The following is a 142,198-nucleotide window of genomic DNA, read 5'->3' as shown; positions in this document are numbered from 1 at the left end:
CACAATATACAAGTCAATAGTGACAAGACTAGAGATGTAATGCAGATAATCATTTTGGGTCAGAACGTGCCGTTCATTTGTCGAATGTGTGTGTTTGTGTGCACAGAAAACTGTGAAACTGAATCACTGAATTCAAAATGAGCCTCGCATCACTGAGTGCAGCAGCACGTCTAACATGGTTCGCATTATGGCGTGGTCAGTGGGGAAAACCAAAAAAAGAGGAATTTTATTTATTTGAAAAAGCTGGTGCTGATAATGTAAGGTCGAGGTGGTGAGGGTCATAGAGTGAAAGAAGCTAGAGAAGAGGGAGAGAGAGAGAGGTGGAAGGAGGTGCCGGGGATGGAAAGATGGCTGTAATTTGAGTTGAGACTGATGGTTGGGTCTGATAAATGCTCAAACGGCCCCTCGCTTGGCGGCACCCCATCCTGTGCTTACATAGCACCGAAAGGTAGCAAATCAGCAAACTCCTCACTTAATACAAAATTTGAATTGGAAAAGACTAAGAAAGAAAAACACTAAATAATAAAGCTATGAGCACCATAAACATAGATTAGAACAAACTGGTACATAACATAATCGTCTGTTTACATCAATCTGAGTTCCGCAAATTCCATCCAGAGGTCACAGTAAATAAGCAGACGTTCCTGCATCTAGAAAAGCATTAAACCTCAAAAAGACGATTGGACAAGCACTGTTTTAACAAGCAGATCTGTATGCAGCTGTTATAGTTATGGATTAAAAAGGCTATGAGAGTTTAGTCCAGCAGTATTTTATAAGAGATGACAACTCTAAACAGACCAAATGTACAGCATACAAACACACACAGGACACAAATGACAATCACAACCTCTGTGCATTAGATTTACATTCCATCCCAGTGATCTTAAGAGAAGTATAAATCAAAATCAGTGGTTTCAAAGTACTGGTCCACATAAGATCACAAACTCACAAACTCTCTCTACACAACTGTTGTAGTATATATATTATAAAAATTCTTGGTTGCAAAAAAACATTTGTTGTAACTGGTCAGACCAGGTGGGCAGCTATTTTGAGACCCCTGGTTTAATTGGTTGATAGTAATCAGACCCAGATCAATAAACAGCTCCCACTACCTCATTTCTTCTCGACCTGGATGGACAAAGGCTCTCTAACACACACTGCTGCCTCAGGGCTCAAACCCCCACCCATGTTTGACCTTTAACCTGCTGGAATAAGGTGCACCGCTGAGGCATGTCACAGGCATTCTCGTGCACGTGCGCACACATGTAGAGGAATATTTGTGTGTGAATGAGGTGGATTTCATTATTTATTCAATCTCGCGTTGTTCAAAACCTGTAAATGACTCTTTCTTCTGTGGAAAACAAAAGAAGATCTTTTTTTCATACAGTGGAAGTCCATGTAGTTTGGTTACCAACATTCTTCAAAATATTTTCTTTTGTGTTCTGCACAAGAAAAAAACTCACGAGGAAGAGATGATGAAAAGGTTACTTTTTATAATTTAATAATATGTTAATATATATTTAGGCTAAAAGTACTATTTCATAAGAATAGTTCAGTACGAAGTGTTAAAGACATTACCTATTTAGCACACAGTGGGTTAATAACATTGTCCTTTAACTGCGACCCAAGATCTGTTCAGTCTTTTACATCTTTAAAAGATTAAATTATGTATGTTCTTCAACTTCTTATTGTAAATATGTTACTGATAACACTACTGTAGCATCTGCCAGTGCAGAAATATAAATCCTACTGTACCATCTGCAGATAATGCACAAGGCTCCTCAGATGGTCCTGGGCTGTTTTATACGAGGCCCGATTTAGTTACAAAATGGCCACCCACAAAATAAACCCCTTTTATGGATGCTAGTCATGGGTAATATAGAGCAGGTTAAGACACGCCAGGGGCCATGTGCGAGGGGAGGGCGTGGAGCATCGTAACTGCGGTGGTATGTCAATGACAAACATTCAGGGACGAGCAGATGCGTGCCACATGATGTAAACAGCCACTTAATGCAAAACAGACTAGGTACCATTTTTTAAGACAAATGAAAGTATTTTGGCGTTTGCCAATTTTATTTAGTGCAACAATGTAGAGAAAACAAGAAATGATAGAAAGGTTAAATTGGGAAATGTTGAGCTGGATTCAAACTTGCATCGGCCACTTGAGCACCATGGCTCAATATGTCAAAGCATGTCCGCCAGTTAACCAAAACTACAGAAAACTATTTTTCCAGAAGCTTTTCTCACAGACATAAACCTGTTTTATACAGTAAGCACTTTTCACTTTATGTTGCCCAAATGACATGCTATTTGCCAACACTTACAACCATGCAACGCATTGCACCTCAAGCTGCAAATCTCAGAGCTTCAATTTCAGCTTTAAATCAAAAGCAGATACTTGTAAATGCGTGCTTTTGATTTATAACTGAAATGGAAGTTTTAATTCATAAGCATCTGGCCTTTATTTTTCATAGATCCAAAACGTTTCAACATGTATCCCTGACTTTATTAATGGTCAGGGATTCCCTGGTACCAAAATCTCTCAAAACATCTTGTAAACACGCCGCAATGGCAACTGTATGTCAATGGCAGCGAATGAGCAATGTCTTCACAAACCACCTGTTGACACCAGCCAAATTAGATCTCACATTGTAAAATTCTAATATAAAGAAGTCTGTTTAAAAAACCATCCGGATAGACGGAATAGGCTGAACATGTCGAACAAACTCTCAAAAAGAAGCAGATCTTTGGTATAAGGAGAAAGAAAGATACTTAGCCTATCCATCAGTTCCCAACCCCTTTCTTATTTCTTTCGCTCTCTGGGGAAATTCTCAAGTACACAAGAAGGAAGCTGCCAAACCTTCGATCTCTTCCTGAGCGCCTCGCACTGCACAGATGGTAATGAAAACCATTCGTATGACTTTCACAGCCGCCGCAGAACACAAGAACAGAATGGGTTTACACAAAAGCTAATCTTTCACGGTTCACAGAGTCTCCGCACCGTAAACCAGATGAAATCAGCTCCACACGTCCCACTCTTACCCTCTGTCACAACATCCGCCCAGAAGAGAGATTACAATCACTCACAGATTATAAAACAGATGTTTGGTGGGCTCTCAGACTGATGAGGTAGTTTGGCCAAACAGGTGATGATTGGGAAAGAGGTTGAAGCGGATGATCATGGAAGAAGACATGCAGATGTGCTGCAGAATCGAATAAGGATCGAGTTCAAATTCTTCTGGGTCTCTCTGTGAACTGCAGAAATGTAACCCAGGCTATCTGAGGTGTAACAACTTGACATATTATGTTTCCAAGCACCGCATCACACCAAATACAGCACAAGAACAAAATGATCTCCAATGACTTGATGCTCACTGTGCGCTGACGTTTGTGTGGACACTTTGACAGGGAAGAATGGATGGAAATGTTGAAAAGTAGGAAGTGAATGTGGACAGCAGGAACAGTATTTCCAGAGTGGGCGGCTGTGAGTAAAGATGCGGTTTGCCAAGATGTAGATTGACTCAGATTCTCCCTCTTTCTCTCTCCTCCTGCGTGATCCATAAATCCTGTCACAGTATCTCTTTTCAGATGAAGTGTTTTATTAGAGACTAACTGAATCCAGTACTGAAATCAGTCATGGTTCTGCAGTGAAAGATGTCCCCGGGTCAACATTCGGTTAAACAATAATCTTTCTTCGTATGGCGTAAATGAAGCCAACCAACCATGATTATTTTTCAAATGACTGTAAATGAAAAGCATTGAAACAAATACTATCACATATAAATAGCTCAGTAAAGAAGAATTTAAATTAGATATGGTGGTGGGGTGTTTTAATGCAATGAAAATACATAATCAGGGTTGCCAGGTCCACAGTTTTTCCGCGGAATTAGGAAACTTAAACTGTTAGAACAGTACAGTGATTTTTTTAGGAGAAAATTGTGTGTAATGCATAACAATGATTATCAAATACAGCCACGAAAAAAATAAGAGACTATTCCACATTTTTATTGAATTGAATTGAACAGTATTTCTAGATGTATTGTGGCCATTCCAGTCCAGTGTCTGTTGAATTTCAACAAAATCAAACCTCAGAAGTGACAAAGTTATCCAACAGCAATGTGAAAGACTGAAAGCATGACAACACACATAAAACTGTGATAATAATTGAGGAGATCTGGCAACCCTGGTCACCGTGCAAAATATTGTAATGCTTACAAAACAGGCTTCATTTTCTTTAAGCAAAATATAATTCCTTTTTGTTATATACAACTCAAGACATGTTCTTGACAGGATTCGTGGGATTCACCCATTTAGAATGTCAAGAGTTGCGGTTGTATATCTCCAAACCTTGCGCAGTTGACTTTGACCTCAAACTGCACTTTCATTCCTATCCTCCCCCACGAACCAAACATAAACGTATGTTTTCCAAGTGAAACGCTCACTTCTACAGGCTGCGGATCTTCCCATCTGTCTTTCATAGCAAACTGCAGTATTCCGTCAGACGGACGGGCGCTAAACGAGTGAGGGAGGGTGGATGGCGATATGTGTCGCGAGCAGTGCCAGAATTTGTTAGTGAGGAACTCCAGACGTCTCTTTGAATGCAGTCTGTGTGAAATGAGGATCGATTACACCTGAGCGACACGCACTCGCTGAGGTCATGGTACATATGTTGTGTAACCTTTCATCTTAAACCAAACAAGCATTGTGCGGGATAGCTCTGCAGGGACTTCCACAGGCGTTGATGCCTGCAGCCCACCTATGGGTACGCATGTACGTCTGAGACAAAGAGACTGAAAGTGGGATTTTACCTTCTCTTTAGGGTGACGGATGATGAATAATTAGCCTGATGAAATTCCAAAAGGCTATTGGGACTGGAGACTACAGTGGAGAATATTCTGGCATGGAGTATAACAGAAAGACTCCAAAACAAACACAGTCTTCTTACTGCATAGAGCTTTGTCTTACATGTCAGTTAACAAAAGTGCAGAACAAAACTATTTGTCTTAATTACCAGCTGTCAAAAATACAAAAAGAAGCATTTGTTAATACACTGATATACAATGATATCACCTTCCAGCACGTTGAGACCGGAAAAAGCAAAAATAAATGCTCTTCCTTGCCTTTTACTGATGAAATGATACCAATGCAATCTGTTTTGAATTTCGAGTGTAGCTCATGGAAAAAGTCACGCTCCACCATGTGATGGTGATCAGCACTTGGAGACGTTTATTGTTTGTTTAAACTACCTATGAACTGGAAATTCTATTAGAACTAATTCATCAGGAGACATCTTAAAAACGTGGTCGACATCTCTGTAAAGCGACACTGCTGTTGGCCCGTAAGGTAAGGGACCTCAGAGGAGCTTGAGAAGTTTTAAGGGGGAAACGAGTGTTGCCAGATCTTGCAAGAAAAACAAGCCAAAAGCAAGTGATGCACAAACATAACTCTGAGTAACGCCCTCTGATCTTTGCTTGGGGAAATGAACATTTGTTAATTTCTTTGATGTTTTAGCAACAATTTTAGCTAAAACATGCATCAAACTTTGAATTGAGCAAACAAATAATAAATCTGTCATACATTCAAGCCCAAAATGTGTTTTTGAAAAACATGAATTCACATATTCATATGGGCACTTACACTATACCAAAAATAACTCAGGGTCATTTATAAAAAGCACACAAGGCAACACTGGAAAAAACAACAAAATCTCTTAAACACTCACACCTGCTGATCGGCGTAAGCACCCAGATGCAATTAAAAGCAGAATGCAGCGATGTAAATATTTACTCAAACCAAGACGCTAATAACACAGGATCAACAATGCAGGGTTAATTTTATCTCAAAAAACAAACTCGCGTCAATGTGGAGACTAAGAGCTGGAAAGGTTTGGCTTGTGGATCTGATAAGAAGGTTCCGGCCATAAACGAAAGAGTTTCTATATGAGGAGCTAAATCAAGGCTAGATACAAATCATAATGCTGAAATAAGTCTGTCCCGTAATTCCACATTGGGATCAAGTTTAAGACACAGACGCTTGACATTTGATACAATATCTTAATAGTCATTTGTCATATTTAAAGCAGCACTTAAAGGCGAATTACAGGAAGGGCCAGTAAACGCATTGTTGTTTTAAGCTAATAAACATTATAAAGAGGATTGCAGTCATTGACATCAGTGTCTGTGATGCTTTGGCTGCAAAGAATTTTTATGGTATTCAAGTTTACAGAAAGGATTAAGTTCAGAAATCACTGAACTTAAAGGGATAGTTCACCCAAAAGTGAACATTCTGTCATCATTTATTCACCCTCATGTCATTACAAACTTGTATGACATTCTTTCTCATGCAGAACACAAAAGAAGATATATTTAAGAATGCTGGTAAACAAACAACGGCGGTACCCATTGACTTGCATTGACTTTTTGTCCATACAATAGAAGTAAATGGGTACAGCCGTTGTTTGGTTATCAACATTCTTCAAAATATCATCTTTTGCGTTCTGCAGAAGAAAGAAAGTCATGCAGGTTTGAAATGACAAGAGGATGAGTAAATGATGACGGAATGTTCATTTTTGGGTGAACTATCCCTTTAAGAGATAAACATATTTATAAGGATGTGCAGTAACCCCTAGATCCAACAGACAATTCTGTAAGATTTCTGTAAAACAATTTTTATGAAGAAGGACTTTTTCCAGACCCTCTATCTTTCCCGTATCGAATATATTTTCCACAAAACTCATGAAGGTCAAGATGGGTTTTGAGGGCCTGCCAATAAATACGAAACCATGGCACGACCACGGTGACAATCTCATCAGCAAAACATCTGACGGCAATCTGCTTGACTTCATGTTCAAAACCACAAAATCAGTGAATAAGGGAAAATCAACACCACTGCTGTGTTAACACAAAAAAATGGACTGGATAAACAAATGTTTAAGAGCAGCAAGGATTCAGAGTCCATGTTCGTGTTCGAGAGTATCCGTTTATTTTGACTGAATGACGGTACTCAAAACAAACTTTAGTTCGGTTCATAAACAATGATATCATCCCTACAAAGTGTTTTTGTACCAAATCTTACATTCACTCTTTCCTATTGTTTTGGACTAAACAGAACCATTGACCACAATCAAAAGCACGACATGAGCATGAGAAAATTGTGATTTAAAAAAAAATCCTATAAAACATGATTTCAAAAGGTTTGCAACCTCGCTAAGGCCATAAGAATGAATTTCACAATATATTTCTGGTGTTTTTCTACAGATACTATTTGCCAAGGTGCTTTTGCTGAGGGAAATATCAGGCAAGCCAAATCCCTGACGGATTGTGAATTTCAGACGGCTATAGATTCATTCTGGATACAAAGCTGCAATTCACCGTGCCTCATTAAGCTTGAGAAATAACTCCACCACAGATGAGTAAATCAGGCAAAAATGCTGAACGCAGAAGAAGGAAAATTCACCCTCTTTTTATTTCTTTCATTGGCTCTTTAATATCTTCCAGCCATCTCAGAGAGATTGCTTCAAGTCCCACTTTACCCCTCTTCATTAGAGGGTTCATGTGGGGTGGAAGACTTTTTTTAACGTTTCAAAAACTCAAAATGTTAAGTCATAAGTTACAAACCCTTGCCAGATTTCATGATCACCAGTGGGCCATGAAAAAAGTGCTTTTGAACATATGCACACCCACACACACACACACAGTCCAAAATGACAGAGAGGAGAAACGCTGAGCAGTTTTCTCACAGTATATGAATAATTTAGACTTTTCAGCTCTCTGTATACACAAACAGATCTGGGAAAGTTTAGGGTGTTGAGCAGAGACGTGACGAGCCATGAGAACGTACACAGTGTTTATTTTACACTCCTGTCTTAAAAGGAAAGTTCACCCAAAAATGAAAATTCTTTTATTTATTCACCCTCTTGTCATTTTAAACCTGTATGAGTTTCTTTTTTCTGCAGAACACAAAAGATATTTTGAAGAATGTTGGTAACCGAACAATGACGTTTTTTATATTACTAACATTTTTATTAGGGATGCACCGTTATGTGCATTTAGTCTGATTCTGAACAAAAATATGGGAAAATATTTCAAGTAAACAAATGTACACTACTAAATTTCTCAAAGAAATCGCTCATGTTACTGGATTTCTGTGTGACAGTGCACATTTTGTGTGTATACATATGTATGTGTGCGTCATTGTGTTTTTGTAGGTCTCAAAGATGTGTGTGTTATGCAAGTAGGAACTGTAGTCCAGAGCTCAAGATCCCCCGACACACAACCAGCTGGACTCAGAAAGCTAGAACACAGAGTAAATATTATCACAGATGAGCAATGCACATATGTGGCTTACCATAGAGAATAAAAGATGAATGTGTGTGTGTGGGGGGGGGGATGGGGGGCTTCTTAAAGGTACAGTGTGTCATTATCATCACTGGTTTCTGAACCACACCCTCCATCTCAGTGGCGGCCGGTCAACAGGGGGTGCAGGGGCACTGCCCCACCAAATTATCCAGAGAAGACTGTTAAACAAGTTCAACATATCTTATAAATTGCAAAATAATTTAGAAATAAATAGATTTATTCACACTATATTCACCTGGTAGTTGTGTTAGCATTCATTAAAAGTATTATTTATTAAAACAAATGAGTGTTTATGTAGGTACACAAACTTTTGGCAGGCAGGTGACCTGAGGCTGCTCTCTAATTGGCTCACATCAGAACATCGCCAGGGCGCAGCTCTGTGCGCCCTAGACCCTCCTACCTTTGTTGATGTTGATAGCGTATCAATATTAATTTTTATATGTTTGACCTCACGTGATTGGACAATTCTCAACCGTTTCACAGAGAATCCCTTCCTCACCCAAAACCCCGGTACGGGAACCTTATGAAGTTTAAACACAAGTTTAGAAGTATAGACTGCATGAACGTGATTTACAAATTTACAAATAAAGGATGAGCTTTCATCACCCTTAGTATAAAGTGTTTACACTGCACGCAAGCAACGCAACAAAAGCAGAGATCCCACTAAAATCAGTGATGCAGGTATGCAAGTAATCCCTGTTATTGCTTTTCTGTTTACTCTCTGTAATACTGTAGTACACTTTTTGGTATTTACACTAGTAAACTGTAGTAAATTGTAAGGTGCTGTTATATTTTATAGCTATATATAGATTTTATAAACGTTTTCAGTGGTACTAACTATAGTTGTTGTGCTTGTATAGCTTAACACAAATAAATGACGAGACACCCAATGGACTGTTATTATTCTTAATTGAACTAAAGTTAACTGAAAAGTTACTCTTGTATTTTGTTACAGAAAAGATGGATGGCCAACCAAAACACTAAACAGAGTTACTCTCTCTCTCTGTGGTCATTATTAACAATTCCAGAGTTTCCTGAACACTCCATACACTACAATAGTGAATTGATAAACTGTCGAAAAAACTGTATTATACCTTAATATTTACTATGGTACGGTTAAAAAAAAACACTGTAGCATCTAGGATTTTTACTACAGTTTACTATAATAAATAATAAAGTATACAGCAACATTTGTTTCATTTGGACTGGCACCTGTTAATAAACACCCTTGCTTTGATAGTTAAACCTTTTTAAGCTAAGCAGTGATTATACGTTTACATCACAAGTCAAGTGGTTTGTTGCGCCCCCTCAAAAAAATTGTGCACCAGCCGCCATTGCTTCATCTGCTATTGGTTGTACAAACAGAGAGTGCCGTCCCAAACTCACAGCAGTTAAGTCTGGCTGAGATTCACAAACAAACAGAGCAATGTTTTAATAGAGGTATAGTGTTTACTTTTTTAGGTGGAAATGATCCTACAAATGGCATTTTAAGCCAGAAATTATTTTCCTTAGAGAAAGTTTGTGTTTGAATGAATAGTTGATTCTGTCATCAATGACCGTCATCGAAACTTTGTTTAAAAGCTGGTTCCAGAAGAACCATACCATATTGGCACGAATCTTTGAGTTTCTCCTTTCTGGAGCTTGACAACCATAGTCACAGTCTGCTTTTTATTAGAGCAAGATTTGTATATTCAAGCACTTTTAATGAGTGGGTGGACTGTTCAGATTTGCAAAGGTTTATACTCTGCATACTTTGTGTATGTGAGTGCAATGAATGAGTGGGTTGCATGAATGGTAACAGAAAGACGTGCTGTGTAATATATGCACTTCAGGGCTCGTAAGCTCTTCAAAATTTCCCTTTTGTCCATCACAACTACATAAACAAACACACTTTTTTTCCAAGCTTGGCCCTTACTCACCCACACACTCCCGTATTCTTCTGGCAATCTACTGTACTATCACATTGCACATAAACTTAGACAGCATGATTTAAATCAACATGAATCTGCGTAGACAACCTTCATGCGGCCGTGCCAGGTACTTTCCTTTGTCCACTCCACCCTATCTATCACTTTTTTTTTTCTCTTTTCTTCATAAGTGAATCATTAATTTTCCATAAACCATGAGGGACTTTTGAATATTTGTCCGCTTTTATTCCTCACACTTTCTTTTTAACCTGTTTTTCTGTCTTTCTTTTTCATCTCACATTGTCCTCCATAAGAACATACAGAAGAATTCCTGTTTCTCTTACATTGTCTTTGTATTGCTTGCTTATAATTGAAAGCAGATTTCAAGTTCACCTCTTGTCCTCCACTTATTTTGTCTTTATGTGTTTATTCTTGTCCTCACCATTACTGGCAGTATATTTTCATTTTTATTGACACACTTTCTAATTATTATGTAAAATGCATTCATTGAATGCATTTTTAATACAATAGATACAGTTTTAGATTGTATTTTAAAACAATAAATTATTATTTACACAATATTTAAAGCTGTCCTGCAGATTTAAAACATATACTGTACACGAGGCGTGTCTGTCAGAATCACAGCAGTCAACACTAATATTAGATATTATCTATTGGGCGACATTGGCCTTCTGTCAATTTATTTACAAATTACAAATAAAAAATCTAAAACAAATTTGTGTATGTATGATTGACAGTCAAATTTATTTCCCACAGTTTTGCGTTGATCTTACTTGAATTAAATCACATTACATACACATACAAATAATAGACCACTTCGTTATAGCGCTGGTCCAACGCTGGTCGAAAAGAACTTCCTGTTTCACAAACATTTGAACAAAATACAACCAACTGACAGGTGACAGGTGACCGACTAACATTTTTGGATGTACTGTTCCTTTAATTCTAGTGTTTCTCATAGTTTAAAGGTAGTAATAGTATGATGAAGGCCCTGGTGGGGGAGACAATGAGAGTGAGAGTGAGAGAGAGGAAGTTGGGGTGATGCCTCCCTTGACTATTTGCTGTTAAATATAGCTCCATCGCGAGACTTTCATCCAGAGACATTCTCTGTTTGTTTTGAGTTTGTTCTGTTTTAGGATGGGGGGAGGATGAGGGTTGGAGGAATCTTCCCACGCCCCAATTGAGTGGTTTTGGACGGTTCCCTGGCTTGAAATGCTGATGTGCTATTAATGTCAGGTTTCTTTCTTAACCAGCAAATTTGTACCACCAGATTGATCCGAACCTGCATCATGGTCCATCATCTAGCCTTTCTGTCGATGGGGTTGGTCCTCCAATTTTTGGAGCGGTATTTCTATCTGGCCTCCAATTATTGCTCAGGGTCCCAATTCCAAACCACAATAAACGAAAACCAGAATTTGGGACTGAAAAATCTTGATCTATAAAAGGTTATTGATGCTAGTACACCGAGAGGAGTTGTTACTGTTGGAGCCATCAGTGGCGTTCTGGAGGAGATCTGTGGGACTTGAGATCCTCAAGTAGAGATGTAGCTGGCGAGAGGAGGTGCGGGAATGTTCTCCTCGCTGACCAGGGATCCATCAGCGTTGTGTTCTCACCGGTGTAGATTTTCAGCAGCTGGCATTGCGCTCAAAATCACACACACACTCTCATATACACCATGAACCTTTTTATTTCCTGTGCCTATCAATTACGCGAATCGCTATATTTAAGTACACATGCGCACAAGTACACTTCTGATGAAAGATAAGGATGAGAGAAAGCAGAGCAGATATTACTGGAAACACTGCTGTTCCAGACAAAGGGGTTGAAGGTTTTGCTACATGTAAAATAAACAACTTAAACAAGTTTTTTTTTCTGGAAGGGTCATTCTGAGACACCAGCTAAGACCTATAAACCAACTTAGATTTGTGTTTAACATTCCCAGTATCCCAGGTAAAAAATGTGCTCTATTGTCACACTGGTTTTAGTTAATCATCCAACCAGCCAGCAGCCATATCACCCTATAGAAATGAATGAATGAATGGTTTCCCACTGAAGCTAAGCAAGGTTGAGCCTGGTCAGTACCTGGATGGGAGACCTCCTGGGAAAACTAGGTTGCTGCTGGAGGAGGTGTTAGTGAGACCAGCAGGGGATGCTGTATAGTGAAGTTAGTAGCAAGTGTTCTCAGTACATGTTTTTAATCCATATGAGAACGGTGACCTGCTGTCTCTTATCTTTTTCCAATTTTAATATGTTGCCATCTCTCTTGATGACCTTAAATTTATTTTGTTATACACGGTTTCAACGGACACACGCACTGGCCCAACGTTAACTTAGACCGGAAGTTAACGTTGGGCCAGTGCGTGTGTCCGTGTTTGGTTATTCTATAAAAAAATATTTTATATTTAATTTATATGAATATTTTATTGTATATTAATTGTATTAAACAAAATTAAAATGACTCAACAGTACCTTAACTATGCTCTTAAAGAAATCATGGTTCTCAGGATATAATATTTCATTCAAACAAACATAAATCTGTTAAACACATACACAAAGATACACCAACTAGATAACAATGTTTAAATCGCAACTCTTTACACATATTACGACGAGCAAACATTAAGCGCAATGACACGGGCAAAATCTTTATCAAGTTTTCCACACTAATAAAACTCAGAAAGTACAAAGTTATAAGGTGTCAGCAAATGAAATAATGTTTGAACAAAAGCACCATAAATGCAAAGATGACCATGCTAAGTTTCGAAGGCCGGTCTCGTATTATCTTTTACAGCATCAGAAGAGGAAGCACCGTTGTGTGTTCACAAACATGGTCTGTAAATTTGCTGACACGTCTGCAAATCAGCTGTTCACGATGCTGCTTTTAACCTGAGGGAAGAATCTCTTTAATTCATGGGAAAAGCTAACTATGGTTTGTGCAGAGCAACACAAAAAAAACATGTCTATGTGGCAATGAGCAAAATGAAGGATGAACATGAGGTGGTGCACGCTGGACTGAAATGTGCACTCCAGGGGCCATGTTATGTTTGGAAATAAAGTAGTTTAACTCTGACTGACAGATAATCAACCATGGATTAAGAAATGTGGAAACTGGTTTGTTTTTGGAAAACTGTTATTCTTCAGACTTGATGTCAAAGATATATAGTATAAGATATATCTTCCCTCGAGCGTGCAATTACTAAAAGTAGTTACTGGCAAAACTATGTACAGTAGTAATGCACAAGTATGTGTATACATGCAATGCAATGTGCACACACTGCAAAATCACCTTATTGTTTGATTACTAGACTTTGTTTTATCAAATGACATCTACAGACCTGTTAGAAATTGTATCCACATGTTTGTCCCTGGATAATGGAGTATTTGTTCCCATTTCTCATGTGTGTTTGAGAAAAAAATGGTACTTGGTGTACTTTTAGCTGTTTTTAATTCACTTCTAGCGTTTTTCTTTGTTGTGAATGATAGCGCAAATCATTCGGCCTTGTTCAGAAGAGGCGTACTATTGCTTTTCTAAACAATAGGACTTGGCAGATGATAAAACGTGAGACTTAAGACAGATCTAGGGAGTATAGCAACCATCCAGAACACCCTAGCAACCACCAAGCAAATACCCAGAACACCCCAACAAGACACATAAAACGCTTAAGCAACTGCCATTTCAACCACCCTAAAAGCCCTAGCATAGAGGTGAACAAATTAAACAATTTTTTATTTTTTTAAAGTAAACATTTAATAAGATGGCTAAGCTTGCACCAATGCTAGACCTACTGTCCTGATAACAGCCAGTTATAAGCAACTTACATGTAGATTACGGTTTTTGGTTTTTATTATTAAAACAAAATATGGCAAAAAATCTGTATTTTAAGGTCCAGTGTATGAAATTTAGCGGCATATAGCGGTGAGGTTGTGAATTACAGCCAACCGCTCACTGATTTGATTAAGATGATTCTGAGCATGATTCAAATATCAAACAGCAGATACTCTGTGTTTATGTTTTCAATTAAAAGGCTCATTAGTACAAAAATGATCCTTTTACACCTTTTCAGTTCAGAGCGTCTGCATGCTTTTCCTTGTGCCCTGTGTTTTAGTCTTCTCTCCACTGTTTTCATACATTAATCGACGTGATGGGTCCTCAACCCAGCACACTTCATTTCCAGGTCCAAAATAAGCTAAAAGAAGTGCCTGGAATGTCTCCCAAAACAACAGGACATGTTCATTTCTGCGTTCAACTTGAGCTGCGTATTGCTGGAGCCTACCTCGAGTGCGCATGCATGTGTGTTTGTGTGCATAAAACCTTTCCTCTGCCCAATGAGTTTGGTAGAAATGGCAGATTGCTCTCTACAAAAACTTCAGAGTCAAAGCTAAAAGCACAGCTGTTTCAACAGAACTAGCAGCGAATCCCCGTGACTTCAGGCATTTTCTCTATGATCTCACACCTTTCTCTGTCCTGAAAGTGACCAGCTGTGAAGACAATGTAGATTTTTAACATTATGGGGCAATAGGTAAAACAGTGACATGTTCCTGGCTCAACCGTGCACAAATGAAAAAAAGATGTTATAAAAGATGTTTATGTTTAGCTCACTATTTCTATCTTTGCCAGTGAGACCATTATGCACAGCTTAGCTGATCAGAGGGTAATGCGAAAGCCATAAGGAGCAATACGCAAGTCCAAAATTCTGCAAGGTTTGGAGTCATCCAAAAACTACATTCATGAGGATTATTTGGCCAAACTGAGCTACAAACAGGTGGTCTTTAATAGCTTGGATGTGGAACACTGAAAATTACCAGTAACCTTAAAGAGGAATGCTGTTTGAATTGTAGTGTCGTAAAGTCATCGATTACGGTCAGAATCTTGAATTTATGTTTTTTTCTCACATAGATTTCAAAACAGCAGCTTAGGGGAATATGAGTCAGCAAACGTGAGGAGTTTAGAGCTTGATGTTTGGCTTGTGGGAGTTGTGAATTTTGACAGCTGTATTAAAGGTCTTGTCAGGCCTCTATGCTAGTTGAAGGACTTAAATGCATAACACAATCACAGTTACAAGACTGACATAGCAGCAAAATTCCTTAAAAACATATAAAAACATATTTTGGAAGTTTTATAGTTTGGAAGAAACAGACATAGCATCTAGAAATCTGATCTTGCATCTTTGACTAGTATTGCTGCATGCATAGATCCAGATATGAAGTTTGGAGTTGGTTGGTAATTGGTGATATTAGCGTTTGGTCTAAGAACCTACACTTTAATGTCATGTCAACGTGGCCCATCTTTCTCAAATAGCCATGTTTTATAAGTCTTCTGTAGAGTAACCCTGATGACATGTTCCCACAGGGAGCACGACCCCTAAGATCACCCAGTCACAAGCGGTCATATTGGGAACGAAACACTGCGCCGGTTCCCCGTATTATGGGGGTAGAGGTCAATGATGGTCTGGTTGAGAAAAACATCACTGTAACAACTCCTAGTAATGCTTGTTGATGCTTCTACAAAAAATAAACTATATACTGTAAGATACAAGAATAGAACAGGTTATTGTTATAGAAAGTCAAAAGAGTCTATATTTTGTTTATTCAACTTTTATGGGGTGTTTGATCAATGATGTTTTTTGTAAACAACTTTGACAACTGTAAACAAATAAGAATAATGTTATAAAATTAGATAAGATAAGATAAGATAAGATTTCCTGATTTGGAAGAATTTGATATGAAATATGAAAATCGTCTCGGTTACGGATGTAACCTCAGTTCCCTGATGGAGGGAACGAGACGTTGTGTCGAACTGACAGATGGGGTTCATCCCTGAGAACCAATCGCTTCCGACTTCGTAGAAAAGGCCAATGAAAATTGGCGAATGAAATTTGCATGCCGGACTCCGCCCCCAGATATCTGGGTATAAAAGGGAGACGGCGTGCCTCATTCATTCACCTTAGTTCTGAGGAGCCTGAGACCTCTCACGACTGCTGCAGTGGACAGCACGTGTTGTGGCAAGGAGGACACAACGTCTTGTTCCCTCCATCAGGGAACTGAGGTTACATCCGTAACCGAGACGTTCCATTTCTGTCGGTCTCTTGACGTTGTGTCGAACCGACAGATGGGGTTCCTATGGAAAACGGCATAACACTGTGCCCTGTCACAATCTCTAGCGAAGCGACGGTGACTGGCCTGGGCGTGTCAGCCGTGAGCGCTACCACGAAATTGTAACCTACCAGTGGGTAGGTAGGGGATCCCAGAGCTTTCTTGAAAGGTGAGAAGGCCCCTGCCTTCGGCCTCCTTGTTTCTCTAACAGCGAGAAGCCGCCCGGTACCGTAAGGCCACTGGGTAAGCGCTACTTCCTCAAGTGGGGGATGCACTACAGAGACCACTTCCTACCGCAGGGAGGAGTTTAGTGGAGATACCAACATGGTCTCACCGATAGGGGAGAGCTCATGGGAAGAATGTGCGGACTGAAGGAGTTAACCGCGAGGTAGAGGTCCACCTAGGGAGGTCATGGGTTATCAAGGTGGGAACCAGCATGAGGATACATCAGACGGAACCGCCCTACTGGGTGGTTGCAACGTCTGGTAGCACTAGGTCCGGTTAGAGCTATGTTGCAAATAACTCCGGAGATACCCGGCCTAAGGGGCAGGGATGCTCTGCCCAGCCCGCCCGCAGGAGGTGCATGCTAGTGATGGGTGAAGGGAGGCTAGTTAGTACGCTGACCCCCTTAGGAGAAAGGATAGGCATACACCCTACCGGCCGCCAGTCTTGCCTGATGCCTGCAAGACTCGAGCCGATACCGGTTTAACGCGGAGGCTGTAGGACCTCGCGAAGGTGATGGGAGTAGCCCAACCCACAGCTCTGCAGATGTCTGCCAGAGAGGCGCCTCGAGCCAGTGCCCACGAGGAGGCTGTACTCCGTGTGGAGAGAGCTCTCACCCAGTGGGCGTAGGCGATCTTAGGACAGGTACGCCATAGTGACGGCGTCCATGATCCAGTGCGCCAATCTCTGTTTGAGACAGCCCAAAACAGACAAAGAGCTGCTCAGAGCTCCTGTGGCTCTGCGTGCGGTCCAAGCAGAGGCGCAATGCGCGTACTGGACACAACACGGATGAGGTTGGGTCTTCCTCCCCGGTGGGGAGCGCCTGTAAGTTCACCACCTGGTGTAGGGGGAGTGGTGGGAACTTTGGGCACGTAGCCGGGCCGGGGTCTCAGGATAGAGTGAGAATCACCGGGCCCGAGTTCTAGGCAATCTGTGGACACGGAGAATGCTTTTAGGTCTGCTACCCTCTTGAGCGCCAACCGGAGAGCCGTCTTCATCGTGAGGTGAGAAAGAGCGGCATCTCCGAGGGGCTCTAGGACCGCATCAAGGTCGCAAGAGGGTACGGAGCGCGGGTGAGGCGGTAGCCTTCCCGCGCCCCTTAGGAACCAAATGATCAGGTTGTGCTGTCCTAGAGATTACCAGCAACTAAGTCGTGATGAGCGGCAATAGCGGCTCCATATACGTTCAGTGTGGAAGGGGAGAGATTACTCTCGAGTATCTGGAAGGAAAGCAAGTACCCGATCAAGCAACTCAACGGGTCTTCTCTTCGAGAAGAGCACCAGGATGAGAAGAGGCACCACTTATAGGCGTATAGTCGCCTAGTGGCCAGGGCCCTAACCTGAGTAGTGGTCTTAACCGCCGCAGGGGGTAGGCCACTCAGGATCTCCTCGTTCCGTCCAGGGGCCAGACATGGAGGTTCCAGAGGTCTAGCCCGGGATGCCATAACGTGCCCTTCCCCTGGGAAAGCAGGTCCTTCGTCAGGGGAATCGGCCAGGGGGGAGCTGTCGTCAAGAGCATTAGCTCCGAGAACCAAATCCGGTTGGGCCAGTACGGCGCAACTAGTATACTTGATGCTCCTCTTCCCTTACCTTGCACAGGGTCTGTGCAATGAGGCTCACTGGGGGGAAGGCGTACTTCCGCTTGTCCCACAGCCAGCTGTGCGCTAGAGCATCCGTGCCGAGGCCCCCCTCGAAAGGGAGGACTCTGTACTAATATGCCTGACCCTCGAAAGCGAACCGTAGGAACGGGCGATGACGAGGGAGAATTGAGACATGAGAGTAAGCGTTCTTCAGGTCGATTGCCATGAATCCATCTTGACATCTGATAGATGCCAGGATGCGTTTCTGCGTGAGCATCCTGAGCGGCAGCTTGAGTAGGTGCCTGTTCAGGGTACGCAGATCTAGCGACCCCCGCTTTTTTGGGGACGATGAAGTACGGGCTGTAAAACCCGTTGAACATCTCGGCTAGAGGGACGAGCAAGATCGCTTCCTCACCAGAGGGGTGGCGACCTCGGCCCGAAGCACGGGAGCATCCTTGCCTCTGCTGAGGTTGAGAGGATGCCCCGAAACTTGGGCGGGTGCCTGGGGAGTTGGATCGCGTAGCCGAGACGGACCGTATCCCGTAGTCACCGTGACGGTTTGGGAAGCTCTTGTCAGGCTCCCAGGGACCGACAGGGAGGCTAGGGGTACGTTCTGCTTCATCGACCTCCCGGGGGTAGTTCGATGGCTGGCAGTGCGGATCCGTCGCCGTGGGGGGGCCCCCGGAGAGGAGATCGGCTCTGCAGTTTTACCTGCCTGGCGAAGATGTAGCACAACGCACCATCGAAAAGAGTGCTTAGGCTGATGATTATCCTCGACATTGGGTCTTGCCGCAACATCGAGTTGCCGAACACCGTCGTGTAGAGGGTGAGAGCGGCTGTGATAATACCCAGAAGATGATGTGGCACAACGCACTGTCGATTGAGAGTGCTTAGGCTGCTGATTATCCTCGACATTGGGTCTCACCGTGACGCAACGTCGAGTTGCCGAACACCGTTGTGTAGAGGGTGAGAGCGGCTGTGATAAACACCCAGAGAGAGAGAAAACTCTTAGAAGTGGGCTGTTGGGACGGGGCAGGAATCTTCCCGGATCGACCACCAGCAATGGAATGGGTGGGGTCGGGCCCGAAGGTATTCTCGATCTCCCTGGGGTCTTCCCATGAGGGCCGCTTTGGCTTCCCCCGCGGCTGCTGACGGGGTGGTGGTCTCCTCTTCGATGTCTCGCAGAGGACCAGGGCTGCTGGGAAGCAGACGGTGCACGGGATCTCGGCGGCCAGAGGGCGGTCGAGTTGCGGCTGGGGAGGATATACTTGATATCCTCTGTCTGCTCCCTTACTGTCGAGAACTGCAGCTCGACAGTATCAACAAACAGCCCCCCTTGCGAGATGGGTGCATCGAGAAAGCGGACTTTCTCGGCGTTACTCATCTGTGCAAGGTTCAGCCAGAGGTGTCTCTCCTGGACCACAAGCGTGGACATCGCCCGACCCAGGGCCCGCGCGATCACCTTGGTCGCCCGTAGAGCGAGGTCGGTGACGACGCGGAGTTCCTGCATAAGCACTGGGTCGGTCTTACCCTTGTGGAGCTCTCTCCGCGCATTGGCCTGATGGACCTGCAGGATGGCCATAGCGTGGAGAGAGGGGACAGCTTGGCCCGCAGCAGAGTAAGCTCTTGACACCTCAGATGCCGAAAAGCCTACGTGCTTTGGACGGGAGTCTAGGTCGAGCCACTGGGGGACATCGACGTATCCTCTAGCTGCCCCACCATCGAGGGAAGAAAGGGTGATGGAACTAGTTGACGTGTACACGCCGAAGGGGGCGTTCCAAGTCGTACTAGGTTCCTCATGCACTTCCAGGGGAACACGGCATTGGGGGCCAGTGCGGCTTGGAGCCGCTCTCAAGCCCGATGTACCGTGTATCCAGCCGCGAGCGTTGGGAGAGGCAGTGCGGTGCACCGCAACCCAATGCCAGCGGCCCGGGAAAGCATGGCTGACATTTCGACGTCCGCTTCTTCCTGAGCTCGACCCCCCGAGGGAGGGAGCTCAGAGGAATCGTCAGAGTCCGATACCAGTAAGTCACCCTCCGATGCTGCAACAAACCTCTCATCATCACGTACCATGTCCGATACGTGATTGAGGAACAAGACGGTGGGACCGTCTCATGGGGAACGGTCAGACGAGCAAGACGAGGTGCGAACGGTCCACGAGCCAGAGGCTGACGGATTAGCGCTCACAGTAATCCTCATATCACCCTCGCTGCTCGCCGTAGCGGGCGGCAGGGCCGTAGTCCTGCCGTCACGGAACGAGAAGCAGACGAGGTGGTGGCTGAGTCCCGTGGGAACACAGCCACCCGTGACGCAACGTCTGAATCGTCAACCGCCCGCAGTGCGGGCAGGACATATCCACAACATCTGCCACAGCGTACTGGAAGCAGACATCGTGTCCGTCCCCCTCCTCGATGAGTGTGTTGCACCCACGAGAACAGCGGGACATGCCACGCTGGAGAAATTTGCTCTTTTAGAGAAAAACTCGAACACTTCTGGAACCACCGAGACGCCCAGGGGAAGTCGCTGCAGGAAGGGACAGTCCGCTGCACCAGGTCGTAGAGCCGGCAGTCTTGTAGTTGCTACTTGAAGTGAAGTCTGTTGATCATGAGCGAAGGCTCCGAAGAAAAAAAGGTGAATGAATGAGGCACGCCGTCTCCCTTTTATACCCGGATATCTGGGGGCGGAGTCAGGCATGCAAATTTCATTCGCCAATTTTCATTGGCCTTTTCTAAGAAGTCAGAAGCGATTGGTTCTCAGGGACGAACCCCATCTGTCGGTTCGACACAACGTCGAGAGACCGACAGAAAGGGAACTATGATTTTTGATTGCAGATCCTGGTCTAAACTGAAACATTGTTTGTTTTGACATTGTTAAGATCTCATCTGAAACTCCAGATGAGGCATATTTCTCACTAAAAAATTGGATAAGCTGGACAGTTTAAGGAACAGTTCACTTAAAAATAAAAATCCTGTCATTTACTCACCCTCAAGCTGTTCCAAATCTGTAAACATTTCTTTGTTCTGATGAACACAAAGAAAGATATTTGGAAGAATGCGTGTAACCAAACAGTTCTTGGCCACCATTGACTACCATTTTTTCACCATTGACTGGAGTTTTCTTTCTCTCTTCAGAGTTTGTCGCCAATAAATCTGACAAACCCCACACACCGTCACCAGATTTATTGTTTATGTTTCAGAGGCTCCAGACGAGAGGGCAGATATGGGCGATGAGACAGCGACCAGATTCACAAGACCGGCAGTGATTTAGGAATCTGTCACCTCGCACTGGAAGCTACCCAGGCGATACAAAGCAAAACTACTTTTACTCTTGAGCTAATTACGGCCTTGTCTTTAACTCTGAGTAGTGCTGTTTTCTTCTAATTACATGCTTGAAAATATCAAAAGGAACTGCTTGTCAAACCCCCATTGTAGTTTAAAAGGTCCATGCCTATAAAAAGAACACATTGTAGGGAACATAAGCTAAAACAGAGTCACAATGACAGAACTGAAATACAGTGACTTTAAGTTTTTTTATACTCCTACAGGATGAGTTTAATATTATAATCTTGTTCCGGATGATAGTGGTTTTGGTTTGCCTAAATCATCATCACATGAAGGATTTTCACACAACCTCTCATTGTCCACCCATACATCAATTTCTATTATATATTTTTGAAGATTTTACAGATCGGCCTGGAAGCACAGACGGTAGATTTACATTTACATTTAGTCATTTTGCAGACGCTTTTATCCAAAGCGACTTACAAATAAGTAAAAGAAGATATCTGAGTAAAGCCAAAACCTGTTAAACATTAGTTTATTAGAACTATTATAAACTCTATACTATATTTTTGTAATACTGAAATAGGACTTTCAGCATTGTATATTCAAGTAGTAAAATAAAATAAATCATTATTTCTACATAAACGTTTTTACACATTACATTCTAATAGGCAGCAGCAGTAGTTTTTGATTTTACATATGCGTATTTTATTTAAGTTGTGCATTTTATCTAAACACAAGTTTTTGTTTTATATGGTTTTATACACATGCATTTGCAGGTCCTGTATCTTTACTGTAGCTACAAAAAGCAAATAATTATAGCAATAAGTCAAAACAGAAAATAAGAATCTTTCCAAAAGTCAGATCATTGGTTGCAAAATAATTTTCCATACAAGCCTCCTGTTGTTTTCTCAAAAAAAAGCATTCTCCCTTCAGGAGTATTGCAAAAGAAATGGAGCCGTTTCAAGGAGGAATAGCATTTCTTTTCTGGCTTTTAGTGAACTTCCATAATTGCTCTGCACATGGCTTAAACAAAGTTTCTCTGATTGATACGGCTGTAATCAAGACACCGCTGGGACTGGACCAGACCCTCGCTTGATGCAGGTCTAATGACTCTGTCCCCAATCCAGACAGTTTGGATAATCTATCCATCTGATGAGGGTTTAATTTCCAAACTCATGGGAAAGGAATCTGGGCTATTGATCCAAAACACCACACCCCACAAGAACTTCCCTTTTCCCCCTTTTACAGGAGTCACACTTCACTTAGTGGTCCCTGGAAAATCAAACCAAAACCCAGGATCCATGAAACAACAGGTTTCCAAATAAAATACAATATTCCTCCAGAATCACTTGACATGTTGATGAAAAGTCTAACCTCACCCCTTTACCAATCTCATAAATCAGGAATGGTCAGGGATGTTGTTACAGGACCAACAGAGAACATTCACTTTCGACCACAGCCCAAGAGCCCACAACGTTGGATGGCGTCTTCAGTTAACCCTATTCATTTTCTAAGGCCATATGAAACACACTGCTTTTAAGATCCTAATAACACCAGCCAAACTACACAATACAGCCTTTTAACAACTCAGAAACCGAAAGCTCAACTTGAACAATAAAATGAGCTAATGCATAAATGCATATAAACGCATGCTCATTAACTTTAGCCTTTGGGGCCATGTGTGAATCTATATAACAGCTTTATAATGCAAAGCCGAATTGCGGTTAATTTTGGAAAACGAGCAACATCCCTCCGACCTTTGATCCTCTCTCACTCTGCCCCTCGACCCTCATGTGGCAGTTCTCAGAGCCAATAAGAGAGCAGGAACTGAGAGTGAGAGGAAATAGGACTAATGGGAAACAGATACAGTGCACACACATGTATATATTTCGCAAGATTGCGGATATTTTTGCAGATATGGCCTGTGAAAATCTCATTGTGGTTGGTGTTCAACTCTGTAATTAGGGTCATGCCGCTGCGTAGTCTATCATTTGTAACTTCTCCGAGAACATCTCTCCATATTGTTCCAAAATCACAGAGTTTCTCTTATTTTCTCTCTGATTTATGTCTAAAGATGATATGCCCACTAACCACAAAATGCATATGGCACAGAAAAAATTGTTGTTTACAAGGAACAGGGTTGATCCACAAATCACTTTAAAGAACTAATAACTGGATTTGCCAAGATTTGAGGCACATACAGTACAGTACATTAAACTAGTTACCCACAAGCATAATTCTACTGTATGCTTTTTTTAAAGCATATACTTGGTCACTTTGGCCCGGTTTCACAGACAAGGCTTAAGGCTAGTCCCAGACTAAAATGAATGTGTGACTGTCTTAACTGAATATAACTTGCCCAGAAATACTATATCTTCAAATATATCCGTGCCATTGTTTTGTCTTAAGATGCACACCAGTAATGTTTTCTTCTAAGGCATTTTTATAAAAGCGACATAAATATCCTAATTCAACTAAGGCGTGTCTGTGAAACCGGGCCTATATGTGTCAGTTAGACGGTCTTTTCTGGTTTAAGTAGGCGGTTTTTGGCCAGATCGTATCGATACCCGTGAGGAAAATATTATTGCTCAAAGGTTACTCTTTTATAGAACTGGTTTATTCAACAACCAATTTATTCAAGTCTCAGCTGTTTCTTCTAAAATTGCTTAGGAAAAATAAAAATATTGATGAGATTGTAGATTGTAGAGGTCAAATAATCTGGATTTGGGTAAATGTAATGAAAAAACGTTGAGTTCTTATTGAAATCCTCAATAATAGCTTTTCTATTTCAGTTGAGACGTAGAAAACTTAAGCAAACGTTTCCATTAGCTCTCCTTTTAATCTCACCTGTGATTTTTTTCTTATGGGTAGTCATAAAGGCTGGCTATGCAGGACTTATAGCACTATGGTAACACCAAATGTTATTTAAGAACCCTGGACCACCCCAGACCCCATATGCTAAATTAAGAAAAATGTGCTCCACACAGCAAACATTGACTGAGCTTTAAACACATATAATAAAGCAAAATGTTTGGGGAGCAGCGATATATTAATGCGGAAAAATGTCAAGCTCAACCGTTGCCTTGTCTTTGATGAGTTTTAGGGCTCAGTTTTATAAAAAGGTCATAAGCTTCTACTCGTTCCCACATACCCACTCTTACCCTGCAAACCAGGAGAAACACAATTACAGAGATAAAGTTTCCCAGTGCTAGTCATTTATGTGCTCGTAACATCCATTGTGTGGAAAAATCACAAAGACTCACTTGCACTGGGACCAACATGAACAAGCATATCATAGAGATCTGAGAGTGGGTTCGTTTGACTAGCAATCACCTCTGACATCCTATCAACCTAGAAACTGCATGGCAACCCATAAGAAAGAGAGTCTCAATTATTTCCAGAGAAATCAATGAGATAAAATGGAAAGAAAACGCAAACTCTTTTGCATCTCAGGAGAAAAAGAGCCAGAACTCTGACAAATATCACCATTAGAGATTCAGAAGAGATCTCAGAGTCACAATTTGTTAAGTCCACAAACAAATGTCAATATTATTGAAGATCTCAATATGAATTCAAAGATTTCTCATCAAATTTACCCAAATCCAGATTATTTTACATCTACAATCTACATTCATTTGACTCCTCCATACTCTTCAGGGATTTCAACAAATGTCTCATGTGTTTCTGTTTTTATTTTTCCTAAGCAATTTTAATAATAACATCTGAGACTACGTTGATGTAACACAACTGAGTATTCCATCAAATCTCCTGAGCTACTAAAGAGCAACATTTTGAGGAGTCAAATTTTCCTCTGGAAAGTCACAATAGAAACATGTACTTAGTGCCTCTGGCATCCATCCACAACTCTTACATCATGATGGTCAGTTTTAGGCAAGCAAACACCACTCACATTTTCTTTGGATATGGTAAAAATCTAGTTGACTAGATGTGTATGATATATAGAACAGTGAAAAAAGAATGAGTGACAGACAATCTCAGTGGATTTTCCATAATTCTAAACAGCATCCCATTCGAGCACATGGGGACACTCCATCCCCCATTTCAAATGAAACCTAATTTTCTCACACCGAAATGGGTGTTTTCCTTGCGGAGGTGGCATAGGAGATGCAGTGGTTAAACGCAAGCCTCCAACTAGCAACCCATCTTATCATGACATCAGCCACATTCATTATGACATCATCAGTAGAAGGTCACAGTTCTCCAAACCCCATTCACCGCAAGTGACCAACGTTGCACTGCTCCGTATTAAAGAAAGCCACGGTTAGACCACATATGTGGAAATTGTGAAGTTTTATGAGAACTGTATATGTTGTTTAAAATATCATTTCCCGAAACCTCAGGTCTGTTAAAATGCCAGTTCAGCTCCTTGCTGTGTCTTCTGGCTACGGCAGCAGTTTTCCAATCTTCCCGGTGAGAAACACAATGTGGAAGTACTTAAATACACTTAAAGTAATTGTTAAGATGGTACCCCAAGGAAAACAGTTAATGGTTGCCAATTGTTTCAGCAAGCACACCAATATAGATTATAAGACAAAGCTCTCAACACCACAAACAAAGCATTGATTTAGATCTCATTGCTTGGTTTTTTCATCTGCATGAGCTTAAATGCTTTTAAATGCTCGAATCAACTCATGTCATTGCTATGAATTTCAAAACTAACTTTTGCTACCCGATTTTTCAGTTATTTTTAATATATATATATATATATATATATATATAATTACTTTTAATAGATGCATTCTTATTGTCTTAATGACTTATTGCCTAATGTAATGGCATTTTTTACCAATGAGCATCAATTTTGCACCCAATTCAGATGTATCTGACCACACTGTGTAGTTGTTTGTATTGATTTACCTTTATTTGTTTATTCCTTCTTTCTCTTTATTTTTCCTTCCTTTGTCTTTTATATTTGTTCATATTTTTTTATTATAATTGTGCAACTGTGCAAAAACATTTTTGTAACTATGTTGGATGTGTGCACATTGTATTTTGTTGATATTAAAAAATCTGACCAAACTATGCTCATACAGGTCCATCTAGTGGTTCAGCACCATAACGCACGTGTAAATTAAAACACCACGCGCATGCGCAGGGAACAACCGGTCCGCCCCGCCCCGCAGAGCAGCGTGAATATGGCAGCTCCCAGTGTTCGATGTGTCGGGCGCTCGCTGTCAGCTGGTTTACCTGGATTTCTCAGCACGTGTGCACTTTTAAAGTCGTCTAGACGCGGAGATATTTCGGCTTTGACAGTTTGTTGGACTCGCAGTTTTGTAACGAGGGGCAGTTTAAGCTGGTGGAGGCATGGTAGAGGAGTGACATTGAAGGGGCCATCAGGTGAGCTGCTTACGTTACATACAGTGATCAAAGTAGTTACTGTCAACTGACAGAAGAAGCACCTTATTTTGCATCGGTTATATCAGCAAAAACTTATTAACCTGTTGTGGATTCACATATTTGTCCATTTATGTCACTAGTATTGAAAAACACAAGATGATGCAACTGACCTATACAAGCTATGCCAATATGTGCATTATAAATAATGGAAAAAATGTCATTGCTACTCTACATAACATCAGTCATTGTGAACGCCAGAACTGTCATCCAAAAATATAAATATATCAACTCTCATAATGATTTATTAGGATTTAACAGTAGTGACTAATAAAGTGAATAAGTAAATATTTTGATGGTTTTAGTGGTAGTTTTATTGGATATATGCTCATTGTCATTGTCAGTAACTCATTTTAGTCTTGGTTAGTTTGTCTGTTTATAAGTTCGGATGCACAACATAACAATACTTAATATTTATTTATCATGATAAACTTTATATTTCAACATAATAAATAATAGTTATACCTGTTGTCATTGGTAGTTAACAATGTTGTGCATTCTAAGCATTATAGTGTTACTGTAAACACTTGCCTTAAATATATTATAATATAGATTTAAAATGTTGTCCATTTTATCGCTTATGATGTCCAATGATCAACTTTTAGTTTATAGTTTATAACTTTTCTTTTCATAAAGACATGTTTTGACTGTGTACCATTTACTTTTATCGTTCTCCTGTAATGATTACAATATAAATGTTCTTTGAACTACACAATCCAGGTATTTTAAAAAATGTACAGACACATCTGAATAATACTAATACTGTAAAATATAATAAACATCACTGCATCAATTTAACCACATTACATCAATTTAGATACCAAATATAGTCAAACAGACACATTGTGATGGTAGATGTCTTATTCCAAGTAAAAACATTTAATTTTTTTCTTTAGAGTTGAGGAGCCACTTCCACACCACCTCTGTAAGTCATCAGCAGGACTTCTATGAGATTCTGGGGGTTCCTCGGACAGCCACTCAGAAAGACATTAAGAAAGCGTACTACCAGGTTTGAGGACCCACGTGCATAAACAAAACCTTAAAGGTCACGTCCCTTTAAGAGTTTGACGTGACCATTTTCTCTCAGTTAGCCAAGAAGTACCACCCGGACACAAACCCAGATGACCCCCAAGCAAAAGAGAAGTTTGCCCAGCTCGCAGAGGCATATGAGGTGACATTTAGATTTTATATGACTTTGTTTCCATATTTGGGTGTGTTTTTAATTAGACAAAACAGAAATATTTCATATTACAGGCTAAAATCAAAAGAAGAAACTAAAACTATATTTTGCACAAAGAAAAGCATGTTTTTGAACCAAGAATGTTTTCTAATCATGACATTTAAGCACATTCGACCCACCTAATTTTCATTACTGTATTAATGAGGATTTAATAAGAACAATAAAGAAAATTAGAAACAAACTCAGAAGTGAATTATCCAAACTGCCTCATTACGTTGGTGGTGAGATTTAATTTTTAAACTAATTTTTTTCCACTTGATTGTATGGTAAAAAAGTCAAGTATTTTGAGATTTACTTTTTATTTGCGGTTGTGCAGACCCTCAGTGATGAGCTTAAAAGGAAGCAGTATGACACTTACGGTTCTGCTGGTCCAAGCTCGAGTGGGGCGGGGCAGCAGCAGTACTGGAGAGGTGGGACAACCGTGGACCCAGAAGAGCTGTTCAGAAAGATCTTTGGAGAGTTTGCGGGAGGGCGTGGCTTTGGAGACCTCAACTCCATGTTTGAACAGACACCTGAAGTGAGACAAAAAAACATATTACTATCACTCATTTGATTCCTCTTTAAATCCTGACCATCTGAAAATCCTCTTTCTCCAGTTTGTGATGGAGCTGACGTTCATGCAGGCTGCTAAGGGCGTGAATAAGGAGATCACGGTGAACATAGACGATAGCTGTCCGCGCTGTGATGGTAAAGGTCATGAACCAGGAACTAAAGTCTCGCATTGTCACTATTGCAATGGCACAGGCATGGTGAGGATGATTTTGAAATCCCTAAAAATACAGCGGCTGAAATTTTTTTATTTAATCAGCATTTCTAAATGTATTGTGGTCATTCCAGTCCAGTGTCTGTTGAATTTCAACAAAATCAGACCTCATCCAACAGCAATGTGAAAGACGGACAGAATGACAAGACACATACTAGTTATCACATAAACAAATTATTTTTGAACGTTTTCTAAATACGTATACAAATATTACTGTTGTATTGCTTAAAAGTGAATAAGAACTTGTTTTCTTTGCAGTATTTGAGGTCTGAAAAAAACAGAGCATCTTTTCTGTTATGTTGACCGGTTTCTCCAGTTTACATTTTCTGCAAACAAATGCAAATAGAAACAATATTTTTATTTGAAATTTTGTAGAAATATTGTTAGTAGTTCACAGAATGAAACAAAAATTATAATTTTACCTAAACACATACCCATAAATAGTAAATTCACAAAAACTGAAAATTGTCTTTGAAATGGTCTCTTCATTTTTTCTGTGTCTGTAGTTCAAAAGCTCTGTTTATACCAACGTTTCTCAGCTTATATTTGTTCTTGAAGTACACTAATGTTTTATCCTGTGTGTATATATAGGAGTCTACAAACACTGGACCCTTCATGATGCGCTCTACGTGTAGGCGGTGTGGGGGGCGGGGCTCTATCATCATCACGCCTTGCATCATGTGCAGAGCAACAGGACAAACCAAGCAGAAACAAACTGTTGTGGTGCCTGTACCTGCAGGTTTGTGTCTGTGTTTTTTTTTCTTCACTGGATTGTAATGTAGGCACATATAGAGCGAGTTGTATGAGAACTCACAAACTATCTGTTGTGGTTGTATTGCAGGTATTGAAGACGGACAGACGGTAAAAGTGCCGGTTGGGAAGAAGTACATGTACATCACATTCAGAGTAAGTTTTGATTTTTTTCTACATTAAATAAAGATCTACACTGGAAAAAGATTTGATGTGTCTCGTGCTGTGTTGCAGGTCCAAAAGAGTCCAGTATTTCGTCGTAATGGACCTGATGTCCACTCTGATGTGATGATTTCAGTAGCCCAGGCCATTCTGGGGGGTGCAGCTAGAGCACAGGGCTTGTACAGCACCATTGACATTGCGGTTAGAGAATAAACAAGACCTTTAAAAAACAACTTGTATATTTTTTAATGGCTAAAACCAGAAATGTCTTCCCTGCAGATTCCTCCAGGCATTCAAACAGACCAGAAGATCAGACTGGCTGGAAAAGGCATCCCACGCATTAATAGCTTTGGTTACGGAGACCATTACGTACATATCAAAATTAAAATTCCCAAGTAAGAGGCATTCGCAGGCACCCACGCACGGATGCATTTCCTGTTTGTGTGTTTTTACTGAATGTGTCTCACGGTTCATCTACAGGAAGCTGACACAGAGGCAGAGAATGCTGCTGATAAGTTATGCCGAAGACGAAACGGACATGGAGGGAAGTGTTGATGGAGTAACCAAACCAGCCGCAGGTAGATCAACACAAACACACCTTCATCCATACATTCAACACACACGCCAACTAGTATGTTGACGCTTACCTTCAATGTGTTGTGAGACACTACGGTGTGTTTGTAGGTAGCTCTCAGACCGGACAGACCTCAGAATCAGCACAGAACAGAGAGGAAGAGCCAGAGAAAGAAGGTGGATTTTTCTCTAAATTGAAAAAGATGTTCTCCTGAAGGGAGAAGGTACGAAGGTTAGCATGATTGAGACACTTTGGAAATTTACACAAATTTCAAGGACTAGCTTTAAAGAATAGAAAAAGTTGTAAGGTAAACATTCATTTGACAAAGGATGCCCTTAAATGAAAAATGTTAATACAGATGTTTCTTTTATGGTTTTCATCAGGTAAAAGATCTTCATGGCACTAAACATTTGGGGTGTATTTCTCTTCCTTTTGGTTGGACAAATGGAAAGAAGTACAGTATGTGGAACCGAACAAACACAATCGCCCAGTAGAGGACATCTCTATGAATTCGGAGGAGGAAAATCTGAATTGTCCCTATTCTGGCCCATTTAAAATTAGGGATTCGAAGTGGAGGGAAACCAATTTTCCCCCAATTCTCAACCTAATGAAGACACAAGCCAGGCCTCTCTGTGCTGAATGTGTGCTATCGATTGTTTTTGTGGCGGATACCTGATCATTTTGCTAACAAATATCTGTTTTAATATATACTTTGTGTTTGTAACTCACTGTCAAGCAGACATGCTGTCACAGAATTAAGCAATAAAGTACAAGAGGATGTACTTTTGAGTCCGTTTTGAAGAACTTTGTGAAGCATATTGCACAGGAGCACCTTCCTGAAGGAATGTAACTTGCATTTAGACACTTTTAAGACAGATTTGTTACCTGAGATAAATTATGTCCCGCTGAATGATGCTGAGGGCACGAAAAGCTTTTCGGTATCAGCCATCTTGAGCTGTGACATCAAATGCTGTATATAAAGATATTTAAACCCGCAAAAAGGTAACACGCTCTTGTTTCTCTGATATAAAAAATTAATATATGCTACAAATGATATTAAAGCACAATTTTCAATAAATGAATACGCTGAGAAAAACAAAAGCAAGGTCACGTCGCAAACAAAAATGTCTGAGCACTTTTAACTGCCGCCAATCTAAAAGAAAAAAAAGGCCGCGAGGATACGTCAAAACGTATGTTCTGCATTATTTGTCACTAAAAAAAGGTTTGGTTTAAAGAAAGAAAACTTTAAGATACAAATGATTCAAAAAGTGTGTCATAAAATACACGTTTACCTATCTTTTTAACCATGAAACAGATCTTTCATTTGTTGTCAAGGTCACTCCCCTCCACTAGGTGGAACTCTTTACTTGATAATAATAAAAATCCCGCAGTCCGCACTGTATCTGCAGGAAAAATATGAATGAATAAATCGAAACAAACAAAAAAAAAACTTCACACTTAACTTAACATTTTTCAAAAATAAAAAAAACACGATCGCTAGTTACGATCATCTTATTTATCATTTGCCTGAAAATGTTACCTTAGAAAATAGCTGTGTTTTTCAAATTGTCAGCGGATTGATTACCAAACAGCCATAGTTTTAGTACAAATAAAACCAAAAGCATTGTTTCTGTAGACAAACCATTGTTAAGTTTCAAAAGTATATCTGCCTATAAATTGTCTACTTATTCTCAGCTACCCTATCTGCCTCTTCCTTATTGTTCGGGGAATTCCTCGCTTTCCCTGTGGGTTCCAGTACAAGACTGAGGCCTGTAGAAGTGTTTCTACTTACAGTGTGTATATAGGTATGCTTATTATCCTCATAGAGTGTGTGGTGTGGATAACCAAAACCAGAATCTTAAGCTCAACAAATATCAGATCGGCTGACGAGTATCTTTGAACCACAGTGGAGTTGACCTGTGAATTGTTGCTTTGACTAGGAGTTAAAGTCTGCGGAGGATGAGGGGTAAGTGGAATCTGGACTTGTATAAATGCATGTCAATCTGGTCTCCAAAACAGTGGCACCATCACAGCAACGTCAGCTGAACAGAGCCCAGCTTACAGTCAAACAGAGACACTCGGATAGGCTACGCAGTGAAAGACCAAGAAACTCTATGTGCATGAAGGAATGTTGCTCCGGTTGTGTTTATTCTTCTCGGATACTCAGACTCTATCACTCGTCGCAGAGTCATTACAAAGCCATAGATCTGTGAACTACAAAAGCAAAGCTATGTGAACTGCAAAAGTAAACAATGTACGGTACGTACACAATTGCAGACTGACCTATGCTGTAGTAGAGGCCTTAAGCAATGCACTAAGCTCTTAAAGTCTTGAGTAAATAGGCAGTCGTACAGGATGAATGGGTAATGTATAAACCTGTAGGTTGTAGAACTATGTAGATCATTCGACACACACAGACGCTCATGCAAGTCACATCCAGTGGTCTAAAGACACACATTGCGGCTTGCCTCTGTGCCTCAGGCAGGAGCTGTAGGATTACATAGATGGGTCATCCAAAGGTGAACCGCATGAAAAATGAGCAAAAGATGTATAAAAATACTTTCTTTGAAGCTTGTGGGATAAAATGAATAATGAATGTATTCTAATATATGCTTTTATAAAAGAAGATATTTTGAGAAATGTCCCCATACAATGGAAGTCAATGAAGTTAACAACATTCTTCAAAATATCTTCTTTTGTGTTCATACAGGTTTGAAATGACATGAGGGTGAGTAAATGCTGAAAGAATGTTCATGTTTGCCGTTCACATTTGTAATGGTTATAGAAGTGGATGTTCAGACCGTGGTTGTCGGCTTCCCTCTTGTAGGGCATTAGAGGGGAAAAGGGCTCCTTTGTTTGGTTGACTGGGGCATGTAAGGTACAGTAGTAAGCTATAAATTCGGTTTGTTCTGTCAGTCCCGTCATATCCCAATAGAGCTAAATATAGATCTTGTAAAAGTAGCTAACTTTTTTTGATAGTTCCAAAAGATATGTTGACACTTAAGCCACACTTACAGTGTATAAATATCATTATTATAGGTTTAAAAATATCAAACTGCGTAGTATATTTTTAAAGTCCCCATGAAAACAAAATTACAGTTCTTGGCTTTTAGTATGAATATGTTTGCCTAAAAGACATCTAACTATACGCTTGTTCGAAATCTCCAACATTAATATTGTATTAACTTGTAAAAAATGAATCGCAGTGTGTTATTTGTTATAAAGAATGGGAACGGGGGGTTTTCGGCCGTTTTACATCACTTCATGAGTGTATATTAGCCTTTTTTGTTATTTTCCTATGGCATGTGATAGAGCGGTTGTATACCCGGAAATGGTATATGACCTTCCATATTTGGCGGTGCGTGACGTCAGGCTTAACAAGCAGATTGTGCTCCACAGCATTGACGAAATTGGCTGTCTTTAGTGGAATTTGTCCATATTTACATGTGGTTACATCCTGCTACATGTGATTACTATGCCAGGACACCTATGACTATACACCCACTAAAAACCACCTTGGGACAAAGGTGGAAAAGTTATTCCAAACAAATGTTTAGGATCATTTGTTCAAAGATGCCACTTGGAATGACATTCATACTATGTGGTAACACGAGGCCTGACTTCTCTATACTGGCACTACGTTTGACAACCAAATCTTCCAATGATCTAGGGTCTCAGGTATAAACACCACACCCGGCTAAGTGCTTTGTCCCGGTGCCCTGCAGGCTTCGGACAGACTTACGGGCTGTGTAGCGCAGGTGTGCTGGATTACCAGTCGGAGTCTATAGCATGTGAGCAGAGCAATAGCGCGGACGGTCTGTGTGTGGACCCGTTGGCCTCGGGTCAGCGGGCGGCCATAAACATCAGCCTTAAACATAGAGCGGGTGATGTAGGAGACACCCGTACCAGCCCTGCCTCGGGGCCGTCCTAGCAGGAGTGATATAATACAGACCTTCTCATTAACTCATCTGCAGAAGATAATGTACAAGACAACACACCCAAGCTCAAATATTTTGTGGCCTGGATGTCAAAGCGTGTGTCTGCATGCACCTGTAAGCCTTGTGTGCTGCTCAAATAATAAATGGGAAAGCTCTAACTGTAACTGACCCCAGAGCAGCTGGATGGGACGGATGGAGGAAAATTGTTCCCTTTGAAATATGACAGATGAGTTTTTAGAGAGGAGAGCATGTGATCTCGGCCATGCGAAAAGCTTCACCTCGACCTTTTCGTCATCTCTCATTCTCCGCTGTGTTCCATCGCGGCCTTTTGTTCTGTTTCGCTTGTTTTTCTCCCTCTCTCTCTCCGTCCATCGCTTCCTTTCTTTTTCTGAGTCATGCGAATTCTTGCATGAGTCCCCGCTGAGACGCTACTTCTCTCTCCCGCTGTTGATTGTTCGAAGCTTTAAAAAATAGGATGTGTGTTTTTGTTAAACAGAGCCTTTGCGGTTTGCCAAACGCTTTTCCAGCGAGGCTGTTTCACGATCAAATCCAAACCGGGCTTAATCACGTTCCCTCCTCGCCACTTAATGTCGGAGGAGAGGGAGGCTCTGAAACCAGACGATATCCTGAGGAGACCCAGACCGGACCACCCACGCACAGAGAGAAAGCGGGGGACTCCCGCTTGACAGGGCCCTTGCATGGAAAACCTGAGCTGGCACGGTTTCCACAGCCGCTCTTCTGTTCTCGAAGAATACCTGAGCCAATGACATCATTCTTGAACCGTAGGAAGCGGCAAATAAATGCCTGTGATCTCTTGGGTACAATCATGCACTGATGACTGAAACATATCAGAAGTTGGAGATCAAGGAGTGTGGAGGGGCCGTGTGTTTATGAAAGCAGCATGGGATTTTATGTGAATGAAAGAAAGTGTTTGAATGAGTGTAGCAGTGCGCGTCTGTAGGAGTTTATGCATCGGTGCGTTGTTTCCTGCACTGCTGTTCTGCGGGCCTGCGGCGCTCCACCACTGTTGCATCTGTTGCATTAGAAATGATGCTTTAATAGAGATGTTGAGAGTTTCGAGTATGAAATGGGGATTTCACATGTATAACGGTATTGACTATAACCATGATATTTATTTGTTTATTGATACCGTGGTAATTATACACATGATAGTAGCGTAAACAATTTAGCACTCGTTTAAAGTTACATTTTTCAGCAAAAAAGGAGAAAACAAGAAATAAACAAATTTAAACATGAGTTTAACTAATTTGGTCATTTTCCCAAAATACGGGAAACGAATACTGTGATAATACGTGAGTTCTTTGACAGTGAGAAGTCTAATATCGTGGCCTTTATAAGGAAAATCGATTCACTATAGTATACACATCTATTTACCATGACATGCAAGTATGGCTACTACTGTATCTACATAAATGTAAGAATCTCCAAAGACTTTGTGTCTATAAAATATTTTAAGTCAGCAATACAATTTAACATCAAAGGTATAATAAAGTAAAAAAAGTATTTTTAGGCTGGTCTTAAAAAACACATAAGCTATTTGTAGTTGCTGGTAATGGACAATTGTCTGTATTGAAAGTCATGGTCTCCGTTCTTACCGCAGGGTGTTAAAGGTCCAGTGTGTGATATGTAGGAGGATCTAGGGACAGAAATGCAATATAATATAAAGAACTATGTCTTCACAGGTGTATAAAGACCTTACATAATGAAGTGTTATGTTTTTATTATCTTAGAATGAGCTATTTCTATCTACATACACCGTGGGTCCCCTTGCATGGAATTCACCATGTTGTTTCTACAGTAGCCCTAAATGGACAAACTGCACAGAGTGCATTTCGTAAATACATTATCTCCTTCGGCAATGAAGCGAAAACGTGACGACATCTAGTGTGTCAGCCACCGTAGTGCTTCAAAAGTTTGTGAATTGCGCTTCGGGGATAAATAAGTATTGAATTGAATTGAAAAGGAGGGGTGGAGTGGAGTGAGCCGTTGGTTGCAATTCGCAACCTCACCACTAGATGCCATTATTCGCAACCTCATGCTGCTAATCTGCATGCACTGGACCTTTAAGTTTTCTCTCACTCATTTCTTTTCAAGCAATGTTTGAATTAATGGTTAGAAATTTTTAACGGTGTCCTAATAAATCTTGATTAACTACAAGGGGACCTCAGGGGGGAACAGATTAATAATAAGTATTTAAAATATTTGCTCATATTTATTTTACTTCACTTTTATTTTATTGTATATTATTTTGTATATTATTATTATTATTGTATATATTTTTATTTATAATAGTGGTATTTCTAATATCTAGTTAGGACCAATTATTATATATCATAATTATTATTGTTTTGTAAATGATGATGTGTGGTAACACTGTCCCTCCATCTGGCCTCTGCGAGGTTGATCTGAGCCATTGAAAGCAAGCTAGCTATGCTAAGTGCAATACATTAGTTTAGGAAAAGCTTTTCCAACACCAGCAAATCACATCAGGCCCACCTGTCTAGGTCAGGTTAAGCCTTCTTGTCCTGAAGGCATCTCCACAACTATCTAACTGTCTTAGTCCTGAACTCTCTGTAGTCCCAGGTTAAGCCGTGCAATTTGAACCCCCACACGTTGGCACCTTGACTAAGTCCTCCACAGAATTTTCTGCGGAGTTCAGTAACTTCCTGACACTAAGCCTCCAGCTACAGGTTACCACGTCCCACCGTGCACATACAAATGTGTTTTAACATGGTAACCTTTCTCCAGGACCACCAGGCCTCCCTGCACCCGTAGCCCCGGGAATCTGTCCCTGATCTGAAAGGCCAAGTCCAACTTCACAGCCACCATCTTAAAACATTCCACTCTTGCACAACAATTGTAGTCTCAAGATATTTTGGGTTACGTGCTCCACCAGAAGAGGGATTTAGACACCTAGGGCATTTATTAAGCTTGTTTATCCTCAAAGAGCGCCTCAGTACCCGAAGGCAATGAATTCGAAATTTGTCTCCTCGTATCTCTGAAACTCCTGAGGGCTGAACCAATCAAAACACAGAATAGGTCATAGAGGGCATCGAATGCAGCTTCTTCTGTTTATACAGTGCTTGCAAGGCATGACTCTATAATGTCATTTTTCTTTTTGATCTTTACACTTCTGCAATTTATCAATCATTTGCTCAATGAAATCTAAACAACAACAATGACATCATTCCAATGTTTACATTCTGTATTTACATGCATGCTAGTTGCATACTAAAATAAAATTGTGAATGGTCTCATGTGATTGGAAACATTGATTCGTTAAACAGACATTATATTCAAAGTGACTTTTATCGTTGCTGTCCTTCCGAAACCTCGGATGTCCATATTCACAGTTTTTCAGGAAAGGGAAAAAGATATTTGTTTAGTTTCTATTTGCAAAGTGACAAACATAAAGGCTGACTAATAATAATTATTTATGGCAAAAAATCACAAAATATGGAGATATTCAGTCGCGCAGCAATTGCACAAAATGGAAATGGAGATGTGCATTTGTAATTTTTCACTTACGCATATTTTGGAATGTATACGAAATAAACTTGGAGTAAAGACACTGAAACATTTCGTTTTTATATTAATAACAAATTAGAACATAGTTTAAAAAGTAATAGTAAAACAGCTGTAACTGTCATGGCTCTGCTTCATTTAGTCATGTTTTCTTGGTCCTGTAGCAGAGCCATGACAATGTCTTTGGTTAGGTGTGGAGAGAAACATATTATTGTTCTTTTGACAATAATATGCGTTCTCTCCAGTGTCTTGTCACTGGCCCCACTCCTCTCGTTTCCTTGTTATCTTTCCCTGAGTGTTTGATGTTCCACACCTGTCCTTGCTCGTTATCCCTCCTTTGTCTTCCCCTATATATACCCTTATGTTTCTTTGTCTTGTGCTGTTGGACTGTTCAGTATTACGTATGTGTATGCAGTTCGTCGTGTTGGTTCTACGTCCTCTGTCTGTGGTTCCCGTGAGTTTCTCGTCTTGTTCCTGCCTGGTCTTGCCTGTTAGTCTTCGTATTATTTAGTTCTCGTTTTACCCGCTTGAGGGATGTTTTTGTGTTTATCTTTTTATATACAGTATATTCTTAGTTCAGTTTTCCCCGTCGTGGGTGTTTTGTTTTGTACCTTTTGTTATTTGTAAAATAAAGTATTTTTGTTAACAAACAAACGGCTGGAAGGCCGGCTGGACAGGGCTTGACGCCGGCTGGAAGGCTGGCTGGACAGGGCTTGACGCTGGCTGGAAGGCCGGCTGGACAGGGCTTGACGCCGGCTGAAAGGCCGGCTGGACAGGGCTTGACACCGGCTGGAAGGCCGGCTGGACAGGGCTTGACGCCGGCTGGAAGGCCGGCTGGACAGGGCTTGACGCTGGCTGGATCGCCGGCTGGACCACCGACTGGACGCCGGCTGGACCACCGACCGGACGCCGACTGGATCACCGACCGGACGCCGGCTGGATCACCGACCGGACGCCGGCTGGATCACCGACCGGACGCCGGCTGGACCACCGGACTGGACATCGGACTGGACACCGGACTGGACGCCGGCTGGATCACCGGACTGGACGCCGGCTGGACCACCGGACTGGATGCCGGCTGGACCACCGGACTGGACGCCGGCTGGACCACCGGACTGGACTTCGGCTGGATCACCGGACTGGACACAGGCTGGGGTGGAGTCCGCGCTGCCCGCCGCTGCCTCTTTTTCTTCAGCCGCGCCACCCGCCTGGAGGTCGGCTGAAGAAAAGAGGCAAAAGGCACGGCTGGCTCTGGCTGGGACTCCTCGGATGTGGACTCCCAGGATGCTCGCCTCCCCCGCTTGCCACCGAGGCTGGCTGGTGGTGGAGAGGCTGCAGGAGGTGAGGAGGAGGACGGTGTGGAGTCCCCCAAGGTGAGAGTACCCACCACACGGTCCTCCGGGATGGATGCCAGACCGGGACGAGAGGAGATTGGATTATTGCTGGGAGAGGAGTCTTTGCCACACTCCTCTCGAAGCTGCAACCGTTCCACTAATTGTGGGAACGGCTGGTAAACCAACTCCTCCCACTCCAGAAAAGATGGTGGGTCGTCCTGGCCTCGACCTCCCGAGCATAGTCCTGTAAGGACCGATGGCACTGGGCCGGGAACGGGCCACCTCCGGCGTGTGACTGGGAGGCTAATGCCTCCCACCATACCGGATTGCCGGTACACGGCCACCGGCTGGTTGGGAGCCTGTCCATGGGGCTGCCTGCTGGGTTCAGTATTGGCTGTTGGATTCTGTCACGGTCAGGATCTATCACTTTGTTCCGTCATGAACAAGAACAAATGCATTATATCAGCGAGAATGCAAATGAAGAATTGCAAGGAAGAACATGAATATGAGGGTGCAGAAGGAGAGAGAGGTAAAAGACAGCTTCAGGCAGAGGAAGATGAAGGGCTATGAGTACGATCCCGAAGAGCAGGGATGTTGACAACTCTTTTTCACAGGCACACATCTGGTGAGAGATTAGAGCTGGCACGCCAACATGCATGACAGCACTACATCTTTGCTTCTGCCTCAAACTTTATCGGGACATTCACATCGATAGATGTTTGTAACCGTAAAGCAATCAATAAAGTGTTATAAATAAAAGACACAAATTTGATCTTGATGCCATGAGCTGGGACATAATGTATTGAATACCAATGGAGATGCATGGAGCTCATGCATAAAGTAACAGTAAAAGTAGGAATTGGAAAGCCCACTTGCAACCTATTGTACAGTGACCTCCAGCAATTCAATGGTGAACCAATGTTTTCTAGTGAACACGTTTAACAAGAAACACAGTTTGCCAGTGGGTTAGGAAAAAATAAAAATATCTTTGATATATTCTTCTTCGAGTTTGAGTCTCAAAACTACTGGTGAAGAAAATGAATTTGGAAATGCATAAATTCTCCTCTCTGTCTTTCCCTCATTCTTTACGTTCTCCTCCATATCATTTTCCTAACCTCTCACCCACCCGCTATTTCCTTTGATGTGAAATGCATCTCAAATCTGAAGACATCATGGTCGCATTAAAACAGTTACCCGCTTGCCAGTGAGGCATTCTGTCTTTGATGAAGGAAGAAAAAATGAGAGAAAAAAGTGACAGAGGTGGGCTTGTCAGACTCAAAATCCCTGTTTGGAATCTTGCCCCAGCACGCATGGACAAGCAGGGCTTTCCCCGAGCACCTTTCAACTACAACACTCAACTATAAATCAACTTCTGCCTCTTCAAAATATAAAATAGTGTATAATGTGTGTTTTATACGGGGAAAAGAGTGATATATGCTGTGTTTCCTTTATATTTTACCTTTTTATTTCAGTCTCACTTAAACTCCTCTTCTCCCTCGTTCTCTTTCTCTCCGACCCGCAGGCTTTTCATTTTTTATTGCTCTGCTCTTCTGATGTTCTCACCCTAATCTTGGCTGTTCTGCAAGCTGAAAGACACATTTCTCTGTGTTTCCCTACTGTTTGATCTTGCACGTTAAGCTTGAGTATCCTACTCAGTTTCTCAGTCTCAGAGCTGAGAGACCCTGAGGTTATGGGTAGCGTAGAACAAAGACGAGAACATTTTAGCTTCGCTCACATGAAAACAAAGATAAAACTGTCTAAACTCCGGCGTTTGCACTTAAGGCTCAAGGCTCAGCTCTTGACATGTGGGGATATCACTGTCTGTAAGCGTAAACAATCAGACTTCGGTGGAGAATACAATGACTACATCTTTGGCATTACATAAAGGGAATAACATGCTGTGTTTGTGGAAATGAGATAATTAAAAAAGTGTGCAGTCTGGTATAGTTTCAGGTATTGTATAGCCAGACTTGACTAACAGCAAAAAGCTGCAATGTGAACCAGACTTCGGATTCTAACAAAAAACTATAGACGCAGTCTATTTTCCCCCTGTTTTAAAGCTGAACAGCACATTGGTCAACTAACTGTTGTTTTAAATGGTGCTTTATAAATAAATTGTGTTGTCTTGCCTAGTATGTGTTGTATGACTTTTGGTTAACGTTGAGTAGCTGCACTTGGTGGGATCGGTGACGCTACGCTTGATGTCACTGGCGCAAAAGCAAATCGTACTAAAACGTACAAATAAGATCGTACGAATTAGCCACCTCATAAAATACTTAGGAATTCCTGTGGAAGTGCATTTCTGACAAATACACAAAAAGTAGAGTGAAAGTATACTTTCTTATTTTTTGTTTACAACATAAACAAAAAAGCACTCTTTAAAAAGCTTTTTCGTAATGGAAATTTGTAAGCTGGGCTGTTGTGTATACAATTTCAGAGGAAATGTCATTTTGACCTGATTTGACATCCATCGTAAAGATAATTAATCTGCAATTTCATGTTTTAAACAGAGATGGCGATATAGACGCAAATATTACAGAACGAACTGTGTAGTGACTAGATCTTTAGAAGCATGTGTTGTAGCAGCAGTTAACCTCACAACTGACTGAATATTTCAAAAACGGCAGGTGAAGAGTTGTATTAGCATTATAGCATTATATCCTAACACACACTTTCCAACAACGCTCATCAGTTTAGTTCAAATTTCAGGACCAGCTAAGAATACACATCTGTCTCTTGTTTCACTTGTAAGGATCTCCACTCCAGCAAGGCAAACGATGAGGCTCTACGATAAAGTAAAGCAAAAAGTTTAACATTGGTTGCCCAAAGCATTACAATCCATTTAATATAAACGAACAAGATAAGAAAAAGTAAGTCATATAAGAGAAAAAGTCATATCAGATCATATAAAACTAACAAAACAAAACAAAACAAAACAATACACTTAACATTAAATCAAATCTCAATATTATCCTATTGTGACCTAGATTTCAGTGTGGCCAAGTCCATCTGATTCCCACCCCTACCTGGGAGCTTTGTTTCCTGATGTACTGATAAAAATCTAGTGCATCCCGACTCCCAGAAAGCCAGCCAATAGATTAAAACTCACGATTTTGAGTCCTTGTTGTATTTACATGCACCATGTGCAGTATCAGATGGGCTTTGAACAGTATGTGAATTGTTCACAAGTGTGTCAATGAGTCTGAGAACACCACATCTCCTGCAGAAACAAACAAAGTGGAAAAACTGTAGAAAGGCTAAATGAGTGACCCTGTTGAGAAAGAGAAAGACGGAGTGATGAGAGGATCAGTATTACTTTTTACATTACATCCTCAAAGGCCACTAGCCAAATGTTTAACTTGTTTCAATTGCTTTCGCAACGTTAAATACAAATATGCCTCTCTGGGTAAACAATGCAGACACATGCTCAAGACTCTTCAAAGCGGCACTTGTGCCACAAAATGTCTGAACTGGTTTCCATCGGGAACCATTAAAGGCATTTAGGGTGGAATTAGCCGTTTGAGCTCCCAAGTCACCCAGCTGACGGTCCCTAGAGAACGTCTGCTCTTTCATCAACTTTGCAATAATGCTAAATCTTATTTGTTTTTCTGCCAAGAGTATGGGGAGAATGGGTTCGTACGAGAAAGGAGGGCGATGAGGAGGGGGTGATGGAATCCCATCTTGCCTCAGGGCAAGTTGGCACCTGACTGCTTAACAAAGCCCTGGTCAGAGGTCAAAGGTTAAATGTCATGGAGAGAGAGAGCCCCTACTTGGAGGGCGGTGAATAAACGGCAGCTAAATCTTCCTTTATGTCCCTTTAACTCATCCTCTCCTTGTCCGTCCTCGCTGCTTTCTTTATCAGTCTGGACTGGCCGTCTTGAGCTCTATTCTCTGTGTGTGATGTATGTAAGGCGAGGGTGAATGTAAACCCAAGGGCTCCTCAATCATCTGGCTGAGGGAAACGGTTTAAAGCCTCATACCAAACTCAAAGCCTTTTCTTCAGTGGATGATGTTAGAGGTGCAGAGAGACTGCTGACAAATAAACAGGTCTGAAAGTATGGCATTACCTCAGTTGGTCTTCAAGTCAACATTCAGGAAGAACCATTTTTGGCTCTGTTTACGGTTCCATAAAGAACCTTTAATATCCACATGACATTTTGTTGCATGGAAAGTTCTTTTTTGTGGAAAAAGGTTCTTTAAACTATAAAAAGGAGAGGTGGATTCTGTTGCATCACTGTGAACAACTTTTGTAGCACCTTTATTCTGTTTGCGGTATGTTTTGTACTTTTGTGATGCTCTTTTTAGAGCTTCATAGAAATGAGAACTGAACGTCAACTGCATAACAATTCTTCAGAAATGTCTTCTAGACAATTCTTCAGAATGTGTTGCAGTCACAAGATCAGATTTTCACCACACTATTATGATGGCCGGAAGAATTAATGATATTATTGCGATATCAAAATGAAATAAAAATTATGCTGTTAGTCAACTTGATTTTTTCTCTCTTTCCGGCCAATGAATCACAATCTTATCATAGCCAAAAGAATGAACAGTTATCGCAATATCATATTAATATAAAAATGCTATTAGTCAAATTCATCTTTTTTCTCTTTCCGCCCACTATTTTCATAGCCGAAAGAATGGACGGTATTACCACGATATCATATTAAAATGAACGTTTTATTTAAAATGCTGTTAAGCAAAAAAATGTATATTCTTCCGGCAAATGAAACACTATTATCATAACCAAAAGGGGCCCTTTTGAATTAAAAAGGGCCCAAACCATTAACAATATTATCACGATGTCATATTTAAATAAGAAATGAAGTAAAAGTTCATTAAAAATGCTGTTAGTCAAATTCTATTTCTATTCGAATTCTATTCTCTCATATTTTCTCTCTTTCCGCCCAATGAATCACACTATTTTCATAGCCAAAAAGAAGGAACAATATTATCGCAATATTACATGAAAAATGCTGTTAGTCAAATTCATCTTTTCTCTCTTTCCACCCAATGAATCACACTCCAAATATGACTGTAGTGAGGCAGAGAGAGTTTGTAACCATTGTGACTCAAGGCAAAATGTTATTCTGAATTATTTTGTATACATGTATTATCATATGTGTTACACAATATCAATATTCACATTTATAAATGTAAATATAATTTAAATACTTAGTATTTTACATCACATGACAGCAGTTTGAAGTTATAGCTGCACTCAGTTACATTATGCCATTACTATTTTCCCTGCTTATAACATTCCTCTGTTGTCTGATGTCGATCAAAAAATAAGACCAAATTAGACATAAAAAGTTTCAACAAATGAAACTTCCTAAATCACAACTAATAAGCTCTCCCTATTCTTCATAAACATTTACTCAGTAACTTTTAATTAAAGTCACTGTGCTGTGTCACGTCAGAGGAGACCTGGCCCTCCCGGCTGAGACTGGTTTCTCCCAAGGTTTTTTTCTCCAATTATTTATCATTGGAGTTTGGGTTCCTCGCCACAGGGCCGTGTTGGCTTGCTCACCGGGAGACTGCATTTATTAGATATTATTTACTAGAATGATCTTGCTTGTTCTATAAACACCATGCACTGTGCTGTGTTTGACCTTTTCTGTGTTTTTTCTGTTTTTCTTATTTTCCCCTGTAAAGCTGCTTTGGAACAATGCACGTTGTGAAAAGCGCTATATAAATAAAATTGAATTGAATAAATATCACGGTTATTACCGATAGCGGTATATTGTGACACCCCTAGTTAATTAAGATTGAAATGGTTTAAGGCTGATCTCAACAGAGCGCAAGTTAAAACATTTAGTGAAGAGATTATGTGTGGGGATGGATTGACTGGGTTTCCCCTTCTTTTCCCTCAACTCTCTCTCTCTCTCTCTCTCTCTCTCTCTCTCTCTCTCTCTCTGTTGTTATGGTCCAGTGGTCTCTAAATCACTGAGCACCTTGGGTTTCCCCTTCTCTGCCGTGTTGTTTTGACACCCCCCCACCCCCGTGTTTTATTCATTCACCCCATCTCCTAAATTCCTCCAGCTTGTTTTCTAAACATCACCTCCTTGTTCTGTGAAGTGTCTCTCTTGTTCTCCCGTTCCTCCTCCGTGTCTTTCCTACCTCTCTCTTGGCTTTGAGGTGTTGTTATTCTGAAGAGCCAGACATCCTTTGAATGGCATGCGGCAACTGCTTCTTTTCATTCTTCACTTCTGCCTTTATTCCTCTCCTTCATTTCCCCTCCCCTTCATCTTGAGCCAGCACTTAAACTAGCCGATGAGTCGAGCGTGAAGAGCGAGCGAGAGATTTAGCCGGAGTGCAGTTCTGTGCAAGAACCAATAAAGAGAATAAAGAGCGTGTGCTTGCATAACTCTGCTTCAAGATCTTAAATAGATGCCAAGATTGTGCTTTAAAAGATGGGATATTGAGAGCAAAGTGTTTCGTTTCAACCTTTATTAAACCTCAGCGTTCAATAAACCTCCACTTGGCGTATTAATACATGATTCAACAGATGTGCGCTTGCAGGTGTGTGTATATCGGCTAGTTTACAACGGCTTTGAAACCATCTCATTCAATCGTATTTTAAAGCCAAGAGATCAACGTTTTATTCGACTGGTTAAAACACAATATGCTGTAGTCCAAAACCATTACAAAGGGAGCCGTCTATGTGTGTGTGTGTGTGTGTGGACAACTATAGTGATGATTTAGTGATTCAACTTGTCAGTTTATAAACCTCCCTTTGTCTCTTCTGTGAGGCTAAATCTGTCCTATCCCTATAATTCACTCCTCTGGTAAAAAAGACTTACTTTTGCTCGAATGGACCTGAGTACCTCGGGTGCCCTTATCCTGAAATACTCAACCCCAGCTCTTAAACTCCCTGCACCTACGACCCTATCCACCACTTACCCATTATCTGTTTAGACCTCATGGGGCACCAGGGATTAGCTTGTTGGCTAATAATGAAAAACTTCAATTCAATACAATATAAAACACATTTTTTAGATCAATATGTAATTATACATAATCCAAATGAAGATATTTTGAGAAATGTCTTAGTGGTTTGTGTATATACAATGGAAGTCAACGGGGGTCCAATGTTGTTTGGTTATCAACATTCTTCAAAATATCTTCTTTTGTGTTCCGCAGAAGAAAAGAGGTCATACAGGCTCAGAATGAACTGAAGGTGAGTAAATGATTAATACATTTTCATTCTTGGGCGAACTATCCCTTTAAGACAACAGTCTTAAAGATAATGAAATTCGTGCCATTTATCGTTTCAACCAAGTTATAAATAGCCTTATATATTAATCTGGATTGATCAAATCCCAGATTAGGAAATCTCAGTCTTTACCTCTCTCTCTCATTCTCATATGTGCTCAGATGATGACACAAATGGTTTTAATACCAAATCCCCCTGTGGAGTTTTTCACGTTAATCCCCGTGTCTGCATATAAAAGGCATTGCTGTACTTGTATATACCCTGTAATTCTGTAAAATCCAATCCCTTGTTTGAATGTGATGCCCTGGTGTGTGTTAAATATTTTTGGAGTCTCTCTGCTGTCTCTTATGGCGACGCGCCCTCACTCTGTCAGCATCACTGGGTTTTTAATGGATTGGTGAGTAATGAAAAACTGCAGATGGATTAAAGCAGAACGTGAGCACAAACTGAGTCGTCATCCCTGCCACAGAATGAACAGAACAGCCAGTAATCCTGCAAATGGTTGGTGTGTGTGGGTGTGACAGGGGGCGAGAGAATAAATATCTTCTGGTAAGAATAAAAATTTAAGATGAGAATGTTTGTGTAATTCCACCAATAAAGTTGGAAATTGCATGTATAAAACCCAGCTAGTCATTTTTTGTATTTTACTGTTTTCTGTATAAAATCGTATAGTGTAAAGAACATTCTGTAAAAATATAACCTTGATATCTTAAATATTGACTATAGGGCCATGTAAAAGTGAAATGAATGACTGAAATCAAACATTAATGCTCCTAATCTAATAATTAGATTGAGAGACTTTAACCTGGATTTCACATACGGAGTCACATACATATACAACATCATTCAAAAGTTTAGGGTCACTTAAGTGAAATGTTTTTTTTCAAACCTTTTGATCTGAAGGTGTATTCTTAAATGTCTGAAATAATTTTTGTAGACAAAAATACCATTGTCCAAACAAAATTTTTAATGATGAAAAAGCAGCATACATTTCTTCAATGCGGTTTAAAAAGCATCTCTGGGTTAGACCTCAAGAACACTCTTAAAAAGGGTGCTTCACATTACCATAGAACCATTTTTGCATGAATGGTTCCAAAAAGAACATCCAAACAGGTTTTTTGGAGTGGAAAAGGGTTCTTTAGATTATAAAGAAGAAAGAAATGGTTCTCAGAAGATGTTTTGATTAAATGGATATTTGAGGAACCAAATATGGTTCTTCTATGGCATTGTTGTGAAAAAGCTTTGGTACACTCTTAAAAATAAAGGTGCTTCACGATGCCATAGAGAACCTTTTTTGTCGAAATGGTTCCATTAAGAACCTTTAGCATCCAAAGAACCTTTTCTTTGTGGCGATTAAACGTTCTTCAGATTATAAAAATTTAAGAAAGAAATGGTTCTTTGTGGAACCAAAAATGGTTCTTTTATGACATCGCTATAGAAGAACCAAGTTCTCTTTTAAATACCTTTATTTTTAAGAGTGTAGCATCTTTTCTTTAAAAGTGAAACTGGTTGATAAAATGCTAAAAAGTGTGACAAAAATTTTTTGATCACAACATGATTCCCATAGTTACATTTTTGTTATTCCATAGATTACAGTTATTCTAAAACGTGGCGAAAAAATATCAAAAAGTGACCCTAAACTTTTGTATAGTAGGTATATAGTGGTTTGCTTTATTTCTTTCAACAGTTCTTTAAGGAAAGGACACTTTCGATCCACTTTTTAAACTGAAGATAAATTGCTGAAATCAAAGTTACAACTGGCAATCATCATGGACCACTTTGCGTTTTATTCTGGAAGTAAAAAAAGAAATGGACACAAATTTTAAACTCATAAAACAAGGTAGAAACAAGAAATAGTTTGCAAAGACTGTAAATGGTTGAAAGGTTATAGACAGACAAACAGATAGAGCCTCTGTTGGAATTGTTTGGTGGGGTTTTTTTGATTGCCCCCTGTGGGAAAACTGTCTAAAAAGTTTAATTAAAGTTAAAAATATCAAGCATATTAAGTAAGAACAGCCTGAAGTGCTATGCAGATTTCAATGGATGGTTAGAAATTTTCAAGAAGCCCAAACCCGTGTACAATTTTGCTGCAGTTAAGTTATATAATTACAGAAATTATAGTGACAAGATAAATGGATGCAAACAAAGGTGCTGTTATAACAGGACACAGAAATCTCACTGTAAATCCCCTCCATCACAGACCACAGACAGATCTATCACTCATATATATATTAAACCATCAATTGAACTAATGAACAATTCAGTTCATTCTTAAACGTCTCTCTTTTACACTCACAAACACAGACCTCCCGCTGTTTAATTGACTGGAGAGCGCAAGCGGAGAGTTCATCAAAAAGCACTTAGTGTCCCCAACACATCCTCTTATCAGTTTCTTTTATCGCTCTCGCCTTCCCTTTTTCTCCTTCTCACTCACTTCTTTTGTCTCAGCGTCTAACATAATGGCAGTTCCACGGGGGGGGGGGGGGGNTTCGGGGATGAGACGCACAAATGCGTGTGAGCGCCAGGGACGATTGACGGATGGCTGAATGGTGCAGGAGAGCTGCTCTGTTTGAAGCATTTAGCTGATAGCGATCAGTCAGTTTAACTCAGATCTCCCCCGTCCCGACTCAGCTTCCCCCTTCCACTACATCCATCCTTTTGTGCCCAACCGGCATGTCTCTACTTCTCATTGTCGCTCTGATTGAGCTTCAGTAGTTCTCCTATCGCCACACACACACATTTTTTTCTCTCTTCTTGGATCAAATCCTTCATCCCTCCCCCAAGAGTATTAACCTTCCCTGTTCCTTAAAGTCGAATGTCACAGCTGGACTAATCCTTCACATGTTGAACTGAGACACAAGAGACGTGAAACCACTAATAAACCGCGTTATCGGTTTAAACCTCTGCAACTTTTTGAAAACATTAAATGAAAGTATAGATAAAAGATTGACTGTTCCGGCTCTGAAATCTGATTGGATGAGCCATGTTTGAACCTGTTGCTTTCATTTACATTTATGCTTTGGCAGACACATTTATCCAAAGTGTTTTTGAGTATGTGCAATCCCTGGGATCGAACCCATGACCTTGGCATTGCTAACGTCATGCGCTAACCACTGAGCTACAGGAAAGCCATCAAACACCTATATCATATGTGGGGCCAGTTGGATAAACATAGCCGCTAAGTTAAGACTGTGTCTTAACAACTATTCTCACAGACTAGCAATTAGGACTAACTAGTCCACACCACAAATGCAATGATAAAAATTCATAGGAATGCCATGCGCAGTTGAACTATATTTTGTGGGAAGAATTGTTTATTTGTGTTTAATACTTACACTTAACATTTTTTACTGTTTTTATTTAAAAAAATTGAAATACAGTGAAAGTATGACAAATCACAGAAATAGATCGCAAATTTACAAGTCAGGTGTAAAATAAAGTGAAAAAATGTTTTTTTCTGCTGCCCCAGTTGCCGGATTATTACCTTTTTTTTACAGATTTTTTTACAGTAAAGTTAATCTTAACAAATACAATACATTTCCTAAATAATTTCCCAAATTAGCTATGTGGCTAATTGTGAGGAAGCAAGCTTTTATTTTTTTCTAAGCATTTTTCACATAAAATGGGCATAAAAATTCTTACTTCCAAAGAAATCTAGGGCCCTGACATGGGGGTGTGGACTTATTAATATTTGTCACAGCAAACATCCATCCATAGTGGTGGCGAGTTATGCAAAGACAAACACTGATCTCTTCAAGTTATTTAACAATTTTATGAGGTAGCTAATTCGTAAAAAATTCATACAATGTGAATCAAACAAAAACGTACGATTATTAGAAAAAAGCAATACTGAAGGCCCCCTTAACTCCACCCCTAAACCTAAACATCACAGGTGCAAAAGCAAATTGTAATAAAACATACACATTTATAATAATTAGCCACCTTGTAAAATAGTTAGAAATTGATTATTTGTAAAATACTGTACAAAATACTTAATTTATTATTGTCTACTGATTAATAGTATACTGTATATCTTTTTGTTGTAGGCAGTCAGAGCTATAGTGAATAAATCACTCATTTATGTGTAACAGTGATCGTGATTTATCACAGGAATTTTTCTTAACACCATATCCTAACTGTGGTAAAATCACGGTAACACGCTGCAATGGCTTATTGCCCTGTACAGTACACACTATAAAAATGCAGTTTTTTTTAAAGGGACAAAACCAACCATTGCGTTAAATAAACTCAGAAAATGTTCATATTTGACCCAACCATGCTGAAACAATCAAGCGTTTTATGCTGTAACGACGGTTGGAGTTTGACCCTTCTTGACCCAACCGGCAATTTTTAGATTGTATAGAATACAATTTTGACTGAGTTTCTATTCAGATATGTTGTGACATTATGGGTGAGATTACATGTAGCCCTTTGGTCGGGTTCAAACAGGAAATGGACATACCTGCCTGGAGGGCCGGATTTACAGTACCGTATCTTTATATGAGATCAACAGTTTTTGCAACGAAAGCCATTTTCGGCAACAATCACGTTTTGTTCTACAAAATATATTTAATTCTACCCTGGAGGAGAAAAATGGTATGCGCAGGGGTTCAATGGGGTGATGATATCAAAAAATGTATAAACTCACGGCGTCAATCGGCGAGGTGTAAGGAATACACAAATGACGTTTTTGTTTATTATACTCACAAGAAGTCTATCGGAACAGAAAAGGGAAATAAGAACGTAAGAGAAAAGGGGAAGAAAATTGGGTTGAAATGTGAGTGTGAGAAAGCAAATTCCCTGTATCCTTTCCTTTGTTTGCTTCCGTCGGAGGTCAGAAACCCGAATCCGAAAGACAGTCTGGAAAAGGCCATTCTGTAATTTACACTATTAACCGCAATAAACCTCATTTCCACACATGACAGAGTTTTAATAGCTGAATTAAGCTTCTGTGCTTCGACGCAAATTGTGTGAAACAGATCTGGCCCTCTTTCACTTTCCCTCGCAGGCTAAACGAGTTCAGAAATATCCGACTATAAGGCATAGTTAAAGGCATAGTTCACTCAAAACAGTTATCATTTATTCACTCAGTTATGTTCACTCACTTAAGAAGATATTTTGAGAAATGTATCAGTGGTTTTGTGTCTACACAATGGACGTCAATGTCATTTAGTCACCAACATTCTTTAAAATATCTTCATTTGTGTTCTGCAGAAGAGAGAAAGTCATACAGGTTTCAAACAGCATGAGGATGAGTACATTTTGACAGAATCCAAACCAATGCCGTCTACAGTATGTATGCAGCTCACTCGGTTTTGGAGATGGCACTTTTAAAACACACAATGCCAACTTGAAAGAAGGGCCTTTCACACACATCCTACACATACCGTCTCTATTGTGACTTCAAACACACCCAAACCAGTGGTTTAAAGTAAAGCAAGAATGTTTAAGTTTGTGTTGGCACTTGTAACCGGCACGCAACAGCACTGTTGTGTAAGCGTATGCAAGAGACACACGCTCGCATTTGCGGGAAAGTCTGTTACGTAACAAGACCTCAAAGCTTCATGACGTTATTCTGACCTCGTCTCTTTGCTAACCACTGTCTACACTTGTTTGTTTGTGTTTGAGCAGCAGTGACTGTGGCAGTAATTGGTGATTATAATTACCCCTCATTCTGTTATAATGGCATCATTCATCAACTCAAGAAGCTCCATTAATGTTTCTGGAAAAGACAGACAAGGCCAAACAAGAACTGGTCAGAATGGGCTAAATTGATCTTTGTGGTTTGACTGTTTTTATGGCTTATGCTTGCTGTGGTGGTGCCAAAGTCATTATAATATAACTCAACATTATCCATACTTCCAGTAGCTAATTATCACAGAAGGGAGAAACTGCTGTCTGTACACAGGAGCTCACTGATTTGGCATGGATCCTTGGAACATACAGACTCAACAAGCCCATTCACAGAGAGAACGATTTAAGGATAACTATATTTGCACTCACACCAAATGACAATAACTTTGTTCATTCTATAGAAAAATGCATGCTGTTTCAAATTTTCAAAGTTGCGCAATACATATAAGCTGAGTAATCAAAAGTTATGGTACAGCTGATTTAATATCTGTCTTCACCCACTCAAGTAGATGGGACTCTGGTCTTGCTATGACTGAAATGGCTGTGAGTGGCATGACTTCTACAAACTGACTTTATTTAAAACAAATAAAAATGGATTTTGATTGGCTCTTGTTTTTTTTCAATCATCGTTTGGGGAGAACTCGGGGAAAAACTGTTGGAAAGTGATCCCAACGGTTCCATTATGATTCTAATAGACTTTATGCATGCAGGGTAATGACGTACGTCAGCTAAAATCTCAGCCGGCTAAGCCACTTCCGCTCTCATAGGGCTGAGGTAATTTGTCACAAAGTGATAAGCACATGTTTACTAAAAAAACTTTCAAATTTTAGCAAACTGACAGCCCGACAGCTCAGCATTGTTGAGTGCCTCTGTGATCAAGCCTCAAGTAAGCGCAAAAGTTTACTTGTGGGTGTAGCTTGAAACGGATAGCCTGAATCCTTTTTGTTGTCGGTGTATGATGTAGTGTTTGGATAATTTAACTCACGCTGTTGACTGTAATCCTACGTACGTCTTGAGTGAAAACGTAATTGTTCCTTATGAAGCGATCGTGCATAGAGTCTGATGTGGTGTGGATGCCGCTATCTTCTTAAATTTAGACTTATTATTCAAACATAATACTTTCCGTTATCGTCATTGAATGAACAGCCCCAAATGGGGAGTTCACCCCAAAATGAAATTTCTTTCAGCATTTTGTCACCCTCATGTCATTCCAAACCTGTATGACTTTTTTTCTTCTGCAGAACACAAAAGAAGATATTTTGAAGAATGTTGGTAACCGAACAACATTGGCCTCCATTGTTTTCCATTACGAACACAAAACCACTGAGACATTTCACAAAATATCTTTTTTTGTGTTCCTCAGAAGAGTCGGATACAGGTTTTGAACAACATGAGAGTGAATAAATGACAGAATTTTTTCCCTTAAACACTAACCTGATGCAAAAAAGTTTACCATGAGAAGCAAATTATGTATTTAATCTACATTGTATCATCTGATGCTGCCAAGGACAATGATGGGAAATTATGTATATGCAAAAATTGCACTGGCAAACTGGAGATTAGTGATCTGATCTGTCACTGGGCATTGGCATCGAGCCATCTGAAGACATTTCCCACTGGTAAAAATAATATTGCACTGGTGTTTACATGCACTTCTCATAAATATACTCATTTCGACATGATTCGTAGGCAACTATGTTATGCAGTATTTTGAACCAGTGAGATCTCATTGTGAACACAATGTCCTGCCGCCCACCACTTGCTGTGGTTTGCGGCTAGTTAGGACTAAACACTCATAAACATGGAAGAGATAACACTTATGTTAAAAACACACTGTAATGAACTGTAAATAAATATCTTTCATTTTCACCATTAAACTGCAAATATACCCCAAACCGAACTGCTTCCTTTGGTGCGGCTCTCTGACAAACGAAAACACTACAGTGTACACAGTGTATGTATTTTATTAGTATCAGTTATTGTAGTTTGTGTTTTGTTGTACTTGTTCATTCTACGTCGTACATACGAGAAAATCAGCCTTGATAGAAAACTGGCAGTTATAAAAAAATAAGACAATACAAATATTTGCTGGAGAAAATAAATTTTGATATACAAATAAAGTTGCGATAGTTGCTCCATTTAAAAAGTTGTGGAAACAAATTTTGAAGTCCCAACGTCTGCTTCACAAAAGTTTTTGTTTCCACTTTCTGTCACTGCAGTCTCTTTTCTCCTCTGCATAGTTTTTAATCCAGGAGCAAAGTCTCTGTGTGAGTCTCTTCTGAAGGTGCATGAAAAGTCCAAAGTGATCCAAAAAGACCCCCTTGTCTTGCTCAAGGTTGAGCAGCTTTTTTTTCCAGATGATATCGCTCAGCGGCTATAGTGCTGTCCCAGTTATCTGATTGGATGTGATGGCTGCCACTCACCTCTTCTGTTTTCTTTCATCCAGTGCCACGCTCACCTTTTATCTGCTGTGGAGAAAAGAGCCGTTGTTACATTGTTAGCCTTTGGCAGCACACCTGACAAATAACAAAAAGTTATGCCAAGACGTTTACAAGGCAAGTATACATACTGTATTTGGCATTTCATTGCACTTTTCTTTGTTTGCTTTTTAACACATTAAGTTGCAAGTCATAATTATTTTCTATGGTATTTACAGAGTGCAAACGTGTATTTAACCAGAAAATTATTTGAAATCCATGTTATTTAAGGTCTTGTGAGCGCGCAGGTTTGAATTCATATCATCATATTCAATCATTCCCAGTTATCCTTGTAATTCCCAGTCATTCCCAATTTTCTACTCTCTGTGATTATGACAATTTCCCCCCCAACAATCCACCATCCCACAAATCGAAACACTCGATTGGTGGCCTTCCCGATTCGCGGTTAAATCAAGCATGCTGATTGGTCATTAAACCACTCGCTATCTTATGACCCATAGCGGCTTTATCTTACTGACCATTTGTCTAAATATAGACTCTGTAAATATTTCCTGACGCTTTTGGACACTATATCTTTTTTCCATCCTTCCCTTTTTTAGCTCTCAAACTGGGCTGTCCTGTGAATGGAAAAAAAATCGAGACAGGAAAGAGGGTGGAGGGGGAAATAATAAAACACGTAATGGAAAACCTATTAAAGAGCATTAAAGAGCGAGTATTGTCAAGGAAGGCCATGAGACAGAGTGGGAGTATTCATGTACCCGTGTGCATGCGGGACTCGGAGTGATGTTTGGACGTGCACACGCACTCGAGATGATCCTCCAGCTGCACCTGCACCTCCCGGAGCTTTGGCCGTCTGCGTACGTACTCCACCTTGGCCACCTGAGAGAGAGAAAGGAAGTGTGGGAACATTGCACTCGCACACTCGTAACCCAATCAAAAGTGTACGTTTCCTCTGCTGTTCCAGAGGTGAGATAAGGTGAGAGCTAAATGGGACTCGGACGGTTTCCTGTAATGCAGATGAACCGACTCCAACCTTCCTTTCTAAACACACACCTCATATCGTACTGACAGACTCCTTCCCTCCCTGCCAACTCAGCTGCCCTGCAGGCCCGTTTATACAATACTTTATTCAGGTCTGAACACACACACACATAGCTAGTGAGATAAATCCAATATAACACACCCCAAAGCAGTGGAGTTACACACAGACGTTCGCAGCGGTTAACTCAAGGTTAAGGCTATTTGTTAACTCGACGCGGAAGTCTGAAACTCTTTTAACATGTTCAGTGGCCCTGAAATTCTCATGGACGACGTCCTCCCTTTGGCGCGTCCCACGCTTCGCTCTTGTTACATTGAGAAATGCGAAAAGCTTTCCTGTAAATAGGCCTGACAGGTAGCAAACAATCTTTAACATTGTTGCCAGCCTCACTGTACAAGCAATGTATAACCACAAATCCATATTTCATGAATAATGAGGTGATATGAAGAGTTTTGTAATGAGGGGATACATTTGCAATGCTTTTCTAGCTAAAAGTTGCTAACGTGCTGCCGTCCCGAGTCAATAGTTCTTTAATAGTTCTTCAATAGTTGTTTTAACAGGCTTTAAAGAAATAGTTCACCCAAAAATGACGTCGATGTGACAGCTTCACGTATGTCAATTTTAAATCTCATCTCGTTCTGAAACAAGTGAGAACCAATGAGATTCGAAGTTGAGCCGGCACGTCGCCATTATGGATGTAGCTATTATATTTATGCATGCTTCAATTTTAAAGTGACCTATCTTGGATAAACAAATATTGATCGTTTTTTACTCAGGAACGTATCGTTTTGCTTCAGAAGTCATTCATTAACTCCCTGGAGTACTTGTTTGAGGATATGTACATCTCATTTATCTGGTTTCGTGCCCGCGAGTTTAGGTTTAGGGATTGATATTTTTCTAAGAAATTCGACATTTTGTACAGTTTCCTATATACCAACTGATGTGAATTATCCACCTTCCGAATAGTTACGGATTCCTGTGAGATCACATTGATATACACACTGAGTAGAAAAGTGCTTCCAAACCGCAAACTTCTTCCAAACTTCTGACAATGATCTATGATTTGACAGAAGGAAGTGGGCGTGTTCTCACCTTCACAGTCCTGTGATGCTTTTTGGAGGGATGGCAGCGCATGTTGCTTGTGTTGCAGCAGCCCGAGCATCGTTTCACCTCGACACATGGAGGCCAGATCAGGAAGTTGGCGGCGGTGGGGTCCACCTGACTCCGCGGGATCTCGTAGATCACCGTGCGTGTCTTACAAACAGCCGGCACTGCCTCCTCTAGACAGGCGTAAACAAACTGGACATAAGCTTCAAGATCACACTCATCAAACTTACTGAGTTTTGTGGGTGTGTCTGTTTCCTACCAATGCTTCTCTTGCGTCTTGAGTGTGCAAGTGAATTCTTAAGGTGTCTGTTGTCGTAAAGATGCTCCTTGTGGTGGCCTTGTTGTTTAACTTCCTCCACCACCTCATTCTCTGCAACAGTAAGAAAACAAGGAAAGTGAATGAACCAATGAGAACAACAGAGCACATTTCAACACATTTGGCATGTAGAACAAACTAACATCCATTGTCAACCTATAATCCCTTTCTCACTGCAGTCAATAGTGCCCTTTGGCAGATTTAGGACCTCCTTGTGAATTGCTATGATACCGTACTGAATGAAAAAAAATCAAGAAAACCCAGTCTGACTGAAGTAAATGTGTCTGCTAACCTGTCAGCGCACTTCCTTTATATACAGATTACAAAGCAAATGTTGTATATGCACTGCCTGAGGACATCTGGTTCCACCCGAAAAAAAAAATCTAGACTCAACAATTTGATCTCAGATTAAAGTATACTCGACAGTTTGGAGAAAGTACAAGTCCGCAAGTATGGTAGTGTTTAATCTTTTCTGTGGCTGTGGGGAGCCATTCAGCCATACAACAGGAGAGAGATGCCCCTGTTGTTGCCCCCGGAAACCACCCTAATGCAGGAGGAGGGTGGTTTTAATTCAGGCCTGAGCACCGTAGCATAGACTAGTTAGCAAAGCAGCAGACCTCACAAACGCAAACACTACTTCAGCTTCAATCTCTTTCTTTCTCGAACACGCAGACGCACCGTCACACGCGGAGGCGCACACAAACTGAGGAATGTAACATGAATAATACATTACAGCAGCGCTGGCATTCAGCCCCACTCAACTCATAAAGGCGGCATGACAAAAGTATAATGGAGAGAGTCTCTTGACCTCCCTCAGGCACCAGCCACACAGACGCAGATGTTTGCATTTCAATTACAGAACTTATGGGGAAATCAAATGCGGGACTCTTATGATTATGGCTGTAGTGTATTTTATGCTCCTGGATTAGATTCGCATTTTCAGAAAGAAACGGCAATGCATGACACAATTTTGTACAGTCACTTGGTTGCTATATGGATAAAAGCGTCTGCAAAATGAATAAATGTGAATGTAAATGCATGCAAGGCTGGAAAACTGCAATAAAGTTTAAGTAAGCTTAGGTTCGGGGCTTTAGTTTACCTTAAATTTAGTATGAAAGTTAGCATGTGTCTTATTTTCTATCAGTTGTGCACAACAGGATAGTGTAAAAGTAGCTACAGATATTTAAAATGTCGCAAGAAAAAATGTCATCTAAGATTACGAGATGTATTAGCAAGAAATGTATAATATCTCAATTCTCCACCCAAATGTTGCAGTTACTGTACATAACTTTTAATAGAAAACATTTTATTAATGTAAATAAATAAAAACATTTTAGACTGTAATCTTAAAATTATTTTGAAAAAGTAAAGTTCATACAAACATGGCTTTTTATTACTTATTTTGGAATGCTTGATTCTGATTGGCCAGTCGCGACATTTGCAGGTTCCTTAATATTCCCATAACATCCTCTCACAACTAATAACACACGGTAACCCGGATGCAGCAAATCATTTTGACAGGTTTTTTGACGAATTAAATTTAAATATATCTTTTAATAACACATATGACATTATATTTACGAATGATTAAACCAAATGGCCTGTTCGTGACATCTGAACGTCGTTTCTTACCTTAAAACCGAAAGCAAACCACTTTTCCTCGCGGAAAAATGTGCTAATAAAATATTTCAAATTCATATTTCATGTCCAGTTTTTTGTCATAAGGCAAGTAGCCGTGTAATAAGCAGGATAACGTACACGAAGCCAGCTGTTAGTGTTATCGCGAAATAAGCACCTGTGATACAAGACTGATCACACTGTCCGAGATTATTTCTGCGATAACACCGGCTGCCTGTTATCCCTTACTTAAAGGTTTTTACGTTTCTTACGGGGCTTTTCAGTAATTAAAACTTCGTTAACTGAAACGTCACATTTTCAAAGTACACTGACGTATTTAAAAACGTTGGTCCCGCCAAAATGTGACATCACCTCTCAAGTTCAACTACTCTGCCGTAGGCTACGTGCGCCGCAGAGAGCAAAGGAACCGGACTGCGGTTTCTAGGCAACGGCTGCTGAGGCGTTCGCTAAAACTCGATTAAACGGCGAGGTCCGTGAACTTTCAGCTCAGGGAAGATTGAGTGGGTCTCCTCTGAAAGAATATTTCCCACAGTCACGTTTTTCATGCCAGCAGTGTACCCCAACTAATCCTCATGTCGAATAACCTTAAAGTCCATTTCCAAAAAACAGTGAGACTTTACCTACGAAGTCAATCTCCAGGATCCGCTGGAGGTCGCTGATGCTGCGGATCTCGCTGTGGGAGAGTCTCTCGATCAGTTCTTTGGGAATCGGCGCTTCCTGTAAATAAAATAAAACATTATAATAGAAATATACAAGCGAGTAAAAAACTACGCAGCTATGCATATAGAGTGTTAATGAAATGAATAACGGTGCGATTTATAGCAGAAATTACGTCCCCTAAAAGTAATTTTTATCACAGAATGACCAGTGTTTGTCCGTAAAAGGACATTAAGCATTTGGCGAAGGACCAATTGGAGCATTAGGAATGCATGTTATTTTACGACCACGTAAAGTTCTAATAAAACCATTTAAAACAGTAATAATGCATCTGCATGCCCATGTATTTCTATTTTAGGTGATTCCCTTTCGTTTTCGGACGCTTATATTACCTCAGCGGCTGCTGAAAGCAGGTAGAAGCAGCAGAAGAGAAAAAGGATCAACGCGGTTCTCATCTCCCCTGTGGTCCAAATGTGCACCAGCGCAGGCGAAACCTTCCCGACCGGAGCCGCAAAGATGCTCCAACCGGCGTGGAGCCAGGGAACATGCCTTTCCAGAGAACAATCTCACAAAAGATGAACTCTAGCAACTCATAAAAAACGAGCCTCAAAACAGGCTCCTGATATAATTTGTATAGCTTTTAATACAATAATTTTACGTGCGATATAAAAAAAAACTCCAGCACATTTGAGTGAGAAGAACCTAAAACACTGTGCGTCACGATCATTGTCGTCAGATCATTTCGTTTAAAATACGCAAATTAAGCGTCGCTTTATCCTTTGCTTGCATCGCATCGCTTCTGATTTTCGTCTAAAAATGATTCAACTCGAAATCCAGAAGTAATCCAGGAAAAACAGATGTAGTAACGTCCACACTTTATCCAAAACAGTCCATTTTATGTCCTTACAATTTATTTCGTTCAAACTCCAGCCAGAGGGTGCCGCGGCGTGTCGGACATCTGACAGTGAATGAGCTGCCGCTTCTCTCATCTCCTCATCTTAAACTCAACGAGCCGCGCGCCCCCTCAGGACGCGGTAATCTCTGCTAACCGCGAGCCTTTCAACTTGCCGCCTCAGTGAAAACTGGATGTGTTACACCTTGCTAAAACCACGAAGACAGATATGATTCATTGTTTTCCCCGCTCCGCATCTCCTCAAGATCTGACAAGTGAGGACGTGACGTGCTGACGCAACAGCTTTGAATCTAAAACAGCCGTCTCGCGCTGAGATGTGCAGTTGGCGGTTACCTCAGAATCGGCCGTTAAAACGCGCTAATATTAAAAGCGAAATATTAATACGAATATAATATTAAAACCGAAATGAGGAAATGCTCAAACTTTGAGGCTGAGACAGAGAGTACGCAAGGTGTTTTCATCTAAGGTATTAAAGTTAATCATTAACTCATTCAGACGGTGTTTACATTAGCCTTGTTCTGTCAGACTAATGTCTAACGGGAGAAATAAGGCTGAGTGAGTTTCAGGGTCTACTGAAGCCAATGTTTTCTCCCTCGTTCTCTCGGTTTTAGATGGGTGAATCCGTAATTGGCCCCACTGGGGCAGGAAGCAACCCAGACAGACAGCTATTGAGGAGAATCGATGGGAAAGAAAGCACGAATGAATAGACTACAAGGAATGAGAGAAAGAGAGGTGAGCACAGTGTCCTAACGTTGAAACAACAGCAGATAAAATAGACAAGGAATACAGTGCATACCCACACGAATTAAGAATCTACACCATGAATTTTCATTCCTGTCGCTTAAGAGCAATGTGTTAGCAGCACAACAGTCGTGGGTTCGAATCCCAGATAACACACATACTGACATAGGCTAATGCACTGCAAGTCGGTAAACTGGGTCCATAAATGTAAATTGGGATCATTCAAGAGGAATAATGGAATGCTATTGACATTATCAAAAATGTGTTCTGGTTGCGCATGCTCTCATCTCATTGTGTGTATGTGTGTGTGTGACAAGAGTTGCATTCCTGACCCTGGCTTTAGCCGTAAGATGGAGAGGAATGCGCGAGTGCCCACGCGCACACACACACACACACACTAAAGCTTCAGCAGGTGAAGAATCTGGAAATCCAACTTTGCAAAGCAGCGTCTGTAGTTCATGAATGACGTCTCAATGAAGAGAGAGAGGGGGGGCGGTAAGGGGAGTGGGATGAAGGTCAGACAAGCTGAACTGAAAGAGCTGATAGAAAAAGAAATGTTTCTTTGATATGGATGATTATCTTGCCACAGTTTGATATGAAGAAAGGGGAGGAAAGGCAAATGAGGGAAAATTTGTTATGGTTGTGGTAAAAATAGCCAGTGAAAAAACTGGACTATGGGAGTTGGAGTCCCTTGAGATTCTGCCTTGCCAAAGAGAATGAGTCAGAACAGCACAACTGCATCCACCAGTAATGCGTGTGGGAAACCTCTACAGAGCACGCGGATGCGAGCTCTTACCTTTTCTGTAAGATGCAAACACAGACACACTTAAACACACGGGTACCCACACATACCACGAGCACCGACGGCCCATGCCAAGCTGGGATCGCTGCCAAAACCAAAAACCTTTGCTCTCCTTCCCATCCATCCAAGCATGAGAATAATACAGTGAACTTTGGTAGTGTACATACACCACACACTCGCTGACAGGTCAAGCTCTTGTAAAGTGAAGTATTAAGAAAATGAAAATCTATCATTTCGACTCCATATTAATTCATTTATTTTTGTCTCTTACATATCTTTTACGTGTTTTAAAGTAGATTCACGACTATTGGTCACGGTTGTCTTTTCATTTTTGGGTGAAGTGTTTTACCCTAAAGACAACAAAGCGCAAGCTTATTCTCCCAGTTTCCAAATATCTGTGATTTGACCGAAGATATAGTGAAAGTTGAAAAAGTGTGAAAGAGCTCGTCTTCAAATGCACTACAATGCCAAAATGTTGGGTTCCAAATATTTTGGTTTGCTCTGCAGTGCTCATGAGTGAACAGAATGTAAGGACAAATGTATTATTGATGATGCTGGAGGAAGGACTCTCTTCTCCATCTCTCCTCCTCCTATTTCTTAATTCATGGCATGTTCATCCATCCCCAGTGTCTCTGCGGCTCCTGCGGAGCTTCAGTGTGTCCACAGGAATTAACAGACCAAGACCTCTGCCACCAGAGACAAGCCCTCAAGCCCTCACAAGAATAACAGTGTGTTGCAATGCTTGTGCAAGACAAAAAAGCCAAGGGAAATTCCCAAGAGGGGTCCAGACAGTTTACACAAAGAGACACAGACTAGACTTCTCTCACCATCCTCCAATTACTGGCTTTGCATATTTTCTTATCATACGTAGATTCTGAGTGTTTGTGCATGTCTCATCTCATCCCTTTGAGCCATTTAACAAGGAGACCCCAAGTTGGAAGAAGAAAAGAGGGAGAGGTGTGGTTGAGCATGCTTTTATACCTGGTATGAAAATGCATTGCATGTTATGCCAAGTAGACATCCGTGCAATGAGGATAGAAAAACATTGACATACAAGTGTTGCAGGGTCAACACTTTCAGTGTAGACAAAGCTGCGTGTTAGTGCATCAGTGGTCACGTCTTGTTCAAACAGGGTGTCATGTTCACCATTGATACTGTACATAGTGTAGTTAGTAATTATGATGATTAAGTGCATGAGGCAGTACAATTACATTAGAAACAAAACATAGTTTCCCTTACAAAAAAAACAAGTTTATTCAAGTGTGCTTTTAGTATGTTTCTTTTAAACCAAAAATAAGAACGTATACTTTCAGTCTACTTTTTATGTACTTTTTTTAAATATACTTAAAATGACAAATTGACAGAAAAGTCTATATTTGGCCTATACTTGTACTTAATCTTTTTATGGAGATTAATAGTATGAAGTATTCTAAGTATAGCTGTAGTTTTCCAAAACGTGTAAACTTACAGTGTGTTCCAAAAGGGATATATCGCCCTCCGAAGGGTACTTTGGAGTAAAAACTATCAGGAATAGCGAGGAGAACCCAATTGCAGGCAGGCGGGATTGAAGGGGTTAACAGAGAGTTTATTATACAAAACACAAAACAAAAACCCACGATGGGGTGTAAACAAGAACAAGATAATAATATAAGAAAAAGGGACGTAAACTAAGTAACACTAAAGTAACATACACTTGACAAGGACTAAACTTAACACTTACTACGGCAGACGAAACGGCAACAAGAGGCACAGGCATACGGGGAACATCAGAACATGGAACGCAATCAAAGACACCATATACAATGACCGAGCCACAAGACAATGAAACATGAGGGCATTTTAAAGGGAAGACAAATGAAGGGTAATCAACGAGGGCAGGTGGGAAACATTAGACATGGCAGGGAAGCAATACAGGAAACGAGAGGGGCGGGGCCAATGACAAGACACGAGAAAACACATGGAGTGTCAAAAGATAAACACCCCATGGCTTTCTCACACTAAACATAAGGCTTTGCCATGACTCTGCCACAAGACCAAGAAATCCATGACAAGATAAAGCAGAGTCGTGACAGAAGCCCCCCCTTTAATGAGCACCTCCAGGTGCTCACCAAGGGGCAGACTAACGAGACAAGACCAACTGGATGACAGACAAGACAAGTCAAAATAATGAAAACAAAATCAAGGGCAAACATGACAGAACAACAACAGGACTAGGGTGGGACATCAAAAATAATAAACATTTACAGACAAGGTTCATGGGAGGAACAGTCTTAGTCCCTGATTGCGCCTTAGGGCGCGGAGTTCTGGGGGACTTAGGGGGAGAAGTCCTGGGAGGGACCGCCGACTTGAACGTCGGTGGGACAAGGTTGGGCGCCGGCTGGAAGACCGGCTGGAAGGCTGGCTGGGAACGCCCCATGATATTTTGCACAGATTCTTTGTGTGGCAACGGCTCCTCCTTATGGGCATGGGATGATGACGCAGAAGGGGACTTAAGAAAAAAAGTTATTTGGTCCCTTACACCCTTCAAAGCTCTCACTGCAGGGGGTAAACCCTTCGAAGGGCTTAGGGTATAGAGATGATCCCTTTGGAATGAACGCAGGGTAAATAATTTGCTACAAGTATTGAGCTAGTAAACAGCATGTAAGTTAGAAGTTCATTTGTAGTTGCAGTACAAAATAAAAAAGGAGTTGAAAATAGTTGCTACTGTTACACCTAAAGTATACTGTACTTAAAAGTACAACAAAAGTGGGCCAGTTAAGTCCCAAGTTTTATTGAAATACTACACTTGCAAGTATACTAACATTGACATTAGTATTTACTACATAAAGTATTAAAAATATACACGAACTTTGCTTAAATATACTTAAAATGAACTTGAAGTACTTATTTTTGTAAGGGTTAAAGTAGCAGACTTAAGATCAGAAAAATTGCAGCATGGCTTTGATGTAAAATAAGTTATTTGAAAATTATAACAATTAAATTGAAGATCAAAACTTTTTTTCATGCAGAAGTCTACAGTAGCATGACAAAACTACACCACTGTCTGTGACACTGTATTGCAATGACATCCTTAAAAAAAATATAGCAAAAATTTTAGAAAATTGTTTTGTTCAGAAAGTTCACATAAAAAAGCTTCAAAGTAGCTTCTCCAACTATGGTCTGCATCAGTAGATAAGTCAGATATCAAAGTCTACACTCGTGTTAAGCCTCCACTGATCAAAACCTATTGTGCTTTGTTGCGGGAACATTTGGATGCTGGCCAACCAAAGGCTTACCTCGATAATGCTCAAACACGCTTGCTCTTTACTCATAGACACTGTTGTACATCAAGCAAAATCTGCTTGGTAAAGATGTGAAATTGCGTGAGTTTGCGGAGATCAAGATCTTTCAGAGCTGAATATGGATGATGTTGCTTAGCTATCGTGTCTTAGTAAGAGACATGCTTACTAAGACTTATATGCTTACATAGAATACACCTTTGTTTTGATATCTCTTTTGACACACACACATGCAGGAACACGCTTACATATGTGCATCACATGGTTTGGAATGCTCTTATTCTCTGGAACGGTGGATTATATCTTTATCTGCTTTGAGCAAAGCCAAATCTCTATCTTAAGGCGTTTACACATGCACCGTTATTGACATCAGTGTTAAATCATTAGTGGAGCCTGCTAAGACAAGCATTATTATCACTGTTGCTCATACTTAGGGTTAGGAATTTGAACAAACCCCTAATGCTACATGTTAATCTTTGATGTGTAACTCATCTCCACCAGTGATACCTCAAATGATGCGGCTTGCGGAGGAGAGGTGTGTTATTACTTATGTAAATGACAGATTTACGATGTTCAAGGACGATAGCAAAAGAAAAAGCTTGGGTCGCTTCTTCACATTGAGTCATTACAACATAAATTAATAGTTTTTACTAGGTGGCTAATTTTGTGAACTCATTCGTATGTTATGGCACAATCTACGGTTACGTTTGCACTCTAAAAAATGCTGGGTTGTTTTCAACCCATGGGTGGGTTATAAATTAAATATCCTATGCTGGGTAGGGTTGGGCGATGTCTACCAAATTGGCATCGGACGATGCCTACAGTGAAACATCGTGATGGACAATGACATCAGTTTGCTAGATGGCCATCTGCCAAAACATTAAAAACAATTATATCAGTGCTCCAGACTGCGACCAAAACACATTTTGTGACCAGTTTTCAAGGCAAATTTGGAATTTCTTCCAGACGAGTAGATCGTGAGCCCAGCAGTGTAGGCTGTGTGTGTGTGATAAGTCAACTGCGCGGGTCACGCTGCACTGATGTTTCCCGCTGCCATTGCGGACGCGCACAGTTCAGGTCATCATTGACAACTTTACACACAACGTAGTTCAGTTATACACACCATAAACGTGAGCGCATTACGATTCACTGTTTGCGTTCACTTTCTACGTCCGTGCACACACGCGTCGCCCAACATCGTGATGGCTGTCAGAGTCCAAAATGCTGGGCTGTTGCAACCCATGTGTGGGTGAAATATGATTTATTTGGGGGTCAGTTTAACCCATCAGTTGGTTTTTTCCATTTTTGACCCAACCATGGGTTAAGATAAAGTTAACTTAACTTTTTTTTTTGAGTATTGGGGCAGAGTTAGGGCTGGGACTCCTAATAATTGTACGTTCATGATTTACTTTGTATGACTTCATAGTACATTCACTATCTAGGGACCGGAATATCATAGAGACCTGGGTGTATGTTCTAACCACAAAACAGCTCTTTAGACCATCCTAATAGTAACCCCCTAGCAACACCCTAAAGCAACTGCGAGGTGAAACCGCCTTAACATCCCACAGCAATGCCATGGCAACCAACTCTGTAGCATAACTATGTAGCATCATGGCAGTTTTGCAAAGGCAGAAAACTTAAAAACCTGAGATGTAGCAACCTAAATCAGTGAAGCGAGGCCTTTAAACACCATTGCCACAGACCACACACAATATCTCTGAACGATCTTTCCGTTGTACAGATAAAGGTGAAGCAAATGAAAATAGATAAGTACTTTCCTGTTTTCGACGTTATTGTCTTATCTGCCGTGGTTTTCTTTTTTATATACACTGAAACAAAAGCTCTTTCTTTCATTGCTTCCTCCCTCTCTCTGTTGTGCCATTTCATTTTTTCCTGTGTCCTTGATCTGCATGTGTAAGATTAGTGGTCACAGTGGCATTGTTCAGTTTATCATTGAGCAGATGTGCCGAGCACTGCTGAGTGGCCCACATCTTCCTCTCTTTCCTCTTCCCTCTTCCTCTGAGTGACAGTCATGAATGTATTCGAGTAAACAAGGCTCAGTGGGTCAGTGACCAGCTGTTGTGTGTGTATGTGAGATCAGTGGATGTTTTAGCAGTAAAACAAGCACCTGCAAACGGCTCAGGAAACAAGCACTATTCTCATTCTTCTATACTATCTTTAGAGTTTTGTCTCTGACGGTTTGCTTGGAGTCAATGGGCTAGTTTAACCCCCCCAAAAATGTAGTTTCCATGTACTGTCTATAAGTTGCAGCACCACAACTATTCATCTTTCACATACATGATGCTGTATTTCTCTGTTTCTGTCCTATATTTTTTCAATATTTAAACCACAGCACTCTTACTAGAATGAATGCCAGTGAATGTTTTCACTGAATGAAACATACATACTCTACACACAAGCCCTGAAATGCATTATGCCGCTGAAAGGTGTTGTTTTAGAGTGAATGACGCAATTTGCTATTTCTCTTTTGTAACTGTACACAGCGATTGAAGGGTTTTTCGGGATAAATAAGTTTGAGCAATAAACAAAGTAGTCACGCGTGTAGGGTCTTTGCAAAATGCGTATTATCTCGGTTGTATTAGTTTTCAAATTCAATTCAAGTTTATTTCTATAGAGCTTTTCACAATTTTGCATTGTTACAAAGCAGCTGTATAGAAAACGCATTGTGCAACAAACAGTGGAGAAGTATTCCGTGGCGTCTTTCGGATGGGAAAGAGAGAAAGGCGTGAAAGCGCAGCGTTACCCGCCAGAATAATGAGGTCATTTTTGTTCAATCACACAATGCCTCCCCTCTTCCCCCAATGAAGATGAAGCTTTATTGGCTGGAAGTAACAGTATTGTTCTCACTTTGATGTGAAGATTTTGAATGTGTATGTGTGTGCGAGAGCAAAGTTGCGCTAGGTGACATCATCTTCACATCAGCGCAGAGAAAACCCCTCATTAGGCAGTGACTCATCTTAATGACAGCATTTCAAAAATGCACACCGTGTGGCCTAAGGAAAGGGTATTCACGGTCAGCTGATGATAATGACGCTTACAAGAGCTTTTCAACTCTTAAACACACAAACAAATACACGCACATGCCCGCACACCTGTGCAGGTGGGTGAGCAACGTCATTTGAAGACTGGTCCGCTGAAACTTCTTTCAGATCTCACCACAATTATAGATCAAAAAGGCCTCGCTGCTTTTCCCAGGCTTTTACGAGAGCGATTAAAGACAGAAGTGGTTGAGACGGAGGTGTAAACATGGCATTGCGAAAGACAGGTGCACTGCTGTCACATTATCAAGCATGTTTATGAAAATGTATCTTTTTATAAATATACTCTTGTAACCGTAACCTCGCATGTTTGTTCATTACCGAAATAAGTTGTGTAATACCTATAGTTTACAAAATGCATTAAAACTGTTCTGTTCATTTAAATCAAATCAAATATCAGCCTAAATATTATTAGGAAAATAGAAAATTTTAAATGTTGCCTAAATAATTAAATAAGTAAGTTTAATTTGAGATACTAAAGTTATCAATAAAAAAATCAAATTAATACCGACAAAAACTATAAAAAACGTATATATACATATAGCAAAGTCAAAAATAAACAAATAAATACTAAAGTGACAAAATAGCCAAATCTAAATAGCAAAACACAAAAGCAAAATTAACATTAAAACTGAAAATACACTAACAAAATTTTTATTTTAGTGAAACTTTAGTAGGCCTAATAAAACTGAAAACAAAACGAAATGTTTCTATGCGGAAGAATACAAATGTTTTATGCAATACAGTAAAAATCTAGTTAAAAATAATCAAAAACGACTTTTACTAAATGAACACAAGGAGAAAAGGGCATTATAATTATTATATTAATTTTATGTACAGCATATATTGTAATATAAAATATTTCGCTTTTTAGCTTAACTAAAAATGTAAGCATTGAAATAAACTCATAGCGCAGAACCATTGTTAAAAGAAAATGAACTAAAACGAACAGTCTGAAAGAAATTAGCGGCACAAATTGGGAGACTTTTTAAATTGTTTATCATTTTTTTAAATAAATTGTATAATTGTTTAAAAATCATTTGTTAAGTCTAAATGCTCAAAGTCTATTGGTAAAGTAAATAAGTTACAATATGTTAAATGGCTTGACAATAAAAGCCATTTACATTTTACTGTATCAGAATACGGTATGAGCACATTTATGTGTGTAAGAGTGCGAGAGTACGTGCCCAAGCATGTGAACTTGAGATGGAATGGCAGACAGCAACTGTCTGATACAACAGCATGAAAATAAAAGTCTCTTATCTAGTGAAGGTGTGCTAATAGTTTATATAGGGGGCTTTAGGTATGCATGTGGTTAAAGGAGGCCTTTGGGTTTTGATTTTACATAAGGCATTATTTTAGCCTCGGGCTGCATATGTTTGCAGAGGATTATAATTGCGGGCTGTTGATTCAGCCATGACGTGAACATGCTGGCAAAGACAATGTGTTCCTTGAGACTTCGAGTCCTTCACTGTAACCATAAAAGAGCATGAGAGGAGCTACCATTACAGTTAAAGTGAACTGCACTTACTGTAATACCACTACGTTTCTCTGAGAAACATCCTCACTGACGTTTGTGATGTTTGACTTTGATAAAGTCATGCATAACCCTGTTTTATCTTAGATAAACTGGGTTTGGTTCAACCACACTCTTAGAACACATTTACAGGTTATCTTTGAACTGCACACCTGTTTGGCTCGTGAAAAAAAAACGTTGACGGGAGTGGAGATGAAGGGGTGCATGAGAGAGATTGAAAGTGAAGATGGGACTAAACATGAGAATTCTTTACAGGACGTGTGGGTAATGTAATGTTGGCAATAATTGCCCCGTTGGCTATTTGCCTGGTTTGGAATGGCTGGTCTTTTTATAATGGCAGTGAGGCAGGTTGAGTCAGTCAGTGAATGAGGACATACTTTTACTGTAAATATAATAAATCTAAATCTAAACAGCAGGCTTCTCAAGCTTCATACGCAGCGCCCTTCAGCGCGAGCTGGTGAGGGTGTCATTGTTTCTAGCTTCCTCTGTGTTATGACTAGGTGTTAAGCTCTCAGGGTCTTTCACACACTCATATACACATTTGTCGTTCAGACACAATCACTGGACATGTGCATGTATGTGTAAGGAAACTCTGGATCAGCTTGTATCTCTTTGACATTACTCGGAATACACTGTCGGGTGCCATGACTAAAAGCATGTCTTCTGCCAACTTCCTTTTAAATCAATTACATCTCAAACTAGAAGTAAATAGTGATGTCCAACTGTTCTTTCCAAATTTTGTGGTAGCCAACATAAAAATACTGTAGTATACCATCATATTTACTATATATATATATATATATTAACTATAGTATTGTGAAGTATTTATGGCACTAAATCAACTGTAGTATACTGTTTTATTGTGTAGTAACTATGAACAAACAACTGTAGCTGATATTTACTATAGTATAGTATATTAACTGTAGTATACTATTGTACTGTGTAGTATTATGACATTAAATCGATCAACTGGAGCATACTGTAATATTTACAACAGTGTAGTATACTAAATGTAGTATAAAATAGTATTATGTAGTATTTACTATACAGTAAATCGATCAGCTGTACTATACTTTAATTTTTATCATAGTAATGTTATAAAACACTATAGAATCTTGAACTCTTACTACAGTTTACTATAGTATAGTATACTGCAGTATTTTGCATGTGGGAGTGCACGTAATTCACATGAAACCCTTACAAACTTAATAGATGTTATTTTTTTATATACAATACAGAAAGAATATGGGGTCTTGAAGCTTTTGGTATAGGTTTATATTTGGGGGGGATTTAGTCCCATGAAGTTTGGTAAGCTCTGTTCTAGATAAATTGCTCTCTCTGGTGGTTGATAGAACAAACTGCATGGACGGTTTACACAGTGATTTTACTTTAATTCAATGTGCAACAGATAGTCCAGTTTTACATATGGATCATATCATGCATTTTTAGAATGAAAATATTCACGGATTAAAATACTGTTTAAGAAAATAAGATTTGTCACATTCCCGTCTAAAACATTGCTCAAGTCTGACAGCCGCTCTTTGTCAGCTCTGTTTCAAAACTCTTCAGCTCTGCACATTTAACCTGCATCGTGGAGCTACATTCTGATTCGGACGGCCATCGCTCCAACCACGTGTCCTTACCCAGCGAATAGACATAGCTGAGAGAGAACGAGAGAGTGAAAAATACAAACTCCAGCATAAAGCCTTTCAATGTTGTTGTTCTGCTCACCTGCTGGATGCGCTCCCTGCATGCCAGACGTCAGTGAACAGGCCAATGATCAGATAATCATGACCTTCTCTCAAGTTCAGCCCAGATCTACAGGTTGCATGTGAGAGGAAAGTTCTCCTGTCCGTTTCCTTCAGGCCAACTTCAGATCCTTCATGAATAGAACAATCAAATGCACGAGTGAGAGTGCGGGTTATATTGTTAAGAATCAAACTGTAGTTTGCTGTGACTTACCCTCTTTAATAATCTGCACAATCTCCATCTCATACTGGTCATAGTGACTCCGGTGGACACTGAGCAGTTTAACCCTGTAGGCTAAAGCGAAGAGACCGAGATCAGTTCAATGAGAAGAAAGTTGGAAAAAAATGCAACAGAAGAAAGGTTTACCGTGATGTAATCCACTACACGCAGTTGCCCTCCTTTTCTCTCCACCAACAGTCAAGGAGTCGGGTTTTACTACACAGCAATCTCCTGAAAAAGAAAACTGATGTTTTAAAACCAGTAAATAGTGGAAATATGTGGAGTTTATTGTAAAGGCGTGTCGAGGAAAGCTCAGGCTGACCCTGTGTGCAGCGACACACGTTATCTCTGCAGATTTTATCAAGCTGCTGTTTGTCTTCAGGGGGAGAGTAGAACCTGCTGCAGCGTTTATCTGAAACAAATACAGAACAGAATCATAAAAAAACCATTAAACAAAAAAAATGATTTCAAGTTCAGTATTTATCTGGTTTTTTTTTTTAAGATATTCAGTATTTGAGATAAGCACACGAGTTCTTAAGTTAAAACAAGAAAAATGTATTTTATATACACACACATACATACATACATATATATACATATATATATATATATATATAATATGCACGCACACACACGCATATATATAAAATCTTTTTTATGATATTCTAGATGTCTGTTGGATTTTGTTGCTGATTGCTTACAATACTTCTACTACCATCTTAGTAGTTTGTCTTTTTTCCAGTACAAATATCTAAAAATTCCTAAGAATTGACCTAAGAATAATCTAAGAAGTCTTGTTTTCTGGAAAAAAAATTATTCAGGTTTATTTTTTCTTACCCCAATACAGATATTTTAATTTCTTGTTTTAAGCATAAATTCACTTAATTTTGATCATTTCTTTCTGAAAAAACGCAATATACCTGTATATAAGGTCATTTTGCTTCTCAAGTAAATGTAGAGTATCTTGATTTAAGATGTGTTTTTTTGATAATTGTACTGGACAAAAAACTATTTTTGCAGTTTGTGTATACCTTTGTTGTAGTACTGGTAAACTGTAACAGTGGAAGGCTGAAGGTGGCCCACTTTGAATTTCTGATGCAGTCTGAATGAGATCACGTCTGTCTCAGAACTGGACACCTGTGCATCAAAACACACAAGCAAAATATTTAGCATTTACATCATATTACAGCAGGTATGAATTATAGGGGTGGATGCTAGGTTACCTTAAACAGGTGAATTATGAGAGATCCTCGGTCACTCAGGTTATCCACTACTTGGAAGTTGTTGATGTATCGGTCCACTGAATTTGTAAGCTATGAGAACAACCCAAGTCATTTGCACTGATCTGAACAATAGTGAACTGCAGCATCATAAACCTCATGTAAACTCAGTTAACAAACTGATCTTGTAAAGATAGCGTTATGAAACTATCCAGCAGAACCGTGTGTTCTCTCACCAGCTCTAAATCTGAGTTTTCAGGTTCAAAGCCAGTTGGAAGGCCGATATCCAGAATTACCATCCTCGCCTGGTGTCCCTCCACAGACCTGATATATAAAAAGAACACAAAGCTGAGAATTGTGGGTACACCTCAAATCTGCCAAAGAGGTGTAGAACTATATAAACAGGAAGTGCTTACCTCACATTAATATTGAGTCTATAGGACTTTTCAACATCCGGTGGAGGTTTTTCTGAAATGGACCGAAAATGTTACCTCGACATGCTTGATATTAATGAAAATGTTTCCTTGAAACTAAGTAGAGAACACACCACCAGTCTCAGAGATGGAGACGTCCAGCTGAAAGCCATTACATGTGCCGTTCTCATACATCTCTGGGAGCTGATGATACACTGTCACGACCTGCGATAACATGAGAAAATAGTTTTAGATTATAAATATTGATTTCAGAATCTAATGCAATACATAGTGCAAGTGTAGACATGTAGATGTTCCTGTACCTCCAAGATGCCCCTGCCATTCCCAGAAGCCACCACTGTGAATTCCTGATCAAGAGGAACCTGTAGGAGATAAAGAAAGTGATTCATCTGTATCACATCTCAAACTGCCCACCTGTACATGACCTTTCAGAAGTCACTCCAGAGTAAAAATGAGTGTGACAGAATCTACTACAACATTCTCACATTTGATGATCGAGCCACGTAAGCCACTTTGGGGATGAAGTTCCAGCGTACATCGCTGCGACCCGGCACGCTCAACTCCACCAGCAGATTAAGATCAGAAGGAGGAGGTCTCTTTACAAGATACTCAGACAGAGCCTGAAGCACTACCATGGTGGACTGAGGGGTGAAAGAGATCATGACGGTACAAAAAATACAGTTAAACACAAATGAGAGATCTGATTTACTTGATCGTTGATTATAACATTACCTGAGTAGAGCCGTATCCTCCTCCAACACCTCGCTGCTCATTCAACCATCGAAATGGGGCTGCCGCTTCTTCCATGTGACCTCCTTTGATCAGAGCCAACAATGCGTAGCCTGTAGCTTCCAGCGTGAAGTAATAATTATTAGAGTCATGCCAGCGGGTACCACCTGTTGACCAAAAAAAGAGAAACATGAACCAGGACATGTTGGAAAAAGGACCGTTCAGAGCTGACGTGTTGAAAACTTGAGCTTCAAAACACCTCGGACCACTTTTAATCCTGAATTAGGAATTTATATGAAATTATTTGATAGAGAAAAACCCATTTGTTGAATTTTAAATACCTCCTGATGCTGACTTTAGCAAGATTCTCTTTGAGCAGCCATGATTGGATAACGCCAAAGCGTAACATGCTATAGCCGCTGTGTACGGCCTTTCCAGCCGAGGGAAAGGTTTCTGTAGATACACTGCTGCTTTTCTGAAACTGTCCTGTGGCCACCAATGAGAGAAAACACAATCTGCGTTATTCAACATATAAAGACATTTCAAAATATGTTATATGTTTAAATGTGTTATTACAGTTCTCCAGTTGGCCTATCTTCATTATGATCATACAGCTCTGGAAAGTGTTAAGACCACTCCAAATTTGCTTTTACCCAACCGTGAATGGAATCAACCCAGCTTTGGGTAATTTTTGACTCGGCGGTGTGATTTGTCCAATACCCAGCATGGGTCACAAACAACCCAGCACTTTTTAGAGTGTTCTGCACGTACAGTAATGCGGCCGTTCCCAGTCGCGTGTGGAATTCCAACAAAAGCAAACCTCAAGAGTAACAAAGTCACCCAACAGCAATGTGAAAGACTGAGCGTGCAACGACGCATGAAAGAATGGATGTAAAACTTTTCTATTTATTTGACTTTACTCTTCTTAAATACATGTATAAACATTAGCATTGTGTAGTTTTGAAATGATCATTCTTTGTAGTATTTAAGATCTGCAAACACTGCATCTTTACGCTTTTTGTTATTTTGACCCATTTATCCAGTTTTAATTTTCTGCAGATAAATGTAAATAAGCTTTTTTCATGTGCAACATGGGAGAAGTGTTGTCAATAGATAACAGGATGAAATAAAAATATAACAAAATTTACCTAGACACTTACCTAAAAATAGTCAATTCTGAAAAGCCAAAACTAATTTTGGGAGTTATTTTTTCAAGAGCTGTCCTGTATATCATTATCATATCTTGTAAATAACGTTACCAAATACCAATTGACATTTTGTTTGAGTTAGGTTTGCAGACTCTGGGTTTGCAGCGTTTGCAAAAGGCGAATTACCTAATGCATTCTGCACATGCACAAGTTCATGCGTTCATGATTCACTACTTATATGAGTGTGAAGGAGAATCAGTGAATTACATCTATGTCCAGACCAGGCTCTTGGCAACTAAGAGCATTTCTTGCTTCCGCCAAAGCAATCAGCACAAACGCTGTCATAGACACTCTTGATTCAGGACCCTGCAGGCCTCCCTGAACACACAGAAATCACAAAGTCACACACATATTATAGAAACATCACTGAAATGTAATCCGTGATATCAGTGATATATATTCTCACTGTCATGCTAGTGGTGTAGACGGGATTATCCTCTTTAAACGACCCATCTGGCTGCTGTTTGTTCTTCAGTAAATACAGCAGAGGCCCACACAGATGCTTCTTATTCACACTAATATACGAGTTTGCCATGGAGAAAACCTTCATCACATATGCTGTGATCCTGAGAGAGAAACAATATCAACGTGAATTGAGAAATGCTTGAAATGAAGATGTAATCGCTTGTGTTAATATAATACCATGTGCTTGTGCCTTCATTGCGGTAGGGCGGGTACGAATCATCCGATTTTCGATAATTAAGCTGGTTTTCATAACCTGATATTTGAAGCACATTTTTTAGTAAAAGGATAACTGTAAAACATACTCTCGATCCGTGTACATGTATCTCTCTCACCTCTCTGTATGTATTTAATAGCCTCTTCTCTTCGGTTTATTCCCACACTGTCCCACTGTGCACTGCGGTCCAGGTAATGAGCTGCAATGAGAGGCAGCGTGATGCTTGCCAGGTTCTGTTCCACACATCCACCGGGCATGCGGATCAACGTTGCCAGAGAATCTTCATTAATGGAGTTATCAATACTGTCTGCCAGCACATCACCTATAGAGACAGTAAGGATGCTTGTTAACATGCTAGTTGTAAGCATGGGGAGTCATACTGTATGTGGATTTTTTTATTTATTTAAAATGTAATTTAGCATTAAAATGAAAGAATATAAAACAAATCTTTAACCTCTGACATTGACAAAGGTTTGTGGAAGAGAGTTCGGTACAACAGAGTCCAACTGCACCTCGTCCACTCGTATCACCTGTCTACTTGCTGAAAAATATGAAGGAAATATGTAAGCAAAACTCATGAAATATACGAAAACTCTAAAATACACAGTTTCAAAGTCAAATGTATGTATATTTTTTACAAAAAAATCTCACATTAGATAGCCCCGCCCTTAACTCACCCTGACCTCCTTTCTCAGAGGGGTCCAACACAAAGCTCCTCACTTTCAACGTCTGGATGCCCTCAACCTAATATACCACATAAACAAAAATATGCATTATATACGTATGTGTATATATACCTTTAGCCAGAAGTGGACAGCAGTACAGTATTTTCACTCTCAAGTACATTTTCAAGTTTTTGTACTTTATCAGAGCATTTTTACTGAGTGCAGCTTTGACACATCAGAGGGGTCCCGGCTGAGACTGGTTTCTCCCGACGCCGAGGTTTTTTTTCTCCATTTATCATTGGAGTTTGGGTTCCTCGCCACGGGGCCGTGTTGGCTTGCTCACCAGAAGACTGGATTTATTAGATATTATTTACTAGAATGATCTTGCTTGTTCTACAAACACCATGCACTGTGCTGTGTTTGACCTTTTCTGTGTTTTTCTTATTTTCTCCTGTAAAGCTGCTTTGGAATAATGCACATTGTGGAAAGCGCCATATTAGTACAACTGAATTGAATTTACTTGGACATCAGTTTCTTCACTACAGTGTAAAGCATATACTATGCTTTTTAATCCACTGTGTACATTTCATAAATTCATGTTGTTTTTAACTTTAATACTTATGTACATCAAAAATCTAGTACTTTATTTTTAAGTATTTTGATAAAAAATAAGAAAGTATAGAAAGAATGTGCTAATATTAAAGTATTAAACGTAAAAACAACATTAAAAAAAGATTTCTATGAAATGCAGTGAAGTAAAAGTTTTCCCAATTAAAAACACTAAAAACTCTAATAGGGTGTACACTTGAAAAATGTCCTGGAGGAAAAATACATCACTACTGTCCACTTCTGAATATTTATCTAAAAACATTTCTTTCACAGAACACAACATATAACAAGTAAAAAAACCTGAACAGATATTAAAAGTTTCTGAGAGTGACAAAACATATTTACCACTACACGTAGATTCTTCCTCACTGCATCTTGCCCCATGAAGTTGGACGCAATGGCTGTGAGCTGTAGAGGAAGCTCTCCGGTTTTAAGAGGGATGATGGTGTATGAAACGAGAGAAGAAGAAATGGCCTGTACTGTGATCTTCTGTCTGTGGGGGCCGTTGAACGCCACGCTGCACATGTCCTCTGTTTTATCCAGGATCACAGTTACCTGCATAAAGACGCAATGTTTATTTTGAGGGGGTCTGCAATACCTGGGGAAAGCCTTTTTAAAAAGTTAAAGTGCATGTTCTGTGAAATTAAGCGTAGTTGTGTACATTTGAGATAGCGCATCACAAAACGCATTGGGATCAAGATGCCCAGGCAGGTGCATTATGTGTTTAGATGACAGTCGGTTAAACTAACCTCAAGTGTTGAATTCCTGTAGTTGTGAACCACGGCTTTGATTTCCACATGTTCATTTCTGGACACCGAATGAGGTAACCGCAGGTCTATGAAGAACGGCTTAAACGCCCTGACGTTATAGGGTTCAGCAACACAAAAACCTGCAAGTTTCAATAACAAAATGTGTTCACACCACTGAGTGAAAAGCCATGAAAATGCTTCCACAGACATGGACAAATACGCCCACAGTGACCTCATGTCTTATTCTGTGAACGGCTTTCCCCAGAAAACCATGAACCCGGTTTCTTAGAAAAGATAAGAAAGGAACGTTTAAAAGTTTCTGTTCATTGAAATGTAATAAAATATTGACCTAAAAATGATTGGAAAAACTTAAACTAAATAAAAAATGTTAATGTTAAAAATAAACTGAAAGTTTAAAGCACTTAAATTATAAAAATAAAGATGAAAATAAAAAAATATTATTTTGCAACATAAAAATAAACTATTTATAAAATGACAAAATCATACCAAAATTGCTAAAACTTGAACTAAAATTAACATAAATTAGCTTTTATTTTTACACTCATAGTTTTAAAATATTAATAAAACTATAATAACTATGGAACGAAGAAAGGAAAGTGCTTCTGATTCTGCTGTGCAGCCAAGAACAGAGATGTGTACCTGTTTTAGGTGAAGCGCTGATGGCAAGAAAGCCCCACTGAGTGATACTATCAGGAAGAACAGTATCCACCTGATATACAGCCAACCTGTGATAAATACATTTATTACACAGTTTCTAAGAAACACAGTTGAAAACTGAATTCAACACGCTGTCACGGAACGGTTTGACTGAACCCAATCGCAGACGAGATATACAAAAAAAGGTTTTTATTAAAACAAAAAACACATAAAACAAAATCCCACGAGGGGGAATAAAATTAAGAGATCGAGTGAACACAAGGATAGATTGAGGCTTACTCTAAAGACACGATGAAGCGAAGACAACGTGTTAGACAACAAACCGGCAACAGACAGAGAACAAAGGGGCATTATATGTGGGAAGACTAACGAAGGGTAATTACATACGGGAGGTGACGGGCAGGTGACTGGAATTAACACTCAAAGTAAGATTACGGGAGACAGGAGGCGGGGCTGAGAGACAAGATAGGATGACATGCGGCAAAAGTGACAACAAAGCCACGTGTCTCCACACAAAAACGCAACATAAACCCGCAAGACGTGGTTCTGTCACGACTCCGTCCAATGAGCATGAGAACTCGTAACAGGAAGGACAGAGTCCTGACACACGCAAACAAACAATTCTGTAAATATTTGTTAGATGTCATGTGCGTGTTGAAAAAATAGTCCTTGCTGTGTAGTGTGGCTTGAGCGCTGAGGAAAATTCAGAAAAGCTCTCTACAGTATATGACAAGTCTAAAGCAAAACTCTTACCCATTCGTTCTCCCAGGCTTGGGTATGTCGGGCAGTCTGATATCAGTCCACAGCCAGGATTCGAAGAACTTGGAGCGGACGTAAATGTCCTCTATGTCAGCATCATCAAAGTCGTCATCTTCTTCTTCCTCCTCTTCGGTGTGTGCACCTTGTACAATAACAGGTTGAGCATCCTCGTCACTCCTTACGGCTACAAGTGGACGACGTCCTGCAGGAGGTCCAGGAATCCCAGCCATCCCAACGAGGAGCGGTGTTCCCAGCATAAAATATTCACGTTGAGCAACATTCATAAAATGATAACCTAGGGGGGAAACAAGGTTGATCTTTAATCTTGATCCAAAGTGAGGAACAGCTCTGAAGGTATAAAGAACATAAAGTTCAGCCAGGCAGGTGCTTACCATGTCTTATAGGTGGACCGAACGTTGTGGTGGTTGGAGGAGTTGTGGTCGGTGGAAGGGTAGTTGGTGGAGGTCTGGTAATGTCTACAAGCGGCTCGCCCCTGTACTGCGTGCAACAGCGAAGGAAAGCCAAGACGCAGCTCCAGTCCTCCGTGATGTATAGGATGCGACGATAGCACGAGTACGGCATGGGAATGTCCCTCATGCCGTCCACGCAACACCTCTGGAGGAACTTATCAGGGTATTCCTTTTCTGAACCGAGGAACCACATTGGTTTTTAAAATGACATTTTATTCTTTAGCCCCTTTCCACGAAAGTCTTGTTTGTATTTTTACATTTAACATGAAACACGTTAATGTTAGCTACTGCACTCTAAACTAAAATGTAATGATCATCTAGTTAGACGTCTACATTAACCTTCATTAAAAATGCAGTAAAAAGACATTGCGCAGTGTTAGGTCATACAGCTTTAAAGTGCAACTGATCTTATTGTAATGTTATCAAAATAAATGACAGTTTGTCAGTATTTTACACACGTGCAGTAGCTAAAATATCAACCTACACATCCATTACAGACACTCACCCATCTGCTGTTTGAGCTGGAGTCTAGCAGAAGAACGCTTTTTCCTGGATTTGTTGGAGCATCGATCTGTCCGAGGCATACCAAATGACAATTAAAGGGATATGAAAATTCTGTCATTATTTATTCATTCTAATTTTGACAAAAACGTTTTGACCACGAGCCTCTAGCAAGAACCGATGTCTAGATATACAGTGTAGGGCCAGATTTACTAACAGCTAGCGGCAGCGCAAACGTCTCTTCAAAGCTTGTGGTCACTATGAACCGGATCTCTACAATGACCTCTACGGAAAAACAACAGCATACTGGGTTTGAAACTACTACACATAAAGGTGAGCAAAATAATGACAGATTATTTCATTTTTGGTAAACAACTTCTTTAAATATTGGTTTGAGAGAATGTTGTCCCTTGGTTATAAAATCACAAATTCAAAAAGCAGAGTAGTACTGCCATAATGCTGTGTCTATATCTCTGGGAAAGTAATTGTAAGGTCCAGACTCAAAATGTACTTGTAAATACACATAAAAGTAAATAAACGCTGACCGCATTTGACTTGGACAGCTTCATGGTGTCTAAATACTGTAAGCACACAATGTCAACAATATAAACACAGATTGCCCTTTGGATTTAAACAGAAAATCTCCTTTGGGATAGCTTTCTGCGTGTTTTCTAAGGGCATCATTATCTTAACCAGATTTATACATCTTTACATTCGTTTTTTTACATTGTATAAACATTACAGCCCATCCCCAAGTCTCTATGATATGCTGGTCCATAAACATAACTTTCAATGTATTACTTTTATTAATCTTGACAAGTTTTTTTGCCAAATTTTAGTAATAAGCGAGTGTTGTCCAAGCAATATTTAAATGCTTCATAAATAAAATAATTAGCATAAATACATTTAAAAGCAAGCAAAACAAATGTCTAAATTTTGAATTTCTGTGCTATATGTTATGTTCTTTATGTTTCACCATGTGCCCCAATTCAAAATCTTTGGACTAAGTTTTTTTATCAAGATATGTAGTATTTCTCTTATACAAAAATACAGAAGTGTACGTGTGAAGCACCTGTTCTGGCTTCAGTGGAGACACCAGTGCTGGAATAAAACATCAGTCCTGCATCAGCAAACACACTCATACTTTCCCTTCCTCCTCCTGTGGTGCAGCCCATATCCCCCTCACCCACCACCTCCCACACCTGAATGGAAGTACAGATGGAAAATGGTTTAGGAGTTCCTAAAACGAAGGGCATTACGTTGTAATGTGTTAATGACATCATCATACTTTTTTCTGCGTCAGCCGGTTTTTGCTCAACAGAAAAATGGCGTTGTCCACGGCGACCAGGCTGACCTTTGCTCCAGGGTCACCTGTAACTTTGAACTGAAAGCTGCTGCCTGGTAAAATATCTCCCTGCATCGGTTCCACACTGAGCTGATGGTGAAACAGTTTTTTAAGGCATTCAAAGAAAAGTTCAAATAATTATATCAAAGAAAGTTGATTTACTGTTCATATTCAAGTTTTTTTACAAAAGCTTGAAAAACTATTTGTATGATTAAATGGACTCACCGAACCTACGCATCGGTCTTCCACATCCACCAAGACTGAGTCTGACACCACTTCTGCCCTGTTTTGCCACGGCAACATGTAGTACCCCACAAACCGAAATGAGGGGAGCATTTCCGTGGTAACCAGCAGAGGAATGTTTGTGAATTCCTGGTCTTTGACACTGACTCTGGCAGCTTGGATTATTTTTCCTTTATTTAACACCTGCAGCAGCATTAATAGTAAGGTTACAGTATTTCACTTAATAGAGGTCAACCGATATATCGGTTTTACCGATATATCGGTTTTACCGATATTGCTTATATTTGTATTCATTCTTTGAAGTTGCAGGCTTACAAATGACTTTTTTCTTTGTACAGTACGTAATTTTATTTGTGTTACTTGTATCTTATTTGGCTGATTTAAAGTTTTACTCTTCAGTTGAATTTGGGTTTATTTTGTCATCATTTTTTATTTATTTTTAGGTGTAGCATTATTAAAGGGATATTTCACCCCAAAATTCTGTCATCATTTGCTCACCTTCGTGTTATTCCATACCTGTATAAATTACTTTGTTCTGATGAACACAGGCCAAGATATTTGGAAGAATGTTAGTCATTTTCAATTCCGGGACGTCATTGACTACCATAGTACTGTAGGAAAAATTAAATGGTAGTCAAAGGTGCCCCAGAACTGTTTGTTTTCCTAAATTCTTCAAAATACACTTTTCTTTTCCTACTATGGTAGTGGATGATGTCGCAGGACTGAAAATTGCTAACATTCTTCTAAATATCTTCCCGTGTTCATCGGAACAAAGACATTTATACAGGTTTGAAACAACCTGAGGGTGAGTAAATGATGACAGGATTTTCATTTTTGGGTGAACCGCCCCTTTAAGTGGAAAGTGATTTTTAAAACAATGAAATGTTTATCGGCCTGTTTTTAACTTTTGTTACATCATTCATTCCCCTCCCGACACACCTCCCAGTTCCACACTTACTGTGTATGTTAGATGCTGCACAAGGTTTCTCTGTCCTGGAGATGAAGTGCTGATGTAAACTTTAAAGTTAAGAATATCCCCCACTCTTACTTTGTTTCTGCCAACCGAGATATACAAGTAGTTTGCGAAGTTACTCCTAAAAGGGGTGTATGGCTCCACACGCAACTCTTGTACAGCCTGTTGTTCTGCCTTTAGACCTTCAACCACCGTCTCCACCTAAACATAAACCCACAGAGTTAAGAAAAGGAAATCACAAAAAAAGTTGCATGTCTCCAGGCATAAATTAATATACATCCACAGCAGGTAATATTTAAACACAATTTTAGATGTTTGTATTTTGCATGTACATTGTACAGCATAAGTGTCCATGGAGTGTAAGACATACTTTTATTATTTGTAGTGTCACAATATTTGGCATGTTCAGAGACACTGTAAGAATGCCAGTGTTCGGTGTGTTGAGTGTGCTTTGAAGGTGGTTGATCTTAACAGGTATATTACAGGCAGGAGATCCATCATGGTTACTCACTGTGACCTATAAATAACCAAATAAATCTTTCATTTTATCCGCCAGAATGATAATGGTAACATTATAAACTGAAAAACTTAAGGAATAGTTTACTCAAAGATGACATTCTGTCATTGATTTGCTCTCATGTTTTTCTGAACCTGCATGCATTTCTCTCCTCCATGAATTACGCAAGCTTTTATTTATGGCATATACAAACCTGCATACATTTCTTTGTACAGTCGAACACAAAGAAATATATTTGGAAGAATGTTAGCAACTGATATTTCCGGGACATCATTGACTACCATAGTAGGAAAAATTAAAGTGGAAGTCACCTGTTTTGTGTTCAACAGAACAAAGGATATAGTAATTTTACCTACTATGGTAGTCAATGGTGCCTCAGAACTGCTAACATTTTTCCTATCTATCTTTGTGTTCAGCCGAACAAAGAAATTTATACAGATTTGGAACAACTTGAGTAAATGATAAGAGAATTTTCATTTTTGGGTGGGGTACTTTAAATTATTTTCCCCATATAAAATAAAGCCATCACATGACTGCAGAAGTCTTTCAGACTGTAGTGCACAAATCATATGGACTTTTGTGTCCATTTTGGCTTAAGGGCTTCAGTCACCATTTACTGAGTAAATAAAAAACATTTATCTGAATGTCCCATTTCATACATTCTGCAAAATGTACTTTCTGGCATTTCACGGAAGAATGCATGTCATACAGATTCAGACCACATTATTTTATTTATTCAACTGTGTTTTAAATGAGCTATTGCGTTAAGCAGTAAACACCGCAGAGGTAGCAAATTACCATCATATCAAAAGGCAGACCAGGTTTAAAATACTGAGGTGTGTCCCTGAAGGAAATCACGTAGGGCGAGATGACTATTTTAATGCCTGATTTCTCCGATTCAACAAGGTCACTGCCTAAAAAGAAAAGAATTAAGATAATAATGTTTGCAGATAAACAATTATTATTATAGATGAACAATAATGCACTACATAATGTCTCACCTGAGCTGGTCATAACTGAAGCTTTGACATACACAGATGACCCCACTAGGCTACGTGTGTCGGGATACACCCTCTTTATCTCCTCCATGGTTAAAGTCACGAGTCCTCTGTCCAGCTGCAATTATGCGGTATAATCTCACGTCATGTTCAATAACACTGAGATACTTCTTTTTGTTACTTAAGTACCACACTGTTCTCGATAAAGTCACTTACATCATTCAGTTGCTTCATAGAAGAGAGTCTCTTCTTTTCCCCATTTATTTCAATACCGAACAGCACATATGCTGTACCCTGCACTGGGCTACCATAAAGATACCTTGGGGAAAGGAAAACAGGCTTTATTTCAATTACATTACAAATGTTGGGATATCCTTAACTTATTATTCGTCCCATGATCCTGACAATCATTCGGTCTTAATGAAAACATCCAACAGAAAAGCAGATCGTTTGGGACAGAAACTTAGCAAACTTTGACGGTAATGTCATGAATGTTGTCATTAAAGTAAAAAAATGATATCAAATATATAATAAAAAATATTAAAATGTTGCATAGTGATATACTAAGACCCAACTGCTGCTGATGAACAAAAATGAATGCAAATAATTAAACTTAATGCTTATAGAATAATTGTAACATACAGTAAAGTTTAAGTATTTACAGACTGCAAAATCAAACAGACCTGGCACTGACTTCTATCTCCAGCTTTTCATCATCCAAGCTAAGGTGAGACGTCTTGGGAGTCAAAGTGACATTGAATGCCGGCAAAACTGCAAAAAAAATTTTTAAGTCAGCCCTACATAAGAATATATTAAGAAAAACAATGCATAAGCTGAACAAATCGTAAATTTCTCACCATATTTCTTTACTTCAAACTCTCTGCTGAATGTGTTTTCTTTTCCCTCGTCAAACTTGGCAACAACTTTCCACCTGCCCTCTCTAAAATAATTTTGAGTCAGAAAATAAAAAATTATTATAGACATATACTTGCATGAATATATCATTATAATGCTATTTTTAATATCATTTTGATGCAAAACATGTCAAATAATTATATAAATATCACTAGTACTATATAACACAAATTAGAATGCATACTTGACTACATTAGACAGGGGGTAGATATGCGAGAAGACTCCATCATTTGCAAAGACTCTGGACATACCGTGCACTGCAATACCATCTGGGTTCTAAAACAGAACACCAACATATCCCATAATACCCCAAGACACTGTTCCACATCTCATTTTTAACAAAAATGATAATTCTACACAGACAAGTCTTGTATCAACACATTATGGCTAAGACAGTCACCTGAATCTCCAGAGATATGGATTTCTCCACAGCATTGAACTCTGTATTAGATACAAAAGCCCTGCAACGTACTAAGAAATGCATTAGAGAGAGATAAAGAGATTCAAAAAGACAGAAACACTGTTTATTATTAATAAAGTTGCATAAAAAACAGCATGTGAGAGATTACATGTGTCTCCAGGGTTATAAACAGGTTTGTCCGTCTGAATGAAGATGTATCCAGCTCGGGTTGACAGCGGTATGATTCTCTCCATTTTATGACCGCTGAACTGAACGAACAGCTGCACATAATTCTTTTTCTTTTCATCCATATGGAGCAGATTTGGATCGAGCTGAGAAAAGGAGATTGACACAAAATGATAAAGCTTTACATTCATGCTCATGTGCTCAAACGGATGAGTTTACGTTTACCCTACTTTAAAGGTTAGCACATCTAGCATAGAAGACAAGCATATTTGCATGAGTTTAGAGAGCTGACCTCAATGGTTTTGAGCGCACTGTAGCCGTTTTGCTTATTAAGGATGACATGGCCACTTAGCAGAATACTTGTTGGTGGGTAGTTTTTGATGTCAAAAGAGACTTTTGTGTCCTGGGATAGGTTGTGTCCCTCTAGAAGGATGTTCTGTTTGGTTCCAGGTCTTAGCTTGGCAGGAGCCAGTAGAGTAAACCTGATACACAACACATAAGTTGACTTTAACAAATCTGTTCAATTGGGGGGGGGGAAGAGATGCCAAATGAGCGTACAACTAGTGTGATGTAAATAATGACCGTGTGGTTTTGGTAGGAAGCATGTTTGGTCCTGAATTAACATTCCTGTTAAATAGTTTTGTTACTTTTTACTATAAATAACACTTTATGGTTTTAATACTGTGTTATAATGAACCTTAATAAATGCTTTATAAAAATGCTTTAGTTACTGATTTAAAATGTCGGCATGTTTGTGTTCGTTTACTTTGAGGGCATAGGACAAGAGAAACGTGTGTACTTACGAAGGAGATAAGTCGGGTTCTAGCTCTCTGCAAACACAGATAACATGAGATGAACACAGATGGACTTTATCCAAACTTAACCTTCCATTTTAAATACAACTGCATGTTTCAAAATCAATGTATATCTATAGATCAAAGACCGATATTTGTAATTTACACTCTCTTTAGAGCCAAGTATATATAAAGTTACAAAACACATCTACTATACCGATATCGCACATTAGGTCTCCATACCGTCCTCCTGCTGTTCACAGTCCACAGATAATAAAAAAAACACCACAAATCAATTCAAGTAAGAAAAGTGGATAGTTAATGTCAATAAAACAGAAGAATGAAATGCAAGTTTAACAAACCGCCTCGGAGGGGAATCCTGGGCATTGGAGATATGACACATCAACGCCATCCATAACAGCAGCGGAAGAAAATGCATCGTCCTATAGGACCGACCTTTTACAATGTTAGGACACAGCACCAACAGAGCAGAAATAGCCAATACTTCCCCACCCACTTAAACAACGTGACCACTGTCATCATTAAACTTGTGCAACACTTGGATCAACATGTCACACAACATACACAGACGTTTTAACACATGTAAACATTCCTGATGAACCTTTGATTTAGAATATTGACAACTAAATAACACTAAACAATATTAGCGATTCAATTCGAAAAATCCTCAGGGGTTTGAATGACTCGTGGGTGTGTAAACGATGTCAAAATTATTCCGATGTTTGGATAAAATAACCCTTTGGGACTATTTTGCCTGTTTTGTCAACCAGACAAAGAATCCGATCGGTTAGAAGTGATGTAGAAAAAACGAGCAAGAATAACATCAGATTTAAACAGCAAGAGCAAAAACCTGTTTGTCAATTACCAAACTAACAAATCTGAATCATTTTAATGTCCAATGTTTAAAAATGAAAAACACGAGACCTATTTGTTGATATGGGAGAATGTTTAATATACTTGTTGATTGAAAACCAACACGGGTGCATTATACAGCCGAAGCATATGGAATCAAAACACTTGTGTCATTTTGGTCTGTTAGAGCTCACTGTTAAGAGTCAGATTCCGAGTCACTGTAGTCTACAACCAGAGACTTTCCAGCAATTGAACCAGTGCCGTTTTCTGCCAGCCGAACATTCTCAGATGTGCTTGCCTTTTGTGTCTCTGCAGAGGAGCAATTAGTGTTTGTGTCCTTGATGTTATTCACATCATTTCTGTGTTGAGGCATGTCTTTGTTTTTGTTGTTGAAGTCTTCACTGTCCACAGTTTCTGGGGTCAGGTCAGGAGAGGAAGCCACAGAGTTTGTAGCGCTGTTGTTGTCAGTCTTGCTTCCCTCAGACTTTCTGCGTACCAGTACGTGTGAACTGCATGTTCTAGAACCGAGTGCTTTAGCGATGGCTGCTCCTCGTCCCTGTTGGCCTAACTTCTGCAGTAGACTCCCAGCAGGTCCCCCTGCTGTTAAAGAGGGGCTTCTAAACCAGGAACTAGACGATATCTGTTGCCTTTTACTTTGCTTTTTGTCTTCATATGCTGGAAAATAGAAAAATCAAAAATGTGATAAATGATCAAGTAAATGCTGCAATGTTAAGATCTTGGTTGCCAAGGTGTTGTAGGCGGTTGCCAGGGTGTCACAATACAATTGCCAAAGTGGTTTGAGTGGATTAAGGAGGATCCGAGTGGTTCCTTCCTAGGTGGTTGGCAAGGTTTCACGTGGTTGCAATGGAATCGCTAGGGTGTTGCTATATGGTTGCTTTGGTAAATATGTACATCAGACTCACAGTCTGGGGTCTGTAGGGTGAGCAGTGAGGCTAGTTTCTTATCCTCCTCTCTCTCTGGTACCAAAGGGATGGACAAACCGGTCCTTGCTCGCACCACATTGTCCTTCTCTTCCTCCTCCGCTATCACTTTCTTCTCATTCTGCATTTGCAAACCACAAACAGAATAAGAAGCAAAACCTCCAGGAGGAAAAAATAAAAACCACAGCTAAGCTGATAAAACAGTTTTTTAAAACAGAAAAACACGGTTTTACATGTACACACCCTGAATTTCCTGCGGAGAGTGCTGTTGAGCTGAAAGTCATTTTTCCAGCTGGCCTGGTAGTCTTGAAGCTCAGTGAGAGACGGTATGGCGGCACGTAACTTCTCCTTATCTTTTCCTCCGTGGTCTAATTTATACATGGCATCCGTCTCGAGTTTCTCCTTCTCACTGTGCTCTGAAGTTGTAGTAATGACACAGTTTAACACCTTACTTTAATATTTAAATAATACTCATACTATTTAAATAATAACAATAATAATAATAAATACATTTTATTTATAATGCGTTTTTCTAAGAACCAAAGCGCTACAAACAATAAAATATAAAATAAGAGAAGTATATAAACAAAATAATAAACAAGCAATAAACATAAGATGAAGAAGTATAAAACACAACATTTAAATCATAACAAAACAATACACTAAAATACAACTCATAAAAGTCAGCATAAGCTAGTTTAAAAAGATGAGTTTTTAAGAATTTCCTGAGACTGTGTGCATTTCTAATAGTGACTGGATATAATCATAAATACAGTAGTGTACCAGTAGTCAATATCTGTTCATTCTCAGCCATATCCCATCTCTCCTCTTTCCTCTCGGCTCCACTCACGATGACATAATCACAGGTGGCTGGATCTGTCTGCATCTCTATGTAGTTGACACACAGATGGCACTTCATTCTGAACCTATGATCACACAAACGAGAGAGATGTTATGGATGAATGCTGCCTCATCACTTCAATGTGGGCGCTTGACTTAAAAGATCTGGATACAATCACCTGTATATTGGAGTTGTGTAGTAAGTGCCAACTTTCTTCTTCTCTGCGTTGTATCGGACCCCTTAGAAGACAAAACAGATTAATCGGCATTTAGACATCCGACTAGATAACACTGATGATTAATGTTAATGGCTGTTTTCATATGGAATATTTATGGTTACTGCACAGTACACTGAATAGTGGGCTTTTTTTATTCTGTGAAACACTATGCAACATACAGTATGATTTTCAATGGGAGGTGCTTTGTTATACAGTTTACAACACTTTTTGGCAAATCAAGTAATATAAGCAAGATCAGCAATGCATTATGCTAGTCTGATAATGGTCATTGTGTGTAGTGCACAACTTTGAAATCTTACCCATGCCTATGTGATTCTTACAGCCATCGCACCAAATATTATAAGGCATCTCAAATCTGTAATTTTAAGACAGAGACAGCCATCATTAGACAAATCAAAAACGCAGTAACGAAAATCACAATCATGTAAATGTGTATGTGTGTTACCGAATAATGAGAATGCCCTGAGACAGTTTCCTGGCCCTCTCCCGTAGCGGGTGGGTTTTCCAGTAGCCGTTAATGGAGCCATGCTATGATATAAATGAGATACAGAGGGATATTTAGAGGGAATCTTTTAACAAATAAGCTATAAAAACTCACACAAGGAGATAGAAAATGGAGATACTGTCTGTTATTCTCACCTTGGCTGGATCGAAATCCGGGGGGTAGTATTTGTTCACTCCTTTCCTTTCACCCTGAAACAAAGAAAACAAGCATTAATACAATGCCTTTTAACAACAAACATAAATCATACAGTATAACAACAGAATAAATCAAAGCAGAAAATAGACCCATACCATTCTGCTGGTTAAACCTCAGCTCCAGATAAAATAACGTTAAGTTTCAATCAGACACAACTGCAGAAATGACAGATAAAAACTTCACATTAAAACGTCAAAGACATTTACATCAAAAGTCAAGGGCATGTTAAATCATAGAAGTAACATGGTATTACCACTTCGGCAGTTTCTACAACAGTACGTTTTATCTTTTACCCAATAAAAAGAAAAGTGATTTAATATGAACTTTGGTAAAACATTAAAGCGTCGTTGTAATATAAAGCGACGTCAACAATATGTTCATTAGGATTACATAATTGTGATCAGGCGATATCGGATAGGTCCTAAAATAACCAAAACCAAGCGAATAAAAAAAACAACAACGCACACTGCGCATAACATGTGTTTTTTACACTATTTCCCCACATCCAATAACAAGTAATGTAAGGGAACATTGTTTAAAAACATAGAATTTTATGTATTTGACACTCACCAAACCACTTGCGTACACGAACTGCGTCGACGTTTTCTCGTCGCTGCGCGCGTCACGTACAGCTGCGCAAAAAACGCTACAGCGCCGCCTGTGGAGCGGAAGATAACAGCGCTGAACTGTCATACACTTAGCAGAGCAGAAGAAAGTGTTGCTTAAATATAAAAACTACTGTATATTTATATCAGAAGTATAGCAGGTATTATTAATAGCCTTCTGTATTTGTGCTTCGTTTGTAATAATAAAAGCAGACAGAAACAAAGATATGATATTATACAAGGCTTTCTGAGCAAAGGGAAATCCTCTGAAATAAAAATCCTTTGTACCCACCTCATAAGCTGTAAATAACATCCTATCGTCTGCTGGCTCTGGTTCACTTGGAATTGCCGTGTCTTGTTTGCCAGTCGGGATTTCACTGGCAGGTGGGCATTTTCCCTTCACTGAGAAATAGTGAAAGATCTCTGGAGTTTATAAGAGAAAATAAGTAATGATTTTCCAACCCTTGTATAATTTTATAAGGAATGGAAACAAACATGACATGAGACAAATAGGATTTCAGGTTTTATGAGAGAGAGTTCTTTAAATCTGTTCTGTATTCTGTAAGAATTCAAGGGTAAAATTATTTTGGAATAAGGAATACAGGCTAAATTTAGCTAATAGACTTCGATTTCTATTTATTTATATTTCACTTTTCCTTCCCTATTTCTGTATTTTAATATTCATACAATATATTTGTTGTCTATTTATTTCACAATGTGTTTTCTGCGTTGCAAAAAGCGCTATAAAAATGACTTGACCAGAAAATAACAACACTGAACAACATAAGTGGAGATCCTAAATGAGAAACATTGGTCCAGGTGATGGAGGGATGTGATTCAGGAATGGTGTGAAGGATGAGAAGTGATGGAGGGGGCAGGAGCTTCCAGTTCAGATTTACAGCATAAACAGCCCTTGTCTGGCGAGTTTGACATTCCCCACTAATTCCCACAGAATGCTTCCTAACGCTGGAACGATGCTCTTACATTCCTGGCCGGAGCAGACGAGCCCTATATGGGCCGGGCGGGAAACCTGCCTTTGCTGGTATGCACTTCCAAATGCACTAGTTCAGCTATCAGCTATCTATACCTTAAACACCCCAGAGTCTCATATTAAAAACATGAACCTGCTCAGCAGCAGTATACACGCTTCACTCTTTATCTAATACTTTATTCAAAAATAATCCCCTTTGCCCTCTTGGAACAGGGTCTACATTGGGTTTTTCAAGCTTGACCTTTATTGTTGCTGTTTTGTGCTGCAAATTTCCACTATTCACTGAGAAAGAAAGAAACAAAAGGTTCTTTACAGCAATGCCATGGATGAACTATATTGGGTTTCCCAAAGAACAATTTACTCAAAGGTTGTGCAAAGGTTCTGAACCATTTCTTTCTTTTATCTTTAGTCTAAAAAACGTTTTTACACTACAAACAACCTCTTGGAAAAGGTTCTTCGGATGTTAAAAGGCTCTTTATGGAACCATGCAGCCAAACATTATTGACAACATAAACCTCATCTCCATATAAAAGAGCAACCTCTGAGCAATAAGCTTTTTCTCTGGAAAAGCAATATAAAATGTTGGGTGCTGCAATAATATTTGAAATGACAGGCCATTGTTAGACATTTCTTATAATCTTATTTTGAAACATATTATGATTCAATGTCAATATTTCAAATAAAACTTTACAAATCAGCAAATTTAGATGATCACACACTTCATCAGATCACACAGATTATCCTGACAGAGTTTGTTATTGGATCAGAGCTGTTTTTTATTCTCACAATACGGTTATGTATTGTTTTGTCACGCATCTAACAATCTAAAATCATAAAGCCAAGTTATGAAGAATGCTGAGAGTCTGTGCACTTTTTTTAGGAATAAATCTCTAACGAAGGGTGCATGCACAGGTGAGCTCTTGTGATTTGTACCAGACAGACAAAGCCCCTTTCCCTTCTTTCCATCTGATGGGCCGTGAGTCCACACCTCCCTCTCATGTCACCCTGTGTTTTACAGTGTGTGAGGGTAAAACTGTTTTTCCACTGTGATCGGGATATGAGATTTCTGCCTGACTCAGACAGCTTCAAATACCAAAGTCTCAGCATGTCAGACTGGTTACCATATATCTGCTGGATGCATCTGGCACATTCTTTAAATAGTATGCACGTGTAATGTACATCCACCACCACTGTTATTCTTAACAACATTTGGCTTTTAAGGCAAAATGTTAAATCCAAAATCACTATCATCATGTAATCATCATCAGCACTGTCGTCATGTTATCATCATCACCACTGTCATCATCACCATCATTTCCAGTGCATCTCACAGTTCATACAAGGAATGACTTCTCCCTCTGTATGACTTGGAAAACAAAGAGGAGTAAAGAAACGATTGTAAAAGAAATCAAAAAACTATTTATCATACTTTCATTTCACTGGCGAGACAAATAGCAGTTCTCTTCCAAATCTATTTGCTCTCACGGACCACAGCCCATATTTTCCAATCCATGTCTGGGGATGCAGAGACCCAAGCCCTCTCACATCTCACCTGCATAATGTTTAGCTTTAACAAGGTAGTAAGTAGCTCTGAGCCAACATCATGCCAACAGTGCCAATGGAAACTGACCTGACAGTAATCTTCTTGATCATAAATTGAGATGATAAATAATGACGGACTCTCAAGTTGAGAGATTTCTATGGAAGTTTTCCTGTGAAGCTGGTCGTTTTATGGTCATGTGTCAAAGTTAAACCACCCGACTGATTGGCTGAAATCCTTTCCCATTGATCTTATTTAACGGAAAACATTTTTAGCCTAACACAACCTAAGTCTTGCATTTTTAGATGTTTTTTTGTTGTTGTTGAATGTAACTGAATAGGCAATGACAAGGTCAATTTTCAGGGAATACATTGAGAATGTTTAAGATATTGAATTATTGTAAGTCGCAGCATAAATGAACCAAGTTCATACATTATTTTACTTATAAATGTGATACCATTTTGTCAAAGACACCTCCCTGCTGAAAAACAGAAACCCAATACAAACCATCACAGAAGTTCTGTTTTCCATTAAAATACCATTATGAACCATTAGCTTTTTCTATTAAAACAATTACAAAATTCCTTTTTAAACTGTGTTTAAACACTGTTATAGTTTCCATTAAAACCAATACAATTCCCATTACAGCCAATAATTCCATTATATTTTCAATTTCCAGGGCTCTATTGTTTTTAAAATTTATAACACTTTAAAAGGATAGTTTACCCCAAAATGTAAAAATGAATTTGCCCTCACGTCAATCAAAACCTGCATATGAGTCTTTCTTCTGTAGAACACAAAAGAAGATATTTTGAGAAATGTCTCAATGGTGTTACATACAATGGAAGTCAAGGGGGGTCAATGCTGTTTGCTTACCAATATTTTTCAAAATATCTTCATTTGTATTCTGCAGAAGAAAGAAAGTCATACAGGTTTGGAATGACATGAGGGTGAGCAAAGGGGTGAACTCTTTATTTAAATTTAAAGGTCAATAGGGTGTCTGTTTCGTGACCATTTCAGACACCGTATCTAAGCCTAACACACAGCTGTTTTCCATGCATACAGAACCATTCTGTGTCTATATGAACATAGCACACAAAGCATTATCCGAGACATCTCTGTAAGCCATGAGCATCCACTGATTCCTCTGACATTGCAGGATTCATGTCTTCGGAGTTACATAAGGAATGCAGATAGTGAAAAAAATCACATTTTAATCAAATCCCCAAATTTATGTTTCTGAAGACAGCCATTATTCTTGGTATTTCCATTCAAATAACTTCTGTCATCTACTTTGTTCCTTTTAATTATGGGCCCGTTTTATCCATCTTTCACGTTAACCCATACATCTCCCCCCATAATGTTAATTCTGTATGTATACTTCTACAATGTCACATGACATCTATTCTATTCCAAAAAAAACTTGAGCAATGTGTTGGTGTTAATCAATGTCAACCCAACCTCAGCAACTTCTTGCTGTCAGACTATGAACAGCCCACAGCTTTAAGCAATTCACCCCATTTTCCATAATCCATACTTCTACATTTTCCATAATCTCCACCCCTAGACATGGAGCAATTCCAGTACCTCTCCAAAAATTCAATAAATGATTAAATAACAGCCGTGAGACCAGGTGAGAAACCAGGAGCGGAAGGGTTATTCCACCTCCCGTCCTCCCCTCATCATCCCCTCCGCCCCAATGGTTCCAACCCGCTTAGATGGATATATAAGAGATGGTAGCTTCAAGTCTTAGCATCACCTATGCTCTCAACCTGAACAAAAGAGAAGATGATGCATTCACTGCTGAAGATCACCGTTTTGCTGTTTTGCGTTCATACGGGAGAAGGACGCTGGCTTGGAACGCTACTAGGTAAGGCTGGAGGTTGTGACTTTTAGGAACAGGGCAATGAACTTTCTGGGTTTGATCCAAAACTCAAATTAGTCTTTGCTGTTTTTCAGAAAACAGGGGTCCGACTGCTTCCACCAAGTCAGACTTCAACGATGAAGAGAGGAGAGGTGGTGACAACGAGGAAAAGCAAGGATCCGAGAGGCAGCTGGAAAGGGAGTTCCGATCGCCCCGCAGCGCCGAATCCCCATGCACTCTCCACTCCATCCTGCTCCAGGTGCGAGACCTCCGGCTGGGGTACGACTCGGACGAGACGGTGTTGTTTAAGTACTGCAGCGGGACTTGCCCTCGCCTCGCCACCAATCACGACCTGACGGTCACCAACCTCTTGCAGAGCGGCATCTTACAATACACCAGCCAATGGCATCACCAACCCTGCTGTCGACCCACGCATCATGAAGACATGGTCTTTCTCGACAACAATCATCGCTGGCACAAAGTGGAGAAACTGTCTGCTGCAGAATGCGCCTGTATGGGGTAGGGACGAGGGTGGCCAGTTGAGCTTTCTGATTGGCTACATGAAGACTGTGTAGTGCCTTTGAATTGAAATACTGCATTCGTTCAGGTAGAGAGGTCTCACTTTCTCCGTAGAGGACGGTTATGAACGTAATGTTTATGTATGGGAAATGTATTGAGTTGTATACTTTGCTTTTTTGTATGACGTGGCTTATTTGGCTAATATTGCGATGTTAAAACATTCAGGTCTGAAACTGTCAGTTTTGATAAACTAAGAGACCCAGCTATGAGTCTGCAGATTTGTCCATCCGAACCAAAAATAAAACATATTTATGTGTATAAATTATTTATTTATTTGAAACCCGTTTAATAAATTATTGTTAATCTTTTTTTATGTGCCTTGTGAAAATGTGTACAGTTCTCATTAAAATACAAGCAAACGCCGTTTTGTTCTTGGTGTCATTTCACTTCTTAAACAAAAAGGGAAACATACTTTATCTGGAAACATCCAGAAACAATAAAAATATACTTCAGAAAAAGGCATGAATAAAACAGACAACCCAAATATTCATCAGGTCTTTCTGTAATATCTAGACTAGATTTTGAACAATTTACAATCAAAACACTTTACCAGTATACATCTTTTAAGAAAAAAATTTATTTACTTTATTATAAAATACAAAAATACAACTCGGGCAAAAATCGTAAAAATCACATTTTTTCTCATTCATTTGTAAATCTCACTGTGCACTGTCCACAGTCTCATCCTCCGGCTCCGCCCCCCATACCTGAACACGCCCTTCCATAGCAGTCAAAAGGCGGGGCTCCGTTGGGTGGAATGATAGTGATTGGACAACAGCTTTTCCAACAGGAAGCTTCAAAGTCAGGGAGCCCTATAAAGAGAGATTACATTTATTTTTACGAGCCTACATCGTTGTATTTTTTTCACAGTATTTGACATTTTTTTTGCACTGGGAATCAAGTGAGTTCTGCTCACCTCCACCAGATCCCAGTAGTAAACATGACCATCTTCTGAACAGCTTAGAACATGCGTGTCTTTATCAGACAGACAGCAGTCAAGCTTATAGCCTTTGTTTACATGGCCGGTGTACCTGTGAATGGGCATTATAGACAAACAGACTTTTTATAACATATTCACACAGGTCATAAACTAAGCAAATCAACAAAATAGTTCTACAGCAGTGTTTTTGTGTTGTACATACTCTCCGAGCATCTCCCCTGTGCTCTTATCTAGCAGACGCACCGCAGAGTCCAAACTGGAGCTTAGCGTGCATTGTCCATCCCGACTAAAGCATATACAAGTAATGGGACCTATTAAACACACATATAACACAAAAGTCATGAAACAAATACAAACAGCAAATGTAATTTCATTTCATCATATGAGATACACATGGCCAGATTTCAGGTGAAATACTCACTTCCTATGTAATCAACATGAAGCTGACCCATTCTTAGGTCATAACGCCTAACTCTGCCATCCACAGACCTAAAACATGACAAACTATAGTCACTCACTTTAAAGGGGTCATATGGCGCGAATACGTGTTTTTCTGTGCCTTTGGTGTGTTATTAGTTGCCCATGCATGTATTAGACATGTAAAATTGCAAAAGTAAAGTGTCGGAAGAAAGTATGCATTCTATCTAAAAGCGAATGCTCACCCAGACCTGCCTGAAACACCTCGTGTAACCACACCCCCACAAATCTACCTGAGATCGTGGTATGATTTGACTAATGTATACGCAACTAAGGTGGGCGTACCTGTCAGTACAATTGCTTTGGAACCTGAGCTTTGTAAAAAATCTGTGCGTTTCAGAGAGGGGTGGCAAAGAGGAGATACAAACATGCACGGTATGTGGAAAATACAGCGTTTTAACCTTAAATCGTGTATACACATTGCATTACATCTAAAACAAACCCGTGTTTTACCCGTGTCATACAAGTTCAGACATTCAAACATTCTTTTTTATGCACCAAAATTAGACTCGACAAATAAAGCTAAAGTTAAAGATTTTCACAAACAGACAATTCAAGAACTTTAGAACAGACTGTAGTTGTTGAATTTAGCTTGGTTCTGACCCGGTTACCAGCTCATGCTCCGACACCTTCAGACTGCTGATTCCATCTCGAGCCTCATCCAGGATCTGAATGGGTTCCATTCGCCTGGATCGAGTGTCCCAACAGCGCACTGTACCATCAATAGAGCCTAAACATACATATATATAGAGAGAGAGAGAGAGCGAGACAGATAAATTATATACACAGATCATTTGAGATAAGTTGTTATTCTAACTATGACTCTCCTTTCATTCTACCCATTTCATTAATAGTGACCTACCTGACAAAATTACAGTTGATTCCTCATTAAACTGCACACAGTTCACTTTCTAAGCAACAAGTACAAAAGCAGAAAGACACGAAATTGATAGCTATACGTCTGTTCTTTACCATCAGTGTATTTTGAAGCGTACTTCCAAACCCACCACTTACACAAAATTACAATTGCAACCAATATTGCCATGTTTCTGCTGTAAAGTTTAAATATAAATGTGGATGAGTATAAACATGCTATACGCCTTCACAATCCTTTTTTATGACAGTGTTGAACCGAAGGAAAGTAATCTATTGCGCTTCATTTATAGTTGTCATGGAAACTCACCCCGGCGTGTCCGCGGAGTTTGCGCGTCACCTGCCCCGTGGCCACGTCCCATAAGATGACAGTCTTGTCAGAACTGCACGAGCACAGTTGACTGTTGTCATAAGAGCTAAAACAGTGAGAGCGAAGCGTTTAATTAAAGCCAGCACGACTTTCTGATGATATTTGATAAGGTTGAAACACACTCACGCGTCGGCCTCCAGCACTTCATACCCGTGGCCGGTGTACGTCTTCAGCAGAGTCCCGCGACTGACACTCCACAGTTTCAGAGATTTATCACTGCCACATGTCAACACATAATTCCCATCAGCTAGAAAGACACAAATACAGATTAGAGTATATAACGTTAGTGATAACATGCGCAAAATGCTTGACCTTTCAATATAAAGTTTACTTAATAGCGATTAAAGCTTTTCAACGTCTATACAAAAGTTAACGTTTTGTCTAAAACCACACATCGGATGCCTGTTACTTTTCTCAGCGCTAGTCAGGATAGGCCTATCAAAATCGTTTCCGCTTACTAAAGTCTTTGATAATCCACAAAGTATTGATATTTAAAGGCATCTTTGTCAGTCGGCCTTCTCGACCCCGATCCACATTCCTGGACGCAACAAAACGCTTAAAAGCCCAGACTCACCGTTGAAGCGCACGGCTCTCACAGCGCCCTGCTGACAGTCTACAGTCCGCAAAAGATGCTTCGGCAGCTGAAGACCTTGAGGACGAGGCAGCGGAAACGCCATCACTTGATTACCAATGCGTCATAAAGCGCCTATAACATATACGCATTTTATCTCTAATATGTGTATCCAAATCAAGAGACTGTATAAAATAAACTCTCGACGACTCGGCAGTTCGACTGCATGAACACAATGTTCCTCTACGGATCTATAATGAATGAACCGATATGCTGCTTATTGGCGCCACCTGTCGTGTCGGAGCCAACACGAGCTTTCTTCAAAATTCCTTCTCTACTACTCCATAGACCCAGTGATCACGTTTCTAAATGTCGCACTTTAAATTGAGAAAACTTCCAAATGTATTTATCACCTTTCAGTCTATTCATCAAAAGCTTTTTATCATGACAACGCCACACACCAATGATTGCAGTTATATGGCGAGTTGAAGTGCAAGTCACCTGCCCTCCATGGTGGATATTTATAGAAACACGTTGCCTAACAGTGTAACGCAAAAATGACCAGAAAAATGTGCAGCAATATTTTACTTAACCAAAATTCTGAGCAAAATAGAAGAAAATGATTACAAATCATGCAATGTGAACAATATATCAATCAATAACATGTGACTGCTTGTTACGTTGTATAACACTGTATGAAGTTGCTGAAGAATGTATCATTCATGACGTCAATGAAAGTTAGCCTGAGTCTCAGCTTTGGTCATGTTTAATGAATAGAATTGAAACGGGAAAAACAGGCAAACAACGAGACAATGTCCCGGTTTCACAGACAAGACTAGTCCCAGACTAAAATGAATTTTGAGCTGATAACAACTTGCCCTGACATACCTTAAAATATGTCCGTGCCATTGTTTTGTTTCAAGATGCACATCACTAATGTTTTTTTCTACAGCATTTTAATAAAAGCGATTTAAATAGCATAAATTAACTAAGGCATAGTCCTGGCTTAGGCTAAGCCTTGTCTATGAAACCGGGCCTAAATCTCTTAAATGAAAAACAAGACCATTGGTGTTAAAGCAATATATTCAAGTTTAATGGTAGGGTAGATAAACTGAACGTAAGAAAAACTTTATATCTGCTATACAAACCAAGTAATTACTGACAGACACGTCAATTACAAAGCAAATCAGAGTTACAAAAATATTCCGTTCCTGATCATTTATTTCTTCTTGCCCTTGCTGGGTTTGGCTAGGAGTGCTGGGTCGATCTGATCTGGAGTCAGTCCTCTGACAGAGAAAAGACGAGCGGCGCGTTCCTGCAGCGTTCCTCCACATTTCATCCCTCTTTCCATCAGCTCTTTCTTCACCTGCTCCAAACCCAAAGCTTCCAACTGCTCGACTCCCCTCACAGAGAGCAAATCTAGTGGACCTTCCACCTAAATAAAAAATAAAGAAATCATTTAAATCACAAACAAAACTTAAACACTTTCAACTATGAGAAAAGCATATCTCCTTACCACTTCTTGTGTTTGACTGCTCTCAGCTGGACTGCTCTGTGTATCTGGTTGTACTACCTGTTCAACCGTACACTCTTTCCCTGCTTCTTTCTGCACCTTCTCTACACTCCCTTCCTCCTCCTCCTCCTCCTCCTCCTCCCTTCTGGTGTTCTGTGTATTCTCAACCGTACACTCCTTCTCAGCCTCTTTCTGCACCTCTTCTCCACTCCCTCCCTCCTCTTTCTCCTGGCTGGGTGTTGGGGAGCTGGGTGCAGGACTGTTGGAGGAACTGCTGGTGCTACTGGGTTGGTCCTGATGTTCAGTGCTGTCCTGCCCCCTAGTGGTTGAGGGCACCAAAGCTGGTTTGGGTACATCAGAGCTACAGGAAGCCCCACACTCTGAGGTAGAGGGAGACGCCTCGCTGTCGCTATCGCTGCTTTCACCGGATATGCCCATATCATCCAGTTCACCTAGGCCAGTCCTATTGGATGAAAAAAACTATTACTATGGGGTTGTTCATTGAATCTACATTCCGGTTGTTTTTTATTATACACACATTCAAAATGATCTCAGCTCACCAGAGGCAAACCTTCTTTGATTTCTTTTTGCTCTCGGTCGGAGTTGGACGCTTGCGGCTTGGGCCTTCGCCTGGCTGCACAAGCCCACTGGAAGATGCTTGCATGCCTAAAGAATAGAGACGTTTGTATTTTTAACCATCAAAACAAGCAAGGTTAAGCAATATTTCAGTACAAGATCCTCAATACAAGTATAAGAGCTGCAAGATATTTCGATAGCATCTTTGATTTAAATCATAATAGCAAAATGTCTGTCTGATTCCATGGTCTCTTTGTGTTATTCATGGGAGCTTTTCATATTTTGTTATATAGATGTACATATTAAATGTCTTTCTATCTTTGTTTAACCAGATTTAACACTTTGTATTTTATATCTCTTGGTTTGAATATTCTGAACATTCAGACGTGTTTTTAGTTCGACTATGATGCCTGAAAGATAGAAACGAATCCAGTTTTCCAAATAACCTTTTAGTACGGAGTCTTCCAGTCTCTCTTGTAAGTCGTGGCATTGCTGCTCATAATCGGTGTCTGTGAAATAATGTTTTGGCTCGGCCAGTTTCCTCTGAATGCGTTCCAAGCGCCGCTGCTCCTTCTCTGCCTCTCGGTCTGCCTGCTTCTTCAACCATTCTGCCATTCTGCATATAATAAACACAAGCTTATTTACACCGGCCTGAGATAAGCAGTGAGTATTGTCGATCTAATGTTATAGAAATCAACAAGTCTTTAAAGATGGACATGATAGTCATCAGCATTACTGTTTCTCATGGTTGACGTCACGCAGTCTTCTTCCACTCAGATCTCTGCAAGCCTCGCGATTCGTGGTCTTTTCAATTTGTGCACCGAGGGCCCTCAGCATAGACCCGAAGCCTACAAAACAAAAAGAGCTTTAAACAACTTAAGAGAACCAGCACATTTATTAGTAAATTTAAGACTTGTAAAAGTAAGCGGATGACTGTAGTGTCAATATGTTCTGGAAACATCTCGTTGACGTCAACTTACCTCCTTTCCCTCCACATAACCGAGGCTCCACACGATAAACCACACCAGACTGAAGGAAGTCAGTACTGTGAGATATGCGTCCATTAGTCGTCACATATAAATCAGAGAAAGAAAGACTCTAAAAAGAAAAACATGTATCCGCCATTACTAAGAAAATAGCAAACAACAATACTAAGAATCACACCGCTGAGTTCGGTCTCAGATAACGTTCATGTTTGACTCTACCCACCTCTTTACTGATAAAATGATCGATCAGATCACTCACTGTCGAGTCTGGGGCGATGGTTAGATTAGTAAACTTCAAATTAGGCGAAATTACAAAGAGCTCCATGTTTTACTCTTATCTCGACGTTCTAGCAGACGTTCTTATAAACTTCCGGAAAACCGATGACGTACTTTGACGCAAGTACGGAAACCGAGAGAACACTCCTTTTAACACATTTATTTTTTTCTTTTAGTATCATTTAACAATATAATTTAATTAATATAATTTCTGAAATTCTTTATATTATTTGCTCTTGAATTTGGCCAGCTTTATTATTTTATACGCATTTTTCATATATTTTTTTATTTTATTCTATGTGATTTTTTGATTGAATTCAAATTTCTTCAATTATTTATTTCTCAACTTCAAATCTGTTATTTCATCCCTACATTTATACACAACAATAATCAAAATGGCTGTTTTTTCTGCTTTATAAAATTTAAATATCAAAATTGGCTTTTTTATTTTACTTTTTGTTCTATTGCCAATTTATTTAAGATATAAATGTTTTCCCTGTTCATGGTTGTGGAATTGTGTATATTACCTTTAACACACTTTACAATTTCTTAAACTGAATTTTTATTTTAACTAAGTAAAACAGTTATATTTTTGGTGGGCTTTTATATATTTTCCCAGAATGCCCTGCCCTCTGTGACATTTCAACATGGCGTCGCTCTGTAAGGTGATGCGCAACATGAGCGCTAGATATACTTTACTACCAAAACCGCGCGTTTTTACCACACTCAAATCACCATACAGCTCTGAAGTGAGTGGATCTACTGGTGAAGATGCTGGCACGGATGATAAATCAGCCGAGAGGGTGAAGAGCGGGTTTGCAACCGCATACGAGTTGCATTCAGACCTCCAGCAGCAGCAGCAGAAGGGCGATCGGAGCGCATCGGTACGACTGAGCTCCAGGGACGAGACCTCCTTCATTTCTCTCTTACGACATTCCCCACTCATGCAGATGGGTCCAGCTAAGGACAAGATCGTCATGGGCAAAATCTTTCATATCGTCAATGATGACTTGTACATAGATTTCGGTGGGAAGTTCAACTGTGTGTGTAAGAGGCCCTCGGTGGACGGAGAGAAGTACCAGAGAGGCAGCAGAGTGAGGTTGAGACTGGAGGATCTGGAGTTGACCTCACGGTTCCTGGGAGCGACGACAGATACGACTTTGCTGGAGGCGGATGCTACGTTACTCGGACTGTTGGAGAGCAGAGACGCCAAGCCGAAAGAGTAACTTGATTGACAATGGACACAACTCGGACTGAACTGTGAAAAACTTGTGAAAATATATTAAATTAATAACTTCATCTGATTGGTTTCTTGGTTATAATTAATACACGAGATGGCCAATAAGACTCGTCTTATCGTGTATATCAAATGTCACAATTGATTGATGATGGTTTGATTCTATGTAAAACTGTGGTTGTTACCTTATTAGGGTACTAAGATTACTATACTTTACCTGTTTACTTGGCTCACTACCAATATGCTTTAACTAGAAAACGCAATATAAAATCTAATGTTTTTCATTACGAATACCATAATGAAGCATCAGCAGGTTACCATTAAACCATTTTTAATACAGTGTGTTTTGGGTCTTATTCCAGTTGTATTTAATGGTGTTTTACTGGTTCGCCTTCACCACATAAAACCTCACCAATCGTACAAACCCACAGTGATCATTATATTTGACATTAAAACCAATACAACTCCCATTAACCATAAAATGTATTTGAATATTTGTGATGGTTTCTATTGTTTTTTAAACAGGGCTGTCACTTGTATGTTAATATTACATTTAGTGTAAATAAATGACCAGATAACTAAAACGTTCCAAAATCATGTTTTTTATTGCGCATTCTCGGTTATTTAAACTGAGGTTTTGTTTTAAAAAATAAACTCTACAAATATAAGACAAACATCAAGTTTATTTTCAAGTCTCGTTTATTTTCAGCTTATATTAAGATGCACAGCATAAAAGAAAAATATTCAGCAGAATTCCCTGAATATCCTACAAGAGCAAAGTTCATTTATTTAATATTATTAATGTCACAATGTTTCACAGTGAAACAAAATCAAATAATAACACTCATAAGATCTCTTTCTGCATCTCAAGGCCGTATTGGTGCAAAATTTAAAGGCTAATCATTTATTAATAACTACCCACATCAAGTAGAGCACACACTATATGCAAGATTAATCAACCTAATTGGTTAATTAAGAGGTTAGTGGCATGCAGTTAAGTTTTATTAACTTGCTTTCTGAAATGCTGTAATATATGATCCTGTTGACACTGATCAAATTTATTTCCTGGTTTTGAACAGGTAAAAAGGTATATATCTTGCATGATAAGGATGTCCCTTTTAAGGGAAAAGCATATGGCCGGAAGCTCAGTTGTTGGTTAGGGTGGGTGTGTTTTTAAGGCAGTATGTTTTGTACTGCTCGGCATCTTTGGGTGTAATGGCTGTAAAGCTGCAGTTGTGATAGTAATTTGGCCCAGCATGATATGATCATCTCCATACATCAACCACACATGGTCATGTACAGCCACTGTTAGAGAGAGAGAGAGAGAGAGAGAGAGATGGTATATGTGAGCAATTCATAAGCCGTCATTAGATGAAGAAATACCTTTCATAAGAAATGTCATCCCACCTCACACACATTAAGCTCTGCTACCCCCGACCCATCTCTGTCGAGCTCTCTAAAAGCCTCTGTTGGAGAAAACACATTAAAATGACAAATTGTTATTGTGATGTTAGAAACTAGCACGGCTATTACCACTGAGACACAGTTGGGCATCATAATGTGAATGACTTACTAAACATGGACTCCAGTTTGACCAGGCAGCACACAAAGTTGTCAAAGTCAATCGTTTCTCCGTCAGAATATCGTGCCACCAGTATCTGATGCAGCTTGTTATTCAGCTTAAAACCTGCAAACACAGAAAGATCAACATGTGCCCATAAATGCAGAACAAACTGACATAATTATTGAGATCTGGTCATTACCAGCAGACTCCACAGCCAGACGCATCTCGTACGAGCTCATGGCGCCAGATTTATCCAGATCAAACTGTCTGAAAATGTCCTGCAAACAACACGTGTGAATTAGATGCACTTGCCCAGATTCCTCCTGTAAGATTTGATTTAACTGAATTAAACAAACATGATTTTCTCACCAGCCACTTCCTGATTTTAGTCCAAAGGATCTGAAACTCTATGAGTCCCAGTCGTGCACTGCCATCTTTCTGAGAGTTACATAAGTTAAGCTCAAAAATAAACTAGAATGATCCGTTTATAGAGAAAATGTGATTGGTGAAGCTGCAAGGGGTTCTGGGTTGTTTTACCTGCTAATGTGGTTTTTTATTAGTACATTGCTTTGCGGTTGCAAATGCGTTCTAGGTGGTTGCCACGTCTTTTGAGATGCTGTTAAGTATGTTGCAATGTGGTTACTAGAGTGTTACAGGTGGTTGCTAGGTGATATTCGTCCAATCAAAATAGATTACCCTCAAATCTCTATGATAGATCAGTGTAAGCATCTTTTTGAAAAGCCCTACAGAAGATAAGGATACATCCATCAGGTTGACCATACACCTACACGACTCCATGCTGAACCCGTCTGTTTTAAGATCCCTGTCTGAAGAACACACAACAGATATTTCTTAAAGACACATAGTCACAAATGAGAGAAGAATGCATAAAAACAAGTCATGCTTACGTTTGCACACCACTCTGTTTAAAATGGTTTTGAGCTCATGAACTGAAATCTCCATGTCCTGCATGAAAGAAAGTTTAGATTAGGTTTGATCGAATGATTTACATAATTTTTATTTTCATTCTTTTATCAAAAGAAACTGACAGATACAGACAGATACACACCTCTCCTGACAGCTGAGCAAACATTGTTTTAAAAGAGTCGTCAATATCTGCTTCGGAAATCTCCTCCTATGGGTAAAAACACAAATTTATATATTTTTTTTTACGTGTATAAATCAGTGTTGTGGGTCGTTGCCAGTTGCTTGTTTTGACAACTATTATGACAAAAAAGTCCTTACTTCATCTTCCAGGCTAAATGAAACTTCATCGTCCATCTCTCTAAAACAAATAAAAAAGCATGAATTAGTCTAAACATTCTGCTTAAACTAGTTCAAAACGGACAGTACTGTAGTTTAAAAATATTTTGTTTGGCATTTATTTCACCGTTGATGTGTTTTATTTTAATAGCCGTGTGACTCACTGTGTTTCAGACTGTTTCTCAGTGAACACTCGGAGAACAAAGTCGGCCTCTTTGCTGGGCTCAAAGGTGGATGGGACGATGAGATACTCGCCCGGGGGTAACTTCAGTCTCGCGCTGACCTCACGGAGGTTAATAAAGGTCTCAGAGCGAGCGCATGACGAGTGCCGCAGGAAAAACTCCTTCTTCAGGTGAACACTCTGAGCACCACGAAACTAAAGAAAAAGACATTTTGTAAATCACAAAAAAATGACAAAAAGGTTTGGGTCACCATTGACTCCCATAGCAGAACAAAATACTACTATGGGAGTCAATGGTGACCCAAAACGGCTCAGTTACAAACTTTCCTTAAAATATCCCCATTTGTGTTCAGCACAACAAAGAAATGTATACAGGTTTGTGACAAATGGACGTTGAGCAAATGATGACAAAATATTCATTCTTGAGTGAACTATTCCTTCGTAAGATACAAAAAATTCCTTACCTCTTCCGGCACCTAAAGTTGAGATTAAAAAAATGAACAAATTAGTACACATTTTAGCACGTTTTTTTAGCAAGTTTCGGACATCTATAACCTCATATATTGGCTTCTTACCTCATATAAAGCAAAGCCGATGGTGTGCATGTCCTGTCCCTGTTTGCGGAAACGCCGCCTGTCTTTTTGCATTAGCGCCACCAGAAAGCTGCAGGCTACCTCTGCATCATCTGGATCATCATCTTCTTCCGACAGCGTGATCTTATACTGTGGGTTGATCCAGAACGTATCTAACATCACAGTGAGGGTTAGGATTACTTTGGGTTTGGGTTAGGTTTAATATGAAGTTGTGGATGACTGAGTCTCACTAGGGCTGTTCCTGCAGCCGCCCGCTGTACTTCCTTTCCTCCAGCTGCCGTTAAACTTAATCGTGTTCCAGAAGCTTTGAGTGTCCTCGCTCAGAGCGTCCGGGGTTAGGTTACAGATCTCCAGCCGGGAAAACTGACGCTTGAACTCCTGAAAAGACATCCTGTGCGGAAAAAAGAGTGGATTTTTTGTGCAGGGAAAAGAAAAGTCAAGTAAATCAGATCTGCATGATGGAGGTTTACCAGAACTCGCCGTCCTCCATCTGAGTGTTCAATTCTTCTCTCTCAGCCGGGTCAATCCTATTCCACTCGGCAGAACTGTAAAACAGTGTTTGATATTTCTAGAAGCACCGAACCGAACGCCAATTTATTCGAAATTTGTTTATTTCGACTAACTTGTCACTCCAAGCTCCCGTCCATTCAACCTGTCCCCATGGGTTTCGGATGCGAATCAGCCTCTCTCTGTTACCACGGTAATTCACCTAAAAGTACGAAAGTAAAAAATAATTATTGATCTGAATGTCTACGTTCAATATGAATAAATGCACATTAATATTATGTTTAGAAATTAAATCACTCTGACCTCTTTGAGACCCGTGACTGAATACGCATGTCCCTTCACCAACTTTTTAAATGTCACGGCTTCCATGTCCATGGAGCTTGTGATCTATCAGACACACAAACAATCAAATTATAGGCCTACTGTAAAATAAACCAGAACGGCCAAATTTAGGAAACTGTTGTAATGTGTCTCCAGGCCTGCGGGTGGCGCTGTGGGACTCACATCAATAGAGCAGCCCAAAAGTGAACCTCGTTCCAAAGCTTTGGCGATGATGCGGTGCAGGTCTTTGGGAGCTTTACGCAGCTCATACATCTCAGCCACTCCACCAGTAAAGTCCTCAAAGCCTTCAGTGGTGGATCCTCCTGACAGAGCTTCATATGAACCGTTCAGCCTGTACAAACAAACAAAAATACACTTACCTTATAGAACTCAAACGTCAGGAAACATAGAGGAGAATCTCACTTAGCGTAGGCTTTCTCCAGCAGGGCGCTCCAGAATTCATTTCCCTCTGCTGAGTGAACAAACATCAGCTCTCCGTCCTTCACAGGCAGCCGGTCATCAATGACAACATCCACCCACTCACCAAACTGCCAGAACTGTGCATCACAACAACATGAATTTAGTGTCCATACAGCAAAATAAAATGAATGTAAAACGTTATAGGACATTCACAGGAGTATTGCATGTGTGTTACCTGTAAGTGGAAGATGCCGGCATAGTTGTCAGTAAAGTTTTGTCCATGAGGTACAACTCTGTGAAGCAGCCTGTCGTTCAGCGTCAGAGATGCTATGGCAGCCAACAGCCAACAGTCACCTGAACACCAATATAAATGAAATGTTTTATACATGTTTGTACAAACGTTAAGTTGAAATGTTGCTAGTCTTGACTTTACAAATCTTAAAGGGACAGTTCACCCAAAAATGAAAGTTCTGTCATTAATTACTCACCCTCGAGTTGTTTCGAACCTGTATAAATGTCTTTGTTTGGTTGAACACAGAAAGATATTTGGATGAATGCTTGCAACCAAACAGTTCTTGGACCCCATTGACTACCACAGTAGGAAAAATGACAATGGTAGTCAAAAGTGCCTCAGAACTGTTTGCTGTCTTACATTCTTTACAATATCTTCTTTTGTGTTTAACAAAAAAACTATGTAAAGTAATATTTCCTACTATGGTAGTCAATGGGGTCCAAGAACTGTTTGGTCACAAGCATTCTTTCAAATATCTTTGTGTTCTTCAGAATAAAGAGATGTATACAGATTTGGAACAACTCGGATGTGAGTAAATTAGTTGAGTAAAGTAAAGTTCTGTGTAAATGACTATACTAAAGATGCTGAAATATCACATTTATATTTTTATTTATTTGGGATTTTTTTAGTCACAGCATAATTGTCATTGTTACATTTGTGTTATTCCAAACCTTTTATGAGTTTTCTATTATTCCTAAATTTAGAAAAAAATATTAATAAGTACAGTAGTGTAACAATTTGTCTATAGACGGTTTTAGCGGCAACAACATAAACAAACATTATGTGGCCCAAACTTTCAGTAGACCTCAGCAAAGAATCAATAACTGTTGAATAGTTTCAATTTAATACAATGAATATACACGTATAATAACATATTAACAGAAATTAATATTAATATTAACAAAATATAAAATAAATTGTTATATTATAACCAAACACAGACAGGAAGTTAACTTTGAGCCAGGCGTGTGCGTCAGATGAAACAGTCTATATGGTTTTAAACACTAAACAGCAAACTAAAAGTCAAAATAAAGACCCTAAACCCTGTCACCTTCATTATACTTTACATAACAGGAGGCAACATGTCAACAATCTTGCTTACAATCACTTATTTTCAATAATGTCAGTAGCTCCAGTGTCTGAAGAACCAGACACCTTTGATAAGCTGTATAAGATTGTTTCGTAAGATGGACCCAGTAAGTTGAATGAATAAGTGTTGTCATGAGTGCTGAAATTTTCCTTTCTCATGTGCTTGTCCTCTGTGTAAATACTAGTGAGTGTATTATAAATAGTAAATAGTAGTGAGTGTTGTCACTTATATCTAGAGACCAAAATAGAGACATGGAAGTGGGCACCTTTGACCCGTGCCATCAGGCAACAACGCAGCAACCACCCACAACACTATAGCATTGAAGTGGCACGTTTTGCATGGGCAAATATCTCTTCCAATTTAACTCTAAAAGTGTCAAAAGTTTGCACTCCTGCCACCAGTAGTGCAAAAATAACTCTTATTATCTTGAATTTTTAAACCTAATGTAGTAGAGCCTTTTTTACTACAACACAAAACATTTACTACACTTACAGTTTGTCATTCTAATAATTTCTTCGTGTAATGTCAGTGATGGCAAACATCTAAGTTAGTTTTGTAATATGAGGTACCACATTCAGCCAGCAGGGGGTGACCTCCACCAGCAGCCATAGAGGGGTGGGGAACATGTGTGTGTTTGTTCATTAAGATAACACTGCAATAAACCTAACACTGAACATTTTCTCGAGATGAATCGTCTTTTATCTCAAACGCCATTCTTCCCAAATCGCAAACTCATTTGTTGGCTGAGGAGGCTTGAGCCACGTCATTGGTCATTCATCTGTGTGCTAACTGAAAGGTAAAATGTATTTCTAAGATAAGCTTCCTCATCCTCCACCCCGTGTTTGCTGTACAAACACTTTTTGTTTGACGCTGACGTGCGTACACACACACACACACACACACACGCACGCACACGCACACGCACACGCACACACACACACACACACACACAGGCATGTTGTGGGCTGTGGCTATAGGCCAGCAATCCCAGAATTCTCAAATGTTAGATGACATCCGTGCCAATGTGACTCACTGCTTAGGCATTGCAAACCACTCCCGAGCAGTCAGGAAGTCCACACATGCACATCAAACCCCAAAACACACACACTTCCTCTCAGAAGTGACGGAAAACACACTGCATTATCATCACAGTGGTTAAAAGAGATTGACTTAGAATCAATGGGGTTTGTTGTCAGAGCATTTTTTGCCATAAATAATTATTATTAGTCACCCTGTATGTTTGTCACAGGGCTTTGCAAATATCTAACCAATAAGAAGTTTTAAAAAGTGCTTGTCAATTTTGACAACACGGTATTTAGTTATTTTAAAAGTACAGCGAATTTGGACATCCGAGGTCACTGAAATGCATGTTTGAAGGGTTGTCGCATCCTAACACCCACATACAACATATGATCTGGACTTTATTTCAGCCATTTGCAAACAATAGTCGTGAGAAAATATAAATAACACAAACTGCACACACTGACATTCCGCATGCTAACGTGTGCAAGCATGCACAAACCTTCACACCCAGATTTTTACAGTACATGCTCACCTAAAGCCCCCTGGCAAATATCTGTCCGCGTGGCCCCGCCCACTATGAACTGGGGGTTGTCTGACAGGTCCTGAAAATACACAAGCATGTGCACATCAAAAAACCACTTGCAGCCACTTTACCAAAGTGTGCCACTTTGTCTGTCAGCAAAGATTACGCACCAGAGCATTTCAATAGACTTATTTTAACTATTTGAGCAAACATAGATAAAGATAATGGGACAATGTTTAACCTAACAGGTTTATGTTGTTTAACATTCTTTTCAATTTTGTTGTTAGTTTTGTCAAGATTTGGTTTAGTTTTTCAGTATTATTTAGGTTTAGTGTGTTAGCAGTGCCATAATGCATGAGCTAAAGATAACAGAAAATTAATAATACTTCTACATCATTTACTTATCATGTTAATTTCAGCGTTTACTCATACATTTTTACAATCAAACGTAGTATCTGTTAGCATAGTAAGCTAATGCACCATGAACTGGTGATCAAAGGGGAGGGAATGAACAATAAGATCACTCACAGTGGGTCTTTTCCACTGCACACCGCGTGTTTTGGAGGAGTTCGGCGCGAGCTCCTTGAATCCCAGTGACTGGGGCACGGCGGGGAAGCAGGGGTCCTCAAACAGCCTTCCACTCTCCACACACTCTCTCTTCAGCTCCTCGTAGTCCTGGTTCAGGAACTTTACCGCATTCTCATTGGTCCCCATCCCTTCTGCCTTCAGACGCTCCCTCTGGATGCTCGACGAAACCCCGCCAAACAAATACATACTGCAGCCCACCAAAAAAAGCCAGGAGTTATTCAGCAGACATAAATGACTTAAAATGTATTTACAACAATTCCACAGGAGTACCCTGATGTATGGAAGCATATTGGTTGCTATTTTCAATTTGAAATGCAATACGCAAAATGGCATTGCAGTATCTAAAATGACAATGCAATTGTGTATTTAAATATACATTTTAAATAACATATGTGCAACATTAAGTGCAAAATGAAAATAAAAATTAAATTATATCAATTACATTTTTAAGTTCCTACATTACTTTTAATAGGTTATTTAAATGGATATAAAGTGGCAGATCTCCACTTTGGCAATGTTTATGTATATTTGTGCATAATCTCTCCCCTTACACTGCCTCCAGCACGAAAGTAGCACAGTACAGACAGGTGTGATTCGAAGGACTGTTCTAGATTCAATACAAGTTTAGCTCAATAGCACAGTGGAAGTCTATCCCTTACAAAACAGTATATTTCCAGTTCATCATATTATATTATATTATATTACTGTAATATTTTATATTTCGTGTAGCAATGTACTAGTAGCATACTTGTCAGTGTAATATTTCATTACTACTTGGGACTAAATTGGCCGACTATTTAGTTTGTAAAACTGTTGTCATGGCTCTGCTTCCTTAGTCATGTTTTTCTTGGTCCTGTAGCAGAGCCATGGCAAAGCCTTAGGTTATTTGTGAGAAAGCCATGAGATGTTTGTTTTTTGACATCTCATGTGTTTTCTCAGGTCTTGTCATTGGCCCCGCCCCTCTCGTTTCCTGTATTGTCTCCCTCTTGTGTCTTATGTTCTACACCTGCCCCTGCTCGTTATCCCTCGTTTTTCTTCCCTATTTATACCCTCTTGTTTCTTGTGCTGGTGTATTACATGTACGTGTGTATGCTGGTGGTTTGTCTGCCTTCCCTGTCGTGTGCCTTTGACCATGTTTGCTGGTGTCCCTTGTAAGTGTTTATACGTAGTGTCTCGTTTTTGATTTAGTTCAGTTTTTGCCGTCTCATGGGAAGTGTTTTGTTTTGATTTCTTGTTCTGTTTCCGTGTCCTAGTATTTGTTCTGTTTTTGCACCCCATCGTGGGGTTTTTGTTTTGTCTTTTGTATTTATTATTAAAGTCTTGTTTTGTTTACCCCGTCACAGCCTGCCTGCACTTGGGTTCTTCTCTTTCACTACGATCCTGACAACTGTACTTTTAAGTATACTTTAAGTGTAACAGTAGTAAAATTTGAGTATACAAGTGCACTTATATGTATACTGATTGTTAACCAGTTCAATACTTGTAGCACTTTTTTTAGTTTATGAAAGTACACTTTAAAGTAAACGACTAGTTTAGTAGTTTACTATTTATATATTTTTCAAATCATTTATTGTTACAATAGAAACTAGTTTGTTAAAGTAAAACGTTTTGTTGAAACCTGTAACTTTGTATTAGCACCTATTGTATTATTGCTCCTGTATGACATATCGCTTATTGCTCCCTGAACTCTCTGTAAGTCGTTTTGGATAATAGCGTCTGCTAAATGACTAAATGTAAATGTAAATAAGGAAAAGAGTAAACAAAACTACAAGACAAGTATATTTATATTCAATATACTTTTAAGTATAATCTCGATCAAAGTTTGAGTAAGTGTAAACAAGTAAACTTTAATGTCAGTAAGTCAAGTGTACTTGTAATTTTAAGTACTTCTAAGAAGTGCATACTAAGTAGAAAGTATACTTTCTAATTTTTAGTTTTAAAGAAGCACACTAGCAGCACACTTGAATAAACCTTTTTTTTAATGGATTGCACCATGCTAAATGTCAAAAACACTTTGAATTAAAATATTGCCATAACTTCAACGTTAATATGTTTTAACAAAAACAATAGTGTATTAAAATTGAAAAGAATGTTTTTTTTATCTTTTTATCCAATTGTTTACAATTTGATAACAAAACAACTTCACACATCTTAAAATAATTTCCGAAATGCCCTGCCCAAGGCTTAACATCTATTGAACCCAGAACCCTCATTGTAGTGCCTTGCTCAAGAACACAATGATAATGGCTTATGTCTTGCCTCTTTGCATGAGTCATAAATAAAAATATACACAGGAATTGGTTCCTAAAAGCTATAGCATATAAATAGCATCAATCATTTGACGTAGCGCCATTACGTCTTTCAGTATTTCATGCAAAGTGGTGCTGTTAAAAGGCCGGGCTGCGGACACATGTCCACTTTGCCATTATTAGCCAAGAAGCCAGCAGCAGCATGTAGCCAACGCTTAGTCCAGCATGCTAAGAGAAATGCCTTGTAAACCAGACACTCGATTAGTGCTATACTGAGGGGGGATGGAGGTTAAGTGGCTTATTTCCTGTTGTCTTGTAATGTGGTTGCCAATCAGCTCTGCAAGAATAAAAATGGGATGCTGTCCAGGATAATATTTGTTGATGGCATTTCTCTGAGCTTCGGATTAAAAACATCTCTTAAAGCCTAGCTGAGACATTAAGCAATGCATAAAACCATTGCTATCTTAGCTCAATCCGCAAAGAAAAGGAATGCGTTCCATTTCATTCCTTTTTACATAACATTAGAGTACAAAATATGAATATACCTTCAATTCCTTGTGAGGGCTGCAAGCTTGGAGGGAGAAAGTTCATTGATGATTATATTTAACAATAAGATAAATCACTTCATTGCTCTCAGTTCTTCAGGAATAAATACAGTGTGATGTTTAAAATGTAAAACGCATGTTTATAAATGAAGTATCTGATTTATACCACATGTCATGACTTTACTGTTATTTTACAAGAGTGTGTACTTTACATAGACCTGCTGTATCGTATAGTAAAGATATCAGATAGTCCTGGACATTTATATCAGGGTATATACAGGAATCATGCAGCTAAATTTAATACTTTTTAAGACCTTTTTTAAGACTCTTTCCATACAGTTTAAGACCTCATCGCCACTTTTCGCCACACACACAACGTTTTAATCGGTTACATTGGCGACACTTTAACTTACATTTACTATATACTGGTTGTAAGATAGCACAACTAAACAGTCATGCAACATAATTCAGAAAGGTGGGCACAAGAGAATTAATTGAGTGACTAACCCAATGCAAGGTTTATTAGAAAGAGAAACGAGGCTACGCTAATCGCCTTCTGACACACAGAGCAGTACGCCTCACGCTTATTCCCAGAGACGGCCCTCAGCCATGATTCCACCTCCTTATCCTCCAACCATTTGCACAAACACTTGCATTTCTCCATTAGTCAACGATGTTTTTTAAAGGGATAGTTCACCCAAAAATGACAATTATTGTGTCTTCATTTCATTTTTGGGTGAACTATCACTTTAACAACCGGGTGTGGACCTCCCACTATTCGCCTACGCAATGATTAAAACTTTACCATATGACCTCTTTGGACAAATATTAAAAGATGATACAAAATTAAATACCTGTATATACTAAATTATTGAAAGACATTTGGGGTGTGCTCTAAAAACGCAGTATGGTTCACCATACGGTAAAGGATTACATTATAAATGACTTTTTAGTGGTGTGCCGTTTGTTTGATGTGCAATGGGGCAGATCGTGTCCTATGTAAATACAGCATACTGATACTAAATGTCAGCTGATTTACTGATGTAAAATCAATAGTACAGACAGAGAATCAGCACTCTAGTGTTTGTTTTTGGTGATGAATGAACACGCCCTCAAAAAACAGGCCCACATACTGTATTATCACTCAAGCATTTATTATACACCAATATAATAGCCTACACTGCAATATTGAATACAGTCTGTGATTATTCTTACTGTATATAGTTTGTCTTTTATAAAGGTTTCTTGGTTAAAACATTGTTTTCTTTTCGATTTAGAAAACAAGATTTTTGATATTTTGTGACAAATACTTCTGCGTTTATGCCTTGAGGAATCGTATTTTTTATTACTCCGACGTCATTAGTATACAGGTTTAAGATACACACCCTACATTCATAAATAATGAATATTTACTGTAATCATGAGCGCTTTGTAACATGCAAAATATTGCTAAACTAAGGTTTTCAATGCTTATGAATGTTTCAAAAACATTTTTTACAAAATTTTACGAATTCTGGAAATATAGGACAAAGGTTTTATCGTTTGACACATAATTTACACGCAGACAAATATCGGATAAAGATAGCTTTTCAAAACTTACCACCGCTAAACTGTCTCTATGGTTACCAAGCCACCGCGCGCGTATGAAAATAGCGGAAAAGTGTGAGAATGATGAAGAACAGATCAGTGCAGATGACACAACAGACAGGGTACCGCAGTGACCAGCCACGCCCATGCGGTGGGGCTACGGAATGATTGACGGTTAAGGTGGCCAATGAACACCGTCTGCATCGGGACACCGGAAGCAGAGAATCTCTGTCGTAATTGTCTCTTTTGTAACTTTCCACAAATAAATAAAAAAAGAGTTTAAAAAGTGTTTAATAATGTGCTTTGGGAACAAATAACAAAACATACACTATTTTTTATTACATAGTGGTTCATCAAATTGGCATTTGTAAACACAAAGCGTGGCACAAGCACAGTAAAATCATGCAACACTTTGTATGAAAGACCGACAAAAAGTGCCAGATACAGTTCAATGTGTAAAAGTATAGTAAATACCCATCTTTATTTATTAAATCATGTCATCCTATTCATTTGTCCATGAATGGAGTGGCCTGGTGACTGGATATTTAAACCATGGTGAAGTTCAGCCACTACAAGAGACAAAAAGATTTCGGTAAAAATGCTCATTTATGAGATTCAATTTTACACTAAAATAAACTGCATTGTTTTCTAACCTGCTGAAAGTCAAGCTCAATGAAGCCAGTTTGGTGGGGATCAAGTGTCTTGAAAATCCCTGGAAAAGGAGACGAATTAGACGATACAGAAGAGAGGATTTAAAACAAATATTTATTTAATAAATAATATAATTGCACTGTCTCTCAATAATCTTTCTGTACTGATTGTGGATAATAATCTGAATTCTGTGCACTTTTTAAAGCAACACTTTTTCGACCTTAAAATAATCTCTCTAAAATTATTTTAGTGGTAGGACAACTCTTAACTGGACGAATTTTACTGCCGCTGCGACCTAAGCAGCCCTCTGTCGGCTGAAATCACACTTGTAACTTTGGTGTGCGGGTAGGTTCACAAGCCCCGCCCATCACCTGCTTTACGGCATACATCACGTTTTACTCGTAGCCTGGGTGAAGTTAGTCAACAACTAACAATAAGACGAAATGATCTAGTTCAACGCATTCTCCAAACCATCACCATGGCAGAGCCAGAGAAAAAAAAAACAGGAAAAGAGAGAGAGTGATCGGACACGAGCCCGAACACGAATCAATATCTGACGGACTTACCTTTGCGCTAACGGCTAACAATCAGCTGTTACCTCAGAATCTAGTTTGAGCTATTAATATAGCCCAGTAGTATACCCCGCGAGAGCCAAAAGAGTGCTCTAGTACATGCACAGTTTATGAAGTGACATGATGTAACTTTTGTAGTTCTCTAATGTTGCTTTAAGAAAAGTGGAGTACTCTCAACAGTATTCAATTCATTTAACCACATTTTAAAGTAACATTAGAGAACTTTTGCTTATGTTTCCCCCATATGGTTGATAAACGTAATTGTCTTATCAATGTCGTAAATATACTGTCGCTGTATAAGCTTCCCCGTGGACAGCGCAATACATATGTATTTGTTGACTAAACAGAAACCGCTGTTACATCATGTCACCCCATAAACTGTGCATGTACTAAAGCACTCTTTTGGCTCCCGCGGGGTATACTACTGGGCTATACTAATAGCTCAAACTAGATTGAGATAGCAGCTGGTTGTTAGCCGTTAGCGCATAGCGTGCTAGCTACATAGCAGCTAACGTTACTTAGCACATTTGCAGTCACCCAAAACCACACATGGACTCCATCCGTTTTGCAACCCGTTGCCTCTTACAGCTCGCTCCACCGAGTGTAAGACCATCAGATATTGATTCGTGTTCGGGCTCTGCCATGGTGATGGTTTGGAGAATGCGTTGAACTAGATCGTTTCGTCTTAGTGTTGGCTAACTTCACCCAGGCTACGAGTAAAACGTGACGTATGCCGTAAAGCAGGTGATGGGCGGTGCTTGTGAACCTACCCGCACACCGAAGTTACAAGTGTGATTTCAGCCGATAGAGAGCTGCTTGGGTAGCAGCGGCAGTAAAAAAATCGTCCAGTTAAGAGTTGTCCAACGACTAAAATAGAGATTATTTTAAGGTCGAACAACTATCTAGTGTTGCTTTAAATGATTATATTAGTTAAAAAATGTACTACACATGAATACATTTTTTTTTTTAAAGTGCTGATAGTCAACATTGAGGTTTGTAGACCAATATAAGCTTATATAAAGAATCCACAAAAATAACGTGGACTTACGGAACATCATCTCCAGACGCATGAGGCAGGCCACAAAGTTATCAAAGTCTATGGTCATATCTGTCTCAGCATAACGTGCCACCAGTTGCTGATAGATAGTGTTATTAAGACAGAAACCTAAAAGATAAAGGACACCATACACAGCGATCATTAAAAAAAATATATTTGCGTGTACATATGTGCAAGTGTCTTACAAACTGTGAATCACACGTAAACGTGGTCATGTGGTCAAGAAATTGGCTTGACTCACCGGCTTCCTTAAGCGCCATACGCATCTCCGGAGTGCTCATGGTCCCAGAATCATCCATGTCAGTCTTCTTATAGATTCCCTAAGGCAACCACAAAAGAAAACACATTTTGGATTTAACCATTATGTTAAATGGCACAGTTTTATATACTGTATGGGCTTTTATATCAGAAAGGGCAATGTGGTAAATATCTTACGAGATATCTCTGCACTTTCTTCCAAAGGGTAGCAAACTCTCCCAGACCAAGTTTCCCATTGCTGCTGCCCTGAGACACGGTTAATGAAAACTTACAGAGACTATTTGTGATACATCAGCAGATTTTATGCAAATGAGGAGTGATGACACGGACACCAATGAGAGTTACCAATGATTCTAGTCTGCAAGCAACCGACAATTATACACAAACAAGCTATGACAAAGACACTTGTGCAAACCAAATTCTTGTAATTCCTGGGCCGTGCACATATGTCATGTTAACATAAATGCCGTAAATCTGCAGCTGAGAGGATACGTCCATGAGGTTCACCATGGTTCGACACGTCTCCATACTAAAGCCATCTGTTTTTATGTCATTTCCTGGAAAAGACCACAACACAAAACAATTTAGTCTGGCATTTTGTTGTATTCAGTGCAAACAAAAGGCTTGAGGGACACTTACGTTTTGCGATTATTTTGTTTAAAATGGTCTGTAGCTCTGTGGCTGAGATTTCCATGTCCTAGAGAGAGTAAGCAAAGGTTGATCGCTGCATGTCTTAAGCATTATAAATGTTTTCTTAGTTATTTCTTACTTAGCATTTTTGTCGTGTTTTCTAGTACAAATGTCTAAAAAAATCTTAAACCAAGATACATTTACTCAAGCAAAAAACATGAAGTCTTACTTTCTGGAAAAAGAATGGTGAAAAATAATTTATGGTTAAAATATTAAGACATATCTGCCAATGGGTTAGAGTAAGAAAATAAACTTAATTCAAGTTTCGACTAAGTCAAGTAAACTTAATTCAGGTGTACTGTCAGATCGTTTTAAACAAACTTGCTCAATTTTGATCATTTTTAAATCAGAAAAAATGATTTAATATCTTAATCTAAGAATTTTTAGATACTTGTAGTGGAAAACATGACAAAAATACAAATTAAGAAATTCAATTTTTGCAGTATACTGTAGTAACTTGTCACTCACAGCTCCGGCTAGTTTTGTGAACAGACCCCTGAAGCCAGAATCAACCTCAGCATCCGACACGGTCTCCTGAAAACAAAAGCCAACACAGTTTAAAGGACTATTCCAGGTTTAATACAACTTGAGATAAATAAAAAAATTAGGGACAATGCCATTTATTGTGTGCAAAAGTTATGTCACAGTGGACAATAAACTTTTAATAGCATTAGCAAAAACTGTCATTTGAGTTGCTTACATCCGGTAAGTCGGCCTCCACAGGGTCATCACATGGTCTAGTAGGACACAATTGGACAAATTAGGCAATAAAATAAAACTAAGGACTAAGCATTTGAACATTAAATATTATTGTAAAAAACTTTCAAATGAAACCAAAGAAATCATTGCTTCCACGCAACCAAGACCCTCTCCCGAAACAGATGTGAATACATTACAGTGTCTCAGTCTGTTTTTCGGAAAACACGCGCAGGCAGAAGTCTCCGTCCTTGTGGGGTTCATAGGTGGATGGTACGATGAGGTACTCTCCAGGAGGCAGTTTGAAGCGCGTGCATACCTCTCTCAGGTTAATGAAAGTCTCAGAGCGAGCTTTCTGTGCATGCGTCAAGAAGAAATTCTTATCCAGGTGCACGTCCCTCTGACCGTGAAACTGACGGAGAAATAAACAGAACAGCGAGTCTGTCACTGCTGCAATTATTCTACAGCATTGTCGAGTGTAACTGGTCAAGAAAGGAAGAAGCCACGCCCATTTGAAGTTGAACACTTACCTGTGAAGGTAACTGTGGAAACACAAAAAAGTACATTAGAATAAAAATATTTGTAAAATTGAGTTAGATTTGTACATTTTGAGAATTGTACCTATGATAAGATGATTTCATGTTGCTATGTAGTTACTAAGGTGTTCTAAGTTGTTTTAGCTTGTTGGTATGTGGTTGCTTAGGTGCTCTTAATTGGTTTTAGCCTGTTGCTATGTGGTTGCTAAGGTGTTCTAAGCTGTTTTAGCCTGTTGCTATTTGGTTGCTAAGGTGTTCTAAGCGGTTTAGTCTGTTGCTATGTGGTTGCTAAGGTGTTCTAATTGGTTTTAGCCAGTAGCTATCCGGTTGCTAAAGTGTTCTTTGTGGTTTTATCATGTTGCTATGTGGTTGCCAAGGCTCTAGAACTGAAAGGCTGCTCTGAGTTTGTCTCCGCTTTCTCCTCTCACCTCGTAGATAGCGAAGCCGACAGTGTGCATGTCCTCCCCGGCTTTCCGGAGGCGCCGCCGGTTCTTCTGAATCAGTCCAATAACAAAACTACAGCCCACCTCATTATCATCTGGATCATCATCCTCCTCATTCAGTTTAATCACATACTGAGGATTCATCCAGAATGTGTCTGTGGAACAATACAGTAATCATGACAAAATGCTCTAAAACATATTACAAGGACATGTTTTATATATAAAACAAATTATAAATAAAACATTTTATAATACAGCGCATATATGTATATACTTATGGCTCAAAATCAGCCCCATCCCTGAACCCACACCATAAGTGCTCGTTGTACTTACAAGCATTATTTCGGCAGCCACCAGCAGTGGAGCCTTTTCTCCATGTGCCGTCGTAGTTATTAACCGCCCAGTGTTTTACAGAATCACTCGTAATGGTGTCTGGGGTCAGCGTGCAGATCTCTATACGAGAATAATTCCGTAGGAATTCTGAGAAGGACATCCTGAATGAACAGACAAAACAACATATCTTATACAAATCCCCAAAAAGATTGGCAAAAACTAAACCACATCCATTGACAAATTTTTATATTTACAGTACCAGAATTCGCCGTCCTCAGCTCTGTTGTTTGGCCGCTCTGATGGATCCACACTGTTCCATTCAGATGAACTAAAAGAAAGATAAATAAACATCTCATCTAATCATTAACAATACAGCTATTGATGCACGGACGCCGCCTTCTTCAAATACGATTGCTCCATGCATTCATCTGTTTACTGCTATATACAGGACATTTAGTTCAGTCAATCATTACAGTACACATTCAGCGCTCTTAAATTACAGTCTGCCTGTACTATGGTATATAGTTTTTAAATATGGAGCTAGCAAGGATGAAACAAGGTTGTTGTTCACAAGTCAGTGTCATATTGCTAAATACTCAGTTACCATTGAGAGGATGTGATTAAGTTTGCAACATCCTTATTATGAAGATCCTTTTTTACAGTAGTTTTCATATTTCGTGGTGTAAATGACCTGGGAAGGAAGCTTTGCTTCCTGTATGTTCCTGTATGTCCAATTATAACACAGTGAATCGGTTTGTATTTATATTGTTGTGTATTGCTGACTGTAATTGAAGCATACTTGTCACTCCAAGCCCCGGTCCACTCCACCTGACCCCAGGGGTTCCGCATACGGATCAGCTTCTCCTTTTGCCCGCGATAGTTCACCTGAGACACAAACATATACGTGACACATAATACAATTTCTTAATTGTGTTGTTTAAGACACATGAGTAAATAACTTGGTTTATACCTCAGTAGCCCCTGTAAGAGAGTAGGCGTGGCCTTTCACCAGCTTCTGGCGAGTGACAGCTTCTGAATCAGCAGCGCTTGTGATCTAAACCATTGAAAATAAAACATAGAACAAGTGAGTAGAATGGCAATAGCTGTCACGATTAGTGTGCAGAACCCACACGCAGGCAGTATAGGGATAACAACGAGACTTTATTTACAGGTAAAGTTTACATTTATAGGTGAGGAGAATGAAACACTAGCGGGAAGATTACACAGGGCAGGTGAGGGGAATGAAACACTAATGGGACAATGACGGGGAAACAAGGAGGCGGGGCCAAAGCATGAGACAAGAAGACACGTGTCATAAACAGCCACGTGTCTCCACACAAGACATAACACACACAAGACATGGTACTGTCATGACCCTGTCCACAAAACTAGAAATTTCAAGACAAGAAGGACAGGACCATTACCATAGCATTATAGACGGTTTCATCGGACACACATGCCTGGCCTGAAGTAAACTTACGGTCTGTGTTAGGTTATAATATAACAATTTATTTTATATTTAATTTATATCAATATTCATTTTTTAAAATATTTTATTTTATATCAATTACTGCTGTCAATGGATAAAAAGAATAACTAATTAATTGCTTTGTAAATGAATCACGATTAATTTCACATGACATTAATATTTTAAAATATACTTCTAATAGATTCTAATGATGTTACATTTAATCTCCAAATAAATGTAGAAACAACATAAATGCCATCATTTTATGAATGAAAACCTGCATCACTATTATCTATACGTGATGTATCTATAAAATTATTTTTTCTTAATTTTAACATTAATTATAGCCATTCAACATTGAAGTATAATTGAGAGCTATCAATTTTAACATTTATTAGACTTAAAAAAACGTTTAATTTAAGTGAACTTTAAACAATCTTTACAAGCCCATTATAATATCATATCTGTGCCCTTCCTACATATCTAACAGGTAGGAAATATACAGAAGTTCTCGAACACTACGAATTCTACGCTAAATACAGAAGATTAAATGTGATTAAAGCTACAAAACACATTGACTTCTCCTTTTTTTTGTTATTTGATATACATTAGTGACAGGAGTCACAGCAGCAGGTTTAAGATTGCCTTTAAGAGCTGCCACTCGGATCTGACGCGCTCCCCATTTTCACGACTCTATGCACTCATTTAAGATTTTATTTAACTCGTAGAAGTCTGTGCTTACAAAGATACTCGACAAATGTGCTTTAAGGCATAATCTTGTGTGTTTTTCTTTATTGAAGCATAAAAGGTGTGCTGTCTGACAGAGATTTTACGCGCTGCACAGCTAGAAGCTGACTGTCTGTACTGGACTCTTGCTTAAATGGTTAAAAGCCTTTGCATGAATAAGAGCGTGATCATATAATGTAAGGATGACAGAAAAAAATTGGATGCTGCGTTAATTGCGTTAAATATTTTTAACGCGTTAATATGAAAAAAATTATTGCATGCGTGAACGCTTTATTTTTTGACAGCACTAATAATTGTATTAAATTACATATATTAAAACTACTCAACAGTTATTGATTCTTTGCGGAGGTCTACCGGAAGTTAGGTTTGGGCCATATAGGCCCGGTTTCACAGACACGGCTTAGCTTAAGCCAGGACTATGCCTTAGTTGAATTAAGATATTTATGTCGCTTTTATAAAAATGCCTTAGAAGAATACATTACTGGTGTGCATCTTGAGACAAAACAATGGCACTGATATATTTTAAGATATTTCTGGGCAAGTTATATTCCGTTAAAACAGGTCACACATTCATTTTAGTCTGGGACTAGCCTTAAGCCTTGTCTGTGAAACTGGGCCATAATGTTAGTTTATGTTGTTGCCGCCAGAATATTTTCAATTTAAAATATAAAGGAATCTTTTAAAAGAGGCGGAGCTTAGCAACCAGGAAGTTGTCTTTAATTGGTCAGGTCGAAATGACCTATTGTTGTGTACTATTGTGTAAATGAATGGCTATTAATTTTTTTGCATATTTCAATAGTCATAGGACATTCGCAGTCCAACAATCTAAACACAGAAACACACAATATAATATGATATTTATCAATGCAAATATCTCACATCAATGGAGCATCCCACTAAAGCTCCAGCCTCCAGGGCTTTCTTGATGATCTGAAACATGTTGGGGGGCGCTTTACTCAGATCGTAGTTCTCAGCGATGCCCCCGGTGAAATCCTCAAAGCCCTCACTGGTAGAACCTCCAGACAGAGCTTCATAACAGCCATTTACTCTATATCACACACAACACAGCAAATCATTAGTGTTAACGAACAACATATACACACTGTATGATTTAGATAAACTATTATAAAACTTGTTGTTATTTAGTCTCACTTAATATGACACAAAGATGTACTGTCTTTGTCAACTAATGTAAACGACGACAAACAAAACAAGAAATAATGAGAGTAAGAGAACGAAGCGGAGATTTCTATGAAGGGCGTGAACTATACTAAAAAGAAACAAACACAAGGTTAAAACATACTCCACAAAATGACACACCCTTATTCCAGGAATACACCTGTCAGTGTCAAACTGCATATGCAAAGTTCTGTAACCCACACACCTGGATGAAAACTGCACACTGTTCTCACATATGTATATGCTGAATTCTGCATATTGCAGTAAAATGTCAATAAAAGTGTTAGATGCATATAAAAAGTCAAATTATTAACAACCTTGTGAATAACGAGAATTTGCATAAATCTGTAAAGTTTAAGGACACGTCGCGCTAGATGTGTATGCTTATCACCGTGCATTTACATGTCTGCATTCAGCAGACGCTTTTATCCAAAGTGACTGATGGTCCATTCAAGGTATGCGTTTCTCAGCAAGTGCATCCACTGGAAATCAAACTTTTGACCCGGAAAATGTAACGTCAGTGAGGCATGACCACCACATTTTACCAGTTGAGCTATAAATAGTGCAATTCACACAACATGCCAAACTTAACTATCTTAGGTTTTCTTAATAATAATGTGTTAGTACAAAAAAACACATTAAATCAAACTTATATTGGTTTAATTTCACTAATTCCAGAAACTATTTTTCTAGAATAATTAATTATAATAATTTAACATGTATTCATCTAGGTTAAAAATGACTTATACATTTACTATTGTTTATTGTAGAATAATTATAGTTTTGTTTCTAGTTTTATTCATATTTAAAATTAGCTTTTAATTTGAGATTTTTTGTATAATTTTAGTTACATTTCTAACAATTTATTTGTTTATGTTTTATGTTGCTTTATAAGATTAATTTATTTTTATTTGAGTTATTATCTCATTATTTAATTATAGCTATTTTATTATTATAATTTTAATGCCTTAATATTATTACAGTTTATTTTTTTAGGCAACATTTTTCCAAAAATTTGTAGGGCAAAATTTTATTTGATTTCAATGTTTTCAAAGTTTTTCTCAGTTTCAATTTTAGTCAACTAAAATAATCATTCATTCTATTTTTTTCATTTACGTAAAGTTTATTATGCACAACACAATTTACGTTCCACGTACATAAACTTGTTAGTTCAAATATTTGACAGCGCTCCAAAAAACTGATTATTATTTCTGTCTGTTAGTCCGCAGGTTCCACAAAATAAGATGATTTTCTGGTTGAGGCAGTTTGAGCTCAACTATTGAGGATGTCCTCCTCCACACACAAAAACACACAAACAAGGACATACTTAGCATAGGCTTTCTCCAACAGGGCGCTCCAGAACTCGTTCCCCTCTGCGGAGTGAACAAACAGCAGCTCTCCGTTTTTCGCCGGCAGCCGGTCATCAATGACAACATCCACCCACTCGCCAAACTGCCAAAACTGAAGGTGCAGAGAGGTTACGCTCCATTTGGTTGGAGTGAACAATGTACAAAAAGTACTAACAAACATTGCGAGGTTTTTAAATCATTTCCAATAGAAAAAAATAATACCTTTATTTTTATATATTAAATACTTTGGCGTGCCACATATATGGTATAGGGGCTATGCCTCATTCATTATCATGGTATATAATAAAGTGACATGGTATTATCATATAAAACACCACTGTACCCCCATGTAACAACATACACCACAAATGCACATTTATTTTAAACAATGATAATTCATCGATATCTTAACATGAACCATACAGTTCAAATTCAGAACATTTTGTTTATCAGTGTAACTTGTATATACCTGAAAATGGAAGATTCCTGCATAGTTGTTAACAAAATCCTGCCCGCTGGGCACCACTCTTGCCAAAACATCTTCATTTAGAGTCAGAGAGGCTATGGCCGCTAGCAGCCAGCAGTCACCTGAAAATAACCGAGACAGGAAGTTAGATTTGTGTTTCTGCTCTGTGGTCTGACAGACTCTAAAGAGTACAAAGGACTAGGGGCAAGCTCTGTGTTCTCAAGTCTTTCTATTAAAAGATTAAGATATAATCAGAATAATCTAAAATCTTACTACATTTGTAATGCAACATGTTTGAAAAACTTCTAGATCAATGAGAATGGGCACATAATGAAAAAGGGCATCTAAAACATTCATACTGTGACAAATGTGGTTGTGGTTTTTATGTCTTGCGAGTGGTAAGCTTCAACGTTTGAGCAAGCACATGCATTTATGTATGCACACAGAAAACGTTCATATTTATATTCATACTCGTGTCTCTGTGAGAATATGCTGTACTTAAAAGTAAAGACAATAGGCTTTTTATGCCATCTGACACGCGCTTGTAAACTTGCGCAGCAGCAGAGTTGAGCTCAAACAGGATAATTACAGCCATGTTTTTCTGTTCAAAACCCTCTGGCCAATTTCTCTGTTCAGGTGGTTTATATTATGTCTGGCTTGGAATGGGTAGATAATGATAAACACAGAGAAACAAAAGAGCACAAAGGGTATGCATACAGACAGTATGATCACATTAGGAATACAAGTGGAAAGCCACTATAAAGACAAACAATGAGCACTAGATGAACACTAAAAGCATCCTTTAAAACATGGCACGCCTTTTTTTCCTGGGTATTGAACCGTGTGTTTGTTTGTAAAGTTTACTATGAATTGAAGCCATTGTTAAAGTTTGGTATAATTAACATGTCAGGTTGTAAAAAATGATGTAATATTAGATTTCTACTTTTTCTACAGTGAATCCTATGGATTTGTTTTCAAGAGGCTTCTTCTGCCTGATCTGACCCTAAAACTTTACGTTTGATGAGTCAGGATGTACTATTAATTATTTTTTTACTTGTAAAAGACTGAACATGTAGTGCACATAGGTATATTTAACTAAGTCATATGCACAAACAGTTGTTTTAATAACAAAATTTACCTAGTGCTCCTTGACAAATATCCGTTCTTGTAGCTCCACCAATAATGAATTGAGGTTTTGAGCACAGCTCCTGCCGAAGACACCAAAACAACATGTTTATGAAGCAGAATCATAAAATGCAGTGTAATATAGTTGTTGTGTTACTTTGATTGAATAAATGTAAACTGGTATAGACATAAATTTACAAAAATAGGTTTGGGAATGGTTTGCATTTAAAGGGATAGTTCACCCAAAAATGAAAATTCTGTCATCATTTACTCACCCTCTTGTTATGTCATACATGTATAAATTACTTTGTTCTGATGAACACAGAGAAAGATATTTGGAAGAATGTTGGTAATTTTCAGTTCCGGGACATTATTGACTACCATAGTAGGAAAAATTAAATGGTAGTCAAAGGTGCCCCAGAACTGTTTGTTTTCCTAAATTCTTCATAATATCTCATTTTGTGTTCAACAGAACAAAAAAAATACAATATTTGTATTCCTACTATGGTCGTGGATGATGTCCCAGAGCTGAAAATTGCTAACATTCTTCCAAATATCTTTCTCTGTGTTTATCAGAACAAAGAAATGTATACAGGTTTGGAACAACATGACGGTGAGTAAATGATGACAGAATTTTCATTTTTGGGTTAACTAACCCTTTAATACGTGGCCGGGCCCCATCCTCATAAATATATATAAAGTAGGCTATATCGCTTTATGTTGGCAAATTATGTTTTTTTTTTTTGCATTATCGTGGTCACAATGCGCAGAAGTCAAGACGCGTTTTAAAAAGTTGACATGTTTGACACGCCCCCTCAAACGCTTCGCTCAAAAAAAATAAACGCCGGGGAAAAAAACGAGACGCGACGCGAATACGTCTGCCTGACGCATATGTACATAAACCATAACGCGAATTAAGAAAATAATGCAAACGAAACTCAAAACGCGTCCCGCGTGAACGCTTGTGTAAACCTATTTAAAGAAGCGATTACTAAAGTGCAGTTAAACCTAGTAAAAACTAGAGGGTTCAATTATGGAACATGACAAAAGCAACGATTTCCCGTTAAACACAGACATGACGCATTACGCATTCAATATTACAAGTTTGCTCGCATAAAAACGTTCAGGAAAGCATACCCCTGGTCTTTTCCATTCTGTTCCTCTGGTTTTGTGAGAGCTAGCTCCGAGTTCTTTAAAGCCCAGAGATTCGGGTGCGGCTGGGAAAGTCGGGTCTGTGAACAGGGTCCCGTTGCTCTGGCATTGCCTCCTGAGCGCCTCAAAGTCTTGGTTCAGATATTTATTGGCATTGGCGTTTGTTCCGAAGCCCGCAGCCTGCGCTCTCTTCTTTGCCAGGGCAGATGCTACTCCCGACATGTTCCGCTTCTGGAAGTCCAAAATATCTAAGAAATGTGTAAATGTCTTGGTCCTTCTACTTAGTTAGTTACAGTTCTCCGCCCAAAACTTTCCAGGCGTGGTCAGGCTGTCATGAGCTGGTTACTGTTTTTTACGCACACAGTACAGAACAGGAAGATATAAGAAATACAACGACGAGGTTTTCTAGGGACATCAATGTACTGATTGTAACCATTATTGTTATTATAACTATAACATGACATATTTGATTGATTACAAGTTTTTTTTCACAAGATTGACACGACAAGTTTTCGAATAATATTTTTTGTTGTGTTATTGCTTTTCTGTTGACAAGACACTATTGACAATGGGTGCACCGCCACCTTATAATAAATCGATCTCTTTAAGCGATTGTGCACGCATTTTAGACATATTTCGTTCGGGCATGTTTGACATTTTCTTCGGAAGGTAATAAAATGTATTTGTTGCTTAACACTGCCATCTGCCGGATGTTAAGGTTGGCGCACGTACATTTTCTATATACATAGAAACCCGCCCACGAGTTTGATTATGTATGTCAATCAAATGACGTCATTGACATTTAATCTTTTGATTTATGCTCTGTGATGTCGTATATTAATTTTTTTGTTATCAATTGGACCATGAAATTAAATAACAAATACAACTGGTTTCTTTTTGTTGACGTTTATGCACCATTCATAAGGCAATGAAAGTGGAATACATTTTGTTTATCTCTGTGGCAAATTTATTATAGTTTAGATTACTGTATTGTTGTAGTTTATTAACATTTTGAATGTTAATAAATAATATATTCGCTTTTGTTTTAATTTTTTAATTTATTATTACATTATTTTTATATTTTCAATATTACATTATTTTTTATTTAATTGTTTTTTTAATTTCGTTATTTGCTTTTGTCATTTCATATGTTTTTTCTATATAATTTCAATTTGTTGTTAGACTATTTTAGGCCTATTTTACTTTTAGTTTAAGATTACCTTTTATTTATTTTTTAAATAATAACTTTAGTGCCTCAACTTAAACGTATTTCAGTTTATTGCTAAGGCAACATGTCTGATTTTCGTTTAGTTGAAGTTTTTTTTTAATAATATTTAGGGCTATCTTTTTTATTTTAATCAACAGCAATGTTGTAATAGCTTTAGTATTAGTAAACTAGTATATCTTTGCTGTGTGAAGGAAAACATTAAAATTGGTTATAGCAATAAAAACAATGATAGAAACAATGAACAGAAAAGTCTGAACATTCCAACTATAACAATTGCAAAAAGTTTGGTGACATATTAGCATGTGATCTATTCTTTGAAAATGGTAAGGACCAAATGTCCAGCATCATCACAACCATACGTAGCCCAACTTTATTCTATAAAATTGTTCGTTTATTACTTAAAAGTGTAACCTTAGCTAAAGTGTAATTTGATACTAAACCATTGTGAAAGCAAACAAAAACTGAGCCCATAAGCACTTTACCTGCACACAGGTGAACGTGACCCCGCCCCCCACACCTTTTCAATGAGGGACATCACACAAAACCATCATTAACTCATATGACCAGCTGCACATTAGAGTTTTGTAGCTCACTGTGCGTTTCAGTTTGACTCAAACACTTGATAAACAGACAGAATGAGCAACATTGCAAAGTTTCTTGCTAAAAGGCAGGATAGAGAAGAAGGTGTTGGCTCCAATGCGAAGGCGATACCCTTTAACAAGCAGGACTACCAGAGTCTGAAGCGTGAATGTTTGGAAAGAAAAACATTGTTTCGTGACCCGACCTTCCCAGCCGATTCTGAGTCTCTGGGATACAATGAACTCGGGCGGTATTCCTTCAAGACTCGAGGAGTGGAGTGGAAGAGACCAAAGGTAATATCTTGTTTGTGTGTTTAAAAAAAGAGTTTTAATGGATGATGACAAAGATCTTAGTATAATGATGAAAACAGTAAGACAATGTCAACTGAATTGTTTAATTTAACGTAAAAAAAATTGTCAGGTAACACATACTGTATGTGTTTAAAAGTGTCTGGTGAAATATATACTCACTATGGTAACCGACAGACACTCAGGTTTCCTGAGGTGTGAGACGTCTGTGTGTTTGTTGATACTTACAGCCGTCTCTGCTTTTTGTTTCACATTGTTATACAAATAAAACTGTTTTAGCTGTTTCTTCCCTTTCAAAACACACTAGTCACAGCATATGAATTGATGTCTGTTTAACTACTAAACCTTTCATGTATGCTGTTTGCCTAAAGCAAATATAAACTTGTATTCATGTGTAGCATTAAGCAGAAATGGCATTGCTGATCTAATTGTTTTTTTAAGGAGCTGTGTTCAAACCCCCAGTTCATTGTGGATGGTGCCAAGCGGACTGACATCTGCCAAGGGGCTTTGGGTGAGAAAATACATGTCAGGGTCAACACACTGAATTATTGATGAATTCTACTAGCATCAGTGATGATGAGTAAAGGTTGTTTTTCACACTGTAGGGTGTCAAAAAACAGCTGGTGATGTATATGAATACGGGCTATTATTTAATAATTACCTCAGATACGGTGTATTTAGTTATGATATAATATGCTGTAGCTGATAATCTGGTAGTGTGGTTATGGTGTGTCTCCATCTACGGTGACGTGCCTATTAACACACTCCACCCTAAATTTACACAGACTTATACCAGGCAAAGCAAAGCACCGTGACAACAAATACGTGCATTTAACATGTAAATGTACAGCTTATACTGTATGATGGAGCCACGAGAAAAAATGTCTTTAAAAAGCTCTTTAGGGCAAAAGTTTATGTAGTAATTATTCAAATAGATTTTGTATTTTCTCTAATAAAACCATTCACTTTATTATTATTATTAATTTATTTCAACAAAATTTTGGCCAACTTATTAAAAACAGGTTAAAATTGTCTTACTTTTCTGATGAATTAAAATAATGTAAGTTGAAATTAATTTTAAAAGCAGTTTGATTGAATTATTATTATTATTAATAATAAATTGTGTATTATTGTTATTATTATTATTATTTATTTAGTGAAAGTGATTTCAACTCAATTTTGGCCAACTTTTAAAACTTTTTAACTTTTTTGATGAGTTAAAATAGTAATCTAAGTTGAAACACATTTGAAAGGCAATTTGATTGTATTTAAAAATCTAGTTCAAAATGTGCCCTATTTTAAGTTACACGGCGTTGCTATGTGTTTCCTATGGTGTTTTGGCTGGTTGTTAGGTGTAAATACACCACCCATTATCTCACAATGTGTTTTTCCATAACATTTTTGGTTGGCCCAGTAAGCAACCACTTTACTAGTATTTTTGTGGTTAAAGATCTAGGTTGGTAACTCTTGTAGGGTTTATTCATGACCATCATGTCCTTGAGCAAGACATCTTAAGCCCAGATACTTGCTCACTGAACTTGAGCAATACACTTAAAGACAAGTGCTTCCTCATGAATGTATGTACTGTAAGCCAGTTTGCATAAAAGCATCACATGACATTTTATTTCTTTGCAGGTGACTGTTGGCTGCTGGCAGCTATTGCCTCTCTGACTCTAGATAACAACATTCTGGAACGCGTAGTCCCACCTGGTCAGAACTTTACGGACGACTACGCCGGCATCTTTCACTTTCAGGTCAGGTCAGGTCAGGTTTTCAATGTCACGACATGTCAGAAAAAAGGTGTCTGACTGATGTTGTTCTGTTTTCTGTAGTTCTGGCAGTATGGTGAATGGGTGGATGTTGTCATTGATGACCAGCTGCCCACCAAAGATGGAAAGCTGCTGTTTGTTCACTCGGCTGAGGGTTCAGAGTTCTGGAGCGCTCTGCTGGAGAAAGCTTATGCAAAGTGAGTGTGTTTGAGATAGAGGTACAGGTAATATGTTGATCAAGGACAGTGCAGAACATGATATCTGAGTCCTTTGAAATGCTTGGTAAGCACTGCCCTGTGCCACAGCCCAAAAATAAAATTTTCCATTGGCCACAAAACATACAATGTTCATACAAGAGAACATGTTGAATATAATTGACACCCAATTCATCAAAAAATCTATCGTACAATACAAGCATACATCTCTATCTGATAATGTTTTTGTTATTGTAAACATACAGAGACATAATTCCTGCTATATTTTGAAGGCTCAACGGCACATATGAAGCTCTGTCGGGCGGCAGCACCAATGAGGGTTTTGAGGACTTCACTGGAGGAATTGCTGAGAATTATGAGTTGAGTAAAGCCCCTCCTCATCTGTTTAAGATCATTCAGAAAGCACTGGGGTTGGGCTCCCTGCTCGGCTGCTCTATCGATGTAAGTAATCATAATCTACTTCTATTGGAGTTATATTATGTTGACCATAATGTAAATGCAATTGCAACATTGACATGTAGAAATCTTTAAATATTTAGTTTGAGCACACTTAAGCTCTGATTTACTAGGATTTCCTTGTGCAGTCTGACAAATTGCATGCAACTTTATTGTGGGTGATTTACTAATAATTGCGCAAATAACCCAACATGCAAATATGGTGGAGATGCGCATATTTAGAATTGGGGTAGTTTACTAATTTGCTGTTATTATTAAATACAAGCACTCAAGGCAACACTGCCTTAGCAACAATACCCTCAAATTAATGTATTTTATAACCAAAATACATTTTTATAGACTGTACAATGGTATGAATAGTATCTTACAGTCACAAAAGTGTCAGCATGCAGATACATATTCTTGGTTTGCCTTATGGCAGGACACATTAGACATTTTGTTTTACATTCATATTATCACTCTGAAAATGTAGTTAATGTCTCTGAGATTATTTTCAGGATACTTAACGGTGCTATTTAATTGATTTGCGTTAATGCGATCTTTTTAGAAACGTGTAATTTTAACACCAAAACATATTACAAAAAATATGGTTTTCACCACAAATTTTCAAGACATTATTTAAGAAGACTGTGAATCTGACCCTGTAAAAACAATTTATAAAAAATGTACCTTCTTTGAGAATTATATTTCCATAAATGTAATTTCACTAATGACAACATTAAGTTCATATTTTACCCTCATGTTTTCTCTAATTTTCTCTTTTTTTTCTAATTTTTTTTTTCTAAAATATTATTTACTCCGTATTTTGTGTTGTTATATTTGTGTAATCTCTGTGTTTTGCATAGACGTTTAATAAAAAAACATCTGCCATTGGGCGAAAAAGAGACAGATAAATGTACCTCATTGGTTGAGCCAAGAGACCTAATACAGCAACACACTTTTTGAAAATAGGCATTTCTATAATAATTTAATCAGGGCCTTTTTTCCACTTTACTAAAAACATTTTAAACTAGAATTACTTGTCATCTTTAGATTACCAGTTCATATGAAACAGAGGCGGTGACCAGCCTGAAGCTGGTGAAAGGACATGCGTACTCCGTTACTGGCGCAGAGGAGGTGAGACAGTTTATTTGATTAAAATGCTGCAATAAAAGTATTAAGTTAACTAGAATGAGCCCTGCAAAATGTTTCCCCTCTGAAATGCAGGTTCATTACATCGGGCGTCCGATGCAACTGGTGCGTATGAGGAACCCGTGGGGTCAGGTGGAGTGGACGGGCCCGTGGAGTGATAAGTGAGTTTATTCTTAACACGTTTGTTGCGAGTTATCGTGGAATCTTACCTGTAAGCTCTGTACAAAATCTCTTTATTAGCTCCAACGAGTGGAATAATGTCCGGCCGGAGGAGAAAGCTAAACTGGATTATTCAGCCGAAGATGGAGAGTTCTGGTAAGATTTAATTAGAAGAAGAAAGCGCAAACATTACGCACTTAACCGTCAACTCTTTCCCACAAAGATTCGATTCGCTGAGGTGAATCGGTAAGTTCAGTTTGTTCAATTAAATAAACAGGTTCAAAAATGATTCACTTGCAAACTTCTTCATTATAGCTGCTTAACCTTACAAAAATTAACATTAACCATGATTTTACTATATATTTTTTATTTTAAAAACTTTGGTAATGAAAATACTTTGGTTTATTCTATACTGTAGCTATATAAACTACTTTTTTGACTGTAGTTGAAGTAATTAAAATTAAAATATTTTTTTATAGATTGTAGTTATTGTAGTTTTTTGTTTTATTTATATTTTTGAATTGGCTTTTATATCACAATTTTATCATGTGCTTTTGTAATTTTAGTATTTATTTGTTAATTTGTTATTGCTCTAAAAATACATGTTTATTTATAGTTTAGTCTTTTTAATTTTCAGTTAATACTTTTAATGCCTTAAATTGATTTCAGTTTATTGCTGATGCAACATTTCTCATTTCTTTCGTTTTAAAGTAATATGTAGGCCAAAGTTTTATTTGATTTCAATTAACAGACATGTTTGAGTTTTATTTTTAGTCAACTATGACAACTTTGCTATAGATATGCGTACTCTATAAACAAATGTTACTTTTTGCCAATACATTTTGTTGATCTTATTTCCTTATTTTATATCACGTCCTGTCAGGATGGCATATTCAGACTTCATAAAGCACTTCTCCAAGCTTGAGATCTGTAATCTAACCCCAGACACTCTGACCAGTGATGAGGTGGGCCATTGGAACTACTGTCAGTTTGAAGGAAACTGGAGGGTGGGCTCCACGGCAGGGGGCTGCAGGAACAACCCAGGTATCTTAAACCAATCACAATATATCATATTAGTGTTCATGGTCATTTCCACTTACAACTTTTTGTAAATCTTCTCGCTTTCTCTCTTCAGCTACATTTTGCTCAAACGTCCAGTTTGTGATCAAGCTGGAGGACGTTGATGATGATCCTCATGATGGAGAGGATGGCTGCACTTTGCTGGTGGGACTGATGCAGAAAGATGGACGTAAAGACAAACGCTTTGGACGGGACCTGAATACCATTGGCTTTGCCATCTATGAGGTATTGCACACTGCCAGCAAAACTATACAGACAAAGTAAAAACATTGACACTATTCTTACCGCCAACATTAGTCATTTTTTAATTTTTGCAAATTTGTAACAACAACATAACTTTCAAGACATATTAGATGTCCTAATCCAATTTGTCTTATCAGACAAATAATGTCCTGTTGTTTGTGTGTTTCAGGTTCCAGATGAGGTGAGCTCTATTTGTTTTGTACATCAGGGTAACAGGATCTTTAAAAGATTTGCGGATCAAGTCCTCCGTCAAGGTATCCTCATTGCATATGTGTGTGTTTGTGGCTGCGCATGTGTCTTGCAGTACAAGGGTCGTAATAATATTCATCTCGGTCCCGACGTGCTCCTGCGTAAAAGATCGGTTGCAGGAAGCAGCACCTTTATTAACCTGCGAGAGATGAGCGAGCGGTTTAAACTGCCTCCCGGGGAATACATCATCATCCCATCAACTTTTGAGCCCCATCGAAAGGGAAGTTTCATACTGCGTGTGTTTACAGAGAAGGAGGTGGCTGCCAGGTTTGTCCAAATTGTGTTTTTTAATAGCCTACTCTGAGACTTGAAAAGGCCTGTTTTTATAGGTTGGTGTGTTAAGACTGCTGATATTTGTTTTTTCTTATAAAAATGTGTGTTGTGTAGTTTAGTTTTATGCCACATGGTGGTACTATTGACCGGGTCTGCTTCACCCGGTGATATTAACCACCTCACACACCTCAATACTAAAACCTTGCTTTTGACAATATTAGAGGACCTATTACATTAACTTAACACGATGGAGGTACAATTCTGTCTCTTTTCTGTCCAGCCCGATGGATTCAGATATTACAGCAAACTTGAAAAAGGTAACGTGGAATAAAAATAGTGATAACACTTTACATTAAGGTTTCCTTCATAAAGCGTTTATAAATGTGTTCATTAATGATTAATAAGTCATTTACAAATGCATTATAAAGCAGTTATAACTGCATAAATAAAAAAGGGGGATTCTAACGAAATACCTGCCAAATAGTGAGCCGTTTTTTTACTCACATGTTATAAATGCTTAATAAATGTATTTATTCATTATTTATTTGACTCAAAAGCAGATTCATTATTATCTTGATGTTATTTGCAAAATAGGCTGTCAGACGGGAGACTGTAGGGTGTTATGTTGTTTTTTCTTATTATTGTATATTTCATATCTTATGTCACTTTTCAAACCATGTTGCTTACTTGATCTGATTCCAAATGTCTTCGAATTTATCTTGGTAAGCAAGAAAAAACTGCTTTGGATAAGCATCATGATCTGAAGGCATTCTGGAGGGCACCGTAAGACATTTGGAATCGGATCAAGTAAGCAACATGGTTTGAAAAGTGACATAAGATATGAAATATACAATAATAAGAAAAACCAGCATAATACCCTACAGTCTCCAATCTGACAGTCTCATTTTGCAAATAAATAATGAATAAATACATTTATTAAGCATTTATAACATGTGAGTTAAAAATGGCTCACTATTTGACAGGTATTTCGTTAGAATCCCTTTTTATTTATGCAGATAACGGCTTTATAATGCATTTGTAAATGACTTATTAATCATTAATGAACACGTTTATAAATGCTTTATAAAGGGAACCTTAATGTAAAGTGTTACCAAAATGGTTTATAAATGTATGCCAGCGACCCACATACATATATCAAATCAAATAATCTCGATGACATTTCCTGAATCAAACAGTGTATTTTTGTCCATTCGTTTTATTATTTTCATTCTTTTTCAGGATTCCATATCTGAGAGTGACGTGGACCCGCATTTTAAACACCTTTTTGTGCAGATCGCTGGAAATGTGAGATAAATGACTGTCTTTATTTTTGGATCATTGTTTTGTTTGCGTGTGCAGCATTGATCACAGTCATGTTTACAGAGGATCTTGTCTTTTCTATTTAGGACTCAGAGGTGTCTGTGTCGGAACTACAACAGATACTAGACAACATTGTGTCTAAAAGTAGGAAAATCCACTTTTAAGGCGAACCTACATATTCTATCATTGCTGGTTATTCTTGAGTAAAGTTTTATATTGTTTCACACAGGAACTGAAGTAAAGACTGATGGATTCACGATGGAAACGTGCCGCCACATGATCAGCCTGCTAGATGTATCCTTTCCTTACTAGATCATATGAACAAATAATACACAAATTACTAAACTTGTACTTCAACATCTAATAATACACACCCAAGTAGAATATTGTGTTGGTTTTGTTTAAATGAATTTAAACACATATATTCTCATGACATCATTCAAAGACTGCAGCAACAGAAAAAAATATTATTATTTAACACATGGCTATCATGACCCCGCATGACCCTTGACCTCTGTCCAGAAAGATGGCAGTGGTAAACTTGGCCTGGTGGAGTTTCACACACTGTGGATAAAGATCCAGAAATATTTGGTATGTATCAACTTGTACGCACAAAAGTTCTGGTCAGTTCATTGTGTTACCGATGTACTGAACTGAATTTTCTGTCATACCTCACCAGGAAATTTTCAAGAGCCGTGACACAGACAACTCGGGCACTATGAGTTCTCATGAGATGAGAGATGCAACAAAGGAAGCAGGTCATAATTCATTTCTAATGTGCAATGTAGATGAAAAAAGTGGTCACAATGAATCTGATTCGGCATGTTTTCTCCACAGGGTTCCAGGTGAACAGTGAAATACTTCAGGTGATAATCTCGCGTTATGCCAACCAGCAGTATGCCATTGACTTTGATAGCTTTGTGGGCTGCCTGATCCGCTTGGAGATGCTCTTCAGTGAGTTCTGCTGTTTATATAACAGAAAAGATCATTTCCTGCCCAGTTCCAATTGAATCTGTCAGATTTTCAGAAATTGATAGTTTACTTGTATTTTTAAATCTGCACAGAAATGTTTAAATTGTTCGATAAGAAGAATACCGGGAAAATGGAGCTGGATATCCTGCAGGTGAAGTGCAATTGTGAATTTTGATGATTTTGTATTATTGTCGGTGCATATCATTACGTTTACAGATGTGTTTCTGTGTTTTAGTGGCTTTGCTTGGCCCTCAGTTAAAAATCCACATGTTTCAAGAAGACCCAGGATTTCCCGGAGAAGAATGGCTTGGCTGCAAAAGTAGAATCAACCAAAGTATTATCTAAACTTTGAGTTGTCCTCAAAATACAGTTTCAGATGAAAATAAACGTAACTTACAAAACAGCTGCGTGTTCTACCAAAATATGCATCCACACGAAAACAAAACTGTGTATAAATTGAATCAGAACGAAATTGTTAAAGGCGGGATCAGCGATTCCTAACTTTCGCTTGTTTAGACTAGTCGGGCCGAGTACCAAAACAACCTTGTAGCCAATCAGCAGTAAGGTGCGCAGTGCACAGGACAGACATTAGTCGAGCCGAGCTTTGACAAAAGCGAAAGATGGGGGTAGGGGTGTGTTTGTTTTGGTGATTTGAACATCAACAATGGCTAAGAGAAATCGGACACCCCGCCTTTAACTTATAAATGTCTTTAACATTAGTCAACATATACTATCAGAGTTTCTACACTAGTCTACTAAATGTCTTCACTAGAAGCTTCAAGAACCAAAGAAAACTTGTGTGTGCAAGACCACGTGGCAAACAGTTTATCAAGGTAAGATTAAATCAGAGTTAGTTGGAAAACCATATCACACTGCTCAACCATTACCCGACAATCTCCAGACTGTAAAAACAAACAAGTTTGTTGGTGTTTGTGGAGGGCAGTGTAAACAGTCGTCTGCAGGACTGTGCGGCAGGAATGAAACATTAATCTTAGCTGCGATTCAGCCCTATGAAGCACTTTATCATCAAATTGTGGCCTTTGTAAAAAATCTAATACTGGGATGTTTCTGATCAAAATTACGAATAAAATTTAAATGAATACTATAAGAATGAGAGCTACAGGTTTGTTGTGGTGGTTTGCATAGCGGCAATTAAATGCAAATAAACTTCTGACATGAAAATAAACAGACCTAGCAACGCAGCTACTAGAATTACTGTAGGCTACATTTAAAACCACTTAACACATATGTGGCACACATACTTTTCCATGGTTTACCTTATTATCATGGAAAAAAGAGTTCACTGGAAAAACTTATCACTCTGCTCAATCACGCCACGTCCCAAGAAACGCAGACATTTTGCGGGGTCAGTGTGTCTACGTTTACACTTGACATTAACATGAGATAGGATCTGATCAAGCTGATTGGCACGTTTACATGTTAACATCTTGTGGCTTCTGCATCTGCACTTAAAAAAAATCAAATTTTACAGATTATTCTTTTTTTTTTTAAGATTTTCCACGTAAAATGTCAAAAAACGATTTTATTTCAGTGTTTTTACAGATTTTTTATGTATCTTTAAAAACAGTAAAATTACAGAAAAAGACCACAAATTTACAAGAAAGCCAGGGGAACGTGTAATTTCACAGTGAAAACCCGTTATTTTACAGTTTATTTCTGGCACCCCAGCTGCCAGAAATTTTTTTTTACAGTTTATTTTTTAAATATGGTCAAACAACTATAAAATTACAGAACAAGACAACACATTTACTAGAAAAATGGGGAAAACTATTTATATATATCCTTGTATCCTATAACTTTACAGAAAAAAAATATTTTACGGTATATTTCTGTTTTTACAGTTTACGGACAATTTCCACTTTTTTACAGATTTTTTTACATCCCCGCCTAAGAAAATAAAATGACTAAATTTGAAAATAACATTGTTTGTGTTCACTGCATAAAGGAAGTCTTACAGCTTGAATGAGAATGGGTCAATTGAAAGAGTTTTTATAATTGGATAAACTATTCCTTTAACCTGTTGTACCAAAGTTTAGAGTCACTTGACTGAAATGTTTTTTATCACCTTCAGAATCTTTTGATTTGAAGGCATGTGTCTGAATGTAATGTGTACAAAAATATATTTGTGCCAACATATTAATCGTTTCTATTACAAATAAACAATTTATGTTAAAAATATTAAATTTATTAGTTGACTTTGATGAGATAACGAGGAAAAAGCAGCCAATATGAGTCCAGAATAATGGGGTCTTTTTCATTACTGTTTAAAAAGCATCTCAGGAACCTCAAAACATTGGCTGAGAAAATGACAACAGAACATTTCTGCAAATTCTACACTGTAAAAAAATCTGTAAAAAAACGGATAAAGTACTGACAGAAAATTACCAGGGCTGGGTTTCCCGAAACCTTCTTAACGCTACGTCATTCTTAAGTTATACCTTAAGAGTGGTAGCAATATGCTCTTAAGAACGACGTAGTGATACGAAGGTTTCGGGAAACCCAGCCCAGTACATTTTCCTTTACTTTACGGACATTTCCGTCAATGCTATTATGCAATTTAATGCAGTGCAAAATGTAAAATACAGGTAAAACAACTGTAGAAATGAGTACGGAAAATTCCTTCATATTAATACAATATATTGTGCCCTATTTTTATGGATTTTTTTTTAGTGTAGACTGAAAGTATAGTATATTTCACAACAAGCGTCATCCACACACAAACTGTTGAAAATAAGAAATATTATTACGTTTCAGAATCGTGTCTGACAGCATTTTTTCCTGCTTGAAAGCTGTTGCACTCACAGACTTATAATTTACTTTAACTATAATTTGCATATTCACATAATATAATTCTTCTGTACAAGTGTCTCTTTATATTTTTTCTAATATTTTACTCCTCAGTTTTATGGTTTTGTGTTTGGATGTCTGCACTAAAAGCTTTAGAATCAAAGAAAAGTCCTTGTGCGTGCAAGTTGGCAAAGCTCTTTTGATTTTGATCATAAAGAAAAACGTTTATTTAAGTTGCGTAATATTATATCAGAGTTAGCTGGAAAACATCACACCGCTCAATCACGTCTGTGTCCGAAAAAGCTTCCTATTTCCTATATAGTGTGTTGTAGCTGGTGTCAGT

The 142,198-nt window shown here is 39.0% G+C and overlaps 11 protein-coding genes across 20 annotated transcripts; 4 read left to right on the top strand and 7 right to left on the bottom strand.

Annotated features, from left to right (window-relative positions):
* The first annotated feature begins 26,597 nt into the window (after window positions 1–26,597).
* Window positions 26,598–31,339, top strand: dnaja3b (DnaJ heat shock protein family (Hsp40) member A3b). 9 transcript variants are annotated; one of them, XM_057325827.1, is made up of 12 exons: window positions 26,598–26,821; window positions 27,775–27,887; window positions 27,966–28,049; window positions 28,435–28,635; window positions 28,715–28,867; window positions 29,473–29,620; window positions 29,723–29,787; window positions 29,866–29,994; window positions 30,073–30,188; window positions 30,274–30,371; window positions 30,478–30,543; window positions 30,751–31,339. In XM_057325827.1, the coding sequence occupies exons 1-12, from the start codon at window positions 26,620–26,622 to the stop codon at window positions 30,771–30,773; spliced, it is 1,398 nt and encodes a 465-aa protein (XP_057181810.1). In that variant the 5' UTR covers window positions 26,598–26,619; the 3' UTR covers window positions 30,774–31,339. The 9 variants fall into 9 exon arrangements, with proteins under 9 accessions (XP_057181810.1, XP_057181806.1, XP_057181812.1 ...); XM_057325823.1 differs by having other exon boundaries at window positions 30,482–30,543; window positions 30,751–31,338; XM_057325829.1 differs by having other exon boundaries at window positions 30,482–30,590; window positions 30,751–30,865.
* Window positions 31,340–53,992: 22,653 nt separating this feature from the next.
* On the bottom strand, window positions 53,993–60,558 carry LOC130548738 (platelet-derived growth factor subunit A-like). Of its 2 annotated transcripts, none has more exons than XM_057325711.1 (6): window positions 59,626–60,558; window positions 59,197–59,293; window positions 56,882–56,992; window positions 56,608–56,795; window positions 55,235–55,355; window positions 53,993–54,503 (listed from the first exon to the last, which is right to left on the bottom strand). In XM_057325711.1, the coding sequence occupies exons 1-6, from the start codon at window positions 59,686–59,688 to the stop codon at window positions 54,493–54,495; spliced, it is 591 nt and encodes a 196-aa protein (XP_057181694.1). In that variant the 5' UTR covers window positions 59,689–60,558; the 3' UTR covers window positions 53,993–54,492. The 2 variants fall into 2 exon arrangements, with proteins under 2 accessions (XP_057181694.1, XP_057181692.1); XM_057325709.1 differs by having other exon boundaries at window positions 53,993–54,506; window positions 59,626–60,434.
* Window positions 60,559–70,950: 10,392 nt separating this feature from the next.
* LOC130548680 (complement C3-like) lies at window positions 70,951–87,071 on the bottom strand. Its single transcript, XM_057325613.1, has 43 exons — window positions 86,969–87,071; window positions 86,824–86,856; window positions 86,616–86,642; window positions 86,105–86,294; window positions 85,796–85,958; window positions 85,627–85,697; window positions 85,411–85,502; window positions 85,169–85,251; window positions 84,995–85,082; window positions 84,528–84,630; window positions 84,315–84,429; window positions 84,112–84,227; window positions 83,167–83,313; window positions 82,782–82,997; window positions 81,806–82,006; window positions 81,524–81,670; window positions 81,308–81,437; window positions 80,240–80,305; window positions 79,657–79,908; window positions 79,259–79,559; window positions 78,488–78,573; window positions 77,828–77,967; window positions 77,424–77,633; window positions 76,482–76,548; window positions 76,259–76,345; window positions 75,923–76,126; window positions 75,768–75,843; window positions 75,532–75,691; window positions 75,333–75,443; window positions 74,259–74,403; window positions 73,921–74,084; window positions 73,674–73,829; window positions 73,491–73,550; window positions 73,302–73,392; window positions 73,171–73,222; window positions 72,991–73,078; window positions 72,758–72,847; window positions 72,566–72,671; window positions 71,857–71,946; window positions 71,682–71,765; window positions 71,529–71,609; window positions 71,298–71,445; window positions 70,951–71,226 (listed from the first exon to the last, which is right to left on the bottom strand). Exons 1-43 carry the CDS (start codon window positions 87,043–87,045, stop codon window positions 71,088–71,090), a joined length of 5,253 nt encoding a protein of 1,750 aa, XP_057181596.1. The 5' UTR covers window positions 87,046–87,071; the 3' UTR covers window positions 70,951–71,087.
* Window positions 87,072–87,540: 469 nt separating this feature from the next.
* yju2b (YJU2 splicing factor homolog B) lies at window positions 87,541–90,841 on the bottom strand. The gene is made up of 10 exons (XM_057325851.1): window positions 90,770–90,841; window positions 90,295–90,354; window positions 90,139–90,192; window positions 89,945–90,027; window positions 89,799–89,854; window positions 89,440–89,500; window positions 89,204–89,346; window positions 88,664–88,836; window positions 88,403–88,541; window positions 87,541–88,154 (listed from the first exon to the last, which is right to left on the bottom strand). Exons 2-10 carry the CDS (start codon window positions 90,295–90,297, stop codon window positions 87,676–87,678), a joined length of 1,191 nt encoding a protein of 396 aa, XP_057181834.1. The 5' UTR covers window positions 90,298–90,354; window positions 90,770–90,841; the 3' UTR covers window positions 87,541–87,675.
* A 4,281-nt stretch (window positions 90,842–95,122) lies between these two features.
* LOC130549245 (persephin) lies at window positions 95,123–95,722 on the top strand. The gene is made up of 2 exons (XM_057326465.1): window positions 95,123–95,205; window positions 95,295–95,722. Exons 1-2 carry the CDS (start codon window positions 95,124–95,126, stop codon window positions 95,720–95,722), a joined length of 510 nt encoding a protein of 169 aa, XP_057182448.1. The 5' UTR covers window position 95,123.
* Window positions 95,723–96,335: 613 nt separating this feature from the next.
* wdr83 (WD repeat domain containing 83) lies at window positions 96,336–99,275 on the bottom strand. The gene is made up of 9 exons (XM_057326384.1): window positions 99,013–99,275; window positions 98,565–98,685; window positions 98,379–98,484; window positions 98,058–98,106; window positions 97,799–97,925; window positions 97,140–97,207; window positions 96,921–97,029; window positions 96,695–96,809; window positions 96,336–96,590 (listed from the first exon to the last, which is right to left on the bottom strand). The coding sequence occupies exons 1-9, from the start codon at window positions 99,113–99,115 to the stop codon at window positions 96,438–96,440; spliced, it is 951 nt and encodes a 316-aa protein (XP_057182367.1). The 5' UTR covers window positions 99,116–99,275; the 3' UTR covers window positions 96,336–96,437.
* Window positions 99,276–99,724: 449 nt separating this feature from the next.
* sde2 (SDE2 telomere maintenance homolog (S. pombe)) lies at window positions 99,725–102,469 on the bottom strand. Its single transcript, XM_057326381.1, has 7 exons — window positions 102,308–102,469; window positions 102,079–102,196; window positions 101,835–101,946; window positions 101,545–101,714; window positions 101,083–101,188; window positions 100,526–100,985; window positions 99,725–100,444 (listed from the first exon to the last, which is right to left on the bottom strand). The coding sequence occupies exons 1-7, from the start codon at window positions 102,407–102,409 to the stop codon at window positions 100,229–100,231; spliced, it is 1,284 nt and encodes a 427-aa protein (XP_057182364.1). The 5' UTR covers window positions 102,410–102,469; the 3' UTR covers window positions 99,725–100,228.
* Window positions 102,470–103,001: 532 nt separating this feature from the next.
* Window positions 103,002–104,230, top strand: mrps28 (mitochondrial ribosomal protein S28). Its single transcript, XM_057325023.1, has one exon. The coding sequence runs from the start codon at window positions 103,008–103,010 to the stop codon at window positions 103,584–103,586; it is 579 nt and encodes a 192-aa protein (XP_057181006.1). The 5' UTR covers window positions 103,002–103,007; the 3' UTR covers window positions 103,587–104,230.
* A 366-nt stretch (window positions 104,231–104,596) lies between these two features.
* capn1b (calpain 1, (mu/I) large subunit b) lies at window positions 104,597–116,502 on the bottom strand. The gene is made up of 23 exons (XM_057325021.1): window positions 116,357–116,502; window positions 114,757–114,782; window positions 111,903–112,149; window positions 111,384–111,453; window positions 108,682–108,800; window positions 108,450–108,583; window positions 108,210–108,378; window positions 108,009–108,092; window positions 107,822–107,907; window positions 107,669–107,743; window positions 107,429–107,589; window positions 107,181–107,350; window positions 107,070–107,081; window positions 106,589–106,800; window positions 106,407–106,446; window positions 106,231–106,296; window positions 106,070–106,127; window positions 105,924–105,988; window positions 105,531–105,599; window positions 105,361–105,439; window positions 105,171–105,284; window positions 105,005–105,063; window positions 104,597–104,902 (listed from the first exon to the last, which is right to left on the bottom strand). The coding sequence occupies exons 3-23, from the start codon at window positions 112,146–112,148 to the stop codon at window positions 104,876–104,878; spliced, it is 2,115 nt and encodes a 704-aa protein (XP_057181004.1). The 5' UTR covers window position 112,149; window positions 114,757–114,782; window positions 116,357–116,502; the 3' UTR covers window positions 104,597–104,875.
* A 116-nt stretch (window positions 116,503–116,618) lies between these two features.
* capn2b (calpain 2, (m/II) large subunit b) lies at window positions 116,619–129,388 on the bottom strand. The gene is made up of 21 exons (XM_057325022.1): window positions 129,051–129,388; window positions 127,927–127,996; window positions 126,792–126,910; window positions 126,301–126,434; window positions 124,674–124,842; window positions 122,550–122,633; window positions 122,379–122,464; window positions 121,839–121,907; window positions 121,580–121,740; window positions 121,232–121,401; window positions 120,798–120,809; window positions 120,468–120,679; window positions 120,272–120,308; window positions 120,040–120,105; window positions 119,521–119,578; window positions 119,374–119,438; window positions 119,059–119,127; window positions 118,865–118,943; window positions 118,615–118,731; window positions 116,997–117,055; window positions 116,619–116,912 (listed from the first exon to the last, which is right to left on the bottom strand). Exons 1-21 carry the CDS (start codon window positions 129,285–129,287, stop codon window positions 116,889–116,891), a joined length of 2,097 nt encoding a protein of 698 aa, XP_057181005.1. The 5' UTR covers window positions 129,288–129,388; the 3' UTR covers window positions 116,619–116,888.
* Window positions 129,389–130,861: 1,473 nt separating this feature from the next.
* On the top strand, window positions 130,862–140,789 carry LOC130548655 (calpain-2 catalytic subunit-like). Its single transcript, XM_057325567.1, has 21 exons — window positions 130,862–131,165; window positions 131,622–131,691; window positions 132,816–132,934; window positions 133,013–133,146; window positions 133,437–133,605; window positions 134,653–134,736; window positions 134,827–134,912; window positions 134,992–135,066; window positions 135,794–135,954; window positions 136,046–136,215; window positions 136,403–136,414; window positions 136,538–136,749; window positions 137,036–137,072; window positions 137,995–138,060; window positions 138,162–138,219; window positions 138,305–138,369; window positions 138,598–138,666; window positions 138,755–138,833; window positions 138,913–139,029; window positions 139,140–139,198; window positions 139,283–140,789. Exons 1-21 carry the CDS (start codon window positions 130,929–130,931, stop codon window positions 139,304–139,306), a joined length of 2,103 nt encoding a protein of 700 aa, XP_057181550.1. The 5' UTR covers window positions 130,862–130,928; the 3' UTR covers window positions 139,307–140,789.
* Window positions 140,790–142,198: the final 1,409 nt, after the last annotated feature.

Source organism: Triplophysa rosa, linkage group LG25, assembly GCF_024868665.1.
Source record: "Triplophysa rosa linkage group LG25, Trosa_1v2, whole genome shotgun sequence".
NCBI classification, from domain to species: Eukaryota; Metazoa; Chordata; class Actinopteri; order Cypriniformes; family Nemacheilidae; genus Triplophysa; species Triplophysa rosa.
The sequence above is the reverse complement of the archived record's forward strand: the minus strand, read 5'-3'. Positions and strand labels throughout refer to the sequence as shown.

What these genes read in the sequence shown, in the direction of transcription:
- capn2b (XM_057325022.1), bottom strand. Translation starts at nt 129,287, where the DNA reads ATGTCGGGAGTAGCATCTGCCCTGGCAAAGAAGAGAGCGCAGGCTGCG. An exon ending in TAGTGGGATGCTCCATTGAT is followed by an intron (nt 122,634 to 124,673) that starts GTGAGATATTTG and finishes TCAATGGTTTAG; the next exon opens with ATCACAAGCGCTGCTGATTC. An exon ending in TTGAGCTTGACTTTCAGCAG is followed by an intron (nt 116,913 to 116,996) that starts GTTAGAAAACAA and finishes TGTCTCTTGTAG; the next exon opens with TGGCTGAACTTCACCATGGT.
- mrps28 (XM_057325023.1), top strand. Translation starts at nt 103,008, where the DNA reads ATGGCGTCGCTCTGTAAGGTGATGCGCAACATGAGCGCTAGATATACT.
- sde2 (XM_057326381.1), bottom strand. Translation starts at nt 102,409, where the DNA reads ATGGAGCTCTTTGTAATTTCGCCTAATTTGAAGTTTACTAATCTAACC. An exon ending in GGAAGACTCCGTACTAAAAG is followed by an intron (nt 101,189 to 101,544) that starts GTTATTTGGAAA and finishes TCTATTCTTTAG; the next exon opens with GCATGCAAGCATCTTCCAGT. An exon ending in TCAAAGAAGGTTTGCCTCTG is followed by an intron (nt 100,986 to 101,082) that starts GTGAGCTGAGAT and finishes TTCATCCAATAG; the next exon opens with GACTGGCCTAGGTGAACTGG.
- LOC130548738 (XM_057325709.1), bottom strand. Translation starts at nt 59,688, where the DNA reads ATGAGAACCGCGTTGATCCTTTTTCTCTTCTGCTGCTTCTACCTGCTT. An exon ending in TGCTTTCAGCAGCCGCTGAG is followed by an intron (nt 59,294 to 59,625) that starts GTAATATAAGCG and finishes TTTTATTTACAG; the next exon opens with GAAGCGCCGATTCCCAAAGA. An exon ending in CCTGGAGATTGACTTCGTAG is followed by an intron (nt 56,993 to 59,196) that starts GTAAAGTCTCAC and finishes TTACTGTTGCAG; the next exon opens with AGAATGAGGTGGTGGAGGAA.
- dnaja3b (XM_057325823.1), top strand. Translation starts at nt 26,620, where the DNA reads ATGGCAGCTCCCAGTGTTCGATGTGTCGGGCGCTCGCTGTCAGCTGGT. An exon ending in ACATGTACATCACATTCAGA is followed by an intron (nt 29,788 to 29,865) that starts GTAAGTTTTGAT and finishes GCTGTGTTGCAG; the next exon opens with GTCCAAAAGAGTCCAGTATT. An exon ending in ATCAAAATTAAAATTCCCAA is followed by an intron (nt 30,189 to 30,273) that starts GTAAGAGGCATT and finishes GTTCATCTACAG; the next exon opens with GAAGCTGACACAGAGGCAGA.
- LOC130548680 (XM_057325613.1), bottom strand. Translation starts at nt 87,045, where the DNA reads ATGCATTTTCTTCCGCTGCTGTTATGGATGGCGTTGATGTGTCATATC. An exon ending in CCCCTGTCTAATGTAGTCAA is followed by an intron (nt 85,252 to 85,410) that starts GTATGCATTCTA and finishes AAATTATTTTAG; the next exon opens with AGAGGGCAGGTGGAAAGTTG. An exon ending in ACGTGGCTCGATCATCAAAT is followed by an intron (nt 73,551 to 73,673) that starts GTGAGAATGTTG and finishes TATCTCCTACAG; the next exon opens with GTTCCTCTTGATCAGGAATT.
- wdr83 (XM_057326384.1), bottom strand. Translation starts at nt 99,115, where the DNA reads ATGGCGTTTCCGCTGCCTCGTCCTCAAGGTCTTCAGCTGCCGAAGCAT. An exon ending in AACTCCGCGGACACGCCGGG is followed by an intron (nt 98,107 to 98,378) that starts GTGAGTTTCCAT and finishes CTTGTTGCTTAG; the next exon opens with AAAGTGAACTGTGTGCAGTT. An exon ending in GAGCATGAGCTGGTAACCGG is followed by an intron (nt 97,208 to 97,798) that starts GTCAGAACCAAG and finishes GTCATGTTTTAG; the next exon opens with GTCTGTGGATGGCAGAGTTA.
- yju2b (XM_057325851.1), bottom strand. An exon ending in CGGATTTCGATCCAGCCAAG is followed by an intron (nt 90,028 to 90,138) that starts GTGAGAATAACA and finishes TTTATATCATAG; the next exon opens with CATGGCTCCATTAACGGCTA. An exon ending in CTCTCCGCAGGAAATTCAGG is followed by an intron (nt 88,542 to 88,663) that starts GTGTGTACATGT and finishes TTGCAAATGCAG; the next exon opens with AATGAGAAGAAAGTGATAGC.
- capn1b (XM_057325021.1), bottom strand. Translation starts at nt 112,148, where the DNA reads ATGTATTTGTTTGGCGGGGTTTCGTCGAGCATCCAGAGGGAGCGTCTG. An exon ending in TTTTGGGCTGCTCTATTGAT is followed by an intron (nt 108,093 to 108,209) that starts GTGAGTCCCACA and finishes TGTGTCTGATAG; the next exon opens with ATCACAAGCTCCATGGACAT. An exon ending in CTAAAATCAGGAAGTGGCTG is followed by an intron (nt 105,440 to 105,530) that starts GTGAGAAAATCA and finishes TGTTGTTTGCAG; the next exon opens with GACATTTTCAGACAGTTTGA.
- LOC130549245 (XM_057326465.1), top strand. Translation starts at nt 95,124, where the DNA reads ATGATGCATTCACTGCTGAAGATCACCGTTTTGCTGTTTTGCGTTCAT. An exon ending in CTGGCTTGGAACGCTACTAG is followed by an intron (nt 95,206 to 95,294) that starts GTAAGGCTGGAG and finishes GCTGTTTTTCAG; the next exon opens with AAAACAGGGGTCCGACTGCT.
- LOC130548655 (XM_057325567.1), top strand. Translation starts at nt 130,929, where the DNA reads ATGAGCAACATTGCAAAGTTTCTTGCTAAAAGGCAGGATAGAGAAGAA. An exon ending in GGGCTGCAGGAACAACCCAG is followed by an intron (nt 135,955 to 136,045) that starts GTATCTTAAACC and finishes TTCTCTCTTCAG; the next exon opens with CTACATTTTGCTCAAACGTC. An exon ending in AGATGCAACAAAGGAAGCAG is followed by an intron (nt 138,834 to 138,912) that starts GTCATAATTCAT and finishes TTTTCTCCACAG; the next exon opens with GGTTCCAGGTGAACAGTGAA.